Source organism: Harpia harpyja, chromosome 14 (genome assembly GCF_026419915.1).
Source record: "Harpia harpyja isolate bHarHar1 chromosome 14, bHarHar1 primary haplotype, whole genome shotgun sequence".
Taxonomy (NCBI): Eukaryota; Metazoa; Chordata; class Aves; order Accipitriformes; family Accipitridae; genus Harpia; species Harpia harpyja.
In genome coordinates, this window is record NC_068953.1 from 37,639,064 (window position 1) to 37,774,301 (window position 135,238).

The 135,238-nt window shown below is 55.4% G+C and overlaps 9 protein-coding genes across 18 annotated transcripts; 5 read left to right on the top strand and 4 right to left on the bottom strand.

The window, feature by feature from the left end:
* The first annotated feature begins 2,519 nt into the window (after positions 1 to 2,519).
* Positions 2,520 to 19,342, top strand: STRA6 (signaling receptor and transporter of retinol STRA6). 4 transcript variants are annotated; one of them, XM_052808449.1, is made up of 19 exons: positions 2,520 to 2,732; positions 5,105 to 5,200; positions 7,385 to 7,535; positions 9,984 to 10,062; positions 10,495 to 10,580; positions 10,747 to 10,886; positions 11,016 to 11,182; positions 11,333 to 11,458; positions 12,322 to 12,389; positions 12,527 to 12,603; positions 13,334 to 13,395; positions 13,671 to 13,851; positions 14,765 to 14,840; positions 14,912 to 15,045; positions 16,161 to 16,278; positions 16,481 to 16,582; positions 17,407 to 17,570; positions 18,103 to 18,240; positions 18,579 to 19,342. In XM_052808449.1, the coding sequence occupies exons 3-19, from the start codon at positions 7,411 to 7,413 to the stop codon at positions 18,755 to 18,757; spliced, it is 2,022 nt and encodes a 673-aa protein (XP_052664409.1). In that variant the 5' UTR covers positions 2,520 to 2,732; positions 5,105 to 5,200; positions 7,385 to 7,410; the 3' UTR covers positions 18,758 to 19,342. The 4 variants fall into 4 exon arrangements, with proteins under 4 accessions (XP_052664409.1, XP_052664408.1, XP_052664410.1 ...); XM_052808448.1 differs by lacking the exon at positions 5,105 to 5,200; XM_052808450.1 differs by lacking the exons at positions 2,520 to 2,732; positions 5,105 to 5,200 and adding an exon at positions 5,538 to 5,598.
* A 108-nt stretch (positions 19,343 to 19,450) lies between these two features.
* ISLR (immunoglobulin superfamily containing leucine rich repeat) lies at positions 19,451 to 26,604 on the bottom strand. Of its 2 annotated transcripts, none has more exons than XM_052808453.1 (2): positions 26,463 to 26,604; positions 19,451 to 24,994 (listed from the first exon to the last, which is right to left on the bottom strand). In XM_052808453.1, the coding sequence occupies exon 2, from the start codon at positions 24,984 to 24,986 to the stop codon at positions 23,736 to 23,738; it is 1,251 nt and encodes a 416-aa protein (XP_052664413.1). In that variant the 5' UTR covers positions 24,987 to 24,994; positions 26,463 to 26,604; the 3' UTR covers positions 19,451 to 23,735. The 2 variants fall into 2 exon arrangements, with proteins under 2 accessions (XP_052664413.1, XP_052664412.1); XM_052808452.1 differs by lacking the exon at positions 26,463 to 26,604 and adding an exon at positions 26,230 to 26,358.
* Positions 26,605 to 29,803: 3,199 nt separating this feature from the next.
* ISLR2 (immunoglobulin superfamily containing leucine rich repeat 2) lies at positions 29,804 to 33,859 on the bottom strand. Its single transcript, XM_052807781.1, has 2 exons — positions 33,590 to 33,859; positions 29,804 to 33,047 (listed from the first exon to the last, which is right to left on the bottom strand). The coding sequence occupies exon 2, from the start codon at positions 33,039 to 33,041 to the stop codon at positions 30,942 to 30,944; it is 2,100 nt and encodes a 699-aa protein (XP_052663741.1). The 5' UTR covers positions 33,042 to 33,047; positions 33,590 to 33,859; the 3' UTR covers positions 29,804 to 30,941.
* LOC128150954 (protein PML-like) lies at positions 33,720 to 48,526 on the bottom strand. Of its 3 annotated transcripts, XM_052807780.1 has the most exons (11): positions 48,304 to 48,404; positions 46,972 to 47,072; positions 45,822 to 46,389; positions 44,825 to 45,402; positions 44,331 to 44,383; positions 43,797 to 43,877; positions 43,491 to 43,707; positions 42,780 to 42,832; positions 39,927 to 40,083; positions 39,248 to 39,835; positions 33,720 to 33,807 (listed from the first exon to the last, which is right to left on the bottom strand). In XM_052807780.1, exons 2-10 carry the CDS (start codon positions 47,015 to 47,017, stop codon positions 39,261 to 39,263), a joined length of 2,328 nt encoding a protein of 775 aa, XP_052663740.1. In that variant the 5' UTR covers positions 47,018 to 47,072; positions 48,304 to 48,404; the 3' UTR covers positions 33,720 to 33,807; positions 39,248 to 39,260. The 3 variants fall into 3 exon arrangements, with proteins under 3 accessions (XP_052663740.1, XP_052663739.1, XP_052663738.1); XM_052807779.1 differs by lacking the exons at positions 33,720 to 33,807; positions 48,304 to 48,404 and adding an exon at positions 48,433 to 48,526 and having other exon boundaries at positions 39,059 to 39,835; XM_052807778.1 differs by lacking the exon at positions 33,720 to 33,807 and having other exon boundaries at positions 39,059 to 39,835.
* Positions 48,470 to 54,095, top strand: STOML1 (stomatin like 1). 2 transcript variants are annotated; one of them, XM_052807782.1, is made up of 7 exons: positions 48,470 to 49,148; positions 49,349 to 49,455; positions 49,601 to 49,750; positions 50,258 to 50,461; positions 51,313 to 51,541; positions 52,169 to 52,387; positions 53,107 to 54,095. In XM_052807782.1, the coding sequence occupies exons 1-7, from the start codon at positions 49,001 to 49,003 to the stop codon at positions 53,307 to 53,309; spliced, it is 1,260 nt and encodes a 419-aa protein (XP_052663742.1). In that variant the 5' UTR covers positions 48,470 to 49,000; the 3' UTR covers positions 53,310 to 54,095. The 2 variants fall into 2 exon arrangements, with proteins under 2 accessions (XP_052663742.1, XP_052663743.1); XM_052807783.1 differs by having other exon boundaries at positions 52,172 to 52,387.
* A 1,020-nt stretch (positions 54,096 to 55,115) lies between these two features.
* LOC128151363 (protein PML-like) lies at positions 55,116 to 65,825 on the top strand. Of its 3 annotated transcripts, XM_052808726.1 has the most exons (8): positions 55,116 to 55,196; positions 55,729 to 56,207; positions 57,177 to 57,754; positions 60,361 to 60,398; positions 61,427 to 61,664; positions 62,139 to 62,197; positions 62,963 to 63,101; positions 63,705 to 65,825. In XM_052808726.1, exons 1-8 carry the CDS (start codon positions 55,170 to 55,172, stop codon positions 64,472 to 64,474), a joined length of 2,328 nt encoding a protein of 775 aa, XP_052664686.1. In that variant the 5' UTR covers positions 55,116 to 55,169; the 3' UTR covers positions 64,475 to 65,825. The 3 variants fall into 3 exon arrangements, with proteins under 3 accessions (XP_052664686.1, XP_052664687.1, XP_052664688.1); XM_052808727.1 differs by lacking the exons at positions 60,361 to 60,398; positions 61,427 to 61,664; positions 62,139 to 62,197; positions 62,963 to 63,101; positions 63,705 to 65,825 and adding an exon at positions 58,967 to 59,915; XM_052808728.1 differs by lacking the exons at positions 60,361 to 60,398; positions 61,427 to 61,664; positions 62,139 to 62,197; positions 62,963 to 63,101; positions 63,705 to 65,825 and adding an exon at positions 58,985 to 59,915.
* Positions 65,826 to 68,266: 2,441 nt separating this feature from the next.
* ZP3 (zona pellucida glycoprotein 3) lies at positions 68,267 to 71,740 on the top strand. Its single transcript, XM_052808046.1, has 9 exons — positions 68,267 to 68,668; positions 69,562 to 69,680; positions 69,757 to 69,860; positions 70,094 to 70,271; positions 70,368 to 70,488; positions 70,869 to 70,960; positions 71,143 to 71,285; positions 71,451 to 71,540; positions 71,625 to 71,740. The coding sequence occupies exons 1-9, from the start codon at positions 68,267 to 68,269 to the stop codon at positions 71,738 to 71,740; spliced, it is 1,365 nt and encodes a 454-aa protein (XP_052664006.1).
* Positions 71,741 to 75,775: 4,035 nt separating this feature from the next.
* Positions 75,776 to 81,360, top strand: LOC128150663 (zona pellucida sperm-binding protein 3-like). Its single transcript, XM_052807024.1, has 11 exons — positions 75,776 to 76,159; positions 76,619 to 76,737; positions 76,827 to 76,930; positions 77,136 to 77,313; positions 77,398 to 77,518; positions 77,613 to 77,704; positions 77,859 to 77,995; positions 78,072 to 78,161; positions 78,235 to 78,355; positions 78,965 to 79,214; positions 80,755 to 81,360. The coding sequence occupies exons 1-11, from the start codon at positions 75,791 to 75,793 to the stop codon at positions 81,358 to 81,360; spliced, it is 2,187 nt and encodes a 728-aa protein (XP_052662984.1). The 5' UTR covers positions 75,776 to 75,790.
* A 2,321-nt stretch (positions 81,361 to 83,681) lies between these two features.
* LOXL1 (lysyl oxidase like 1) lies at positions 83,682 to 92,922 on the bottom strand. The gene is given in 8 exon segments (XM_052808765.1): positions 83,682 to 84,274; positions 84,647 to 84,762; positions 84,959 to 85,054; positions 85,158 to 85,314; positions 85,625 to 85,762; positions 86,791 to 86,899; positions 91,834 to 92,201; positions 92,203 to 92,922. Coding segments are annotated over 8 exon segments (1,677 nt in total). The 5' UTR covers positions 92,889 to 92,922; the 3' UTR covers positions 83,682 to 84,267.
* Positions 92,923 to 135,238: the final 42,316 nt, after the last annotated feature.

Consider the following 135,238-nt stretch of genomic DNA (forward strand, 5'->3'; position numbering starts at 1 on the left):
GCTGCATTGGAGCAAGGTGGTTTTTCCTCAGCTGAGAGCCCAGAGATGGCTTGAATTGAGTGTGTGATGCTCGTCTGACCTGTTTCACTTCCAAAATTGTGGCAATCTGGGTTGCTAGTTTCATCTGGAGATGTCACCTTTGTGCTTATGTGCAGCTGGGACTTGCTCCAGCCCCCCTTGCACCCCCATGCCATGGTGGGGACCCTGTGCCACTGAGCTGGGCTCTGCTTCCCTGGGGCACAGCAGCAGCAGGAGCAATCATGGTGATCAAATTGGTGTCTGTGTGAAGGATCACACCCTGGTCTTCAGCTCCTGAATGCTTCTGAAAGTTTCCTCTGCCTCAATTAAAACCCTGCCAGGCTCTAATGTGGGGAAATGGGAGCTGTTTCATCCTTAACTAGCCTGTTTAATTTCCTTCCCGCCCTTGTGCAAACAGATTATGGAGCCACTGCTAATGACAACATCATCAAAGACTAATTTTCCTGTAATCTGAGGCACAGTTCATTCATGCAGCATTTTCCCAGCTGTACCAGAGCTACACATGCAGCAGGTCTGGAGGTGCCACCTCCATCGTGTTAACGTGGCACAGACAGACCTGGGGCTGAAACCCTTCCTTGCCCCCTCCCCAACTAAATATCAATTTCCATGGCTCTATTGGGAATGAGGTTGATTCATAGGACAGTGTGAGGTCTATTTTAGCAGCCTGTGGATTTTTGTTCTGTAAAATGAAAGGTGGCCTTTGGTTGGAGCTCTGCCTGTGTGATGAGCTCAATGTTTTGGGTCTGGAAAGCTGTGTAATAGTGATGAGAGCAGGGTGTTTTGGCTAGAGGTGGGTTCCTGCTGTCCTTAGCTCTGTCCCTCCGTGCAAAAGCCCTTTCCCTTAGGGAAGGGTCCCCATGGGCACAGTGAGAGGCAGTGATTTGCTCATGGCTGCTGGGTTGTACCTGAATCTCAGTGCTCTGGCTCCTTATCCAGTGTCACAAGATCAAACAGGCTCAGGACATCAATGCATACAAGGAGAGGACACTTCTCCAGAAGCAGAGAAGGGATTTGGGAGAGACCTTATCATGTAGGGCAGAGGCCAAGGATGCATGTAGTGAGGGGCTTGTGGTGTCAGAGGGTCTCTACACCCTGCAGCTGCTGCTCAGGACTGGGAGAAGTATAAGGAGTGGGAAAACCATCCCATCTCCATGCTTATCCAGCACAAGCAGCAGCATCTGGGAATGTCATCGAGCTCCTGGTTTGCCTGCACCTTGCAGGGTTCTTCTCAGCCTGGTCCCTGCTGCCTGCACTGCTGCTGCCTGAAAAGAGGGCAGCAAATCTTGGCAAGGTATACTATCAGAGCCTAGGTGGGAACCGCATAACCAAGGCTCGTGGCTGGTTTCCCAACAGGCATTTTCGAGTCAAAAATGCCAAAGTGCTGGAATACCAACTTTCTGTAGGGCATTAGGGTGCCTTGAGATGTTTCGGTAGCAATAAAGCCCTTCCAGGGCTGGTGTGCATCTATATAATGATCACTTTGCTAAGATCAGGATGGACATCGCTGGAATATTTTTGCCTGGGTGGGGATGGGGATCCTGTGACTCTGAATTTCAGCCCCTTCTATCTCTGCTAGCCCTTTCCCCAGTCCCTCAGCTTTCCCAGGAAACACTCTTGGGATCCAACAGCAGCATTTCTTATTTAAAAACAACCCCAAGGAAGGGGGGGGGGGGGGGGGGGGAACCCTCCCTGTCATTTTGTTTGGCATTGCCACAAGGTTTTGGCTAAAAATTAAGCTAAATCTTCAACGTTGATTAATTTTCCTTTGCTCCACTTGCTGTCACATGTGGACTGTGTGTATATTTGTCCAGATTATATTTTTTTGTATACTGCTGTCTCCTGGACTATGCATCCCCCAGTTCACACCCCAAGATGTTTTGCATCCCTTTCCCACCTCCTCCAGGCTGTTTCTTACTGCTGTGGGACTGTCACTCTGCACCCATAGCGCTTGCTGTGTGAGCCCTGGGCAGGATCTGGCCACCTCCAAGGGACTGCGGGGCAGATGCTCTGGTGGTGTCCCCAAACCAGGGATGCTTGTCCCCGAGCTTGCACCAAACCAAAACTTTCCTTCCCTGTTCCCACCCCTCCCAAGTTGCACCGGGTGGGGGCAAAACCAAATAAATCTGCAAGATTTGGGCAAAGGATTGGGTTCAACTGATTTACACCAGTAAGGAGCTGGCCCTTTGATTTACCCCAGGAGGAAGCAGAGATGTTTGCATCCCTTGGAGGGGGGGGGGACACGACACACACACACACCAGCATCTCGGTCCCTGGGCTTTGAAACCCTAAATCTTGGCATGGGGGGGTGTGGAGGGAGCAACCAAAACCCAGCTGAGTTGGCGGAGAGTTGGGAAGAAGGGGGCTGGGTCAAGCTGCCTCGTCTCCCGAAAAGCTCTGCCTAATCAAAGGGAGAGCAGAGCATGGGGTTGGTTGTTTTTAATTTTCTAAACCCCAGGGTGGCCCCCAGCCAAGGCCTCCTGGCGATGGAGGGGATAAAGTTCCCTGAGCCACCGCAAGCCTCCGCTCGCTTGCCGGTGCTCTGAACTTTGCCTTTAAGTTTGCATGGCTGCATCCGCGCCAGGCTCCGGCGAGCGGATGCTTTAGACCCCGCTTAGCAAGGCCGTGCTTCTCCCGAGACCCCCACCAAGCCAAGCCTCTGGGTGCTTTGCAAGGAGGTCGCTGGTTGGAAGAAGGTAACTTTCTTTTGTCGTCTTTCCTCTTTTTTCAACCCTCTCTTTTCTGTCGTCACTTCTCGCACGCTCGGCGTCGCGGGGGGAAGCTGGGCTTAATGAACCGATGGAGTTGATCACGCCAGGTTGTAAATGTGAGCTGCCATCTGCGGCCTGTTTGCTTATGGTGGGGCAAATCCTGCTCTGGGGGTGCAGGAACCCCCCAAAACTCCCAGCTCTGCCCTTAAGCAGGGATTTTGTCTTCCTCTTGGGAAGCAGTCTTGGGGCGGGGGGGCTTTTCCTGGGAGATGCTGCTTCCCATCAGCATCGCAGGGGCAGAGGTTATGGGGTGCTCTGCCCTGAACCCCAACCCCCCCCTGCACTGCTTTCCGTGCTGCCGGGTGACTTTGTCAGCAGGTTTCGGTGCGATCCTGCAAACTCCTGACTTTTCCCCTTCCCCTGGATTGCGGGGGGGCTTTGTGTGCAGCAGGTGCTGCTGCCTTTGCTTTGAAATGAAGGGGGGGGGGGGGGGTGAGGAGCCTAAAAATAACCTTAAGCAGCCTCCTTGGCTTAAATGTTTAAGCTGCCCTTGCTTTTAAAATGCAAAAGTGGCTTCTTCAGCTTTCTGGTGAGTGTGTTTATGATCTCCATGGTGGATTTATTATCTGCAGGCTCCAGTTCTGCAGAGGAAAGGCTTTGTGAAGAGCTGGAGAGGCTCCACAGATCTCCCTGGGGTGGCAGAGGTCGGGTGCGGGAGGGATTTGGGGGAGAGGGGGGCTTGGATCGGATGAGAACTGGCCTCGCCATGTCTCAGCTGGGAGGAAAATGCTGTCAGAGCTGGATGACTGGGTGGGATGAAAAACTTCCTCCGGACCTTTCCCTGACCCAGGCAGGGGCTTTCCTGAGGTGATGAGGAGAGCCGTGGACTGGGGCGCAGTGAGTTCACCAGCCACTGGGCTTCCTGCATCAGCTCACCAGTGCAATGAGTTTGCTGTTCTCAATCCCCTGGGGCTGAGCCTGCCCTGGGGAAAGGGTGGGCAGCGAATTCCCGGAGGTCCCAGCCTCCGGCTGGATGGTCCAGGGTGCGCGTGGGCTCCTTGGCACTTGTGTTTGGGGAACTTGGGGACAGCATGGGATCTTCACACTGGAAAAAGCTCTGCTTTTCCAGAAGGATGATCAAAGTCTTCAAAAAGCTCTGGGCAAGGGCTGGCTGAGGTATCTTTGGTGCTTGGAAGGCTCCAAAGTCATCAGTGGAGGGAAGGGATGGGACTGACTGTCCTCTTGCCTTCCCTAGCTGAGCACAAGTGGCTACAAACCAACCTTTCTGATCTCATTTTGGGGCTGGGACACCAAGTTTGGTGGACTTTGGGGCTGAAGTTGGCTGGTTTGGCTTGTGCTGATGAGACCAGGATATGCCTCTCTGAGCATCAGCTGAAGCTGCTAAATCCACCTTTGGGAAGGCCATCCTCTTTGATGTCTTCCAAAGCTGTCCCTGTGCCACCTGGCTTTGCAGGCACCAACCCAGCAGTCACCAGTGCCGCTCCTGAGTGGCAATTGAATTAGAGGAGATCTCACTTAAACAACTCTTCCCCCCCTCTGCCTCCCTGGCCCAAGGGCTCCCTGAACAATTGTGAAATGAGATCTTTATCATTTTTATTAAAAGCTGTACACAAGGCATCACCATTAGGCTGGATGGGAGGAGGGAAGGGGGGGGTAATTCCCTTATGGCTCCCCTCTTCTTCCCTCCACTCCCCTCCCCAGTTTAATTCATAGCGGTGGGATGCAAAAGCTCCCCAGAGAGTGATGGATAGTGGGAAATGAAGAATACGAAGGAGCTTTATTGAACCCATCAATCTCGGGCAAGGCTGCTGCGATCAAAGGCCCAGCCTGTTTCGGCAGAGGTTACGTGGAGGAGCAAAGAGATCAAGTTTCGGGGAAACCCAGGGCACGGAGAGGCTGCAAAACCAGTGAGCCCCTGGCTCGGCCCTGGACCAGAGGAGCCAGCGCCTGCAGAGCAGGGTGGAGAGCGGTGGCCTTGCCCTGGCTGGGGATGCTGATCCTGCTGGGATTTTGGCACACCTGCATCTCCTCCTCTTCTGGGACACCAGCATTTGCAGTCTGCGCAGGAATAAGGGGGTTAACTCTTCCCTGTGCTGTGGTGAGGCTGAAGACCTTCATTGCGTGCTTCTCCCCAGCTGAAATGCCCATCCCCAGCGAGGTATCTCCTCCAGCAGAGCACCAGCCCCGTTGGCCAGGGCTGTAAGAGACCCGTTGCGGTCCAGGCTTGGATGTCCCCGTGTCACACCATCACTCGTTCAGCCTTGCGCTGCCCCGGCTTGCCTGATGGTGTCCAGCAGATGGGTCAGAGGCTCTGAAGCACCTCCTGATTTTTCCAGACTGTTCATGACTTGTGACCAAAGCTTTGCCACCCTGCCTGGTGGACAGCAAAAGGAGACCTTCTGCTGGAGCGGGACAGCATCCATCTCCTGAAGGTGAGTGGGCTGGTCTGGAAGGCTTGAAGATCACCTGGTGCTGGCACAGTGTTGACCCACCTTGGTCCCATACCCAGCCAGAGATGGGGTCTGGGTGTGCATGATACTCCGAGCAAGGATGTGTTGGAAGGGGAGCTGACACACCACCCAGGGAGCTTGTCAGCTTGGTCTTGTGCTCTTGCTGCCCAGCACAGATTCAGGCTGCGGCTTGCCTGGCAGGGGTCCCTGACAGCTCTGTGCACCGTGCCTCTCGCTGAGCCTTTCTCTCCTTTCCTTTCCGCTTTTCTGTGGCTGCCGTGTCCCCAAGTGGCTGCAAAGCAGGGCATTGGCAAGATGGCATCTGCTGGCTCGTTCAGAGCTGGATCATATGGAGTAATGCTACCTGGCTGGGCTGGTGGGTAGGTAGATCTTGCTTTCTGCTGGTTGCCCTTCTTTGGGTCATCCCGCAGGGAGGTGAGAGGGGCATGGGCAATCCCACGGTGGCTTTTGGGGCCAGTCCTTTCATCCGAATGTTGCTTGGGGGGAGAAAAAGCATCCCCAGAAGGATGCTGCCCCATGCCAGGGCTGGCAGGGTTCGCCTCATCTGCCTAAACCCCAGCCTCAACTTCCAAGCCCTGCCAAGCCTTTGGTGACCCCACGGGAGGGGAAAGGGTCTTGCGGATGTGTGTGTGTGCTGCCATGAACTTTAAAGGCTCTTCCTACCTTTTTATGGAGTGCTACATTCCTGGGAGGTGAGGTCAGAGCTGCTTCCTGGTGCAGGCGAAACCAAGAGATGGCTGGAGAGTCGATGCCTTGAAGCTGGGACGTGCGCTGGGTGGGTCGAGGATGGGGTCTGGGGGCCGTCTGAGTTGGATGCTCGCCTGGGGCTGGTGGGGTCCATCCTTCCTCTACTGGAGCCTACGCTGGTGGGGAGAGGGGTGGTGGTGGCACCCTGATGTGGGCCAAATGCTGGGGTGGGGGCACCTGCTTTCTAGCAGAGTTTTGGTTCTCTGGGAAGGGAGGTGAAGGTCCCAGGTCTCACATCCAGACCTAGAGGGAGCTCCCAGTGGAGACCCAAAATCTGGCTGGGGACGTGATATCCAGTGGAGCATCAGGCCATGGGGCAGCGTGGCCATGGTGGCGAGTCTTGTCAAGTCTGGACTTGTCTGTCCAGAGCTGCAGCTGCCTGCAGGGCTGCAGCCCCGATTTGGGGAATCTCTTTGAAGCTGGCGTGCTATATCCGACGTGGTCCCTGGTGAAGGCCAGCTGTACAAACAGCAGCCTGGAGCAAAGCTGCTGGTTCAGTCATCCATCTCCTACTCATCCCCTCGGAGCCACGGAGCAGCCCGGAGGGGTTTGGTGATGTCCCCAAGCTGCGGGATGAGGTGTCCCCAGGTCCTGGGCTGGTTTCTGGGGCTTGGAGGCTGCGCTGAGTGTCACTGCCTGGCACGTGGGGATGTCTTTGGGCGCTGCCTTTCTGATAACAATGGTGGAGGAGGCATGCTGCAGCTTGTGCAATGTAGCTCTGGGACAGCAGCAGAGGGTGTGGGGCTGCCTGGGCCAAAGTCATCAAAAAATAATAGGGAGAAGGAGAAATGAGAGCTTGTTGTGTCTGGCACGGTGACAAACCTTTCTTCCTTTTCATTGCTACAAAGGGAGAGGGGCTGCGGTTTCTTCCCGGGACTGGGGGAGGCTGGATGCTGTGTGGGGAATCTGGTGGCACAGAGGGACGTTGGGGACATGGGTCACAGGCTCCCCAGCCGTGGTGAGATCTCGTCCCCGCTTTGCCAGCCAGCCTGTGCTGCTGAGCCCAAAACTTGACCCTTGCACTGGTTTTCGAGTCGTTGGCGTAAAAACTGTTAAACAACCCAAACAAAGGCTCCGAGTCTATCAGCATCCCGTGGTGGGCAGGGAGCGGCTGGGGGACGACTAGGTGTGCCCTGAGCACTCAGGTTGTGCAGCTGGGGTGGCGGGGTGGTTTGTCCCTTCTTCCTCCCTCCAAATCCAGATAAAACCTGGATCCTTGGAGGTACAGCTGGATTTTGAAAGCTCCTGGTCACCCCCTGGCTGTGGGAGTGACCTGAGAAGATAAAAACCTCTTGGCTCAGTGCCTCCATCCCAGTATTTCCAAGAGCCCAGGAGGACCCACCTTGGGAAAGCCTGGTTGCTTTCTGCCTCTGGCTGCCTCTCACCATCTTTCTCCAGCCCACGGAGGGAAGAAGGAGCCAGTCATGGCAGCCAATGGCTCCGGCAGGTTGCACGATGCCTTGTTGGACAACAGCTTTGCCAGTACCGACGAACTCGTTTCTGACTGGTACATCTACGAAACCATGGAGCCGGCCATGCCACAGGATGAGTAAGTGTCCAGCCCCACTGGTGGGTGCCACGTGTCCCCCGTCTCTGCTGGGGTCACCTTGGGCAACTGCTAGCCTCCTGCCCGGCTGCTCTATCCCCTTTCTGTAGAGCAGTGTTCCCTGAGCAGCAGAGACAGGATTTATTCCTGGGTGAGCGGGAAGTGATTAAAAAGACTTAATTTGCCCCCCTAAAAATGCTTTATTTCTTTAGGATGCTTCTGACAAGAGCTAGGAGTAATCCTGCAGCAGGCATGTCTGCTAGTTACACTCCATTTTACTTAAACTTCCCCAAAATGCAAAATCAAATGCATGGTGTTAACCTGCTGCCCTGACCCCTCTGAAGCCCCCAGAGCCTTTGCCAGCCTAGAGAGGGCTGCTCTGCCTCCATATGTCTGGGTTTGAAGATGTCCTCATGCCACAGCCTTGCAACTCGGTCCCCTACCTTAATCCCCCCCCCCAGCTCCCCGCAAGCAGCTCTGCAGATTTTGGCTGGGGGTGAAGAGAGTTGGCAGCACACCCCGATCTACTGGCAGGGATGCTCGGCCGGGTCCCTGCATGGCATGGTGACCCTGAACAGGTCTCTTACTTGCAAAATAGGGCTGAGCATCCCTGGGCTTGCATGGATGTCTTCCCCCCCTGCCCCCAAACTGGCGTATCGGTGGGTCTTGTAAAGCCTATTCCCTCTCCATCTGTGATGATCCGCTCTTTAACTGAGCATGCTCCCAAGAGCAGTGCTGTGTTTGCCCCAGGGATGGGACCCCACGGCCCAACCTCGCAGCAAGGACCCAGCGCTTTTTGCCCTCCTAGCCGAGTGCCCTTCCCAAGGACAAGAGAAGTGCTATTGGGAGGGGAAACTGAGGTGTGGAGCAGCGGCGCAATTTATCCAAGATGTCTCACAAGGCTTGAAGCTGGGTGTTCCAAGGCCCATCTATCAGCATCAATTGTCCCTTTGTTGACTTAGTCCTCTGTGGGTGGGTTTTATGCCACTCAGTTGACTGATACCTAATCCTGAGGGCAAGCAGGAGGACATCCCAGCAGCAACCAGCCCAAAGGGTTCCTCCTTGTCCTTAACCTTCTGCATTACGAAACAGCCTTTGAAATCTCCTTGCCCGGCCCCTTTTTTGCCAGATGAAGCCCCCCCTGCATGACCCACACCTCTGCTAGAAACCTTTGGGGTATTTTCTGGGTGCCTTCCTTTGCAGTAAAGCCGTGGTCAGTGAAGGGATGGAGGCAGCACTGGGGGGGTTGCCCATTTGACAGCTCCTGGATGCTCTAGATAGAGATGCTGAAGCCCTGGTGATACCAAAAAGGGCTTTGGTATCCCTGTGCTCTCAATCTTGTGGATGGGTGCCCTGGATTTCTGGAGCCTGAATATTTTTGGACAGCAGGAATTTTCTGGTCTAGCCAAGCCCAGCTGTTGGTAGAGGAAAAAAAAAAAAGGCAGAAATCAGAGCTTTGGTAATGGCAGCTAGTCCTATAAAGCCTTTTCTGGCAGCTCGGTGACAGCCTCAGACATATGATGCCCGAGAAATCCTAATTTCACTATCGGACCCTTTCTTGCAGCCTTGCTTATGGGAGCTCTGCAGCTGGTCTCCCATCTCTGCCCACCCCACCAGCGTTGCAGTGGTTTGGGAGGGCATGAAGGCTTGTGTGGGTTCCCCCCCACCGTGAGTTACGGGGTCAGGGGGTTCAGCTCCCTGGCACAGGGATTTGCTGCCCAGCGTTGCGTGAAGGTGGCTGGGCAAGATCGTGCCTGGCCTTGGGGAGAGGAGGAGGGCTGCGGCAAAGCAGAGATTAAGGGATGTAATGGAGGCCAGAGAGCGAATAAATAAAGCAAAGCTCAGCACGCCTGCTCGGCTGGCCTTGGCCAGCTGGGGGATGCGGCTCTGGGACCCTGTCCCACCTGCACCAGCCCCAGGCAGCCATCTCCTCCACCATCCCCTTAGCTCTGGGGCTGGTCCCTCTCCCACGGGAAAGGCATCGAAACACCCTAGGAGGGGTCTTCAGCCTCCCAGCTGGCATTTAATAAGTGCAGTGCCTTAAGCAGCAAGGAGAACTTCTGCTTTGTAGGCTGCATCCCTTGAAAAGACACAGAAGAACAGATATGGGTGTTAAAGAGGTAAAGGGGGGCTTCATCCTTCCTTGCTGACCTCCTGTTCAGCCTTGGCATCTCTGTACGTGCAGGGAGGTCGCCTGGTCCCTGTGGGGATCAGCTCAGGGCCACTTCCCTGTGTTATCTCTCTCACTTGCTCATAAAGTCATCTCGTGAGGGTGACTTCACCCCTGGTTGTTGATGGTTGTGTAACCCAGCTCTTCAGAGGTTCGCCCCTTCTCAGCATTGGACCGAAATCTCCACTGCCGCCTTGTATGTCGACATTACCCCAGCATCTTTGCTTTGCCCTTTTGGGACTAAATACATGCATGATATTTCCCCCCCACCTTCTTTCTAGCATGTTTTCCAGCGGAATCCCAGACTGCAACCCCACCGTTTCTCCCAGACTGTATCACATCTGCATGGCACCAGTCTCCGTAAGTACCTGCCAAGTCCTGCATGGTGAGTTATCTGCCCCGACGTCGTATTTGCTGTCCCCAGCTCGGGTCATGCCCGTCTACTCCCAAATAGCAGGCCTGGGCTCTTCAGCTTGAGCTGGAGTGAGATTTGAGCTGGGATGCTCTAACAAGGGACTTGCACATCTCCAGACTTTGTTTCATGCCTGTAGTCAATGGAAGGCCTTGATTGATTTTTATTTTTCCCAGCGTGGTCCCTCTGAGGCGCTCAGAGCCTGTAACTCGTCAGAGCAGGTTGAAGCGCCTGTCCCTGCTTCAACCATGGCTGGATTTAGGGTGTTGGGCAGAGATGGTGTCTCCGTGGAGGCTCCCATCGCGTGGCAGCATGTCTGAGCTCCCCACCCAGACCCACACCCCATGTATTTATTGCTCCCTCGATTGGGTTTCTGGCAGCTGGCTGTGCTCGTGGGCTTGTCCTTGCTGGTGAAACGCAGGCGTATCCACTGGAGCTGCTGGAACGGCATCCCGGGACTGCTCAGGTACCCTGGCACTGCACCCCGGTCCCCAGGGTCCCTGTCACCCCGCAGCCAAGTGGGTGGAGGGATGCTGAGGTGCAGCATGGGATAAACCAGCTCTGGGGCAGAGGATGGTGGGGACAGGGTGCCCCTGATCTGGTGTCAGGCTCATTCGTTCCTTGGCTCGCAGCCCAGCCAACTTTCTGGAGGAGGAAGGCAACCGAGGGCTGGTGGCTGCGGTGTTCGGCATCCTGTTCTCCTCCCTGTGCGTGTTGGTCTTGGACAGGGACCCTCTGCCGCTCGTCGCCCACTCCTCCCAGAGCACCCGGGGTAAGGCGAGCACCCTGCTGGTCCGTGGGCACCACGCTCCTCCGGCCTGTTCACCCTGGTCCATACTGAGAGCACTGCCTTCTCTTTCCTGTTTTGCCCTCCCTCCTCTCTACCCATCATCCCAACTAGAGTACTGGAAGATCCTGGCTTTGCTCTACTACCCTGCCTTCTACTACCCCCTGATCGCCTGTGCCACGGTCCGGCACAGGGTCAGCTACCTCGTGGGCTGCCTGCTCTCCTGGTGCCATTGTGTGGTCCACATCTGGCAGAAGGTGGATTGTCCCCAGTCACCGAAGGTATGTGTCCCACCTCCCGGGGAAGGAGCAGGGAGGCTGGTGTGGCCCAGGGTTGGAGGTGTCTTTCTCATCACCTCCCTGAAGTGACATTGAGGTGTCACCTGCCCAGGCCAGGGTGGTGTGGCATGTGTCATCTCTGCTTCTCCCCAGATATACAGGTACTACTCCATGCTCTCTTACATCCCCATCATCCTCTGCCTTGTGCTCTTAAGCCTTTGGTATCCAGCCCTGCTCATCAGGAGCTTCACCGGGCAGGAGGAGACCTTGGATAAGGAGGTAATGAAGATCCACGGGCTGACTCAGGGGATGGTAGCATGGGAGAACCCCTTGATGGACCTGCATGCTTTCAGGAGCTTTCCTGCCCTGCAGCCCATCTTTCTACCTTGGGGACTGGGAGAACTGGGGTTCTCCCAGAGCACGTGTTCCTCACTTTGTTCCAGCACCGGGACCTGCCTCCCCTCCATCCCTCTGACGGCATGGGTTGTGGCTCTGTTTATCTCGCCGGATTTGAAGAGGGAGTGAAAAATCCATCTTTGGAGTAAACTCCTTAGCACAAGAGGCTTAAGGCATCAATGCATCCTGTTCAGGCCGGGACTGGGGTTGCCTTGTTTTACCGGGAGGCTGGATAATCCCCAGCCCCTTGGGAAATGCCAGGGCTTTGTTGGGAAGAGAGGAGGAAAAACCTACTTCAGAGAAAAAAAAAAAAAAAAAGCAGTCAGCCCCAGCGTGGACTGAAGTGACCCCCAGGTTCTTGCTGGGAGCTGACTGATGGGAATGAGGGGTTTTAGCTGTCCTACTGGTGTGCCTGGTTTTGGGCTGCTTTGTCGATGGCAATGAGGCAGATTTATTTCCACCTTGGCAGTGCCAGCAGATTCGCTGCCAGCATCGCTCCAACATGTTTGTTATCCAAATGAGGGCTGGGAGTCCATCACCCGCATCCCCTACGGAGGGTGCCGCGGGGCATTGCGCTAGTGATGGGTGGGTGACTAGGGGTAGCAGAGCAAGGAGATGGCTGCTGGGTGGGATGCAGATGCTCTGTTGAGAGCCCCCCCCAAAAGGCAGAGTCACCTCTCCCTGCCCCGTGTGCCTGAGCATATCCCTTAGCTCAAATCAGGCAACTTACTGCTGCTTTCCTTAAGGTTACCGGGCGAGGTTATTACAAGAAGTACCTAAAGGCTGTCCTGTCCAAAAACCCTCGGAAGGGGAGGTAAGGACAACACCTTTTCCATAGCTCTGCCTGATCAGTGAGTGTCCGTGCCAGCCCTGCCCGCCTGCCTGCAACGGGGGCAGAGAGGGTCCCCGCTCCCGAGGGACCTGCTTTTCACCCTCTCCTCCTTCCTCCAGCTCCACAAAGATAGAAGAGAACCTCCTGTCAAGGGTCCAGACATATTTACGCTCCTACATCTACGTTCCCGAGGAAGGTAAGCTGTGGGCAGGCATGGGCTGCGCTCTTGGCTGCAGCAGCGGCTCGGCAAACAGGCTGTCTTCCCCTTCCCCGGGGAGAGCAAATGCCTTTCTTGGCTCCTTCCCCAAAGCATCTGCGTCGTGGCAGCTGCCGCCCGCCGCACGTGCGACACCTCGGCCTTGCACAAACTGTTGCAGTTTGGGGTGGGGAGCTGGACGCCCACCGGTGGGGGTATGGGTGGACTGAAGCAGCGAGGTTCAGGCATGGGTTGAGCTGATATTACAGCCTGATGCTCGATAAGGCTATGATAAGGGAATAAAAGCTATAACAAGGGGACAAAATCCCTAACGACCCAGGAATGGGGAGCTACACCTTGCCCCCTCGGCCCATGGCAGAAGCAGGGGCTGTCACGGGAGGTGGCACCCCAAGGGACACAGCTCTGCACACAGCAGGCACCCAGCTGCTGGGACGCACGAGGTTTCATGGGCTTGCTGGAAGGGAGGATCAACAGGGAAGAAACTCATCCAGCCGAAGTACAGAGAAACCGCTCCCAGCTATACACCCTTGCAGGATTTCCCTGGGGAAATCCCAATTAATATTTGACCCCCCTGCCCTGTTCCAGTGCTCTCCCTTGGGCGTTTGCTTTGGCTGCTGGGTTGGGTGGACCTGCAGCCCTGCTCCACCCTTCCCCCATGATCCCGTGTCCCAGCTCCTCTCTGAAACACCTCTCCGATTCTGCCTTACAGGTTTCCAGATCCCGCTGAAGCTCGTCCTGTCCATAACCATGGCCATGCTTGCTGTCTACCAGGTGATGCTCGTGGTTAAATGCCCAGCAGAGCCCCCCTCCCTGCCTTCTTGGCTGTGTCCTCTGGAGGCAGAGGAGCCCAGAGGTCATTGCCGCGCCACAATTTTGGCTATGGGGCAGGTATTAGCGTGCCTCAAGGTATTACCATCCCTTGGCTGAGCTGCAGCAACCAGCCATGTGCTTCCAGGACTCAGCCAGCCTTAAGTCTTTAAGCTAAGGCGACGGCTCAGCAGTGGGATGCCGTGACCCGGGGTTCATGTGGCACCACTCCCTCACAGGTCGCTCTGCTGCTTCTGGTAGCCGTCGTCCCCACCATCCAGATTGTGCGGGCGGGAATGACAAAGGACATCGTGATATTGTTGGTCCAGTTTGGCTTGGTGCCCTCGGAGAGCCCGGCTGTCCCGGGTGACATGGAGAAGGAGCTCAACACCGTCAAGTACTACCTGTGGTCACTGGAAGGTGGGTTCCTAGCCAGGTCCTGCACCCGTAGGTGACTTTTGAGGATTTTGGAACTTATCAGAGAGATTTCTAACGCAGAGGATGGTCCAGGAAACTGGTTGGTGATGAGGCACCTTCCAGGGGGGCTTAAAAACCAGCTGCTGAAGCCGCAGCCATGCAGACATGAAAGGAGACTGCGTGAGCCTGGTGCCGTGCCAGGCATCTCTGAGCAGCCGCCGTGTGCCAAGACGGCGAGGCAGGGAGAGCCGGCAGCGCCGTGCTGCAGATGCTGCCCTTCGGCTGCAGGCTTTGATATGTGCTGGAATCGAGCAGATGGCCCCCGGCCCCCTGGCTAATTGAAAGCCCTGGATGGGGGGGGGGGGGGATGACAGGGGTGCCTCCCTCCCTTCATGGCACTACCTTGGGGTACCACCAACCTGGGGGGGCTTTTTATGGCTTTTTCTGAGTCACCGAGCCCCTCATCCTCTTTGTCTTCATGACATCTCCATCCCTCCCCCCAGACCTCCTTTCCCCCCTCTTGCTTTCCCCCTCCCAGCATCCCCTTTCCTAAGAGCATCTTCCTAGGCTCTCTCCATCGCACTGCCTGCTTTTCATGGCTTGCTCAATGATTTTTTTTTTTCCAGTGCTGAGCTAGCCCAAGTACTTGTTATTTCCCCTGGCTGCTTGTCTTTCCCCTTCCCTTTTGCTGTCTGATCAGCTCATGCCCACCTGGGAGATGGAGATCCCTGTATCGCAAAGGGGGTAGAGAGGGAAACTGAGGCACGGTGCCCTGCTGAGCGGTACATCCATGCAGCCCCATAGCTCAGCCCCCTGCAATGCTCCTGAGATACATTTATTTTATTTTTTAATAAAATCCCGTTGCTGGGGCTGGCCACAGCCCTGATCCAGCCGTCTCCCCCCCACTCCTCCACAGTCTGCTACATCTGCTCACTGGTGCTGTGCTGCCTGCTGACCTGCGCCATGCTCCTGAGGACGCTGGTGATGCACAGGTATGGGTGTCCTTGCTCCTCTGGCCTTCAGCTCGTCACCGAGCTGGGATGCAGCTGGTCTCTCTCCCCAGGAACAACCTGAAGGCACTCTACCAAGGGGCTGTGCTGGATGTTTTCTACAAAGCCCATATCCTACGCCCATCCCGACAAGCCATCGTCTGCTGGATGAGCTTCGCCGCCTTCCAGACAGCTTTTGCCTGCCTGGGTAAAGGGTGTTGGAGGGGGCGGGTGGGTGGTGGACCCCCACTTTGCACAGCCTACCCTGCATTTAAGCATCTCTTCCGCCTTTCTTGCCCCATTTTGCAAAGGGATGGTTGCGAGGCTTTTGTTCCTCTTTCCCCAAACGCAATCTGTCCTTCTGCTGGAAGGGCCATGTTGAACACCAAATGGTCGGGGAGAAAAAAAAAAAGCGGGGGGGACACACCGATGACTCTTTTTGGCTCAAAGCCAAATATTTTGATTTGAGAAGCTATCGCAGCACCTCGTGGAAAGGATTGTCTGTCTCCTCCTCCGGTCCCGGTCTTCACATCCTGGGTGCGCATCTTTCCCAGCACAGCCCAGGTCTCCCTGGCTGGGAGGGCTGGCCCGCGGGAGGTGACTCTGAGCAGCGTCTGGGGTGATGCATGTGCAACACCTGACTGTATCGGCACGCCAAGGCTACGCAGGAGAGTCAAGCTGAAGGTCTGGGAGGGGTGATGGAAGGACAGGGAGGACCGCTGGGTCTGTTGGTGACCACCCCTTGGGAAAGCAGAGCTATTTCGCAGGCAGGTTGTTAGTGTGGAGGTAGGAGCTGGGGAGCACCCCAGGAGCTTCTTGCACTCCTTTGCCAGCAAGGAGCAGCTTTCCTTTGGCCACTCAATACTCGGTGCATCCGCGGCAGAGCTGGCTGCATCTCTACTGTGCTGCTGTGAATCTACCTCCTGCTTAAAAACCTGGGTTTTCAAGTCATTAAAGCAAAGCAGTGGAGGTAAAGCACAAGCTCAAGTACAAGGAACTGCAGCTGCTGCTGATCTCGGTGTGATTTATGATTAGAAATCAGAGCTCAGGCTGATTTTTATGATGAGGCATCATAGTCGCAGCCCCAAGTGATGACTCTTCTCGGTGGGGATAATGTGGGGAGCAATAAGAAAGGCTGAACTTGTAATTAAATCCTGTGCAGAGCATTGTGTTTGGAGTGGGGGAGGCAGGTAAGGATCTCGCAGGCTTTTTATGGGATTAAAATGAAAGATATGCTGGGCAACAAGGGGAATCAGAGCAAGAACAAGAGCCGCTTCTCCATCCTCCCCCACCGTGGTTTCTCTCCCTGTGTCTCCCTCCCAGGTCTCCTCATCCAGCAAGTGATTTTCTTCATCTGTTCCGTGGGCTTTACCTTCCTCTTCATCATCCCGCTCCAGTCCGGCACAAACACGCCCCTCTTCAAAATCATTCAGAACATGTGGTGAGCACTTGCAGCCCTTGGGGAGGGATGGAAGACCCAAGTGGGTGCTATGTCCATGGCCATAGTGTGTTTTGGGGTATTCTGTCAAGGGGAGGCTCTATCTTGGGCTCTTTCAACTTTGCTGGAGGTTTCTGCTGCCCGGGATGGTGTCTCATGCTTGGGACCCTCCTGGTGTCCATCCTGCCTCTTCCTTCCCACCCAGGCCCTTCTGGTTGACCCTGGTTGTTGCCATCATTGTGCAAAATTTGGCGGCTCACTACCAATTCCTGGAGCAGCATCCCCTTCGCAAGGAGCTCACCAACAGGTATGGGGCCCTGGGGTGCCTTTGGGGCAGAGCCGACCCTCCTGAAGTCGAGGAGCCTGGTACTGTGTTGGATTTACACATGCCCCTGATGTTGTGGCATCCTCTGTGCCATGAGCTCAAGGGGGAAAGCCTGTGGGTTTGAGGGTTTTAAGTAGCTCTGTGTTCCCAGAGAGGTTTCTTTAGGTGCTTTAGAGGGCCATGGTCTGTTTACAGCCTTGATTTCAGTGGGGTGAAGCTGGTGAGGTCTGTGCCTTGCTCCACCACCCCTGTTTGCAAGCCCCAGAGGAAGCCCAGATCCCTCAGGATTGGCTGGACTGGTTCAGATGCTGCCAGTGGATGTGGTCCCTCGTTGCACGTGGTGTCGCTGCCTAAGCTGTACGCTGAAGACCAGGGTGACAGACAGATCTAGGTGTCCTGCTCTGTCCAGCCAAGGCACTTCCACCACCTCCATCACTTGCCCGGCATTGCAGGGAGGCTGCTGTAGGCTCTTCTGACCTTCACAGGACCTGGTGTCCTCCATCCCAAACCACCAGGCTTATGCTTTGACTGGTTTCTAAGTCTTCGAGGAGAAACGGAGACCCTATGTATGCTGGAGGCGAAGCTTTGAAGCCCTGACAGTGCACATGGCTATGTCCTCTCTGAGAGCCTTGAAGGGTGTTTGCTTCTCTCCATGGGACGGAGACACTTCAAATGGGGACTGTGTCTGCTGAGGAGGGAGGGAAGGGTGGGAGGCTTATTTTGGCAGGAGGTTTCTCTGGCAGGGAAGGGCCGTGCTTCCCATCCCACGGTGTTTGTGTTCCTTATTCCTCCTTCTCCACCCGCAGGCGAGCTCTCTACATAGTCACCTACCTGCTCTTCCCCATCAATGTCCTGGTGGGTGTCCTGGCTGGGGTGTGGAGGATGGTCATTTCTGGCCTTTATAACGCTGTCCACTTCTCCCAGCTGGACATCAGCCTGCTGAACCGCAGCGTGGAGACCTTCGACCCAGGTAGGGCATGGAGGGTGTCCCTCTGCAGGACCTCTGTGAACGCGGGGGCCCTTCTCCCACCCCCGAGCTCCTGGGGCACATGGCCTGGGGCTCCTCCATCACCTGGAGCTGCCAGGACTGAGGGTGGCTTCAAACCACCTGCATTCAGAAACGCATAGGTGGGACAACTGGAGCAAGTGACTTCTCCTGATGCTCGCTGGGTCCTGCTTTTTCCATCCACCCCCAAGGGTGGGTGATGCCCTTCTGGGGTCCCCTGGGCTTCACCAGTGACCAGACCCTGTTCCCACGGGCAGCTGACCCTCATCTCTCCTGCGCTAAAGGCAGCAGCGAGGCAACTTCAGCCCTTCCTCTGCTTTTCCTGCTGGGATTTTGGGAGCGGAGTTCATCCCCAACTCTGAAGGCAGAGCAGCTCTGGCAGGGCAGAGATGGAGCCCAGCAAATAACCCTCCCCTTTGCTCCAGGGCAGGAGGGAGGGGGGAACCATGAAGTCTGGCCCCACCATGTGCATTTACTGTGGGCTGTGTTCCCCCAGGCTACCGCACTTACTGCCACTATCTGAAAATCGAGGTCAGCCAGTCCCACCCGGTGATGAAAGCTTTTTGCTTGCTGCTCCTCCAGCTAGCCAGGCCGGAGGGGCCACCGGAGCTCCGGGCCAGCAACGTGGAAGAAGGTGAGACCTTCCCACTGCCATCCAGGGGGGTGCACAGCCATCGCTGTGGGGTGGCATTGGGGTCTCCTCTGTGGATTTGCCACTCCTCTAGAGATGCTGGTGGTGCCTTGGGGTAAAGAGACCGTGAGGGTTGTGGCTTTGGTGCCTTTTCCCTTTTTATGCCACCTCTGCTTGGTATGTGATCATCTCCATCCCAGGAGCTGCTCCCGTGCCTCTCTCTGTGCCAGGGCAGGATGGGGCTCCTCTGCTTTTGCCCCAGGGTGTAGATGGCATCTGGGCAGCCCCAGTGAGGGGGAGCTGGGGCTGAAATCCTTTCCCCCCCCCTCATCTCCTTTCAGGCATCCAGCTGATGCAGCCCAAGAAGGCACCTCCGAGCAGAGCCAGGTTCAAGCAGAGCCGAGCCCGCTGGTGGCTGGCCTACACACTCCTCAATAACCCCTCCCTGACTGCTTGCCGGAAAACCGCTCTCTCCGACCCCACGGCCAATGGCACCCAGCTCAGCCCCCCCAAGCCCTGACCTCCAGAGAAGCCCCCCACCTCCATCCACCTCCCACGCACGCTCCTGTCCCATCCCGTCCCTGTCTCCTGTTGACTCTCCTCCTGCACTGGCAGGAGTTTTGGGTACCTCTTGCCCATCTCCAGCCTCTGGTCCCTCTTCAGCGGTGACAGGGGCTGGTTTTTAGCTCTAGGTCTATGCTGAGCCACTACCAAGGTCCAGAGGTGAAGACAAATGGGTTACCTTCAAACCTGCCCTGAACGGAGAGGGGTTGATGAGCCAAGTGAAACCCTTCAGGCATCTCAGAAACATCTTAGGAATCACTCCTGCGATGAGCCCACCAGTTCTCAACAGTTGCCTTTCTGACATGTAGCAAGGCAGGCACAAGCCCACAGCACCAGGGCAATAACGAAAGAGGGAGAAGGTGTGTGTTTGTGTGTGTGGAGGGATCCTCAACCAGACTGAGCATGAGAAACTACCTGCATCTCAGCATGGTCTCCCTGTGGAGAAGGTCCCCACTACCAACCCCATCCCCAGCTTCTCCCTTTCAGGTCTGATCCTGGCTCTCCTTGGGCACTATACCTAAACCTGGGACATTTTTTTTTTTTTTTTTTTTTTTCCTCTCCCCCACAGTTTTATGAAGGCTAAAATCCCTGTCTGCTCTGGCTCTGGGCTGTGAGGTTGCAGAGACTTTTGTTTTCTGCTCCCCATAACTCTCATCCCCCTGGTGCCTCTTGCTGCCACCCCCTGTTTTGTTTAAAGCCAGCAGTTCCCCAGGTCTGGTGACCCTCCGAGTGAGCTGAGCTTGAATCCATAGAAAGCAGTTTTATACCTCACTTGGACGTGCTGAGTCGGGGAAGGTTAATAAATCACATACCTCACTCCTACATTCGGGGTGTGCTTGGTCTCTTGGCCGTTCCCGAATAAGCCAGACCTGGCAGGAGGGACATGAGGACCACCATAGCCATATCTCTGAGTGATGGTTGGGACTGACTTTGCTTTGACCATGTGGAGCAGAGGCTTTGCAGTAGGTCTGCTTGACCTGGACATGAAGGGACTAAATCTGTGATCCCCCTCCCCACCTTAGGGAAATGTTAATGCAAAGCTGATCAATTTGCTTTCCCATCAAAACATTTGGCCCCTGAACCACAGCTCCCACAAAGGTTGGGAACTGAAACAGGACATTTTGTGGCTAAAGCACCAAAGGTAAGCGTCCAATGTGTTGCCAGAACACCTCTTCCCATGACGTGTCCCTTGAAAGTCCTGCCTTTGTGGGCTGGAAGGATGCCTGGCGTCAGCCCGCTGTTGCGGGCAGCAAGGAGGGCTCTTGGTAAGTTGTACTGGTGGCTCTTTACTCTTCCATCTCAATACCAACTCAGCACCTCAGCCTTGCTAAAGCAGGTGCCTTTGAGACTTTGCAGCCCACCCTGCATGGAGCAGGGCTGCTGGGCCATCCCCTTTGCTCGATGGGGTTTGAGCCCTTCGCCCCAGGGATCTCCTTGGAGGCGAGCAGACCTGCTCTTCACAGGCTTTCAGGGACCCCATGCCCTCTTGCTGGGGTGCATGCAGCACCATCGGTGTGGTTTGGGGTGAGTGAGGCTGAGCCCTGTGCTTTGGGGTTTGCCTGGAGTGTCCTCACATCTCCCCACAACATTGAAGCTTCCTGGGTGGGAGCCATCCCTTTCCCCAGGAGCCTGCCCCCCTCCTTTTCTATCCCAGTGAAGAAAGGGGGGGGGTCCCTGCCTTCAACTTCTGCCTGTTTGTGCTGCCCCAACAGCCACCCGCTGTGCTTGGATGCTCAAAACCCTGTCACATCCACTGTCCACTAATCAAATACGATTAAAACAGCGCTGTCTTAATCGTATTTGATTACTGTCTGGCACATAGTACAATGTCATCTAACTGGGTGACAGCGGTGGCACCGGAGGCAGATCTGGGTTGTTTTCTTTTTAAGACAGCAGGAGCCCAAGGTGTAATTTCTGCTGCTTTCCCCACTCTGGGCTTTGCGGTGTGCGTGCTTGTGTTTGCATGTCTGAGCGTGGGAGAGATGCGGCGCTGGTGGGTGCTGGACATCCTGTGTGTATTGTGTAAAGGGATGCTCTAAAGCAAAGGCTGCACCTTTCCCTTGCAGCCCATCCCAACCCATCTCCAGCCTCCCAGGCGCTGGGGCTTTGAAGGCAGCCTTGGTAATCCCTAAAATCTTTGGCAGCTCTGGGCCACGGGTGGAGCTGGATTTCAGCATCTGTTTACGCAGCCCTGCCCGAGGCTTCCTGGAGATGTCTTGGCAGGCGGCAGGCTGGGGCCGAGGTGAGAGATGACAGCCCTGGGAGGAAGACCGGAGGTGGCTTCATTGCTTTGCTTGTTTTCTTTCCCTTCTTTGACATAAGCAGGGTACCCTGGGGGTGAACTGAGCTGCTCTTCTTCATGGTGGCTTCTCACCTCTTCTCTAAACCCCCACCATCAGTATGGCCATGCGATAGCTCTGTCCCTGCACACCCGCAGTCCTCTCCACCCAACCCCTGAACCCATCAATGGTGAGGTGGTTCAGGGAGCCCTTAATGAAAAATTGCCTGTGAATGGAAATTCAGGTCTGGGTTGTGCTGTGGCTTTGCAAGCGTGAGGGACAGAGAGGAGCTGAACGGGGGTTGTGGCATCCCAGCCTTGCAGCAGCTGGTGGCCGCGGTGGGTCAGGATGGTGATGCCAAGTGCGCTATCACCTGCAGCATCCAACCCAGGAACCACGTGGCAGGATGCCCTCTTTGTTATGAATGAGCAATGCTTAACATGGCTAATAACTTGCTATAAAAGCTATGAGTAAACTTGGTGAACGTGGAGGAATTCACCTTTCTGGCAACAAAACACCAAAGCTGGGGGGGGGGGGGCAGCAGCTCTGTGAGGTGGGCAGAGACTTTCAGGCATGGCTTAGGGCTGCTGGGAGCTTAAATCTTATTGTTTACCCTTATCCCAGGCTTCAAATCCTGTTCCCAGCTGAGTTTGCAGGAATAAGCTCCTGTACCCCCCCTATTCCCAGGCAGGGAAGGGAGGACCCCAGCTGGGATAAAATTCATGTTAAAAGCTGCATCCTACAAAATGAAACCAAAACTCTCATTGGGGCCGTGATGTTTTTCATCCTTTCTGCCTGTAATGGGAAAAATATGTGCCTGCCTGTTAGCAGCAAAGGCCGTTCGTGCGAGGAGCTGCTGGCTGTTTCTAGGCTGGTTCTGCCTCGGGACCCCCGCGGAGACCTCGGCGCCATACCCGGACAGTGTTGGTGTTGGCATACGGCAGCTCCTCGACTGCCCCTTTCCTTGCCCTGTGAGCTGGCTGGACATTGAATCGTGGGGTTGGAGAGCTTGTGTGGAGGCTTGAGGCTCCGGGACAGCTGCTTTTCAGCTGATTTTGGCATTGGTGCCTTCCCCTGCCTGCTGCAAGCAGCAATGGGGGGAGTTTTGGGTGACCTATAAATGCATCCTCCCTCCAGAGTCATCGTGGGGGGATGCTGCAGCACTGGAAGGGCTTTGGGGGAACCGGGGGTGAAAGGGGGTTCCCCTTGAGCAAAGAGGGTTGGTGATGAGCTGTGGTACCCCAGATGCTGTTGGGTCTGGGGGGTTTTGGGGGTGCACAGAGGCAGCATGCACTGGCTTGTTTAAAAAAAAAAAAAAAAGTATTTATTGCTGTCCGTACAGTTTTGGTTATAAGGCGAGGGTGGCTGCAGGGGTCTGTCTGGCTCCTGCAGGCGAGCGCTGGCAGAAGGCACGAGAGCTGGACCGTCCGTGCCTCGGGGTCGGGGAGATGGAGATGCTCAGCCCCCTGCCATGAGACAAGGGGTTCCCCAGCACCCTGGGGCAGCCGGGTATAGTCCATATGTCCCGTGTGGGAATGCTAAAGCACTTAAAGAGTGTGTTTATGGCTTATAGGTCAGCTCAGCTTCTCTCTCTGTCATCTGGGTTTCCCCAGTCTTTCTTCCTCCTGCTCCATCATGCAGCCCCCACTCACTTTCCCATCAGAGGAGCCCTGGGAAATTATTTTGGTCTCTTTGAGCTCAATCCCTCCCTGCTGGGGTTGGAGCCAGAGCAGGGCAGCTCGGTGGGTCCAGCCCAGCCGAGTGTTTTGGACTGCAGGCTTCAGCAGTGAAAGGGAAGGGGGGGGCTTGGAAATCAGCTGCATCACATCTGGGAGAGGTACTGAGGGTAGCAGGGCCTGATCCTGCAACATGCAGGGAGGGTGCAGGCACCATGGGTGCTCCCAGCACCTAGCCAGTAGGAGCCTTTTGTGCTCCTGCAGGGATGAAGCCTATGGAAAAGCTTCTCCTGCTCCACAAAAGCAGCCTGATCCAAGCCTGTGGCACCATCCAACGTGTCCTACCGCACCCGTCCTGCTTGCAAAGCACCATCATATCTCTGTCCCCCAGAGCCACGTGCCCTGGGAACCCATGCCCAGGCTATTCCCCCACTCTCAGACTGATCCTGGTGCTTCCCGTGAGGTTGGTGGTAGGAAGGATGGGCCTGGCCAAGGGCCCGGGCGCTTGTCATGGTGGGGATGTCATCTTTGGTGCTGCTGGACCAATGGGACCCTCTTTGTGAGAGATCCCCTCCCTGGGCACAGCTTGCTGCTGCGGGTGGAGGAGGCCTTAGGGTGGTGGGCTCTGGGGATGGGTGATGGTCACCCTGTTGAGGGTGGACTTTAATCCTACAGCCGCACTTTGGTCTCAGGAGGGAGATAAGTCAGGACGTGGCAAATTTGGACGCCTAGAAAGCGGCAGCACAGTGAGGATCTGCTCTGCATCACCCGAGCTTGTTTGAAGCTCTCGACTAACGGAGCCCAGCCCTGACCCCATCTAAGAAGGGGTTGATCTACCAGCCCTGGGCCTGAGTCTTGGCCCCCTTTGACTCCTGACCACCCGCAGTTCCCAGAAGCTCAGCAAAGGCATGGCACTACGTGAAGATAAATGCTACAGAAAGAGGGGGAACCCTCAAGGCACCATTTCCTTCTCCCCCCTTTAACAGCAGAGTGCGATGCCCAAAGCCAGCAGGAGGGTCCCCAGGCAGACCCGGGGCACCGCTCCTCCAGCTCTGCTCTTCGACTCCCTCGGCATGTGGTAAACAATCACCAGCTTTTCTCCAGCACCAGAGGGATCCATTTCATCCCCCTTGTAGCAGCTCTGACCCCCAAGGTGGCTGGCTTGGGGGTCATCTCGGAGCAGGTCTTCAGCTGGATTCTCCGACCCAGCCAAGGCCACGTTGACCGAGACATCCCGCGTGCCCACGTCATTGACAGCAAGGCAGGTGTAAATGCCTTCGTTCTCCTTGCTGAAGTTGGGGATGGCCATGGTGCCGTTCTTGAAGACCAGGAAGCGCTCTTGGCTCTGCTTGACGCTTCCATCCCGTGCCACGTTGGGCCCATTGATCTCAATGCGGCGGCTGGAGGTCTGGATCTTCCACCTGATCTCTGGTGGAGGGCTGCCTGCCACGCTGCAGTGCAGCGTCAGGGTGAGGCCATCGTACATGACGGTGTTGTCCAGGTTGGAGAGGTAGGTGAGCTGCACAGAGGGGGCAATGCAGTGGTGGTCGGGGATGTCCGTCACCGCCCTGCCCTTCAGCCTGCCGGGAGCCACACACAGGGTAGACCCCCCCTTGGTGATGGAGACGGAGGTGTTCTCGGTCCACTTCTTCAGCCAGAAGACCTTGCAGGAGCAGTTGAAGGGGTTGTTGAAGATCTGCAGCTGGGACAGGGAGGGCAGGTTGTCAAAGGTGCCCTCGGCCAAGGTGGTCAACTCATTGTCGTTGAGCCAGAGGGAGCGCAGGTCCTTCAAGGCACGGAAAGCATCCCGGGGCAGCCCGGCCAGGCGGTTGTTGTTCATCTTCAGGATCTGCAGACCGCTGAGGTTACGCAGGTCCTGCCAGGGGAAATCCGCAATCTTATTGTGGCTCAGGTCCAGGTTCTTCAGGTGCAGCAACAAGGCAAAAGCCCCTGGTTCCACCACCCCGATCTGGTTGTAGCCCAGCCACAGCGACTGCACTTCGGGAACCTCAGCGAAGGAGCCTTGCCCCAACCAGCCGATCCTGTTGGCCGACAAGGTGAGGATGGTCACGTTGGAGGACAACCCCTCGGGCACCTCCTGGAGGTCCTTGTAGGCACACTCGGCCAACAGCCGCCCGTTCTTCTTGGTGGAGCAGGAGCAGGCGCTGGGACAGGCCAGGCAGGGCCCCAGGAGCGCAGCCAGCCCCAGGCAACAGAGCAGGGGCCTCATCCTTCCTTCTGGGAACAGAGATGGGGGGGAATGAACGGGACGGGTCTAGCCGAGATGGGGATCTGCTTTTTCTCGCCAAACACTAACAGGAAGCAGCAGAAAAGCGAAGCGTCCATGTGATTAACCCCAGCACTTCAGCTGGAAATGGCTGTTTGAAATATTTCCTAATCTGAAGAAAGCATTTCCTTGCCAAGAGCAGAGCCTTTGACTACCTCGTGTGAGCGGGCAACTTCCCCTAAACCCTTTCTGTCCTCCACTAGAAAATGCCTCTTTTTGATCTTTGATGAAATACACACCCCCCCCGGGATGCTGCTTCCTCAGGTTTGGGGATGAAAAGTGGGAGCTGGGAGTTTAGGGTTCACCCTGCTGAGGCCGGAATTGGGAGAAACAGAGCAACCACAGCTCTTTCACAACCAGCCTTCCCCTAAACTATCAAGTTGTTGAGATTTTCAGCATGCTTTCAAGCCTCAAACCAACCCCCCATCTCCACATTTTTCCATGTCATGGAAAAACCCAGCTTCTCGAGTGCTTTTTCTCAGCAAGAGAGTGTGGGGTCCCTGGCTGCTGGAAGTCTTTAGAGCAAAATATTTCTGAGCTAACTCCTTACTCGCCTTCTTCTTGCCTTGTGCGTGCTCAGTTCCTGGCATCTGCAAGCTGTGTCCCACCAGGGAAGAGGTTAACTGCGGCTCTGCAAGGAGCTGGCAGCGAGACCCCTTTGTCTCTGCCTTGTAGGCAAGTTTTGCTGCTCCTTCTAGTCCCCAACCCTGTCATTTAGGGCAGGAGGGGGGAGACATTTTATTGGCTATAGAGAGGCTGAATTAAGACCTGCTCAACAACTGGGGGGGGCAAAAGGGGGTCTGTCCTGCAGGGATAGACCACCCCAGGGCTGGGGTTCAAGGGATAGGGAAGGACCCCCGAGGGCTCTGGGGGTGATGGAGGAGCTGGGGGGGGGGGGGGGTGTCCACTTGGCCGATGCATTTAAAGTCCCTGGCTGGTGTAATTTTGGGGTGCCCCATATCCGTCCCAGCCCAACCTCCCCAGCGAGGTGTCGGTCCCAGCTCGCCGGGGCAGAATCCCCAGCACCTCGACCGAAGCGCTGCGGGCTGCAGGGGGAGCAGGGCTGGGGGGGGGGCGCGGGGTGGTGATGCCGGGGAGGGGGGGGTATCCCGAGCCGCTTGAGCTCCCGGAGCAGCCCTCCCCCGCACAGCATCCCCCCCCAGCATCCCCCCGGGGACGCCGTTACCTCTCCCCGCCGCCTCTCCCGCTGCCGGGCGGCCGGGGCGGGCCGAGGCAGCCCGGGGGCGGTGGGAGCAGGGCCGGCACGTCGCATACCAGAGCCGTGAATAACCACCCAGCCCTCCCTTCTTCCCTCCCTTTCCCGGGCCGGCCAGCCCGCTCTCCCCACGGCCACGGCTCTCCCCGGTGTCCGTCCCCCCCCCCCCATTCCCCTCCCCGGCCCCCCCTTAGCCACTTCACCGGCAGCTTCGAGGTGGATGGAGCCCGGTCGCCTTCGCTCCTCTGGAATAGGGGAAAACGGGATGGCCGGTTCCCCCGGCCCTCGTCGGGCTTCTCCTCCCCTCCCCGTCCCCCGGGGCCCTTTTGTTTTCCATGGCACCGACCCATTCCCGCTGTCGGAAAACCCTTCCTCCGCCCGCCCGCCTCCCCCCCCCCGGAGCTGCTGCCGGAGCCCAACCGCGCCCGCTTCCCCCCCCCCAGAGCCATCTCCTCTGCCCTGTAATAAACTGCTGATAAAAGCTTTTAAAAGTAGATTGTGGGGCATTCGTCCTGCAGCCGTCATCCTCCAGCCTGGCGGGACCACTCGGGTAGAGGTGGGCATCCAGGACCGGGATGCTGAGCGGCTTCTTGCTCCCTGCCCTCCCCTACTCATCCACTGGCCAAACTGGAGCATCTCTGGGAGGAAACCCGCCTGCTGCGGGGCTGGGGTTGGAGCAACACGATGCGAATCGCCCTCAGCGTGGAAGCACCGGGGTGTCTGCAGAGGTGCAAGGACCTTCATCCCGGAGCAAGCCAGACCCTCTTTGGAAAAGGCCCTGAGGAAGAGGAAGGTGGAGCAGGGGGGGAGCTGGAGCCCCCCCGGGAGAGCTTCAGCTCCATCTATCCCGACCACAGCTCCCTGTCTTCATACTTGTGCTGACGCAGCCGTCGCTGAGGCCAGGCTGTGAACAGGTTTGGGGTTAAAATTAGTGCCGTGCAAAGGAGAAGGGGATTAATTTGATTCTAGAGCAGTTCATCGGGCGGGCTCGCAGCGTGGCTGCTGCAGGATGTGCTGGGTGAGCTAGGGATTTTCTCCAGGGGGGTCAGGACCTGCTTTGCAAGGTGTTTGTGGGGGCTCTCACTGCCCCTCTTGGCTGTGATGCTCTCACGGACAGGGCCAGCGTGGGGGTTGCTTCCTGACCCCCCGTGGGTTGATATCGGTGGTGGCCCTCACCCCGGAGCAGAGCAGGCTGACGTCTGGCTGGAGGCGGATGGTTCCTCAGCCCCCCATGCTGTGAAGCAGGTCTCGAACATCTTCAGAGCCCATCGGGAAGGGTTCGGGGGCTCTGACCCGGTGGAGAACGCAGAGCAGGGGTGAATGCAGAGGACCAAGCCTAATTCTGCCCACTCGTACTCACGGAGCAGATGAAAGATGCTGCTCTGATCACTTTTATGGGGACCCCAGACTCTATTTGTGATGCTGCCGAGGCACAACCCCTTCAGCGGGTGAGGGCTGTAGTGCTGCCGGTGACGGTAGCGCAGGCGCCATGGCGATACTCTTTTCCCTTGATTTTTTTGATTTGGGATAAGAGATAATTTGGGGATGGGGCAGGGAGGGAGGGAAAGCTTCTTTAGTCTGGGGCTGTCCTGGGCAAAGGGTGCCAGACGCCTTCCAACAGTTTAGGTGACAGCATAAGCGTGTGACAGCCTGGGCTGTGTGGGTGCGAGCTTGTCACCATCACGAGTGGGCACGTCCCACTCACCTCCCCCCCGGGCTGGTGGCAGGCTCTGCAGAAAGGTTAATGCCTTAGAAGGGGCTGAGCCATCCTACCGGGATGCTTTAACCCTTTCCAGGAGAAACCCTTTCCAGCCCCCCCTGGACACGGAGGGGGTGGGAGGGTGCAGAGCTCCATCCCTGAGCTCCACTTGTGCCTTTGGGCACCGGGTGCTAATTAGTGCCCTCCTGAAAAGGAGCAAATCTCAGCGTAATCCAGCATCGGTAGGTAGCTCATCACAATGAGATTCCCTGTAGATACGTTAGGCGGGGAAATCTATTACTCTCTAATTAAACGGAGGCAGAAATGATTGTTCTTTTTCTATTCTTTCTATGTTTGTAAGCATGAAACTCAATTATAAGTGTATCCACTGAAGGGGATTTGTCTACAAGGGGGAGTCTCTGCTTGGCACGGGGTTTTAAAAGCTGGAGCAAACACCTGGGCTGCTGCAGAGCAGCCTCAAATTCCCAGGATTTAGGGGATTTGGGTGGGCACCCCCCTGCCCACCGCCTCTTTGCTTGCTGACCTGCTTTGTCTGTCTCCCCCACGCTCCCTGCCGCAGGAGAAAGATGCAGAGGCCGGACTTAAAATAGAAAGCCGTCCTCTGGAGGATGGAGAAATGAGTGTTTGCTTGGCAGGGCTCTGCTGGGATGCGAAGGCTGCGTTTGGGGAGGGTGAGGGGTTTCAGTGGGGCCTCAGGGGCCACCCATGGGTGCTGGTGAGTGGGTGACCATCCCCACATGACTGCGGGACGCTGCCTCTTAGGCAGGGACAATAGGAGGGTATGTGGCTTCAGAGCTCCAGATAAGAAAAGCAATCAAAGGCAGCCTTAAATCTTCGCCATGTAATTGTGGGCTTAAATCATCAGTGGGACAGGCTGGGGAGGGGGCATAAATCCACGGGCACCTTCTTAGCACCCCAGCTATCGGGACTGGGAGCGCTTGGGGACCGGGGTGACAGTAACCCCTGCCCAGGCAGCCCCGTCCTGCCCCCAGCACGGCTCTGCAGGGTGGCACGGTGCCGGGAATATAGTCATGTATGTACATACATACAGGGTGCGTATAGGAGATAAGTGTTGGGTGTGTGTGTGCACAGAGAAAGAACGTGTATACATGGATAGTGTGGGTATTTAGCGTGTATTTGTACATATATTGAGCATACATATTGCGTGTGCATAGATACACAGAGCTTAAATTGTATATATTGTACATATTCTTACTGCATGCGTATGAGCATTGGCATGTGTGTAGAGAGTGTGCGTGTGCTGGGGGGAAAATATTGTTTGCATTTTTCTATACAGTGAGTTTATAGAGAGTGTGTCGACAGCATATGTAATATATTTGGTTTATTATATTTTCGTACATGTGCTGTATTTACGTATATTTATATTGCACGTATAGACTGAGTCCATACGAGATGTGTGTGCCTAGTGAGTGCACATAACAATTATTTGTGCACATACATAGTGCGTGTGTATATGTAAAATGAGTGTATACAGCATAGATGTGTATATATAGTGTGCATGTATCTATATATATAGTATGTGTGTGAATTCTATGTAATATGCATATATATAAATACAGAAGTAGAACACATGTACTGTATGCGTGCACAGCGTAGGAGTAGAAACATATATATATATTTATAGTGCGTGCGCGCTTTGCCTGCAGCTGCGGTGATGTGTCCCTGCGCCGTCTCCCACCTCCTCCGGGTCCCCTCGGCCGTGCCAGGCTGTACCGGGGGCTGTACCGGGGGCTGTACCGGGCAGAGCCCGGGGGCAGCGGGCGCAACCTCACCCCCCTCGCCCCCATCAAGCACAGACCCTGCTCCACTTTCAATCCCTTTTATTAACTCTTTCACAGACAGAAGCTCGCAGAAAGGCGCCCGCGGCTCTCGCCGGTCCCGGGGCTCCCGGAGACCGGAGTTGGGGTGGGGGGGACACGGTGGCGGCCACTCCTCGCCTCCCGGGGCCGGGACCCCCCCCCCCCACCCGCCCGCCCGCCAGCAGCACGGGCGCGTCTACGGCACAGACACTTGGCTACAAGGCTACTCTACCCAACACACATCGAGGGGTCCCACCGGGCCGGGGGGGGCGGGATGGGAGGTCGGGGGGGGGGGGGGTCGGGCCGCCCCCGTCCCCCCCGGGGAGCGGGCGGGGGGCGCGGAGCTGTCCAGCCCCTCCGGGTGCTGACCGGTTCCGCGGGGAGCGCACCGGGGAGCGCACCGGGGAGCGCACCGGTACCCACCGGGCAGCAGGAGGGCTCGCACCCCGGCACCCATCGGTGCGCTGCGGGCACCCACCGGGGAGCGGCTGGGACCCACCGGGAAGAGGCGCGGAGCGGGGAACGGGGAGGATAACGGCGAGGAGCGGTGGGGACAGCACCGGGCTGCAGTGGAGTTCGCACCGGGGCTCGGACCGGGGACGGCTAGGACCGGACCGGGGAGCGGAGGGGACTCACCGGGGACTGAGGGAGCGGCGGGACCGGACCGGGGAGCGGAGGGGACTCACCGGGGACTGAACCGTTTCCAGAAAAAAAAAAAAAAGGCTTTGGGATGTCGGGCTTTTTTCTTTTACCCATTTTTTTCCCTTTTTTTCGTTTTTTTCCTTTAAGGGGAAAGAAAATACGGGGCGAACGGAGGGCAGAGGCGGGCGGGGGACCGGCAATCGTTGTGATGGTGTCGCCGAGCCGGGAGCGATGGACCGCCGATACCCAAAACGGAAACGAAATCGTGGGAGAAATGTCCCGCCCGCATCGAGCATCCCCGGGGCGAAGTCCCTTCCCCGGCGACCTGCCGCCTGAGGGAGGAGGAAGAGGAGGAGGAGGAGGAAGGACAGGCGGGCGTCGCTGAGGATGCTTCCGTCTTTCCTCGGAGGAAAAGCAGCGGCGGTGCCCCGGGAGGCGGGGTGGGGGGGGGACCAGGGGAGGTGGGGACCGGGGGGGGGCGGGGGGGGGTGCGGGGAGGCTCAGCGTGGGCGCTGCCGGTAGTTGCCGTTGATCTCTTGGGAGATGGTGACGGCCTCGGCGCCCAGCGGCAGCTTGTCGCTGTACTCGGAGCGGACCTCGAACTCCTCGCCGTTGGCTTTGGATTGCGACTCTGCCATGGAGCTGGCTGCCACGCTCTCCTCTCGCTCCAGCTCCGGAACCCCTTCGGCTTCTCTCCTCCTCCTCCGCCTGCCTCCTTCATCATCCTCCTCGTCCTCCTCGTCTTCTTCCTCCACCTCCGCTTCCCCCACCTCGCTGGGATTGTAGTTCTTCTCGGACTCCAGGTAGGAGGCGCGGGGGTCAAAGTCAGCGGCCATGTGCTTCTCCATCTGGTCCGGGTTCTGGGCCTTCATGATGAGCTTGTAGGTCTTCCCTTGGTACTTGGAGAGGAGGTGGCACCACGTGGCCCCCATCAGGGGTAAGGTGGCCAGCACCAGCAAGAAGATGCTCACAACTACAATGATGATGAGCGAGGGGATCTCTTTTTTGGTGGTGAAGACCACTTGGACCTGGCAGTCCTCCCCCAGGTAGGTGAGACACACAGAGTAGTTGGTGCCGGGGTCCAAGCCCTGGAACCAGTACGAGTTCACCCCTTCCTCGATCTTGGACCACTGGACCAAGGCGTGGCCCTGGCTGCTCTCCTGGCACAGGTAGAGCATCCTGAGGTGGACTTTCTCAGGCTGCATGTAGGTGGGCGTCAGCTGCACCCGGGCATCACGCTCTGACACATCTAAGGCGATCACCCCGAGGTCGAACGTGTGCTGCTTGAAGTCGCCACTCTGGTTGAAGGCGTGGTTGGAAATGTACTTGCTGGTTTGTGTGGAGCCACACCTCTTCTCAAAGGGGGGAAGCTGGAAAGGGACTTGCCCATCTCCCGTGGACTCTGTCCCGGCTGCCAAGGATGGTTGGCTCTGCCGGGTGGGACCAAGGGGTTTGTTCCTCTCATCCGGCATGAGCACACTGTTCTTTGCTCCCTTGGCCCCAGGCTTCTTGTCACCTGGCTGTGCTTTACCCCCCAGCGGGTCCCTCCCGGGCTGCAGTGGGTATTTCTGCGTGCCTGCCACAGCCACATTGACTGAGGTCTGGTTGCTCCCCATTTCGTTGGTGGCCAGGCAGGTGTAGGTGCCTTCCTCCCGCTTGCTCAGGTGGGGAATCACCAGCGTACCGTTCTTGAAGACCAAGAAGCGCTCGGGGTCCTGTTTGGGAAGGTCCTTCCCGGCGCTCTCCTTCGGGTTCCCGTTGAGCTCCAGGATTTGGCTGGAGGTGCGGATCTTCCAGCTCACTTCGGGCAGCGGGGTGCCCGTCACGGCACAGTGCAGCGTCAGGGTGAAGCCATCAAAGAGCTCCGTGGTGTCCAGGTTGGGGTAATAGGTGAGCTGCACGGTAGGCGAGGTGCACTGCACGTCTGGGATCTTCCCCACCGGCACTCCTCGGAGCTGCTCTGGGAGGGCGCAAGTGATGGAGTCCTTCTCGGGGATGGAGATGAGCGTGCTGTCCATCCACATCTTCAACCACTGGAGCCTGCAGGAGCACTCAAAGGGGTTGTTGTAGATCTGCAGGTGGGAGAGGGAACTAAGCGAATCGAAGATACCCTCTGCAAGGGTGGTGAACTTGTTGTTGTTGATGCGTAGGGACCGGAGGTCCTTCAGGGTGTGGAAAGCCCCCTGAGGCACCAGAGCCATGTGGTTATTGTTCATCTTGAGCAGCTGGAGAGCGCTGAGGTTGTAGAGGTCCTGCCAGGGGAAGTCCACGATCTGGTTGTGGCTGATGTCAAGGTTTTTCAGCTGCACGAGGATGGCGAAGGTACCGGGCTCAATGGAGCGGATCTCGTTGTGTGCCAACCAGAGGGAGGTGACCTGGGTCACCTCCACGAACGAACGCCGCTGCAGGGAGGTGATCTTGTTGGCCGAGAGGCTGAGGGTGGTCACGTTGGAGGGCAACCCCGTGGGCACCACTTGAAGATCCTTGTAGGCGCAGTCGGCGAACTGGTGGGCGTACTTGTCCACGCAAGCGCAGGGGTCGGGGCACGCCCGGGCCAGGCCAAGCAGGGCCATCAGCCACAGGGATAGCAGCGGGGCCATCTTCCCCTGCCAAGGGACACAGGGGGCTCTCAGGGCTCCCACTCCCTCTCCCCACCCCGCTCCTGGTCCCGGTCCCGCCCGGTGAGAGGCGGCGGCGGGGCCGCGCCCCATTGTCCGGGCCCGGCTCCCCCCGGCTGCCGCCCCCTCTCCCCTCGCTCCTTCTCATCCCCCTTCCCCTTCTCTCCCCCTTTTTCCTCCCTTTCCCCTCCGGCTCTTCCCACCCTTCTCGCTCTCTTTTTCTTGTCTTCCCACCCTTCTCACTCTCTTTTTCTTGTCTTGTTCCCCCACCACCAAAAAAAAAAAAATCTCATTTTCTTTCTTCTCTGCTTTGATTTCTCCTTTTTCTATTATTTCTTTCGCTTTGCTTTTTTCTTTCTCCTTCCAGCCTTTTCTCTCTTCCTCTCCCGACTGTTCGCCCTCCCTTCTCCATCTCTCCCTAGTTCTATCCTTCCCTATTTCCCCCTCTCCCCTGACCCCCCCTTCGCCCCTGCACACCCCCCCCCCCCCCCCGGTCGCCTCGCCGCACCGGGGGTGACCCCGCACCTTACCCGCTCCTAAGTGCCGTTAAGCAACACGCAGCCCTTCTCTTCGCCGTTACCGGTCCTCCGCATCCTCCTCCCGAGCCCCGTCCCTGTGGTACGGAGGAGCTTCCACCAGCCCGGACGCGACGGTGAGGGGCGCGGTGAGGAGGTGGGGGACCCCACCCGTACCCCCGCACCTCTCCGGGCTGAGCTGCGAGCCGGAGCGGGGCCGTACGGGCACTGGGCTGCCGAGGCGAGAGCGAAGGGAGGAATTAGCATTTCTGCCAGCCTCCCCCTCCGCACGGCCGCCCCCTCCCTCCTCGCCACCCCTTTTCCCATCCCACCACCCACCCACCCACCCACCGCTGCCGCTCGCCAGCCTCCGGTGGGGACGGAGCCGGCTGCTTCCCGGGGCGGGCACGGCACCCCCCCCCCCCAAAAAAAAAAAAAAGAAAAAATTACCCGTCATAAACGCCCTCCCCGCAGAGCAACGAGTACAACTCGCACTTGGCAGCAGCCATAATCCAGCCCCCTCCCCGCTCCCCGCGTTCCCTCCGGGTGTCCATCCCGGGTCTCCCCCCCACCCCCGGAGGGACCGGGATGCCATCGGGGCAGATACGGGCCACGACTATCCCCGTCCTCCCGGGACGTGGCGGGACCGCAGCCCTTTGGGAAGCGCTTGTGGCCGGGGAACCGGGGCTGGGGACCCAGCCTCCCCCCCCCCCGGTAGCGCCCGGTGGATGCGGGCGATGTGCGCTATGTGCCCGTCCCGTCGCGGGTGGTTCCTTTCTGCAGGGCGTTAATTGAATGCAAAGTGCTTTTAAGCATTCGAACGGAGGGGGGAAGGAGATGCGGGAGAGGCGGGGGTGGCTGCCGGGGGTTCCCGGGACGGGACCGGTCTCCCTCATCTTCCTCCTGAAGGTTTCATCCCCTTGGAATGGCGCGGTAACGGGGAGCCCCCCTCTCCGCTCCGCAGTTTCGCCTCGACGTGGGGGTCTGTTCTCCCCCGGCCCTGCCCCTCGCCTCTCCCCCCCCGCCATGAGAAACCCGAGAAATCTTTGATTTTGTGAGCGGGATCGATTCCGGCTTCCCCCCGCCCCCCCCCGCATGCCTCCATCTCCTCCCCATCGGCCGCTGCGCCCGGGAGCTCTGCCGGGGGAGGGGGGCCGGGGCTCGGATGGGTCAGCCAGGTGCCCCCGGTGTCCCCGACTCGGCTCTGTCGCGACAGCCAGCTGCCTAGAGCTGCGGCCCGGCCCTGCGGCTACACCCCCCTCGCGGGGGCTGGGTACGTCCCGGGGGGGGTCCGGGGGTAGGGAGCCCCGGGGGTCTTGGCGGGGGCGGGGGGGTGTCTCGCCGAACTCCTTGCTTGCTCGGAGACAGAGTAAAAGCCCGGTCACCTCTCCCTCTGGGGGAGCCCGGCTCTGCATCCCCCGCCCTGAGGCCACGGGGATGGGCGTCTTCTCCCAAGGACGAGGAGCGGGAGCGGGGGGCGGTGGGTGGGGGGGTGGTGATGGCTGGAGGGGCAGAGGAGGGAAGCTGCTTGACGGCAAAATGCCGAGTCTGACCCTCGATGCCGGCTCCAGGAACCTCTGCCCTCCCAGGATCCACGTCCAAAGCCCCCCAGCCTGGTGCCCAGGACAACCTCGGCCAAAATGGTCGGCTTCAGACGTGCCTCAGTTTCCCTTCAGCCCTGTGATCTGAGGGCTGGCGGGTGGCTGACACCCACGGCGTGGGCGAGGTGTTTGGATGATGTGTGGCCACCAAACCCGCCTTGTTTCCATGCAAGTGAACCAACACTGTCTGGGTGTTGCACCGTGGTCACCTGCACCGCGGCTGGCACTGTGCTCCCCAGCACAGATTTGGCCCAACGCAACTGATATCCCTCAGAAAAGCCCTGGGCACAGTCCAGGGGACTGTCCCGAGCAGATGGACAAGGCCACCTCACTTTGGAGAGCTACAAGGGTCTGCAGAGGGGTCAAGCAGGAGGGAGGCATTGCTTCAAACCCAGGGCAGCACTTTCATGTCTCCCTCCCTGCTGGAACGGAGTTTGAACCGAGCAGAGTTTGAACCACCATCGTGCTCTCAGCATCTTCAGGGCTGAGCTGTGACTCACTCCCTTCCCATCCCCACGCCTGGCTCGTCACCGAAGCATGCCCTCACCCTCGCCGTGACTCTCCTACAAGCACTTAGCAATTTGCTGCTCAGGGAATTACGGCATCAGACATTTGGAGTTGTGGTTTATAGGCATTCTTTTCCCCCATTTTGCTCACTCTCTGAACACCCACAGGCTGTCAGCCTCTCCCAAGCCCCACAGCAGGGAGTCCTGTAGTCAATGGGACAGCACCCTGGGGGCTCAGCATGTCCCACACTGCTCAGCCCTTGCTGCTGCGTATCGGGTTATTGCACATCCCAGGCTCCCCGTGCTGCCGTGGGGCTGCAGGACCATGGGTCAGCCCTTGCTGGTGTTGACCCATGACTGGGACTTGGGCTGCAGAGCTCAGATGGAAGACACAGGGACTGCAAACTTGCTTTGAGGAGCATGGAAGTAGATTAAAATGCCACAAGGACGTGGCCAACGTGGAGAGGACGCTTGTTTTCTGGCTTGGCTGCTATCCACCACACTACGCTGAGCTCTTCCCAAGATGCCTTCATTCATCATGCAAGAGGAAGAAACCCAAGTGTCCTAGATACAGTGGCAGCATTTCAGGAGCATTGGAGGCAGCGTGTTGTGCTAGAAATGGGTCAGGGCATGAGACACGTGTGCCGGGATGGATAACACATCCCTCCTTGCGCTCCTGAGGGCCAGACTCTAACCTAGACACTTGGGAGGGCATCGTAGCATGAAGCGGCATGGTATAGGTTATGCCATCCGTCCACCTCCCCGTTCACTCCTCCCCAGTGGACATGACTTGTGGGGTTCATGTCACCACTTGTGCCTCAGTTTCCCATGGGCTGAGCACAGGGAGTAACAACAGTGCTCTGTGGGGGGGTCTTCAATCCCCTCAGATGAGAGCTCCAAGACAGGATGGTGGAGGATGGATGGATGGATGGAAAAAAATGGGTGGATGGAAAAAATGGGTGGATGGAAAAAATGGGTGGATAGATGCATGGATAGATGGGTGGGTAGATGGAAAAAATGGGTGGATAGATGCATGGATAGATGGGTGGGTAGATGGATGGATGGATGGATGAATAGATAGATGGGCAGATAGATGGATGGGTGGGTGGGTGGATGGATGGATGGGTAGATGGGTGGGTGGATGGATGGAAGAGGAGTCTCTGGGGCTGTCAATCTCTCCTTCTCACACCACACCTGCCTTAGCCCCAGGCAACCTAACTTTCAACATGCTCCTAAACATGTGATGAGTAGAAGCTGGGCTGGGGGCCAGCTGGTGTTGACCATTGCAGCTGTGGGCACACTTCTCCCACTGGTATAAAAGAGGGCAGTCTCCCATCTGGAGGAATCACTGGACCACCACTGTGGTCAGTGAGGGTTTTCTGATTTACACCATTAATCTGCAACTGGTGTCTCAGGGAGGAGCCCTCCTCACCATGCTGGTCAGGGGCATTGCCTATTTAAGGAGGAGAAGGCCAAGCCCCCACTGTGGATTCTCCTGGCTTCTCTAGCTTCTAGCCCCAAGCCAGCTCCTCTAAGATCAGGTGAGTACATGAGTGACCACTCCAGGAGCATCCTGGCTGGCCAGAGGCAATGTGGCTTCTCCTTCCACAGAGGTAAGGCTTCCCTCAGCTTTGCCTCACTGCTTCTCCAATTATTTAAGAGTCCTGACCACCCAGTCCTTGCTCTTGATGGTCCATGGAATGCAAACCTGTTTGGGAGTTAGCAGGCTGATGTTTTTCTTAGAAATAGAATCCAGGTAACCTTTCTCGGGCTGGGGCAAATCCTCCTCTGCCTTAGGCTTCCACCCACCCTGGCCAGCCAACCTGAGCAATCTCGCAGGGTGTAATCAAAGTCAGAGGAACCAGCCCTTTGGCTCTAATTAGTTTTGCATGATTGTTGGGGGAAGAAATCCATTTTCATAAACAGAAAGGATTTATGCTGCTCCTTTTTGCCACCCCCCCACCCCCCCCCCCGATTCCCAAAGCACTTTGCTCGGGGCTAGCAGGGAGTCGTTTTATGAATGGTTTAGATTGAGCAATGCATTATTAATAACAGCCAATCAAGCAAGCAGCATATTATATATCATTTCAGGAGATTCGCTTAATTCAGTGAAGTTATTTATTGCTCTTAAAAAAACCCAGAGAGACTCCAATTCTTCCTTATACCTCTGGCTTGGAGGGGGATTTTCATGGGGTGGTTGTCGGTGGAAGGGAGGTCCAAGCAGGGCTGTACCAGCCTGCAAGTGTGTAGAAGCTGCCTGTTGGAGGTGGAAGCTGGTAGGACCTTTTGGGGAGTCCTCACCCTGTTGGGGTACCCCAGCTGCAGCCCTTTTTTTCCAGCGTTGGGGCTTGTTGGCTGCTGTTCTGCTCACCTCGCGGTGGCAAACCCTTTTCTAGCCGGATGAATGAGATTTATGGCAGCTCAGGGCACAGAAACAGCTAATCTGGCTGCCGCAGCCCATTGACTTCGCTATTGTTTTACAAGACTTTGATGAGGCCGGTGACAGCAGACAGATGGGGTCTGCTCTCCTCCGGCTGTGCCCCTTGTAGAGGCTGCTCCCTGTACACAACCCTGTATCAGACACCAGAGAATCCCCAGGGTGAGGTGGCATTGTCTGAATTTGGTGACAAGCCCTGTGTGCCTCTGTGCGGTCGTGGGGGCTCCTTTGGGATTGCTCCCTATAAACTGCTGTACAGTGCTGGATCTGTCCTCATTCTTCCCTGCCTGGGGGAAGGCAGCCCCCTTGCCCGCCCCCCGTCTTGCTGGCCAAGACCCAGCTCCAATACTTCAAGCTGTGTCTGGGCCACTGCTTGTTCTTGGGGGGTTCCCAGAAGATTCAGGGGGGTTACGCTTCCTCCCTGTCTCCCCCTGATTTTCCAAGCCTGGCAGCTCCCACCACACCCTCTCGGAGAGGAGACCTTCACCACATCCCATTCCTGCCCATCTTCACCCACCTCCAGCCACCCAGAGGACCTCTACATCCCCCCAGCCCTCTCCCTCTGTGCTCAATGGAGCAGACCAGACGCCCCGGTGATGGTCGCAGTACCTCCCAGGTACAAGGAGGGACCACCGGTGGGCTCTAGGGATGTGGGTGAGTGTGCACAAGCAGGGGAGCCAGCCCTTGCCCTCCCGGCCGTGTGCGGTTGTACAAAGAGGACACCTGGTGGTGTGTGTCCCTCACTGCCTTGTCACACGCAGCCCCGGCTGGGGACACCTCTGGCAACCTCCGCCTGTCACCGGGGGGGGGGGGTCAGGCTGCGGGAGTTTGAGGAGGGGGGGTCAAGGTACCTGGTGCTGCTCGGGCAGGGCGAACAGGGCTCTGAGTATCTCCCCTCCCACCTGGTTGGGAAAAGTAGGGGTGGAGATGCCCCAATAAATTATGCTGTGTAATTTATTTAATAAAGATATTGATTCCATTGGGTGGTTTCTTCCCCCTAGAGCTGACCCAGGGTCCTGAACCTTTTAAACCCCATGCTATAGGAGCAGAGAGGGTCCGCGAGTCCCGTTTGATGCCACTGTGAGCATCCCTGGCACGGTTAACCTGAGACCTGGCCAACTCGACTCACCCCACGGTCGCACTCACGCCTCTTCCAGCTCCCAGAGGATGAGGCTACGCCGGGCCAGGATCTTGGCCGCCCTTCTGGTGAGCAGTTTCTCCTGTACCAGGGGCTGCAGGATCGTGTAGCTCTGCAGGTTGCAGTGGGTGAGCATCATCCCCGCATCGGCATGGGCAGGGAGCTCCAGGGCTCCCCAAAGCTCCTGCAAGGCCTTGGCCGTGGCCAGCGCGCTGCCCTCGTTGAGCTGCTGCTGGAGGTGCCTTCTCAGCAGGTTCTTCAGCTTGTAAGAAGGGGCCTTGGGCAGCTTTTCTTTGATCAAGGACAACATATCCACGTAACCGCCCACAACACGGCAGAAGTCCACTTTCCTGCCTGTGGCATCCAGAGCTTTAAAGAGAGAAGGCAGCTCCAGTGCCCAGAAGTTATAGACGATGAGGATGGGCCTGGGGAGCGGGGAGAGGTACCAGAGGAGGTGCTGCATCCCCACCTCTGTGGGGACGCCCTGGGAGATCAGCGCCAGCACCGACTCGGGTGTCTGAATCAGCGTCTTGAAGGTGTGCTCTCCGTTTACTGCTGCCACCTCCGTGATGAGCTGGGCTGCGGAGGGGAAAGGACAGGGCTGGAGTAAGTACTTGGGGTACCCCTCTCTGCACCCCAGCCCCCTATGCCCGGGAAAGGCAATGCTCACTTTTCTGGTCAACCTTCAAGCTGAGGAACACCAAGGTGCTCAGCTCCAACCCGTCGTCCCAGGGGCTGGTGGGGCCAGTGCTGTGGTGGGGTGAGGTGCCGCTCCCGGACCATGTGGGGCTGGAGGGCTTCTTGATGTCCTTGGGCTTGCTGGAAGCCTGCAAGAGATTGGAGAAGGGGGCCAAGTCCCATCTGTCTGCTTGGACCTGGCTGGGAAGGCATGAGGAGCACCTTTGGGTCCACCATTAGCCATGGGCAAGGACCTGGTTGTGTGCAATGCTGTGAAAACCCCAGGGTCTGATGTCCCGGCGCTGCTAGGGGTGGGGTGGGCGTGTGTTGTGTCTCAGGAGCGGGCTGGCCATGGGGAGCTCTGTTAAGAGCCCAAAACCAGAGTCTGGGCCAAGCGAGCAAGAGCAGAGCCCTGAATGCAGCTCATCCTAAGCAGGAGGTGGGATCCAGGCCAGAGGACACAACACGCAGGTCTGGGGTCTTGCTGTCCCTTTCTGCATGTCTTGTGGATGCAGCGCATGCAGGGACATAAATGTGGCTGAGCAACCTCACCGTGTGAGATACCACTAGACTTAAAGATCTGGCTGGTGTCTGGAGGAAAAGGGGACTGAATTGGGCCAGGAGGAGGTTCGGTGCCTCTCCAGGCTCAGCAGATCCAAAACCTAGAGCGGCGCTTCCCAATGGGGCGTAAAAGCAGCCACGCCAACCGTCCCCTGCCCAGCCTCAGCAGGGATGGACACCCACAGCCAATATCTCCCTATGGCAAGAGTAGGACAGCGATACATTCAAGAAGCTCCAACCTTGGTTTCCCTTCCTCTTTCCCCCAGGGACAATCCTGCACTGCCGGCCTGGGCACCCTGCAGTGATGGGGTGTCCATCTCCCTCTGTGCCACCTCTCTGCATCTTCATCTGCAGCCCAGGAATGGTGGAATTGTGGCTGGACTGATGTCTGCAGGCATGTGAGCAAAACCAAGCGCTCCCCAGCTCAGGGGACATGGGATTGCTTAAATGCCAGGTTAAAATTAAGTGTTTGAAGGGCGTATGGGGTTCCTCTGTCTGGGAAGGGACAGGAGAAGGATGGTACCGGTGGTGGCAGTGCCCCATGTCCCCCTTGCCGGGCTGTGCCCGGAATGACCCAGCTGATCCGAAGGGAGTTAGATGAACCAAACTCGGTGACAAAATGTAATCGCAGATGCTCTTGTTACCCAAACCAGCAACGAGCAAATCGAATCTCTATGCAAAAAAAGGTTTTATTGAAGGGTTAAGCAGAAAGGGAAAATGTGCAGGATTTGGGGGGAGGAAAATCACCCATCCAGAGACACGGGCTCGTAGCACCGCAGTGGCTGTGGGTGATGGATCCGGGCAGAGCTGGGCTCTGGCGATGCTCTTGCGGCTTCAGCTGTCGTGCAGAGTGTGACAGTCCCCAGGTCACCCCACAAAGGTTCCTTCCCGGCCCCAAGATCTCCTTTTAGATGTCTGAGCCTCTAGGCAGGTCCTCAGCCCTTGCCCTCCACCCCCTGAAAGCTGCAGCTTCCCTGGGCTGCTTCCTGCTGCCTCATCCCATTGCTCAGCCTTTTTTCTCACTTAGCTGCTATTCCCCCCACCACTTTTCCAGGCTTTAAACCAATTTTTCCCAGCTTTCAAGGTTGCACTTGTCTAGTGCCCAGCACCAGACCATTGCCGAGATGTTTATACCCCTGGGACCTCTCTTTTTTCAGCCTGTGCCTTTGCTATACCCTTAAATCCACATCGTACCAAAGGACACCTGAGTCACACAGGGATTTCTCACAGCAAGTAGCTAACACCCCCAAAAGCAGCAGCCTTGGGATTTTTTGGCACTAGCAGGGAGTGGGGACAGGGTTTTAGCCCCACAACTCTTTTTTTTCCCCCCCTCTTTTAGAGATGAAGCAGGAGAGCAAGGAAAAACAGCAAAGCAAAAAATAAAAGAAGCCAGCAGCAGGCTGGGATTTAATCTGGGACAGCTTTATTGAAGAGTAAGAAGAGCTTCTGCATTAGTTTATACAAAAAAAAAAAAAGGGGCTGTTAACCCCTCATTAAGCCAGTGTTGGAAAACACACCCCCCCCCCCATCCCAAATCAGCTGTGCTCACCTCCATTTCCAAAGGGATCCCCTGCTCATGATGGTGATGGGGCATCTCAGCAGGGATCCCATGCTCTTGGTTCATCTAACCACCTCGGCCAGGGCCATTTGGTTGCAGCGCACCAACATCGGTGCTGTGAAATGTCACCGTGGGGAGCTTGGAAATGTCACTTTGGGGATGCTCAGATGGTCCCTACCTGCTCTGGTGGCTCCCGGGAGCTTTTCAGCCTGTGTAGACACAGGACTGATGAACTTTGTGAGCAGGGATGCGACATTCAACTCACAAACTTGATTTTTATATGAAAATTGATTTTTTTTTTTTTTAAGCTGAGAACAACCTTTCCAGTGAGGTGGAAAGGAAGAGGCCATAAGGACCAACTCAAAAGGGTTGTCTTGGAGGACGGGTGGTATGGGATCCCACCTCAGAGCTGATTTGCTTGATTTAGGTGGGGTTTGCTGCCTGCAGGAGAGGACCCTGGCTGCTCTAGAATACCAGGAGATACCAGCAAAGGTCTTAGCCCGGGAGGACTAGATTTGGGATGGCCCAGATACCCTGCCACCTGGGAGCAACCGAAGGGGAAGAGAAAGCCGCAAGCAAATTTCTGGCTGATGGTGGGAAGGGAGAAGGCTCAGGTCTGAGCGAGGCTGGAGGAAAGGGAAAGGCACCCCAGAGACGATGGGGTACAGCTGCCTCTTCTGCCTGCAGCGTGGCTCAGCAAGGAGCGAAGTCTGCCGTTACACTCACCACTGTGTCTTCCGAGCTGTCCTCTGAGCTGGAGATGATGATGCTGGTGTCTTCTGCGGAAGGAACAGGAGGACGCTCAAGCTTCAAGACTGTGATTTTGGATCACACCGGTTTTCCCATGGGAGGACAGATCTTATCTCCCAATTTTTGCAGCAAAGGACAAATGCTTCTGCCAAGACCATGAACCACCCAGCCCTTGGGTGCTCTCGGATCCACCCCAAGGTGGGGGCAACCTCTCCACTGCTGGTTCACCCCATGTACCAGCCTCTCCAGAAGATACATTTCATCCTCCCACCTGTTTGCAGGGCTGAGCCCTGGCCCCCTCGCTGCGAGATGCTGCAGCAGGGCTGGGTGAGCTTGGGGAAGAAAATGTGTTTTGCTAAAAATTGTAGTAGTTTTTTTTACTCCAGGAAAATCCAGAGCTCCTGGAGCAGAAGGCAGAGGAGTCTCTGCACACTTACCCTAGGCTTGGTTTTTGGCTACCTTGGAGGCAGGACATGGAGCTGGATGGAGCATCCGTGTCCACCCCTGAGCATTGCTCTCCTATTTACCCCCTGGGAACCAGCTACCACCCTCTGCTACTCTGACCCAGGGGAGGTTGGGCAAGGGTCTGAGTGCATGGGTGTGCACAGAGCCCAGGAAAGATGGGGGACCCCCATAAGGGAAGGGAAGAGATGGGGTAACGAGGAGGGCCATGTCCCCGGTCCCCACCTGCATCATCAATGTGGCTGCTGGTAGCAGGGATGCTGCTGCAGTTCTGGCTCGGTGTGGAGGTTCTGGGTCCCATTCTGCCATCCCACTGGTTTGAACTGGGATTGATGGGGACTGGCATGTTGTCATACTCCAGCTTCAGTACCTTGGGTGAGATCTGGCTGCCCGTTTCCACGCAGCACGACCTCCGCTTGGGCCATGTGCTGATGGAGAGAGCCTGGAGAGAGGAGAGCACAGGGGATGTAAGGTGCCAGGGTGGCATCTCCTGGTCCCCAAAGGCTCCTGCCTGTCCGGGGAGGTTCTTACCGGGCTCATCTGCATCTCCTCAAGGTTGATGGTGAAGGTGGGCAAGATGGTCTGGCTCTTGGGCTGGACCGGCTCCCCTTGCTGCGGAGAGAGCACGGAGCAGTGTTAGGGTGAACCTCGAGACCACCAACCCCTCTGCAGGGCTGTGCTGGCCTTGAGCGGGGGCAGAAACATCCTCAGCAGGGGGGAAACTGAGGCACAGCCCGGCCCTTCGGCTTGGCTCAAGGCTTGTGCCTGAGCTGCGGGTGTTTGGCAGTGCTACAGCTGGGGGAGGCTACGGTTTTCCCTGCTGAAAATGAGGGATGAAGCAGCAGGAGCGGAATAGTGGGATGGGGTAGGAGCATGCCTGTGTGTAGATGGCTACAAAGCAGGTTCTTCTCTGTCCAGGCAGAAACACCCCTGGGGGTTTGTTGTTGAGGAAGAAATGGGAGTGGTGGGCTGGGGAGGGGAAGGTAGACCCTTGGGAAAGGCTTGCAAAGGTCAGAGGAAGGGGAATCCATGGTAGTGCACTGGGATGAAACATGGACATCTCACCAGGTTTTTCTCCAGGGCCACCTCGACCACGGGGGCAGCTTGGGAATTAGTACCTGCAATGGAGAGAGCAGGGATGCGATCCCGAGTCGGAGCCTCTGGAGCTCCCACCCGGCCCCGGCAGCAGCCGAGCTGGGAAAAACCTACCCGGCAGCTGCAGCAAGGAAGGGGCAGTTCTGGTCTCCTTTCCCTTTCCCAGGCCTTCGGTTTGGGATGGCCCGAGGGGTTTAGGAGCCTCTGGGGACCCAGAAATCAGCATCACCAGAGCCTATCAGATTGGTAGGAGACCAAAAAGGGGCTCTGGCCATATAACAGAAGGAGCGAATCTTGGCCCCAGTGGAAATAAGCACTCTACGAGAGTGAATCCGGGCTCCTTTTGCTGCAGGGAGGTGGCTCTGAACCCTGCAGGACCCAGTGCTGGGTGATGGCTTTCTGAGCTGGCCCAAGTCCCTGCTGCCTGCGGGGTGGCTGGATCCATCCCCACAGCAAGTCCTCACCTGGGTGCCCCATGACACGCTCCACCAGCGCCTGCAGCCTGGCTCTGCACTTGGCCAAGTCCCCAGACTGCGCTCGGTCCCCGGCCGCCGGCGGCTGCAGCCGCTGCAGCTCGTCCAGCGAGTCCTTGATGAAGGGCTGCATGTCCATCACCTCCTGCTCCGTGGCGTAGAGCCTCATCTTCTCCACCAGCCGCTCGCCCGCCTCCATCCGCCGCAGCACCCCTTCCACGTGCTGCAGCTCCCTCGCCAGCTCCCGCCGGCCCTGCTCCTGCCATGCTTCCACCAGCCCCAGCAGCTCCTCTTCCTCCTGCCGGATCAGCCGCACCAGCTGCTCCACGCGCTGCCCGATCAGCTCCCGCATCTCCCGCTGCGCCTCCTCCAGCCGGGCGGCCTCATCCTGCAGCGCCGCGTAGGTGGCCTCGAAGCCGCTTCTCTTCTGCTTCAGCTCCTGGTTCATGGTGCCCAGCTCCTCCTGCCTGCACTGGGTCTCGCTGCGGATGTCGCAGAACGGGGCGTGCTGGCTGTCCAGCAGCGCGCACGAGCAGCACAGCGCCTTCTCGCACCTCTTGCAGTAGATGCTGGAAAAAAAAAAACAAACAGGAGCATCATTCAAAGCTGGTACATGAGCGGCGGGGAGAAAAGCATTTCTACTGTGCTGGGTATGATTCCCCCTCCCTGAGGGACAGCTGAGGAGCTTAATGAGAGGGGAAACTGAGGCACGGGCGGGAAAGGGCTTTGCCTCGCATCACCGGCTGCAGATGTGGGCGCGAAGCTGGGCGTTCAACCCACCTTTGCTCCCCTCCCTTCTCCCAGGCCCTGCCAGGCCCATATCGCACCCTGCTCCTGCCCGGGGTCTCGCTGGGGTTGCAGCGGTCCCTCTCCAAAGGCAGGTGATGAAATCCCCTTGGCTCTGCTCTCTCAGCAGAGTTGGTCCCAGAGCAGCAGCCCCAAAGCCCTTGGCGCAGGATGGGATCCGGGGACAAGGAACCGCTCTCACCTGGAGATGTGGCCCTGGTCGGCGTGACCAGGACGGGCGCAGAAGAGGTTGCAGGACTTTCTGGTGTCTTCCAGGAACTGATGGGCTGACTCGGCACGAAGCTCCTCCACCTTTCTGGCTTCGTGGCTCCTCTTCTTGAAGAACCACTGGTGGTCCTCAAAGCACTTGGCGCAGAGGAACTCCTCGCACTCGGAGCACCACACCGTCGCCGATTCCCCCCGGCACCGGCTGCAACTCGGGCCATCGCTGTCTCTGATCTTCTTGTAGATGCTGAGCTTGGCCTGCAGGTTGGTGAAGAGCAGGTTGTCCATGTCGGGGATGCCGCTGGCCTGCGGGATGGCCGTCCGGCACACGGGGCACTGCCTGATGGGCTTGTTCTCGCTCAGGCAATCGAGGCACAAGGTGTGGAGGCAGGTGAGGAGCTTGAGGTTGGGCGATTCCTGCCGGCAGCCCTCGCAAAGGACGAACTGGAAGTCATCTTCCATCACGGGAGGGTGGGATGGAGGGGAGCACGAGGGTGTACCCGGCCGGGGTCCCGTCTCCTTGGGGGCGGTGGCACCGTCTCCATCTAGGTGGGATGGGGGGGAAAGACCCCGTTGGAGCGCGCAAGATGGAAGGGGACGGGAGGCTTCCTTGCCAGGCAAGGCAAAGGGTGCTCTTCCAGCGAGATTCTCTGCTGGCTGCAAAGGGTTGTGCTCCCTCCTGCCCTCCGTGTGGGACCCTTGGAGGCTCTCCTCCCCCCTTCCGCACCTCACGTCCTTCGGGGAATTTTGGATTTCAAAGCTGGGAGGGAGGGAGGAAGGGACGCGAAGGCTGCACAGCCACTTTTCTTTCGCTTTGTGGCCACCGCCTCTTCCTGCCCTGCGAGCGGGGAGGGAAGGGGGAGGGCCCTGGCGACGGTCGTCCCCCCCCCCCCCCCCCCCGATTCCAGCAAAACCTCCCGGACAGCTGGCACCAGCCCTGTCCCCAAAGGTGTCCCTGTCCCCATCCCTCGCCCCCCCTCCCTCCCTGGCCTCCCCCAGCCCGGCAGCGCAGACAGGACACCCCCCCCCCGAATAAAGCAGGGTCCTCCTTACCACCTCCACCCCCCGACCCCGTTCCGTCTCCCCCTCCAGAAAAGCGGGGGGACCCCCCCCACCCCCCCCGTTACCTGCCGGGGGGCCGGGCGGCCGGGGGGCAACGGGGCTGTCGGGCATGTGGACAACGGCGGCGAGCAGCGTTCACCGGGGACTTTCGTTTCGTTTTCCCAGCCTGCCGGGGGGGGGAAGAAGAGGAGGAGCTGGAGGGAAGAAGGCGGGGAAGGCAGAGGGGTTCCCCGGGTGGGAGAGCTTCCACGCTCCCGGCCGGGCAGAGCCCTCCGCCCTGCCTGCTCCTGCCTTCCCTTCGCCTTGGGGTGTCGGTGGAAACTTGGGGGGGTGTTGGGGGGGATGCTGGTACCGGAGTGGAGATTTTGGTACTGGGGGGGATGCAGGCACCGGGGGGATGCTGGTACCGAGGGGATGTTGGTAGCAGGGCGATGCTGGTACTGGGGTGGGGATGCAGGCACCGGGGGGATGTTGGTATGAGGCGGGGGTGCTGGCACCGGGCTGGGGTCGGTGTCACGGCTTAACCCCAGCCAGCAACTGAGCATCATGCAGCTGCTCATTCACTCATGCCCAGTGGGATGGGGAGGAGAATCGAAAATAAGTCAAACTCATGGCCTAAGACCAGTTTAATAACTAAAATAATAAATAAAATAATAATCGTAACAATAATAATCATAATTGTAAGGAAAAGGACAATAACAAAAAGAGTGAAATATAACCCAAGAAAGACAAGTGATACACAATGCAATTGCTCACCACCCGCTGACCAATGCTCAGCCTGTACCCGAGCAGCAATCTCCCCCTCCCGGCCAACTCCCCCCAGTTTACATACTGGGCATGACATCCCACAGTATGGAATACTCCTTTGGCCAGTTTGGGTCAGCTGCCCTGGCTGTTTCCCCTCCCAACTTCTTGTGCCCCTCCAGCCTTCTTGCTGGCTGGGGATAAGAAGCTGAAAAATCCTTGACTTACTCTAAACACTGCTTAGCAACAACTGAAAACATCAGGGTGTCATCGACATTCTTCTCCTACTGAATCCAAACCACACTGTTATACCAGCTACTGGGAAGAAAATTAACTCTACCCCAGCCAAAACCAGGACAGATGGCAAAGCTCTGCTTTAGCCGCCCGGCGGGATCCCTGAGCTGTGTTGGGGTGCCTGTCTGGGTGCCGGCTCAGCTGCCGGGGCTGCTGCTGCGTCTGGGGCAGCGTCTCAGGCCCCCGCTTCAGCCAAGGGGGGCTTTAAACCTGGCCTATTGTCAATCCCCCCCACCCCGTCCTCAGCAGCGCTGCTCTTTGGCCTCCGCTACCCTTTGCAGACCGGCGAGATGGAGGCGGGGGGGGGGAGTTGGCATGGTGCAAGGCCACGCCGGAGCAGGAATCGCTGGGAAAAATACCTCTCCCGCTTCCCTGTGGGGCTGGGGTACCCTCCGGAGCCACCCAAGGTGAGCGTGAGATGGAGGACCTTGTCCTTCCCATGGCCGGCAACTCAATTCCCGGGTAGGGCCTCTCCGGAAAAAACTCACCGAGCCGTGAGCCATGAATTGTTTCGTCCCTATGCCGTCAGCAGCCACATGACGGGTGAACCAGGAAGCGCCAGCGGCTCCCTCCTTCCCTGCTGCCGCAGCATCCTCGCCACGGCCTCCTCCGGTCCCCACTGCCACGGGGCTGGTGGCCGGGGACACCCCAGGGTTATCTCCCACCTCCAAGGGGATGCGAAGCTGAGGGCGGCCGCGGGGCTGTAGCTTTTGTCTCCTGGTCTAGCTCCTGCCCAGAGGGTCGCCGGGAGGATGTAAAGCCCCCGGCCCCCCCAGCCTGGGCGAGACCCCAGCAAGGAAACCCCCCTGAAGGATTTGATTTTTTCTAGCAAGCATCCTCCGTGATAACGGCAGGGCTTGCCAGCTCTTCTCCGGCGTCTGTCCGGTTGCACGTCAGGGCGGGGAGGTTTGCAGGCAGCCGGGCAGGGACACAGGATCGGGTCGGGGAGAAGCAGAAGCCATGCTAGCCACCGAGGTGGCTGCGATGGCAGCAGGGAGCTGGCCGTAGCAGGCTCTGAGCGCTGGGAGCAGGGGCCCCGTGCAAGGCACCAGCACCATGTTCAGCCGGTCGGGATACCAGGCTCTTCCCTTGGGAGACTTTGACCGCTTCCAGCAGTCCAGTATTGGGCTCTACGGTGCCCAGAAGGGCGGCTTCTCCTTTGGATCCAAGCAAGACCCTCTGGGGCCAGCCGGGAATACCGCAGGTGAGTCCTAACCTTAGAGGGCAACGGCTGTCTTCCTCCCCATTGCCGCTTTTGCTGGAGGGTGTCACGCTGGCTGGGTGCCCCCCATGCTGCCAGCTTCCCTGGGGTGCAGGGTGCCTGGGGGAAGAGGCTTGAATGGGGGTTCATGGGCAGGACAGAGGGGTTTGGAGCAGGTACATCCCCCTTTCACCCCCTTGCAGACTCCTCACAGGGTTGGCTGTCCTGGATCTGCCACGGCATTATCACCTCCCTGGTCTTCTTGCTGATGGTTGTCACCTTCCCCATCTCAGGATGGTTTGCCTTGAAGGTAAGGGAGGAAAGCAGGTGAGGAGTGGGATGGCAACTCCTCCTCCATGGGGGGGACCGTTTCTGGCTGCCCCTGGTCCCATTGCTCCTGGCACCACAGGACCCAGGGTTTTGCTTCTGCCCTGGTCTCAACTTTCCCGTTCCAGATCGTGCCCACCTATGAGCGCATGATCATCTTCCGCCTGGGCCGCATCCGGGCGCCGCAGGGACCCGGCGTGGTCCTGCTGCTGCCCTTCATTGATCACTGGCAGCGAGTGGATCTGAGGACAAGGGCCTTCAATGTGCCCCCCTGCAAGGTAAGCTGCCTTGGGCCTCAGGGCAGGATAGAGAGACTTCTCTAAAATACTCAGAGCAGGTGGATTTTTGGGATGGTCTGACCCTTGGTGCCATGCATGGACCCAACTTTCAGTTCCTCCATCATCACAGCGAGGGGATGGGGGGGTTAGATGGTGCTGTGAAGCCAGAGTCCCCATCTCACCTGCCTGTGGCTGAAAAGCTTCTCTTGACTTTGCACACCTTGCTCAATGGGTGTTCCTGGCTGGAGACATCTCAAAAACATCAATCCCTATCCTTCCCAAATGTCTTTCAACAACAGCCCCGTGCTGGAAACTGCCCTCGCCATTCAAACTAGCCCTAACTTAGTTATTCGGGTTGGTTTGGTTTCTAATAACCCTCTTAATAAAGAGATCTAGAGCTGGTTGACAGCTGGGAAAGAAGTGAACGCCTTTGCTCCCAGGCTCTACGCGCAAGGGTTGGGCCGTGGGGTGGAGAGGGGGAGAGATTCTGACTCCCCTCTGCCCCAGCTGACCTCCAAGGATGGGGCAGTCATCTCCATGGGTGCTGACGTCCAATTCCGGGTGTGGGACCCCGTGTTGTCCGTTATGATGGTGAAGGACCTCATCGCGGCCACCCGGATGACGGCGCAGAACGCCATGACCAAGACCTTGGTGAAGAAGAGCCTCCGTGAGATCCAGGTGGAGAAGCTGAGGATTGGGGAGCAGCTGCTGGTGAGGACTGCCCCAGCCCTCCACAGAGCCGCCCAAGCACCCCCAACCCCTTGGGCTCTTGGTATGGAAGTAACAGTAAGGGAAAGATGGAGCTGCTGAAAGTCCATCTGGCCACGGACCTGGCCAAGGAAAGGAGCTGGGAAAACGTGGTGATTAGTGGGGAGTAGATACCTTCAGCCTGTGGATCTCTGGAGCTTTGTGGCTTCTCTCTAAGGGCTTTGGCCACGCAGAAAAGCCCACATGTTGTTGGCAGGCTTAAATTTGACCTCCATATCTCCACCAGGAAAATGTCTGGAGGGGCCTGCAAACTGGAAAGGGCTTTTGGGGAGAGAAACAGGACAGGGCGGTGGCAGAGGGGTGATAGGTAGTGCCTGCAGCTGACCTGGGCCAGGCCAAAATCTTGCGGGTCGAATGTCTACGAGGGATGATATAAATGGAGGCTGGGGGGATATACTGGTAACTCTGGGGTGCCTGGAGTGGTTTGGAGGCCAGAGATGCTTGCCTGGTGGAGCACACACCAGGACATGTTGCCTGGGGGGAGCAAAGAAAGGGGCCAGCCTGGGAGCGAGCTGTGAAAAGGGGAACAAGACAGACCAGTCCTCCCTGTCCTGACCTCCTCCAAACTGGAAGAGTGACTGGGGGAGCAGGGTTGAACATGAGATTGGACAGCTTGGAGGACGTGGACGACTGAGCCCGGTCCAACACCCCACATCTAAAGCTGGTGGGTAGCAGAAGTATAAGCTCTGGGATGCCCATGGTTGGGGGTTCTATGGTGGGTGGTCTCCACGGCCATACCCGTGGCAGCTCTGCCTAGGCTGCCAACACCTCTCTCTTTCTTCCTGGCTCTGCAGCTGGAGATAAATGACATGACCAAGTCCTGGGGCCTGGAGGTGGACCGGGTGGAGCTGAGCATGGAGGCTGTGCTGCAGCCACCCCGGGAAAACCTGGTTGGCCCTCTGGCCACCGTGCCACCCGTGCCTGGGCTGGAGGGGCTGGATGGCACCATTCAGCAGCTGGCTGCCCATTTCTTCAACAACACCCTGGCTCTGGCAGGCAGCGGGACCGGCACTCCGGAGGCAGGTAAACAACCCAGGGCTACTGCTTCTCTGCTGGGGGATGTCTCTCCCACCTGATGACCTTTGTGTCTGTTGGCTGTTTGACAGAGGAGTCAAAGTCTGGGAGATATCAAGCTCCTATGAGCACGGCACAAATAGGCTGGTAGGGGGGAGGAGAGGAGACCGCTTCGGGCACAACTTTATACAGCACATGGCACAACACAACCTTTCTAACAAGACATTAGAGATGGGACTGGGGAGGGCAGGAGCAGATCTGCAGGAGCCCAGGCTCAAGACCAGCTCGGATCTCAGCATTTCCATCAGGCAAACCCAAGCTTGAGCTTGCCTAGAGAGTCACTTCTGAGGGCAATATGGATTTTTTTCCAGAAACCCTGCACCAATTTGTGCCCCGCTATTTGTTTCAGGGATAATTTTCCACCCCCTGGTAGCAGGGGAAGAGTAACCCGTGGCAGACAGAGGAGCAGGCAGATGGAACTGGCAAAACCAGTTGTCCTCTTCTTGCTTAGCTGGAAACTTGCTGGATAAGTGGGTTTCTTTGCTCTGGAGACCTTTTCTGGTGGGTCCGTGCAAACCAGCAAAGCTCACCACCCAAAGGTGTTCCCTCAACCTGCTTCTGTCCCATTGTCCCCAGCAGACAGCATGGAGACGGTGAACGAGGTGGAGCCTCCCACCGCTCCCCTCCTCACTGCTACTGGCAGTGCCCGAAGGAAGCCCAGCATGGACGAGCTGCTCTCGGCAGTGGAGCCTGTCCTCTCCGAGGCCCTCGTCGCCCAGGTGGGAGCATCCTACCAGGTCAACATCGCCCTGCCCAGCGGCGCCCGGAGCACCTACTTCATAGACCTGTCCTCAGGTCACCACTCTTTGGGGTTGTTGTGTCGGAGGGGAGAGGGTGTTTTGTGCCTGTGCCCCCTTTGCATGCTGCGAACCCCACTGAGCTAGGTGGTAGGGGGTCCCAAACCAAGCCCATTTGGTAGCTCCGCGAAAGGCACCCCAGGGTCCATCAGCTGAGCGCCGCAGTTTAGCAACCGCGGCCTTGAGTCCATGCTCCCTGGAAGTCCAAAGTATAATTTGTTTTGGGTTAAAACCATGAATTTTCCTTCAGGAAGAGAGTATTTATAGAAAATTGGCAGCCAGGTCTCTTCATGGCTGGCCAAGTAGGATGGTTCAGAGACCTCAGCGTTTGTTGGCTCTTGCGTGCCACCAGCCCAGGGAGGTAGTGGGTGGGGGGACATGCGTGGGCAGCGCCTTGAGCCGCTGCCATGCTGGAAGATGTCCTCTCAGCACCCTCATCCATCCCCCTGTGGTTGCTGACGGTTTTCCCGGTGCCCATGGCAAAAGTAGCACAGGGTTTGGCGGTGGACCACTGTAACAGGACGTTTTTGGAGGAACACAAGAGAAATTTATCTCCATAAGGAGTAAGGGCTCCCATCTCCAAAATCCCCCTGCCAGGCCCTTGCCCATCATCTGGCCCAACTCAATCCTTATGAAGGAGTGGGGGGGAATGCCAGCAGGCAAGGCTGTGTCCTGAAGCCCACTGTTTCTCCTTATCTCACCCATGGTGTCCTACAGGCAGCGGGCGGGCTGGCCACGGCGTGCCCGAGGGCAGCCCCGACGTCATTCTGGAGGTGGCAGAGAAAGACCTGCAGGACCTCTTCTTGGGTGACCTGCGCCCCTTGAGTGCCTACGTGAGCGGGAGGCTGCAGGTGAAAGGTGACCTGCACCTTGCCCTGAAGCTGGAGGAGCTCATCAAGGCGATGAAGCAACGTAGATAGAGCATGTGCGTGGGTGCGTGTCTGTGTGCATGTGTCTTTGTAGGTGTGCAAAGGCGGGGGGACGTACAGGGGGGCTGCACGGTGGGGGCCTTGCCCCGCTGCAGCTCCTGCTGCCCTCCCCGTGGAGGCTGCAGGAGTTGGGTGAAGACCTGAGCACGGAAACTGAGGGTGAGGTCCACTGCCTGTCCTCGTCCTTGGCTTTACCTCCCCTGCCCATCCTTCGCCTACAATGTTACGGGATGGGAACCAGTTGGCACCCCAGCATGTGCCAGTTTGCTTCCAGGTCCTTTGGCCAATATGCCACCAGGGTACAGACCGATGTCCTGGTGCCCCCACAATGGGCTGCATGGCCGGGCGTCTCCGACTGGAAGGGGCATGAGCTGAGCAGTTTGGATAGGGACACTGTGGCCAAGGACAGTAGTCATGCGGTGGGGTGGGCAGCCGAAGCGGGGCACGAGGGCTGGCTGGACTAGACTGGGATGCCACCGCTGGGCTGGAGTTGGGGTCCAGCGTGGCACTGCTAATGGGATACTGGCATTTATGGGGAAGGAGCAGAGGTGGCGATTTGGGGAATGACCTGCCTGGAGGTACCCGAGCCTTCCCGACGCAGAGGTTTGTAATAAGTGATTGCGCTAACTTGTGCTTCAAAGTGTTTTTGCATGCGTGCTGTGAGGTCTGTCTGTGGGGGTGTGTGGACTGTATAGAGGCATATATAGATATTTATTTATTTTGTAAGCTTCCTTTCTATCAACTCTCGATGGACAATAAACCTGGTCTGCAGCCTTATGCTTGGGCAGCAGTGGGCTGTGAGTTCTGCAGGCAGATGGGGCGGCACCCCTCGGTGCCTCGGTTTCCCCAAGGGACCCCAGGGCTCTGCGTAAAGAGGCCACATGCTGGCCAAGGCCTGGGAGCTGCTGCCGGTCAAGGAGACTGCGTGGTGTGACTCCAATACATTAAGTCCTGCGACGGCGAGGAAGAGTTGTTGGAATGCGGCACGGCCTCTCCGGGGATGCTCAGCTCCCCAGCAGCACCCAGCACCCCAGGGGTTAAAATGTCTTGGAGCTCCAGGCAGCTTTACCAGCCCCCAGGATGTTTTGCTGAACCAGTGTTTCCAAAATTAAAATATTTCACGGGTGCAATCCAGCCAAGCTACCTAGTAAATATCTTCTTCAAACACTGGGGCTGGGCGGCACCAGCCTGGGCCAAGCTTTGGAGATCCTAAGGCATCAAAAGCCCCAAGGGGAGGTGACAGCAGTGCCCCACCATGCCCTCTCCTTTTGGGGGTCCCAGGCTCGGTGAACCCCCAAGTGCTCCTCCTGGTCCCCCTTTTGTGGTGGTCCCCCTTTTGTGGTGGTCCCCCTTCTGTGGTGGTCACCCTTTTCGTGGTGGTCCCCCTTTTGTGGTGGTCCCCATGGTGCAGATGGCTGGAGAAGGGGTACTGATGCCCTGCAGGAAGGGGCAAAGGAAAGCCAGGATTCAGCCCCCCAGGACAAAGAGGGATGTGGAAATCCTCTTCAAGGGGTGGAGGGGGCAGAAGCCGAGCCCCCTTTGGCACTCCCCCCCCGGAGCGGGACAGGGCACTGGGGCCCTGCCTACATTTTCTGGGGGATGCTGCTCCTTGGGAAAACACCTTTCGGGAGGGTGGTCTTGGGGTCCCCTCCGGATTTCTTCCCTCCGGGAAGGGCTGAGCCGGCTGCGAAACTCTTTTTCGGGTGTGTGTGGGGGTGTAACCGGGGCTGGGAGCGGGCTCTGAGCGGCTCCCCCCTCCCGACTCGAAGGAGGAGTTATTTACAGCGCAGAAGAAACCGAAAGTGCAGGCAGCCGAGGCGGGGGGGGGCTCCCGGTCCTGCCCGCCCAGCCATGGCCAACTCCGGCTCCGGTCCGCGGGTGAGCGCCGGCCGGTCCAGGGATGGATGGATGGGGGGGGGGGGGGGTGGGATGCGGGCGGTGGGCTCCGGCGGTGCAGGAGGGGGCTCGGGGCTCTTGGGGAGGGTTGGCCGGGCCACCAGGAAGTCCCCGGCCCCGTGGCGTGGCCTCGGGGCGGGGGGGGGGGAGGATGGGGATAAGGGTTTTGGGGTGTTCCCCCCCAGAGGACTGGGCTGGGGGGGGGAATGGCTGGGAGGGTGGTCCCCACCCTGCCAGGGTGTCATCCAGTTGTCCTTGGATGCTTCCTCCATACCCCATCCTCCGCACTGCCCCTCTGCAGCCCCCCCCCCAGCCCCATAGCCAGGGGCACCACAGCCATCCAACCTTACAACCATGCACGGGCATCGCTGGTGGGAAGCGGTTGCTCGCTGGTTGCTCCAAGTAGGGTTTGCAGGTCACCTACCCCCCCGCCCCCCCCCCAGATGTGGTTTCAGAAGCTCTTAAAAACACACCCCAACGCTCAGTCCTCTTCCTCTCTCCCTCCTTCTCCAAGCTCCTGGAAGATGACTTCCAGTTCGTCCTTTGCGAGGGCTGCCGGCAGGAATCGCCCAACCTCAAGCTCCTCACCTGCCTCCACACCTTGTGCCTCGATTGCCTGAGCAAGAACAAGGTCATCGGGCAGTGCCCCGTGTGCCGGACGGCCATCCCGCAGGCCAGCGGCATCTCCGACACGGACAACCTGCTCTTCACCAGCCTGCAGGCCAGGCTCAAGGTCTACAAGAAGATCATTGATGGGGTTGACTTGTTCTGTGACAATTGCAAGAAAGCCGGTGAGTTCTGGTGCTCTGAGTGCGATGAGTTCCTCTGCACCAAGTGCTTCGAGGCCCACCAGCGCTACCTGAAAAGGGAGAGCCACAAAGCCAAGAGAGTGATGGACATCAGGGCAGGGCCTGCTAAAGAATTCCTCGAGGGCTCCAGGAGGACCGGTAACTTGTCCTGCTCTAACCCGACCCACAAAAACCAGACTGTAAGGTAGGTCTAAGGAGGTCTGTCCCCATCTGGGTGGTCTCTTGTCGCAAATCTCTTTGGGCTAGTCCATGATGGAACTGAGCAGGATGTCCCTGTCCTTCTGCTGCTCTGATTGCCACCATGTCGTGGAGAAGGCGGGTGGAAAGTAGTGACCGCTGGGCTGTAGGGCATGGAAGGAGGGTTTGGATGAAGCCGGATTCAAGCTGATGATGGGAGAGTGGGGACAGGGTAGACCGAGGGAGGGGAGTAGGTGGGGTGCTCCTTGCTAGGGTAAGGAGGGTGGAGTTGATGGAGCTCAGCAAGAAGGCGGCCTGTTGCTTCACCTGCCGTGATGGACAGCAGAGAAGGATATGTTTTGCTGATGGTGCTAGACCAGCTTGGAGACGATTTGGGGAACAGCAGGGGTACAATGCAGGACAAGGTTTAAATGCCCTCGAGGGAAAGTCCAACCGAGAGGGAAGGGGCTGTAGCATCCATGGAGGCCAGCACTGATGCTAGCCACGATGGCCCAGATGCAACCCCTGCCTCAGTGCGTCCCTAGCCCGCCGCTTGCCAAGGCTACCAGGACTTACATGAGGGATGGATGATGATCTCCACTCTCCACTTCTTATATTCTTGCCTTAGGCATCTTATGGAGATAAGATACTCTTTGGTCTTATACTCTTACACATAACCCCAATAAGCGCTCATGGAAAGGCTCTTCACTGCCCTTGAGGTGTGTCGATGAATGTCTACCGTAATGCTTGCATAGTCACCACAGTGACTGTAGCCAGCCCAGCAGAGGAGCAGAAACTCTGTGGAGATAGTGAACCAACGTATTTTTTTGCAATTGGGAGAGTATAAAACCAAATGCCCGGCCCAAACGTGGTGGTAACTTAAATTCAATGAATGAATGAATTTGCAATTTGATAAATGAATGAATGGCAAAGTGCACAGTCTAAATTACTGCTTTGCTTGTGCTCGGCCTCACAGCATCTACTGCAACAAGTGCTGCAAGCCAGTGTGCTGCATCTGCGCGCTGCTGGACAGCCAGCACGCCCCGTTCTGCGACATCCACAGCGAGACCCAGCGCAGGCAGGAGGAGCTGGGCACCATGAGCCAGGAGCTGAAGCAGAAGAGAAGCGGCTTCGAGGCCACCTACGCGGCGCTGCAGGACGAGGCCGCCCGGCTGGAGGAGGCGCAGCGGGAGATGCGGGAGCTGATCGGGCAGCGCGTGGAGCAGCTGGTGCGGCTGATCCGGCAGGAGGAAGAGGAGCTGCTGGGGCTGGTGGAAGTGCGGCAGGAGCAGGGCCGGCGGGAGCTGGCGAGGGAGCTGCAGCACGTGGAAGGGGTGCTGCGGCGGATGGAGGCGGGCGAGCGGCTGGTGGAGAAGATGAGGCTCTACGCCACGGAGCAGGAGGTGATGGACATGCAGCCCTTCATCAAGGACTCGCTGGACGAGCTGCAGCGGCTGCAGCCGCCGGCGGCCGGGGACCGAGCGCAGTCTGGGAAATTTGCCGAGTGCAGAGCCAGGCTGCAGGCACTGGTGGAGCGTGTCATGGGGCACCCAGGTGAGGAGGCACTTAGCCAGGTGGCCTGGGGAGGGGGGGACTGAAAGCAGAGTTGAAGGTTATAATCCCTGGTTAGACCATATTCTCCATGGGTTTCAAGTCTCCTTCCACATGGTGACTTGACGGACCTTTGCCTCCAGCCTTTGGTCATGCGGTGGGCACACTCTAACCTCCCCCAAGGACAGGATGCAGTTGTTGCATCCATCACTTCCAAAGCAATGCTTGTCTCTTGCCCTTGCGGAGTACGGCAGTTCCGCAAATGCAGTTGTACTGGGAGGGAACACGGGTGAATCGCTTGGGATGGAGCCATGCCACGGACTGAAGGACAAGGGAGGTCAGTGGCACCTGGAGAGGGGGTGCGTGGAGCAGGGGCTCGCAGAGGCTGGCATTGGCAAGGAGGAAACAGGTGGAAGGGTTGGATCAGCTCTGCATCCTCTCCAGAGGAATATTTGTGCTGGTGACATGTGCAGGTCCCTCAGGGGTCATAAGCATCCTCTAGGTCTTAGTGTCCTGCTGCCCACTGACTACTTCTGCTCCTCAGATCTCCAGCCAGTTTGTCTTTGTTCAACCTTTGTCCACAACTATCTGGGGCAATTCCCCTTTTGGGTTGTTGATTAACACCTTGGGATGGCGTATCCAACCGGGAAGGCGAAATGTTCCCCGGGAGCACTTGCCGACAGGGATGGCAAGAGGTCCGTGACCGCTGCTGGGTTTGCCCAGGTCTTCCCCCAGCTCTTCAGCAGCAGCGCTGTGGTGGAGATGCTGGTCGTTTGGGAATGGCGAAGGCCTTGGCATCTGTGGTTTGTGCAGGGATAGTGTGCTGGAGGATCCGGGTTTGGTCAGAAGGTGGTAGCATCCTTCCAGAAAATGGGGGGAAATAAAGCAATGGGAGGAAGAGACTTTGCAGGTTCTTCTGCTCCATCCCCCTGCTGCTGTCTTCAGACCCGGGCTATGACCGGTGTCCTCCTTGGCCCTCTGTGGGCGTCCACCACTGAGCTCCCCAGGGCAAGCTCGTGGGCTATGGACAGCCCATAGAAGAGCCCAGGGGTGATGTCCTGGATGGAGCTTGGGGTTTCCTGGGGACAAGCTGCCTCCCACCCCACTCCTTGTGTCTCCATTGCATGGTAGGCACCCTCCCTCCGCCTCTCCACCCCACCGAGGCAGGCTGGGAGGACCCTCTGAGCCCTGATTCTCCCCTCCTGCTCCCTTCAGCCCCCTTCCCTGCAACAGGTACCTCCTCTCCCCAGCACGACATCCCATCTGAAGACAAGACAACCCCGATCCTCGACCTCGAGCCTCCTGGGGAGCACTGCCAACTGCACGGAGGTCTCCCCACAGGACTGCCAGCCCACCACCAGCCCTGTGCCCCCGTGTTGGACTCCTCCGTCGGCAGAGGACACATTTGTCCAGACCAGGGAGGGGATATGTCCCTCACCCAACCCACGCCTCCAGCCCTTCCGATGCAGAGGCACGAAGAAGCAGAGGAAGACTCAGGGTCAGCCCATGGGGACACTGTGCCTCTTCCCAGGAGCGTCCAGGATTCTCTGGCCTCCCTGCAGGAAGATTTGGGTGGCTGGGCCAGGTCCAACGTGCAGCAGGCAGACGAGCTCCTGAAGATCGGCGATCGCCTCCTGCGAGCTCAGCACAGGGCAAACAGGCACCTGGTGTCCATGACCCGGGAGATCCAGGCCATGTCCCACTCCCTGGCCACCATTGCCTCTGCCGTGGGACCCTTGCTGCAGCCTGTGGGCAGCCCATGGGACCTCCCCACTGCAGACGTGGACTGGCCATCGCTGCCCTCCAACATGCTGGAGTTATTCTCTCCCAGCGCTCTGCAGAAGCATGAACCGCTGGTCCCAGCGGCTGCCACGGCCCCTTCCCCCAGCAGACCCCCCCCTGCCACCCCCCCTGCCAGCCCAGCACGCTTGGAGCCCTCCAACCCAGCCTCCGAGGGGGAATGCCCCAAATCAAGGCACCCCACCAAGGGCAAGCGTGGTGGGAAGCCCAGCACCAGACTTCAGAAGCGGAGGAAGAAGTGAGGATCTGTAAACCAGAACGTTTGCCATGGACCGTGGCTGCTTGGAAAACCCTTTAAAGGTCCCTGTGGAGACCAGGCTCTCCATCTCACCTTGTTATGCCAATAAATCCTCCCAGGATGAACCGTGCGTTGGTCTTTTGCTGGGTTTGGGAAGGCAGCATCTCCCCTGCAAATGAACCCTCACCGCTGCATGGCAATAACTTGCTCAGGAGCAGCATGATTCTACTAATTTTCTTTTTTCTTTCCTTCCCAGCACATGTGACCTCCTGGCTTATGGGTCTGGGATGGGCGGGAGGGCAGCAAGCCCATATGGCAGAGCTGGAGGGAAGGCTTTAGTGCAAGGGGGAGTGAATGAGCTGCCGGGTTGCCAGGCAGAATGGGCACTTCTCCAGCCCAGCCTGCAAGCTCGCTGCTGGATTTTGGCCTCAGGAGCATCTCCAAGAGGTGACCCCCCAAGCAGGTGGCCCCAGAGCCACCTGTACCTTCTGCAGAGTCGTCTTTTGCTGCTCTCAGACATCCCCAGCATTGCTTGCCCTCCTTTCAGCTCGCTGTGTTTTTCTTCTTTCAGAAGCCGCCCCAGCTCTAGCCATGGAAAACTCCCACCAGGTGAGAGTGGGGATTGCTCCGGGATTTTTGCCTCGTGGCGTTACCCAGCAGGAATTTGGGGCTACACCTAGTCCTTGCAAGGTTGCTTGAGCTCTGGCATTTGGCTGCTGCTTTCCAAGTTCTCTTTTGAAAGAGGCGATCAGCCAAGCTGGCTGGGCATAGGGCTGCAGAGCCAGGGCAGGCTTCGTTCCTTGAAGGCACCTTGCTGGCTAAGGTGCAAACATCTCAGGGTGAGACGTGCCACTGCATGCACTGTAAAGAGGTCTCCTAGGCACTGTGGCTTGCAAGTCTTTTCCTGCCTGCAGCCTGCCCTGCCCACATCTGGGGCTGGTGGGGGAGAGATGCTGCAACTGGTTGTGATGGATCTGGGGCCCCCAAACACATCTCCCACAAGGGCAGAGCCCCACTCAACCAGAAGTGGCTTTCAACAATGTTGAAGGCAAGCTCTCTTCTGGTTTCCAGTCCCATAGTGCACGAAGGACTTGTCTAGCATCAGACCTGTCTGCCTTTGCCTGGGACAAAACAGCCATCACAGAACTGGGGCTGGGGACCCCCAGGCTGCCCCTCTGCAGAGCACATCCTCAGCCACCCCAGCCTGGTATCAGAAGGGCTTAACTCTGCCAGCAAGCCCTGTAGAGCCTGGGAGCCTCAGGGCTGAAGTAAGAAGATAAAGATGATTCATTCCCGCAGTTAAGGAAGGGGAGGTTCCCATCTTCTCCTTTGCAGCCCTTAAGCAAAGCAGAAAGTTTTCCTGACCCTTGTCAGGCAGAGAGGAGACCTCGACCGAGGCGGCTGGAGTGGCCACAGCCCAGGATAGCCAAGGGGCTTCATGCCAGAAATGAGGGCGTGGTGCTGGGTGACCTCAGAGCAGCAGAGACATCTGGGCAAGCAGAGCACTTGCTTTGGGCAGGGACAAACCCATGTGGTCAAGCTTGTTCGGCTGTGCTCCGGTGGCAAAGGACATCTCCATCCCTGACCACGCAGGGCTGCTCTCACCAGGCTCATCGGGCTCCTCTTTGCACACTTAGATCTCTGCCTCCACCCCTGCAAAGAGGAAGAAAGTCCAAAATGCGAATGTCCTGACGTCGCCGGTGAAGGTGGTGAAGGTTGAAAACAATGACGACGGGTGGAACCAGACGGTGCCACAGCAGCCAAGCTGCTTGGCCCAGCTTGGGACCAGCTGTTCAGTGTCTCCCATGACTCTCGCCAAGGAGGACAGCCTGCTTGAAGACGTGCCAGATGGCAACAGTGAGCTGCACGATTCAGGTAAGGGGCGTCCAGAGCGGTGAAGCCACGGGTAGACTTTATGGGGTGTAGGCATCGAGGCAGGGCAGTTTGCGGCATCTCCATAGACCTCCCAGGAGGATAGTTATGTCCCAGCGCATTGTCTTGTTCAAAGACAAGATGTTTGATGGAGATTGATGGAGAACTAGACTTTGTTCTTTAAACTGCTTGCATACTCTTAGGCTACGTGATGCTGCATTTTGGTCTTCTCTCCCCCATAGGATCTTGCCCAGTGTGTGCTTGGTATCTGTGGCTTGAGGGGAAATGAGTCCTTTTGCAGGTGGACCCTGAGGGCAGGGTTGCTCCCTGCTTGCTCCCCACCCACCTTGCTGGCTGTTCAGGGCCACCTTTTGGCACGGTTGGTGATGCCGATCGGGGGACCATTGGCCCTGGCGCTCACCGCAGGGGTGGACAGCCCCACATCCGAAAGGTGACACGTCTTTCCTACCTTGGCAGATAGCGATATTCTCTGCTTGGACAGCTTTGAGGACGACAGCACCGATGAGGAGTCCATGGTGAGTGCAGCTAAAGGGCTTTCAGTGCTTGGCCCTGCATTGCTCAGTGTTTAAGCCATGAAGACTGGACCACTTGGTGCTTCCAGACCTTCAGGTCCATCCCATAATGCCCCTTAGAGCCTGGTAAGGAACTTGGGAAATCCTTCCCTGAGTGCCAAAATAAATCCACTCTAGCTCTTCTCCACTTCTGGGGGAACTGGGCTGCCCAGCAGCTTGGAGACCTTGGTAGGTACCATCTTGGTGATGCCAAGGTGGTGAGCAGTCAAAATGAAGGCCAGCAAGAAGAGGCAGTCCAAAACGTCACCTCCTCTTTGAGGCTATGGATGGATGGGGTTTTGTTGTTACTTTGCAGCACCGAGCAGTTCCCATGACAGTCTGCGTGACCAAAAGCTGGTGACCAGCTCTTCAGAAGACATTTTAGAAATAGGAAGCTTCCCTTCCCTTCCCTGCATCCCTTCCGCAGAGGGGAGATGTTGGGTAGCCCCAACTTTCCTATCACTTTTGAGCAGAAAGCCATTTGGGAAGGATCCAAGCGAGCCGTCCCATGTGGAGGTGCATGGAGTATGCATGTCACTTTGTTTTGTGGTGCTGGAGGAGGCAAGTCTTCATGACCGACCAGTGGGGCTTATTAAACCCTATGTCCTCCAGCAGGCAGTTTGAGTAGATCTCTGAGCTTTGGTAACCTTCAGGACACGTGAGTGCCCAGAGCTGCTGCCCTGGTTCTTCCTGTGACATTTATTGAAAGCAAATTGCATGCTCTTCCAGGACTCCAGTCTGTTAGGTGACCTCAGCAACATCCTCGATGAGGAAACCAGCAAAGATTACCTGGGCCTTCCCAACAGCAGCCAGAACACACTGGACACAAGACAAGGTTCCCTGGTCTTCTTTGACATGAAGATTTTGAGTAAGTTCCTAAGCGGGGAGGTCCCATGTTGCAGCCAGCTCAGATGCCCACATCTGTCAGCGTCTCTTTTTTGCGGGGAGGGGGTGGAAGTTCAGGTATGCCCACCACGACCTTGGCTATGTAAGGGAGAGGACAATATCCTGAGCTCCCGAGAGGCCTTACCTTTGAGTTTCAGGATATCTGGAGGAACGTGGAGCCGATAGGGCCACGGGGAGATTTCTCTGAGATTGCTCGGTCAGTTAACCAGTCCTTGCACTGTTGTGTCAACATGGGCTCCCCTGCTTCTCCTTCCCATGGGCCAATCTCTCTTAGGCAAGGTGGATTTTACTTTTCAAGCCCCTCTCCTTAGTCCACCCTCAAAAAGCTGTAAAAGCCCTCATGGTCCTGGTGGGGGGAGTGATCCTGGAGATGCTGGAAGCTGAGGGTGTGACTGAATGGTGGAGATAGATAGGTGAAATGGTGGATCAGTCCCCCAGCTGCCATCAGTGGTGAAGGCTGTTAGAGGCTGAGCAACTCAATCAGTGTTTTATTTTCCTACTGAATATGAGACTAATTATGCCTTTCCTCCCTCTCCATCCTCTTTCCCTTCCCCTTCTTCTCTAGAAAATGAAAGCATTCAGATGACGGTGGTAGATGGAGAGAAAATATTCCCAGTCCTGATTCAGCCAATGAAATATTTGTCCAGCTTGATGGCCAAAAATAGCATCTACGAGATTGGTCTGAGGAATCTGCTGTGCCACCTCAGCACTGTCCACAGGCCCATCCTGGGTGGCTTTGGTCTCTGGTCACTCCCCTTTCCCACCCTCTTGAATGCGCTGACGGTCATGAACAAGAAAGAGGAGTTCAGTTCTGTCGTGTATGGTTTCCTGGACATTTTGCCCCTGATTAAGGAGGAGGTCCCCAAGAGGGATAACTACAAGCTGAAGAACTTGGCCAGCACTTACCTCTGGTGGCACTTTGGTGACTGCAGCACTATGGAGAATGCCAACATGGTGAAGTACCTGTGCGAGGTCCTGGACGTCGACCTGGTGAAGAAACCCAGGCTGATCCTCAGTCAAGCCAACCTGGAGTCCTTCATCTCCCTCCAGCCCTTGCTGGCTGAGAAGCTCCTCACCAAGCCATCAGCTCAAACACTGGCCGCCCACAACATCGGCCTCTCTGAGCTCTGGTCCTGCTACCAGCACAACCCCGAGAAGGGGCTCCAGAAAGCGTGCCGTCTCATCAACACTTGCCGGCACAGCTCCGAAAAGAAAGTCCGAAACCTGAGCAAGGTCAAGGTCTACTTCCAGCGCCAGGAGAAGTCAGCTGAAAGCCAGAAGATCCCGGCAGGCAGTGATTTCCCAGGAGCTGTAAAGAACGAGGAAGAGTGTTGAAAGATGCCGGTGCCTCTCCAGTACTCATTCCCCTCTCACCCATGGGCAATGAGTCCTGGAGCCAAATCCTGGCTCACATCAGTAGTTTTGCCTTCACTATTTCCTGCCTGCTCCTGCCTGGGGTGATGAGTCTGGGTCTCTGGGGTGTGACAGTCTCTTGCTGTCCTCTCTCACCTGAACTTGGTCTAAGGTGAAGAGGTGAGGACACCAGCTTGGCTGGGAGATGTCCTGGCTCTGATCTGACAGCCTGCAGCCACACTGTGCCTTTGTTTTCCCCCTGGATGGATCAAGCCAACTCTTGGGAGAAATCTTTCGAACCATTTCTGGTCTGGATTTTTTGGGGGGGGGGGGTCAGTGGAATCCAAAGCCGGCTGAAGAAACAGCAGGTGGGGAAACTAGTTTGGAAGGACCAAGAATGGTGGTCATTGCTGGGAAGGAGGTTGGGCAGAGCTGCTCTGTTCCTGCGAGCTGCTGTGTGGGACTGTCATGAATGAGTGATTTAGATCACTTCAAGAATCACTGTCAAAGGTATTAGCAAAAGGCGATTTTAACGTGAATTTGTAAAAGTGCGATTTAACAAAGTTCGATGGCAAGGTTCACTCTATTACTTACTACGTGGAAGAAACATACAAAGGAAAATCGATTACAATCAAGTTAGAATGATTCACACAGAGACCGGAGATGCAGAAAGGGTAAGGGAGACCCTCCCGTTGAGTCACGAGGTTCAGAATGGACCCGCTTGCTTTCTAAACTTCTGATGGAGCTTAGGTGTGGCTAGGTCCAAACTTAGTCTCAGACTTGGACAGCAGTTTATGTCTAATGGAATTAATACAAAGGGTAAGGAAAACCTCTCGTTGAGTCGTGAGGTTCAGAATGGACCACCTTGCTTTCTAAACTCCTTCTCAGAAAGGAGTCTAGGTGCAGCTGGATCCAGACTTAGCTCCACACTTGGTCAACGGTTTATGCCTAATGGAAGGGATACAAAGGGTAAGGAAAATCTACTGTTGAATTCCTATGCCAATGTGTTGGGGGATGAGTGATTATGGATCCTACACGACTCTGAGGTAGCAGCAATTTAAGATTTATTAACACTATTACGGTAAATCACAAGATTAGGTTATATGATTTTTAATCATCAGCCATTTAGCAGAGTGATTTAATAAAATTTGCTATAATCAACACTACAAAGTTTCCTAAATCCAATCGCACATACAAAAACACAAACACAGAAATAGAGGTTAACTTATGATCAAGATTCTTCTCTCTTTGCCAATTGTAAATTAGTGGTACCAAATGATCTTTGAAACGTCACAAAATCTAGTTGTAATGAATTACTCACTATTCTCCTTCATCAGCATTTGTCAGCAGACAATCTTTGACCCCTTCTTCTTCATCGGCATCTATCCGTGGATGATCTTGGAAATCCTCGCAAAATCTACTCTTTGAAATCCTCGCGAAATCTACTCTTTGAAATCCTCACGAAATCTACCCTGAGAGGCGTCCCAACTCAGGGAGATACCGGGTCACAGCCTGCTGCGATCCCAGAGAGCTCAAAGGGTCTCACTTAGGATCGCTATTTATAGGATCACGAGATGATTGACTTTGGTCGGTATATTTCCATTCTAGCCACAATTCTTGTCAGGTAATTCTGGCACCTTCCAGGGCAGGCCATGATCCAGGCAACAGGAGATTTAGGTATGGTTAGGGAGTGCCTAATCATCCTAACTCACTGTACTGTAGGCAGGACGAGAAAGTACCAGATTGTCCCAACCACTGCACTTAGAGCCGAACAAGAACACAGTGTTGGCTGGTCCTGACATTGCAACGTGGCCCAGGGAGTCTGCACCACCACAGGGACACAGCTGTGGAAAGAATTTAAAATCCTCCTTCAGTCAGCAGGATGTGACCCCTCTAGCCTGGGATATGAACCTCCTAAGTGGGCACACAGGGGTATGGTTTTCCTACCTCTCCCCCTGCTTTCCAGGCTCAAAGACAGCCAGGGAGTTGCTTGATCAGGGGATGCACCTCATTGCTCTTTGGCTCCTGCGCCTGCCTACAGATGCAGAAGAAATAAATAATTTTCCTAATTTGTTGTGCATTGCAAATGATTTCCTTTTGCTCCCTGTTCCCACAATACCCACCTGCTCAAAAAGGCAGATATGCAGGGTGGTGGGTGCTGCAGTGATGGGTGCTTTGCAGTGTCATGACTCCTTGAGCCCACGACGCAGCTGAGGTGAGCTCAATGAGCGCAGGATGACCCATGTACGTGAGGTGTGCAGCTATCCCTGAGATAGGTGTTGGCTTGAAGACAAGCAAGAGAGCACCAAGAGGTCCTGTTTGCTCAGGGAGGTGCCGAGAAAGCCCGTCAGCCTGCTCCCCATGGGAACAACCCGAGTCATTTCCCTTCGGATGGTGCATAGCTGTCCTGCCAGCAGCTATCCAGTTTGGATCATGCCAAAACAGCCTGATTCAGCCACAGCTATCGCCTGAAACTCGTGGGCATCTCACCTGGTCCTCACCTGCGTGTGCGAGCGAAGCGATGAGGACACCAGTGTTCACCCAGGGGCAGGGGCAAAGCAAACATCCTTGTGCTGTCCCTAAAACCCCATACCAGGACTCCTGTCCAAAGCCGTGCTCCTCCCCGGTGTCACTTCAATACACAAACTGCTTTTCCTCCTGATTTATTGCCTCTAACCAGGCATGAGGAAGCTTGCAGGGTGATTCAGCTGGGTCAACCAGCCCTGGTCCCCTACCTCTGGGGACCGTGGAGGGGACAACCTGCTGCTGAAGCATCCCAGGAAGGGATGGACTGCCCAGACACCATGTGGACCATTTTGCCCCAGGTCTAATACTTCTAATAATTATTAGAAGTAATTATTATTTCTAATACCTAATAGATCTAATATTATTCCTGATAAGTATTATTCTATTCATTATTTTACTACCAGTCATTTCAATGCCAGTCTTGCCCAAGAAGCTGGTGGCTCCAGGGGACAAGTCTGTTCAGGTAACAGTTAAACAGCCATGTGTGCACAAGCATTTTCCTCCCTTTTGCTAAAATCCCGGGAAGCATGGGGAAACACAAGGAAACACGGGTGGCCACGTCGGTGCGAACGCCACCATGTGGAGTCTGGTCCTGCAGGAGCAGGGATGTGGTTCAGGGCAACCGATGAGGATCTCCTCCATGATCCCCCCTTTTCCTTTTATTCTTCCACTTGATTCAAATTTAAACTTCCCCTTTGACCTCCAAAAAAATCGACTTTTGCTTGGTAGTGAAGAGCCAGCCATGAGTCCCTCATGTCGTGGAAATCCCCAATCGTCCTTGACATGAGTGGCTCCATAAGGATCATCACCACCTTGAAGGAGCTGGGGACAGGGACAAGTTTGGGCAACTGAAGAGTGGGTTTGCCTTGGGAAAGTGTCACTCCCCACACCATTCCCCAGCGACCCTGCTGCAGAAGGACCCCATGATCTGGAGGTGGGACATATGGTCTGGAGGTAGGACACACCTCCATGGAACTTACAGAGCTGGTTGTTACCAAAAAACAGAGGAAAAAACTGCAGTCAGCTGCGCAGCAAACATCTTTCCTGTGGGCAAGGGACCCAATCCAGCACCTCATTAGAGCCCACCACCATGGGTTCCCCAGGGAATTGGGTGCTCTCAGCTGCTGCCAGTTGCCCTTATGGGAGGTGTGCCGAGCATCACCTGGGGTGGGAGTGGCTGTGGGAGATGTGGGCTATAAAAGGTCCCTGGGCAGCAGTTGCTTCTTGTGCTGGACCCTGGCAGGCAGGATGAGGCCTAGAAGCAGCCTGGGGTTTGCTCTTTTCTGCTGGGTTTTGGGGGAGGTGGTTGCTTCCAACCCCTGGAGCTTCATTAGAGGGCAGGCAGAGCTATGGAGGTATGGAGGGGATCTTTCCTTGGGGCAGCCCCGTGCATTCTCCCAGCCCTCTCCCTGGGCATGGGTGGATGTCTCCCAACTCCAGGCTGCTGCCCCGCTGCACCCTGTGGCCGTGCAGTGCCAAGAGGCGCAGGTGGTGGTCACGGTGCACAGGGACCTCTTTGGCACGGGGCGCCTGGTCAGGGCTGCGGACCTGACCCTGGGCTCGGATGCCTGCCTGCCTGCAGTCTGGAGTGCTGCTGAGACCGTGGTGACCTTCGTGGCTGGGCTGCACGAGTGTGGCAGCACCCTCAGGGTAAGGCTGTGGGGGGCTGGAACCCTAGGGTGGGGGTCTGCCTCTTGGTTTGCACCTCACCGCTTTGGGGTGCTGAGACTGGCAGGAGGCTGTGGTGTAGTTGGGCTTAGGGAAATGTTTCAAAACCTTTCCTAGAGGCTGAACATCTCAGTCCGCATTTTGAGGTCAGTGGAAGCTGTGCTGTCCAGTCCAGGGGCTAGCTCTGGGGCTGTGTGAGCAGGGAAGGGCATGCAAGAGGTGGTTTTGTTTTTTTTTCCTGATGAATACAGAGGTAGCTATGTCTTCCAGGACTTTTTATGTTGTTGCTGCCACCTCCAGGGTGGAGCCCAGATGACTGGGTGCTGGGAGCCACTGCAGCAAGCCAGCAGTGGATGTTTACCTTGGGAGGCAGCTGGGTGCTGCTTACTGCTGCTTGAGTGTAGCATGAAGCTACTTCACAGAAAACTTAAATTCGAAGTGGCCTCTCTCTCCTGGGAGAGGTGTGGGGCCCTGAGGGTGAGCAGGTGCCCCCACAGCCTCCAGCCAGCAGATATCTTTGTTAAATCCCCCTGAACAGAAGTCACCCTCTGATATCCTGGGGGACAGACCTTCCTGTCTGTTGTTCTGGGGCATGGCAACTAGAAGAAAAAACAATAAGAATCAGCTTAAGCACCTCTGCATCCAGCTCTGCTGCTGACCAGAGGCTGTCCTGGGACAGGGTGGAGCAGCTTTGCAAGCCAGAGCATCCCTGCAGCAGGATGAGTACCTGTCTCCAGTGCAAGTACTACTACTGGCTGATGGACCAGCAGAACCATCTCAGCACTGAGTCTTCAGGCTTAAATGTGCTGCTCTGTGTGTGTGGCCAAGCAACAGGGCTCTTAACGGTTGGATAATGTGTCTTGTCTTTTCCCCAGGTGACCCCTGATGCTCTGGTCTACAGCATGAGCTTAAATTACAAGCCAACTCCTGCTGGCAACCCTGTCATCGTCCGCACCAGCCCTGCTGTGGTTCCTATTGAGTGCTACTACCCAAGGTGAGCCAGGGCAGATGAGTACCAAGCAAGCCCTTCTGCTGCCACAGAGCATTTAACCATGGGCATCTCTCCCCAGGAGGGACAACGTGAGCAGCAATGGTGTCAAGCCCACATGGATGCCCTTTCGTTCCACCCTGTCCTCTGAGGAGAAGCTACCCTTCTCCCTGCGCCTCATGAATGGTAGGTTTTGGGTGAGGGTCTCCTCTGGTGCAGGGCACTCTGAGGTGGCTGCGCTGGCACTACATGGCAAAGCTGGTGCTGGTATCACCCTGGTGCTCCTGGAGCAGCTGGGGTTTGGTGTGTTTTTGGTGAGTGCCCGGGGCCTTGTGCCTGTTGGGGTTTCCTTGAGTGGAAGCAGTGAAGCACGAGCTGGCTTCCCATTCATGAGTGACCAGTGACCTCTCTCCTTCCAGACGACTGGAGCATTGAGAGAGTCTCCACCATATTTCAACTGGGAGACGTCCTCCGCTTCCAAGCTGGTGTCAACACGGAGAACCATGCACCTCTAAGGCTCTTTGTGGACAACTGTGTGGCCACCCCAACCCCAGACAGGAGCTCTTCTCCCCAGTATGCTTTCATTGACTTCAGTGGGTAAGAGCTGGCTGTGCCCTTCTTTAGAGACGCCTTTCTGCAGGTTATGGATATCTCTGATGGTGGGATCCTGCTGGCCCTTACTTTCGTGTCTAGGTGCCTGGTGGATGGGCAACTGGATGATGCCACCTCGACTTTTATATCCCCAAGACCCAGGCAAGATGTGCTTCAGTTTGCAGTAGATGCATTCAAGTTTGCAGGAGACTCCAGTGATCTGGTAAATCCTTCCTAAAGCAAGTGAAGTCCCTTGTCTAGATGGGGCTATAGCCTCACTCCATTAAGAAAGTTAGAGTGGTTTTGTCTAGAATTGCATTCCCAAGGCAACTGCCTCATAGTAATGTATGACTGTGGTCACCCTGTGTTACCGCTGCTGGATCATGGGCCTCTGAGCCAAAGAACTTCCTTGGAGACCAGTTCTGATACTGGTCAAGACAAGCCCTTCTGATGGGCTTCAATAGCCAAATCCTTAAGTGGCTCAAAAGAAGCAGAGGGCCTTGAGCTGTCCTGGGGAGTTGGTGGTCCCACTGGAGACCAACTTCATGGTGCATGGTAAGGTAAATGACAGCCTAACCCCTGTGCCCTGCCTTGTCTCCCCAGATCTACATCTCCTGCCACTTGAAGGTCTCCCTGGCTGATCAAGCTCCTGATGCTCTGAACAAGGCTTGCTCCTTCAACAAAGCCAGCAACCTGTGAGTAGTTGAAACAGCAGCTTGCTCAAGGTGAAGAGCTTGGGCTTCTCATCTGGTGTGTCACCTTTCAGGAAGCCGGTGTTGGCCATCTGGGTGGGAGGGTTTTGGTCTTTGCTAGGAGACCCCAAAGCATGTGAGGGATTCCTACCACAGGGTGGGCTGGTCACCAGGCTCTCTTCCAGCTGGACTCCTGTGGAAGGTAGCCGGGATGTCTGCTCCTGCTGCGAGATGAGGAGCTGTGGCTTGGCCAGGCACTCCAGGAGGCTCTATGCTCCCTCCCAGCGGCAAGGAGGACGTTCCCGGAGAGAACTGCCCTCCCAGCTCGGTATGTCTCGGTATGCCTCTTGGTCTTTGTCACCATCATGGTAACTTGCTCAGAGCTGGGTGGCTGGAGCTGCCTCACTACCTCTTGGCTCCTCAGTGCTAAACTGAGACTGGGGAGAGCCAGATGGTCAAATGAGTTTGAGTGCTCAAACGTCTTCCCTTTCAGATCCCTTGGTGAAAGAAGCAGATGTTGCGGTTGGACCTCTCTTCATCCACAGCTGGCAGGATCACCCAGTTAGGAGGATGCCATCACAAGGTAGGGCAAGCCCAGGGAAGGGGGATGGCTTGCGTGGCAGGTCCTGGCTCTGGCTGTAACCACCTCCTTACTCCACCTTCCTAGATGCAGGTCACTTGTGGATGGTATTGGAGCTGGCTGCAGTTGCTGGTTTGGTCATCCTGATCCTTGCTGTTCTAGGAGCTCTGACTGTCTGCTGGAAACCCAGCAACCCTGTTTAAGTCACTGGTTTCAACTTTTACAGTCTATCCAATAAAAAAATAAATTGGAGGACTGGAGGGACAGACAAATCAAATCTTCATGCTAACTTTAACTGTGCTGCTTTGTCTCCTGAAGCCCTGTCCTCAGCAGAGCTTTGTACAGCCCTACACCCCCATGAACTTCTTGTAGAGCACCTAGTTGGGAACTGATGCAAAAAATCACCGCCCAGATGCTCTGTTTTCTTGTCTGTAGAAAAATGGAGTTGTGTTCTAGCCTCCAACCATTTTATCTTTCTGTGGAGCTACTTGGGTCTGCTCCATATTGGTAACTCTTCACTCAATAAGCCAAGTGGAGCTAAGGGCTTAACAAAACTTGGACCACCCTCCTCCTGCCTGAAGCTGTTTCTGGGAAAGAAATCAAGCTCTGGTGGATGAGGAAGGGAGCATGACTTGAGGGTCGGTGGGTCGGGCTCTTCCTGGGACAGACAGAGGCAGGAATTCCAGTCCCTGCCCCAAGGACTGTTTACACAGTTATATGTAACAAGCCTTGGCTGAAATGTATAAACAGTCCTTGGGGCAGGGACTGGAATTCCTGCCTTCACTCCCCCCTCCCTCCCAAAAGGGGCTTTCTGACATGCCTGAGGCACGTTGGCTTTTTCCTCCCAGTGCTGTGAAATTTGGGCTCTTCTGCTAGCAGAGTAGCTGTAAAGGGAAGATGTTCATGCCCCAAACTCCAGATCTGTTGCTCTCCACTGGCTGGGAGAGGTTCCTACTTTAGGCAGCATTGGGAACTGGACCAGCTGAACATCTCAGGCTGTGGTGTTTGCTGTCAGAGCAAATTCAAGTGGCTGGATTCATGGAAAACTGAGACCTGCGAGGAGCTGGGGCTTGCTTGCAGCGTGGCTACCTCTTGAGCTGGTTTTGCAGGGGACAGGAGGACTTCTGCGACCTCTTAGCCTGCTCCAGGGGAGCTTGGGCAGCTCTCTTGGTCATGGAGGAAAGTGGTATGTTGCACAAGCTAGCATGTCTTTGGGTGTCACCCAGCATCCTGGAGACCCTCAGCCAGATGTCCTTTGATAGATGTTACCTTGCACCGGGATCCCTTTGGTACAAGGTGCCAAGCTGGACTTGAGACTTTGGGTCACCTAAACCACTGTCCCTTCTTTTGCTATCAGTTTGGCTGCTCACAGTTCTGAAAGCAAATTAGCCTTCCCTCACAATTAAAAGATCAGTTCTGGGTTGGATGGGGGAGCTGCACTGACTTTGGGCTGGGGTTGTTGGCATGGCTTCTTTCCTCATCCATATAATCTGACCCTTGCTGAGAGGGTTTGGTCCTTGTCTCACAGCAGGGTGGCGGGTAGGAGCTTTCAGGGGGAATAGCTGGGAGAAGTCTTCACCAGCCCCTGAGAGCTGCAAGCTATCAGCTTTTGGGGCAGAAGGGAGAGGAGGAGGACATGGAAACGTGGGTGAGAGTGATCTCAGAAGGTCTCCGGTCCAACACCAGATGTATCAGCCTGGCATTGGCCTGGCTGAGGCTGGCAACAGCCGTAGGTGAAGATTCTCCTACCTCTGCATGCCCAGCCCACGGCTGCACAACCCTCCTGGAGAAGAAATATTTCTTCACCCAACCTGAACCTCCCAGACCATGAGTTGTGACTGCTGACACATGTTAAACCTTCATATACCTGATTCCTTCTTGATCAGCATCTTCTCTAGATGTTCAGTGTCCAGACCATCCCTGGGCGAATGTGCTCTGAGCAGGGACTATCTCTCTGCTTTGCTGAGACCCAGAGAGGTGCCTTTTAAATGAAAACCCCTCTCTATGCTACTCAGCACAGCTGCCCTGCAGCCTTTCAACAAAAAAACCCCAGTTGGCTCCAAACAGGAAGACAAATATCAGCCAAATCTGGTCTACAAGGATGGGGAAATGCTCTCTGGCTTTCCAGAGCAGCTCTTCACCTCCAGCAGCTCCTGCCCCTTCCCGGGCAGCATCCCCGGCTCCAGCGAGGCTCAACGGCAGCACTGACCTTGCTGTCTGATGAGAGATTTTTGACTTAAAACTTTATGTTATAAGGAAAAATGAGATGTGCTTTAAAGTCTCCTTTATACAATGGAGGGAAAAGACTGGTGTTTGTGCTTGTCCAGTGCCCTGGGACTTTCTGGTCTCTGCTTCCTCCAAAAAAAATGAATTCACACTCTTTCCCAACTGTGCTGGTCCACGGCCAATGTCATGTTGTGCTTGGAATAAAGATGGGGCAGCTGGTCCTGGCAAGGGCTAACCTGGGAGCAGAAATCCCCTTGCACATAGAGAAACACCTCCTCTACCCCGAGTCAGCATGCTTCTCCACCTGGGATTCACCTCTGCTAATCTGAGCTGTGTAAACACAAGGTGACCTGTCAGAGGGATTTATTCTCCTGCTGGGATCAAGCCTTGGTACCCAGAGACCCACAACCTAACCCCAGAGTTGGCCCCTGAGCTGGAGCTCTCTGGGATCCGATGGGGTGAGAGCAGGCATCTCCTGCAGTCCTTGCAGCCAAGGACCCGGCCAAGCGGCGATGCTTTCCCCCGGGAGAGGGACAGCTGCTTATTTACTGATTCAGCATTGCCCGCTGCTGTTATCTCGCTGACGCATGGGGCTCAGTCTGCTGGAATCCCTGGCATTTCTACACAAGTGCCAGTCTCAAGGTATTTTAAACATGAAGGAGAAGTCCTGGACCCGCTGACAGCAGCGGGGATGGGGCATCGGCTCCTGGGGGAAAAGCAGAAGGTTTTACACTGGCCCGTAAAGATTCACACAGATGGTTTTGGGGGATGTTGAGTCAGGCACAAGCCAGTCCCAGCTCCAAACTGGGTGGGATTTCTGCGACGAGTGGGCTGGCTGACATCTGCCCCCAAAACTTTCTGTTTCTTTCCATTTTTCCAGAAATAGCTCAGCCGCTCCAGCTCAAACATCCAAATCAGAGGCTTTCTACTGTCGCTAAGGCTTGCCAGGGACATCCCGAAAGATGGAGGGGGATTTGGGTGTGAAACAAAGCATCTCTCGTATGGAGCCAACAGGATGCTTGCAGAGCCCTGGCAGGAAAAAAGAGTTAAAGATGCTCAAAAGAACAGACCGAAACTCCAATAATGAGGCTTGAAAACATACAGGGTTTATTTTTAAGCAGCTTTCCCTGTTCCCCAGCTGTGAGGAGCTGGGCAATGCCCAGCCCTGCTTGTGGGGGGTGGGATACAAACCGGGGTGCTGCGGCGTGGAGAAGGGAGCGATGAGTGGAGCACCTCTCTTCTAGCTGCTTCTACCTCGAGCCCATTTCCTTGAAGGCACCAAAACAAGCACAACCCAGAGAGCTGTGGAAAGGCAGCAGAGAGAAAAAAGAAAGGTTGCGGCTCTGCAGCTAATGACCTCACTGCCAAGGCTGAAACAGGGGTTGTGCGGGCCTGGCTGAGAACAGCCGTGCTCATGTCAGCAGTGAGGGCTCTCCATCAGCTGCTGCTGACGGAACATCCCGCTCCCGGCCCTGCTGAGGAGCAGGGGGACCCGTAAAGCCCCTGTTTGGGCTGGAGCTGCGAGCATATGGGCTTCTGACCCCCACCCCCAGCCCAGCACATCAGCATCCGAGCGGAAAACCAAAGTCCCAGGGGAGCCAATGGCGCCGGGCAGGGATGGTCCCCGCGGGGGAGACGGGAAGCACCCGGATTGGGATCACGGACCCTGCTCCTGTCACCTCCCCAGCAGCCTTGAAAAGCCCCTTATCACCTTATAACCTAAACAAGTCACTTTGTACCAGCCTCCCCGTCTCCAGCTTCTGCTGAGTTTTATAAACAACTTCCCCAAAGAGGCTGACGAGGATGTTTTCTCTCGCCTTGGGCAGCCCAGGAATGGGGGGTCCCAGCACCCTGGAAATGACTCGGTCGTGCCCCCCCTCTCCCTGCACCCACGAGGGCTGGCCTTTGGGTGCCATTGGTCCCCAAACGGGAGCCCAGGGGCGGACGGCTCCCGCTCCTGATGGGGATATAAAGCCTGGAAGAGCAGCCCCAGCTCTCTGTGCCGGGCTTTGCTGGAAGAAGGAGGGATGGGATCCGAAAGCGGCTTGATCTTCGCTCTTCTCTGCTGGGCGGCGGGTGAGGTGGCTGCCTACCCACCCTGGGATTTCTCCTGGGGTGACCCGGCGAGCCGGGGGATGCGGCCAGACCCCCACGCCTGGTCTTGGGTGGAGGACCCCCAATCTCGAGCCATCTCCAGCCGGCAGCCGGTGACGGTGCAGTGCCAGGAGGCTCAGCTGGTGGTGACGGTGCACAGAGACCTCTTCGGCACCGGCCGCCTGGTCAACGCGGCCGACCTGACGCTGGGGCCGGCGGCATGCAAGCATTCCTCGCTGAACCCCGCTCACAACACCGTCACCTTCACCGCCGGCCTCCACGAGTGCGGCAGCATCGTCCAGGTAAGACCTTCTCCCAGTGGTCCTTCCCCCAGTCCCGGCATCCCGCCTGGCATTCCCCCCCCTCCCAGGAGCAGCTCCGGGCTGTGGGACCGTGCACCGGGCATCCCCCGTGATGCCGGGGGATCACTGGGTGCCGGACGCAGAGCACCATTGAGGAACACCCTAGGGGAAGGATGAGTGGGTAATACCCCCAAACCAGAGAGGTTTTTCCCCAAAGCTGCTTTGCCTTTTCAGCCAGAGACACATCAACGGTGCAAAGACCCCACATCAGACCCATTTCACTCGTGTTTTGGCCCATTAGGAAGTTTAACTTGCTGAGAATGGACCGGGGCTCCCTCTCCATCCCCTTTTCCCCCATTTCTTCAGCATTTCCCAGTTGGGAAAGGATGGCTACACGGCTTGGTGGTGGTGGGAGGTGGGGTGGCCTCGCCGCTGGCCTCTCACCGCTTTTCTGCCCAGATCACACCGGATTCCCTCATCTACCGCACGCTCCTCAACTACGACCCCAGCCCCGCCAGCAACCCTGTCATCATCCGCAGCAACCCCGCTGTCATCCCCATCGAGTGCCACTACCCCAGGTGAGGCTTCCCCATCCTCGGTACCCCCCACTCCAGTCCCCAGGGGCCAGCACAGGGCTGTATCCTGATGTGCAGTGGTCCTTGCCCAGGAGGGAGAACGTGACCAGCAGCGCCATCCGACCCACCTGGGCTCCCTTCAGTTCCATGCTGTCGGCGGAGGAGAGGCTGGTGTTCTCCCTGCGCCTCATGAACGGTAGGTGGGAAGCCATCCTAAGCTGCGGACGGGGGTTTTCCATCCTTTTCCCAATGCGGGAGAGCTTGGGGAAGCCAACCTACCCCATGGCAAACACCAGCACTCCTGCTTTTGGGCTGAGCCTTGGCTCTGGGCCCACGGGAGTTGGGGACAGCCAGAGCCAACCCCCCCCCCCCGCCTTTGTCACCCCGGCGCTGCCTTGCAGAGGACTGGAGTGCCGAGAGACCCTTCACCGGTTTCCAACTGGGTGACATCCTCAACATCCAAGCAGAGGTGGGCACTGAGAGCCACGTGCCGCTGCGGTTGTTCGTGGACAGCTGCGTGGCTGCCCTGAGCCCCGGCACCGATTCCTCACCCCACTATGCCATCATCGACTTCAACGGGTAAGTCCTGGGGACCCACCGGCAGTGGCACGGGGGAGCAGAGTCCCGCTGGGATGCTGACACCCCCTCCCCGACCCACCCCAGGTGCCTGGTTGATGGGAGGTCGGACGACACCAGCTCTGCCTTCATCACTCCCCGGCCCCGAGAGGACGTGCTGCGCTTCAGGATCGACGTGTTCAGGTTCGCGGGGGACGCCAGGAACCTGGTAAGGCTGCATGTCCCCCCCCTCCGCCAGCCCCAAACCAAGCCGGTGTCCCCCACCAGTGGGTCCCCACCTCTCTCCTTTGCCCTTCCCACAGATCTACATCACTTGCCACCTGAAGGTGACCCCAGCGGACCAAGCCCCGGACCCCCTGAACAAGGCTTGCTCCTTCAACAAAGCCAGAAACACGTGAGTAGCCGCCACACCGGGATGGGGCAGGTCCCCACCAGCATCCCGCAGCCCTGGCGTGGCACGGGGATGCATCACGGACCCAGATTTGGGGGGCACAAATGCTCTGTGGGTGCTGGGGGGCTCTGATGATGATGCTCCCACCCTGCTACAGCTGGGCACCCGTGGAAGGCACCCGGGACATCTGCAGCTGCTGCGAGACGGGCAACTGCGAGTCCCCCGCTCTATCCCGGAGGCTCAACCCCCTGGAACGATGGCCCGGCCGCCGTTTCCGCCGCCACGATGCCGACAGTAAGGTCCCCACAAGGTCGGAAGGGACACGCCGGGGTTGCGGGATGAGCCCGCCTCATCGTTCCTTCCTCCCTAGGGAAAGAGGCCGAAGCCGACGTGGTCATCGGCCCCGTGCTCCTCTCGAGGGACCCGGGGCCCGTGGGAGAGCGGCGGGAGGGAGGTCAAGGTGAGTCCCCACCGGCCGTGGCCAAGGGCACGGCCCCGATGACAAGTGCTAATAGCCCCCCTTGGTTTTACAGGTGGGGTGGCGGTGTTGCCCAGCGTGGTGACAGGCCTGATCTGCGTGGTGGCCGGCGCGGGGGTGGCCGGGGCAGTGCTGGCTGTCGGCGTGGGGCGCAGGAGGTGCACCCGTGCTTCGGTGTGAGCGTGGGGCGAGAGTCAAATAAATAAAGCCTGGGAAGGACAGAGCGCGTCCGTGCTGCTCCCTCTGCGATGGCACCCTGCGGACACGCCTGGGCTGGGTGCCCTGCCAGGGAGGGAGCATCTGTCCCTGCCGTGTGGCCGTGGGGGTGCCAGAGCCCCCCAGCATTTGGGGGGGGGGGGGGTGTCCCCACATCTCCACTCGGATTTCAGCCCTCCCTGGGGCTCCGTTTTGGGAGTTGCCCCGCTCATGGGTGACACTGGGGACAATCCCCTCGCCCTAGAGGAATCCCAGCTGTGTCCCCCGGCCACCGCTCCGGGGGGGGGGGGGGGGGGGGCAGAGCAGGGTGCGGGGGGCTTCGGCTTAGCCAGGGAAGGACCACAACTCCTTCGGGAGGGCGTTTTTTGGGGGAGACCCCCCTGGAAGGGGAGAAGTGACAGTCCCGGCACCCGGCGGGAGCCCGGCGCGGCTGATGCCCCGCGGGCGGGGACCCCTCGCCTTGCCCCGCCCCCTCACGCTTCGCCCCGCCCCTCTCCCCGCCCACAAGCTCCGCCCCCCCGCGCGCTCTGTTCCCGCGGTTCCGGGCGCGGCCCCGGTTCTTCCTGCAGCGGTGGCCCCGGCTTCCCCTTCCGCTTCCGCTTCCCCTTCCCCTCGTCGGCTCCGGGTCTGCCCTTTCTGTGTGCCGGCCCCCGGGGCCGGGGCCGGAGGGCGTCCTGTGGCGAGAGCCCGGCGGGGGGGCCCGGCCCCAGGGTTTCTGCCCAGCTCCGGGGTCAGCGTTGCCCACCCCCCCCGGCCCCCCAGCACCGCGTTCGGCCCCAGCTCCCGCCCCAGGGCCTTCCTTCGGGCCCCGGCCCCGCGGTCTGTCCTTCAGCCCCGCGGTCGGGGTTTCTGCCCAGCCCCGGGGGTTTGGTCTCAGCTCCAGCCCTGCCGCGCTTCAGCTCCTGCCCCGCCGCCGGGGTCTCGGCCCCGGCCCCAGGCTCTCTCTTTCCTCTTCTGTCAGCCCCACAGGTTTGATTTCGGCTCCAGCTCTGCAGCCGGATCTACCCCGACAGTCGGTATTTTGGCTCCAGCCCTACGCGCTGTGCTTTGCCTCCGGCTCTCCAGTCGTCTTTCTGCCCCAGATCCAGCGTTTTTATTTCAGCTCCGGCTCTCAGTCATTTATTCTCCAGCCCCAGGGTCAGTATTCCCGTTCCATCCAGCTCTACAGTCAGTATTCCAGCCCTACAGTCTTTATTTCAGCTCTAACCCCAGCCCTGCAGTCTTTCAGCTCCAGCTCTACACTCCCCTCCAGCCCCACGGTCGGTATTTTAGCCCCCACCCCAGGACCTTTATTTCAGCTCCAGCCCCACAGGCAGTATTTCTGCCCAGCCCCGTGGTTTTTATTCCAGCTCCAGCTCTGCATCATGTCAGCCCCAGCCCTACAGTCTGTGTTTCGGCCCCAGCCCTGCTGTGTTTGTTTCTTCTCCAGCTGTACAATCTTTATTCCAGCCCCGGGGTCTTTATTTCAGCTCCAGCCCTGTGTCATCCCAGCCCCGGCTCTGGGGTTTTTATTCCAGCCCCAGCCCTACAGTTGTTATTCCAGCTCCAGCTCTGCAAAGTCTCCACTCCAGCTCCAGCCCCGCACTCTCGATTTCAGCCACAGCTCCAGGGTCTTTGTGTCAGCTCTGGCCCCACAGTCTGTGTTTCAGCTCCAGCCCCATACAGTGTATTTCAGAGCCAGCCCTACAGGTTTTTATTTCTGCTCCTACCCCACAGTCTCTGTTTCAGCCCCAGGGTCTCTATTCCAGCTGCAGTGACACAGTCGGTATTTCAGCTCCAGCTCTCTGGTGTCTCAGCTCCAGCCCCACGCTCTGTGTTCCTGCCTCAGCCCTAGAATCTTCACTACGGCTCATCGGTACAGTTGGTCTTTCCGCTCCAGCCCCACGCTGTGTATGTCAAAGCCAGCCCTACAGTCTTTATTTCAGCCACAGTCCTGCTACGTGTATTATTTCCCTTCCAGCCTCAGCTTCCCCCGTACAGGTTTTACGTGAGCCCCGGCCCTACAACCTTTATTCCGGCTCCAGCTCCACATCCTTCCAGCTGCAAGCTGCTCCTCTTCTCATGGCAGCGCTGGGGCTGTTGACAAGGTTGTAATTCAATCACTGTCATCACTCAAATATCAGGAGGAGCTGTCATAACTGGCCCAAGATCGCCTCGACTGGTGTGTCCTGAATCAAGCGTTGGCCCCCCCGGCCCCATTTCGCCCAGAGACTATCATCTCATTCAGTTTGGCCTAGTACATGCCAGCGTCCCGCACTTTGGGGGCAAATGTGACGGGACCCCCACCTCTGGTGAAGGTCCCACGGCCCCACCCCACTCCCCAACTCCCCCCCCCACTTTCACCCCCACCCACCCCCAGACCCCTGAGCTGGCGTTCGGGGGCTGGGAACAGGCACTCGGCCTCCGCTTCCCTGTCCCAAACAGCAGCACGGCGGCTGCTCCTGAGCCCCCAAAACACAGCCCTGAGCCCCCAGCAGCACTCGGCTCCACTCCCCAGCGCAGCCCTTCGGCTCCATGTCAGCGGCTGGGACCGGAGCCGGCTCCCCTCGAACCAATCCCGTACCGACCACCCGCGCCCCACCCTGCTTCGCTCCGTCCAATCCCAGCCCGTCCTTTCAATCCGGCCCCGCCCCGCCCTGCTCCACTCTGCCCAATCCCAGCCCGTCCTTTCAATCCGGCCCCGCCCCGCCCGGCTCCCCGGCCCCGCCACCCCCGTTCCCCGCAGGCCCCGATCCCGCCGCCGCCGCTCCGGGAGGCGCGGCCCGGCCGGAGGCGGAGGGAGCCCGGTTCCCGGGCGGCCCCTCGGAAAGCTCCCAGCGGCGCGGGGTCGCTGCGAGCTGCGGCGGTTCCCGGCTCTGGAGATCGAACGGTGACCGGGAGCGGCCTCGCTGCGGAGCCCCGACCGGGATTGAAGCGGCGGCCTCGGATTGGTGGAGCGGAGCCGGGAGGGGCGGGGCCGGATTGAAAGAACGGGCTGCGATTGGGCGGAGTGGAGCCGGCCGGTTGGTGCGGGATTGGCGGGGTCGGGCGCTGCCTCGGTGCGGGATTGGCGGGACGGGGCCGAAGGCCGTGGAGCGCGGCGCTGGGGCGGTGCTGCCGGGGCCCGGGTCCCGGCTCCCCGCGGGGGTGGGGAGGCTGGGTCGGAAATACTTTGTTGTGTTATTATAAACCTAACGTCGGTCACCATTAGACATGTAATAAAGTGTAACACGGCACAGTGAAGCTTTGCGGGGGGGCGGGGGGCTGCTTCCTCTCCGCGGGAGGGGCCCCCCTAGTTCCCAGGCTCTCCCACCCCGGCACCGGGGGGGGGGATTTGGGGAGCTGGGAGTTGGGGAGTGGGGTGGGGCCGTGGGACCCTCGCCGGAGGTGGGGGGTCCCGTCACATTTGCCCCCAAAGTGCGGGACGCTGGCATGTACCAGGCCAAACTCAGTGTCTGAGATGATAGTCTCTGGGCGAAATGGGGCCGGGGGGGCCAACACTTGATTCAGGACACACCAGTCGAGGCGATTTTGGGCCAGTTATGACAGCTCCTCCTGATATTTGAGTGATGACAGTGATTGAATTACAACCTTGTCAACAGCCCCAGCGCTGCCATGAGAAGAGGAGCAGCTTGCAGCTGGAAGGATGTGGAGCTGGAGCCGGAATAAAGGTTGTAGGGCCGGGGCTCACGTAAAACCTGTACGGGGGGAGCTGAGGCTGGAAGGGAAATACACATAGCGGGACTGTGGCTGAAATAAAGACTGTAGGGCTGGCTCTGACATACACAGCGTGGGGCTGGAGCTGACACGACATGGAGCTGGAGCGGAAAGACCGACTGTGCCGACGGAGCCGGAGTAAAGATTGTGGGGCTGGGGCAGGAACACGGAGCGTGGGGCTGGAGCTGAGACACCAGAGAGCTGGAGCTGAAATACCGACTGTGTTGCCGCAGCTGGAATAGAGACCCTGGGGCTGAAACAGAGACTGCGGGGCAGGAGCAGATATAAAAACCTGTAGGGCTGGCTCTGAAATACACAGCATGGGGCTGGAGCTGAAATGAAGGCCCTGGAGCTGCGGCTGAAATTGAGAGTGTGGGGCAGGAGTGGAGATGTTGCAGAGCTGGAGCTGGAATAACAACTGTAGGGCTGGGGCTGAAATTGCAGAGAGCTGGGGCCGAGATATACACAGTGGGGCTGCAATAAAAACCCCAGAGCTGGGGCTGGGATGGCACGGGTCTGGAGCTGAAATAAAGACCCTGGGGCTGAAATAAAGATTGTACAGCTAGAGAAGAAATAAACACAGCAGGGCTGGGTCTGAAACACAGACCGTGGGGCTGGAGCTGGAGCTGAAATAAAGACCCTGGGGCTGGAGGGGAAAGAATGCAGGGCTGGAGCTGGACTAAAAACCACGGGGCTGGGCAGAAATACCGACTGTGGGGCTGAAGGACAGACCGCGGGGCTGGGGCTCGAAGGAATGCCCTGGGGCGGGAGCTGGGGCCGAACGCGGTGCTGGGGGGCCGGGGAGGGGGGCAACGCTGACCCCGGAGCTGGGCAGAAACCCCGGGGCCGGGGCCGGGCCCCCCCCGCCGGGCTCTCGCCACGGGACCCCCTCCGGCCCCGGCCCCACTCACCGTCGCCGCCGAGGTCCTCCGGGGCGGCTGCAACGAGAGACGGCTGCTCCGGGCGGGGAAGCCGAAGCCGAAGCCGAAGCCGAAGCCGAAGCCGAAGCGGGAGGAGCCGGAGCAACGCTCGGAACCAACCCCAATGCGCGAACGCGAGGGGCGGAGCTTAAATGGGCGGGGCGAGAAGGGGCGGCTCCATGGGGCGGGGCGCGGAAACAGCGGGGCCGGAGCGTGGGGAAAGGGGCGGGGCGGGCGGGAGCGGCTGGGGACGTGGGCCACGAGTGGGGAGCGGGAGCTGGCGATGGGGGACAGGAGGTGTGGGGGACGTGGCCGGGGGAGCAGGATCTGGTGGCAGGGCTGTGGCTCCCAAAGCGCAAAGGATGCCACCGAGAGGGTGGCTGTGTCCCACACCCCCTCTCCCCACTCAGGGCAGGGAGCGAGGAATAATTGGGGCATCTCGGGGAGTACCTCCTTCCCGCCCCCGCCACGTGTTGTGGCCTTTGCTCCCCAGCATCCAGGATTAAAGGACAACAGGAAAAAGCCAACAGCTTTCCCTTAGGGTGCCCCTCCGGAGAGATCCCCATCCCACTGGTGGCCCGAGGACATCCCGGGACATCCCTCGGGCGGCTGTCGCGGTGGCACGATGCCCGTTGTCCTGGCACTGCGGCCTCAGTTAAACAGTGAACCCTCAAAAGCAACGTGTTTTAATGATTTCTGGTTTTAAAGCTTGTGAAAATAATAATAATATTAATAATAAAAATAATAATAAACCAAGACTTCCAGTCATCTCAAGGACTCCCTCCCTATTTTTAAAAGTGGAACAGATCCCAGCCAGGGCAGCAGCTCCAAATCCGGGCTGTCTTCTCCCCCCCCCGGGGAGGCGGCATTGCTGGAGACCACCCCCCCCCCCAAAAAATGCTGAAGGGGTTAACGACTACAGAGCTCTCTATTGCTAATATGCGATTTACATCATTTATACAGCATTTATGGGCCCCTGCCTTTATTCCAGCTAAAACTCAGCATCGGTTTCCCTTAGGAAATGGAAAAAAAAAATGAAGGTTAAAGAAAAGTTAAGTATAAAAAAATATTTCAAAGAGTCATTCTCGCTTCCCCTCCTTTTAACGTGAAGAAATGGGGGGGGGGGCTTGGGGGGGGTCTCAAGGAGCTGCTGATGGGCTCCGGGGTCTCCGGTGGGACAGAGGAGCCAGCTCAGGCACTTTCTCGCGAGGGGGACAGAGGCTGGGGCAGGTGATGTCCCTCTGGCCCTGCTCCCATCAAGATCTGAAAGAAGACAAAAAAAAAACCCAAAACCAAAAACAACCCAGGATTTGAGAAATGCGCTTAGGAAGACATTCAAAAAAGTTATTTCAAAGGCGGCAGGGGGGTTCTTTTGAAAGTCAGCTTCATTATTCCCTGGAATAACAAGGAAATTCAATATAAATACTCAAAAGGGAGCGAGACACCAGCCCCCAGCTCCACCGCTGGCCAAATCCAGCTTTTTTTTTGATGCTTGCAGAGAAAACCCAAATGAAAGGGAGAAAAAAAAGGAATTACACTACTCAGGTCCGACCCTTATCTCTAGTTTTTTTGATGGCCAAGGGAAGAACAGAGAAGGAGAGATGGACAGAGAAGGACAGAAGGACATCTCCTTACTGGGAAATCTTGCAGTTTGTCGTGGCGACGTAGCGTCCGGTGTAATGGATGTTGCACCTCACCACGTTGTTGGTGAAGTCTGACTCCAGGACGATGTATTTGGGGTTCACTTGAACCTAAAAATGGGGGAAAGGGAAGGAAAAGCACCCCCAAAAATTACTAAGAAGAGGGACGAGCAGCGCCTAAACCTGTGTTAAAGGGATGGCACAAAAAAAAGTGGGTGGTCCCGAACCCGATGGTTAAGAGGATCCCAAGCCGCCCCCAAATCGGTAATGTTTGCCCCTAAAAATCTCCCCCAACGACCCTGGCCACCTTTAAGACGTAATTCCCCGGCTGCACGTCCGTTATATCGATCCACTGGCAGTCGATGTCGGCGTTGTAGGTGTCGTAGCAGCCCGGGCTCAAGCCCTGCGGGGAGAAAAGGGGGTTCAGGGTATGCTGGGGGGGGGGGGGGGGGGGGGCGAGTGAACCCTGAGGAGCCCTTCAAGCATCCTCCCCCCCGCAAAGGCACCTGGGTGTGGGCCGTGCAGGCGTAACGCTTCAGGTTGCCGAAATCACAGGTGGTGTCCTCCAGGCAGAAGCTCGCCTTGTGGCCCTCGGCCACCTTCCTCCCCGTGGTGGCATCCAGCAGGTCGTAGTGGCTGAACTCATCCATGCTGTGGTAGTGCCTGGGGACAGGGGGAGGGACGACGACAGAGTCAGGGTGACCCCCCAAATGGTGCCGTCCCCTCCCCAGATGTGATTCTGGGGGCTGCCCATCAACGTGGGTCCACACCGGCTTGCCAGCTCCCTCTTTGGGGACATTAATTGCAGGAGCTTGGTGGCTTTAGGGACAAAGAGGGGAAGCAAGGTAAGACCCCCCCCCCCCCCCGCCCCAGGCTCTCAAAGCAAAGCCACAAAAAGGGGGAAACGCCATTAAAAAAGCCTTAAAACTGCCATGAAAAGGAGGGCTGATGGAGGGGAAGTGGGGACACTCACTGGTGGCAACTGTGCCATTCCCAGCTGTGCCGGGGCCGGCTGGGCAGAAAGTCGGCCGTGCCCTGGTTCTTCACCCGCTGGGGAAACCGCAGGAGCACCCGCACGTCGTAGTCGGTGGCTTCGGCGGTGTAGGCGGTGCTGGGGACATCAAGGAAGGTCAATGACAACATCCACCCCCCCCAGCCCTCGGCCCCAGCTCCGGCAGGTTCAGCCCTGGCACCCCTGGGGAGGCAAATCCCCAGCAATCGCCTCTGTAGGGAGAGTTTTCTCCGCGGAAAAGGAAATGATGAAAAAAGAAGAGGGAGAGGAGAGAAGGTTCCCTGCCCTGCAGCACCTGCCAGACCCTTCCTTTGTGCTTTGCTTTGCTCTTCGCTTTGCCCTTTCCTTTCCCCTTCCCTCTTCTCTTCTCTTCTCCTCTCCTTCATCCTTCTTCCCCTTCCCTTCCCCTTTCTGCTTCCCTTTACCCTTTCTTGCTCCTTTCCTTCATCTTTTTCCTCCTTCCCCTTCCTTCTTCCTTTTCCCATTCTTTCCTCCATCCTTCTCCTCCTTCCCTCTTCCCTCTCCTTCCCTTTCCCCTTTCCTTCTCTCCTCCACCCTTCTTCTCCTTCCCCTTCCCTTTCCCATTTCCTCTTCGCTTTGCTTTTCCCTTCCCTTCTCTCCTCCTTTCTTTTCCTTCACCCTCCTTCCCTCTCCCCCTTCCTCTTCCCTACCCTTCCCTTTCCCTTTCCTTCTCTCCTCCATCCTTTTCCTTCATCCTTCTCCTTCTTCCCCACCCCTCTTCCCTTTCCCCTTTCCTATCCTTCACTTCCCTTTCCCCTTTCCTTCTCCTCTTCTCCACCCTTCTCCTCCTTCCCCTTTCCTCTTCCCTACCCTTCCCTTTCCTCTTTCCTTCTCCTCTCCTCCATCCTTCTCTTTCATCCTTCTCCTCCATCCTTCTCTTTCATCCTTCTCCTCCTTCCCCTTTCCACTTCCCTATCCTTCGCTTCCCCTTTCCTCTTCCCTAGCCTTCCCTTCCCTTTCCCCTTTCCTTCCCCCTCCTCCATCCTCCTCCTCCACCAGCACATCCCCCATTCCTCCCCATCTCCCCCTCACCCCAGGATGCCCCTGTCTCCCCCCGTGTCCCCATCTCCCCCTGGCCCCAAGGACGCAACCGTGGCTGCTCCTACCTGGCCAGGCACTTCTCCTCGGCCGCGCAGCGCAGCGAGTACAGGTGAGCTCGCTGCACGTAGGTGGACGCTTGCACGTAGTTGGGGTCTGGCACCAAGTCGGGGAGACCTGCCAGGAGGACGGGGACAGCCCTGAGGACAGGGACAAGGCTTGGGGACAAGGCTTGGGGACGCAGCGGTGCCCTCCTGGAAGCAGCCAGCCCCGACCTCCTGGGGAAGTTTTGCTTCGGTCACCACCATGTTTTTTTCATTTGAAGCTGCAGACGGAAAATCCTCCCTTCCCCTCCCCTTCCCCCCCCACCCCGGGTTCCTGCTGGCAAATCCCAATCCTCCATTTTCCTACAGCGGGATTGCTCAACTCGTCCTCCTGGAAGCGATTACACCCAGCCCTGGCCGGCCGCCCTGCGAGGGGCTATTGGGGTCCCCCCGAGCCCCCGGACTCCCACCCCTGTGGCAGCCAGGAACGGGGGGTGACAAGAGCCCCCAAAAAGGGGGGTTCCTATTTCCTGCCCTGTTTCCTGTTTTTCACCCCAAAACAGGGGTGAGAGTGGGGGCTCTGCTGACCCCAGCCCCCCCCCCCCCCCCAAGCCTTTAGGCCTCCTCTCCTTCAATTCCTGATGTCACCCCGTGCTTGGGGCCAAGCCAGAGCAGGCTGCGGACAGACAGACAGACAGACAGACAGACAGACACAGGGATGGGCGGGGGCTGCCTCGCTTTCCAAAAGCATTACGGAGCCCAGCTGGAGCCAGCGCTTCCCCCCCCCAGCAACGCCCTTTCACACCCCCCCTTCCCAAAGGCTCCTCTGGGACCAGCGGCCCAGAAAGCATCCTTACATCTGCCCCTCAAGAAGGACCGGGATGGGAGGGGACGGTCCCCAGGCGCTCCGTTCCTCAGTTTCCCTTCTCACAGCCCTCTGCAAAGCCAAGCCCTGCTCCGCAAAAACCTCTGCTTAGCATCTCTCCTCCCTGCGAGCTCGCCGGCCTGTCCCCATCCCCATCCTCGTCCCTGTCCCCATCCCCATCCTCATTCCCATCCCCATCCCCATCTTCATCCCCATCCTTGTCCTTGTCCCCATCCTCATCCCCATCTTCAACCCTATCTTCATCCCCATCTTCGCCTACATCCTCATCCCCATCCCCATCCCCATCCTCACCCTTCATCCACACCCTCACCCCCTTACCCGTCCCCATCCCCATCTTCATGCCCATCCCCATCCTCATCCCCGTCCCCACCTTCATCCCCATCTTCATCTCCATCCTCATCCCCATCCCCTTTCAAGGGACCCAGGGGCTCCAGCCACATCAGCTCCTCCCTTTGCACCCAGACACTTGCCAGCACGTTTCCCTTTTTTCCCCTCCTATATCTTTATCCCTATTTTCCCTTTTTTCCACGGGCAAAAAGAACAATGCCTTCTTGTTTCTTGGCCTGCCTTCCCTCGAGGGATCACGTCACTCCATTGGAGCTCGTTTCCTGCCCCGCTTTGCTTGGTCATCGCTGCTGATGTAATACCCGGGGGGGGGGCGCGCACACCAGGGGAGAAAATTGGGAGAGCTTGGAAAGACTTCCCCCCCACCTTAAAAAAATTAATAATAAAAAAAGTGATGGAGAAAGACCCCTGGGCCCCGTCCCACTCGCAAGAGGAACATTTGTCATCATTTATAAACCAGCTTTTCCTCCCCGCTGTTGTTTATAATAAATTCTTGGACGCTCCGGAGAGAAACCCGACTCCTTTACCAACGGGGAGTTTTATTTTCCCCCCATGACGGAGCTCGCCCTGGATGGCCCCGTTGTTATTGTAGGGTCTCACGCCTGGTTTTCGGCTCAGGCCCGGCAGCAAAGGGTCAGACCACAAGCGCCGGCATCGCTGGGGTTAATAGGATGGCAGGATCCGGCCTCACCACCCTCCAAATGTCCCCTTATCACAGCAGGGCACTGAACTGTCCCCATCAGGGGCTGGCCAAATCCTGATCCTTTTTGATGAGCCAGCACTTTTTCACCTCCTGCAAGTCAGGGGGCCTGGCAGCCCCCCGCTATTGCCTCCAAAAAGGGACAACCACAGCAAGAAAATGTTTGTTTTTCCTCCTCCGCCCCTCAGCCTGCCCCGGGGAGCTGCCAGAGAAGATTTCCTTCTTATTCACCATGAAAATTAGAATAATAAAAAAAGGCAGGCCTGCTCCCCGCCGTGCTGTTTGTGCAGGTGTGCCGGGCTTAGCCGAAAAATCCCAGCTCCAGCAGTTTTCCGAGAGGGTGGCTGCTTTGCCTCCCTGTGCCCGGCAAGTTCCCGGCCCTGGAGATGCAGGGACCACCGACGGGGGGTGGCTGTGAGCAGTGGGGATGGGGACTTGGGGACACCCCCGAGCGACCGAGACACACCCCTTCGTCCCTCCATCCCATCCCTGCGGCATCCCTCCTCCAGCACCTCCCGGTGCACCCCTTCATCCCCCCCATCCCAGCCCCACTGAATCTTCTCCCAATCCCCGGTTGGTTGTTAAATGCCTTAAGATAGCAAGAAAATCAACCCAAACCCATCCCCAAGCCCACAAAAGGGAGACTTTCCCAGCGAGAGTGTCAACTCCTGGCTCAGGTGCCCCATCCGTGGGTGATGGCATCCTCAGGAGCCACCACGAGTCAAGCTTAGTGGGTACCGAAATCCCCATCACCCCGTGGGATTTCCAAAACCCGCTCCCATTCAAAAACCAACCCAGGGCGACCCGTTCACACGAGGGAAAGGCAAAAAAACCCTGCTGGAGATGGAGGAAAGCAGAGAGGAGGGGTCTGGGGAGGGGTGAGGGTGAGGAAGCCCCTGAAGATGCCTCCTGGGGAGTGGTCAAAAGCAGGGAGCACCGGTAAGACCCGGCGCCTCAGTTGAACCCCACGAGGAGGGGTGGGCTATCTGTCCCCACGGCTTAGATGCCACGTGGGCTTGGATTTCACCAGCCATGACCTCCTTTGCATGAGATGACTCGGCTCCTGAGCGAGACTTGGGTGACGCTCACGTCTTCTGCAGCGGTCGTGAGCAGGAGACGTGAAGACTTTTGGTGTCTCCTCCCCATCTCCTTGCCAAAGCCCGGTCTGCTGCATTTAGCCCCTTCCCTTGACCAAGCCACATGAGAAGATCCTCTCCCACCTCTGCCATGGCCTGGCCACCTATAGATTTAGGGCTGGAAACTAATTCAGCTCTCACCTTCTAAGATGTCTTCTTTGGCTGGTTTGGATGGAGGGAGGCGGACGACCCCCAATGCTCACGCAAGCCCCAGTAAACCCCCTCATAAAAGCCGGTGGGATCTAATTGCTTAATTAACCCCCCAGGTGCCCCAGCAAGGGGCTGGGAATGCCGAGCATTCCTGGCGGAGCCGGCCGGGATTAGGAGGCTCTTAAAGAGCTTAGGCGCATAATTAACATCTGATTCGGCTTTATAAAGTGTTTTGACCAATTAAGAAACCTGCCTGAAGGGTGGCCCTGCAGGTGACAGGCTTGGAGGTTTTTTTAGTGACCCCCAGGGAGGTGACAGCTTTCCCCAAACAAAGCTTGGCTGGAGAGAGCAGCAGGTGACCCAGAGGAGAGGCCAGGCAGTGGGGTGGCCCCAGAGAGCCACATCCCTGGACTGGTCAGATGATCTTTAGTCCCTTCTTTAGATTCATTAAGGAAAAATGTGAAGAAGGAGGCTGGGGGCTTCTGCACCGAGAGGTGGGTGTCCCGTTGCTGGGCTCATTGGCCAACGAGGGTTGTCCACCCACCCATGAGCACCCCGATCCCCCTGGCAGAGCCGCAGCACCTCCACCTCCTGCCCGAGCTTCCAGGGATCCTTGAAGGACACAGCCTTTGCCAACAGGGAGAAGATAAGCTTGGCAGGCATCTTCGCACTTCCCTCTGTCGCCTCGGGACATCTGCAGGGCAGCCGTCCCCAGGCACCCCTCCCCGGAGCCACGGGACCGCTGGCATCCCTCATCCCTGCATCCCTCATCCTTGCATCCCTTGCCCCCCGCATCCCTTGCCCGGCAGGAGCGGCTGCTCCCGTCGAGGCAGTGGGAGATCCGGAGGAAGATCCTCTCCGCGCAAACCCTGTCCCCAAGCTCTTTCGCACACATCTTCAGCAGGGCCAGCCGGACCTCGGCCTGACCCAGCCCGGCTGCTCTCGCTGTGTTTACTCGCTCACACGCAATGGGGCAGGGCTGGGATGAACGCTTCCCCCAGTACAAACCCTCTGGGATGGGTTTTTCCCAGAAACCAAGGACGGGGCTGGATGGGTTATGGGGTCAGACAGGTCAGAGGCTCCAGCTGAGATGGCTTTCCCGAGGGACAGGCAGGGAACAGATCCCCCAGGCTGCTGCTCCTCACGCCCTCCAGCCTTGCTTCCAATTTCACCACGGAGCAAAAACACTCTCAGCAAGCCTCAGCCAAAAGCCACAGGATTTCATCAGGATTGGGGTCAGTAGGACGTGAAACGACGGCGTCCCTGCTGCGACCTTGGTCCCCTGCTGCGGCCGGCACGGGGCGGGCAATGGGGGTGATCGGCCCCGGGTGAGGCAGCGCAGATCCACCCGTAAACCAAGAGTGCCCCGGCACAGGGCACACGGCCGGGACGACCCGGGACACGGCACCGTCCTACCCCAGGAGCACAGCGTGCCCCGCAACCCACAGCACGCAGCCACCCCGTGCCGGCAGGATGACCGAGGATGTGGCACAGGCGCACCCCACAAATACAGGATGACCTGGGACATGGCACAGACCCACCCCAAGTTCAGACCCCGCTGGGACTTGCTCCTTCACCCCCTTTCCCTTTCCCCTCTCTTTTTCACACTTTCAAACATCGTTCCCAAAACACGGAGGGTCTCCAACAGCCCCTCGGTGGCCCCTCGGTGGCCGCCCGGCCGCATTTGTCCCCATAGCACCGGGGCAGCATCCTGGGAGAGCGACTGGCACCAGACGTGGGTGCGGAGGGCTCTGCCCTCGGGGATGCCTTCTGCCCGGGCGACGAAGCACCCAGGGCACCGTCCCACCCCGGGGAGCTGCCACCCGCCCCAGGGTAGCCCCCAGACTCACCCCGTCCGCCGTGGCTGGGCCTGTAGACGCTGCCCACGCTGACCCGTGCTTGGCTATCAGGGACGGCTTGCGGCATTTCGGGGCTCCTGGCGGGCAGGTAGGGCTCGGGGCGAGGAACCCCGTAAGGTTCCGGCGCCCGAAAAGGCGGCTGCGGCTCGTAGGGCGGGTACTGGCCCCCGTACCCCGTCCCGGTGGGAGCTTGTAGGTTATCCGCCGACGCGACGCCGTGGCCGGTGGGTTGCCGGTTGGCGTACGAGTCCGGGCCGCCCTGCTCCGGCGAGCCCCCCGCGTCGTGGTACAAGCTATGGGAGTACCGGCGGTCCAGCCCGTCGACCGGTTGAGGGGCGGCGGGCACGTAGGGGCGTTCGGCCCGCCGGGTAGTAACCCTGGGCTCTGTAGGGGCTCTGCTCCTCCCCGTAGTCCTCGTAGCGTGCCCGGGCTTGGAAGGGGTACACCACGCTGGCGCCCGCCGCCGCTGAAGCCACGGCCGCCCCGCCGGCACCCCGGTAATAGGTGTACGCCTCGTCGTACGCCCGGGGCGCCTCGTAGGGCTCGTATTGGGGGGCGAAGGGGAACTGGGGGTACGCCGGCTGCCCGACGGAGGCGTAGGCGAAGGACGAGGAGGAGGAGGACGAGGAGGAGGAAGGTTGGCGCGAGCGGCCGGCGGGCCGTACCCGTTGCGAAGCGGTACTGTCGCCCACCGGTCCCTCCCGCCAATTTTCGGGCACCTGCCCGAAACCGAAGGGATGCCTCGTCTGCCCCCGCACCGTCTCGGAGCCCGGCCGCGGCGGTACCACCGGTGCCTGCCGCCGAACGTTGCCCGTTCCTCCGCTCATCGCTCCCGCCAACAACAACCGGTTCCCTCCGGGTCTCTCTTGCCCGGCCGGGACGTACTCGGCGCCGGTATTAAGCAAGCTGTAAACGCGGCCGTTGTTCTCCCATTGGATCAGCTGCCTCCAAGGCTGCCCGCCGCCTGCCTGCTCCTGCCCGCCCGCCAGCAGGCAGAGCCCGCAACCCAGCGCTGCCCACAACCCCCAAGCTCCCCCCGGTTCCATCCCGCTAGCCGTTTCGCCGCTTCCCCCCCAGCCCCGGTGGAGCGGCTCCCCTCCCGGGGCGGGCGGAGCGGCCGCGCTCCCCGGCGGCGGCGGCGGCGGCGGCGGCGGCGGCGGAGGGAAGCGGGGAGGCGGCGGGGGAGCGAGCGCCGCCGCCGCCGCCGCCGCCGCCGCCGGGTCCTAAGGACCGCCTCCGGGTCGGATCCTGCCCTCCGGGAGCCGGGAGGAAGGGCCGCAGGGTGCTGCCTTGCCGGCGAAACGCATCCCCTCGGGATATTAAAAAAAAAAAACCAAAACCAAACCCACAACAAACCCTGAAATTTCACATCGTGAGGCTTTTTATCGCGCTTGACGCCGCGTTACGTGCGCGCCTTCGATATTCGGGTTGAGTTCTCCGGGGTTTGGTGTTAGGCGCTGGACTCGAAATAGGGGTCGGGCTCGTGGGGAGCATTGGTGGGGCAACGTGATGCAATCCTGCCCCACGCCGCTGCTCGGAAGGACCCCGGTGTTCCCCAAAGGAACGCAAATTCACACCACTGACTGTCCCACGGGGAGGCCCGGGTACCAGGGTGAGGGCCTAGACAAGCACCTTCACTCCCTCACTAAAGCTTGCAGTAGGTTTCAAAGGAGAAACTGTGCCAAAACCCCAGAACTTTCCCCCAGAATTTGTCTCTCTGTGACAATTGGGGGGGGTGGTTCCCTTGGTATTGCATCCCAAACGAGGACGGATCCCGCACAAAACATTTCTAACAATCTCCAGGAAGGAATAAAACTGGTGACCGGGTGGTAACTCAGGGCTGGAAATATTAAACAAAAAGGGGGGAGCTAATCCGGGGGGACCCCAACCCCGCTGCGGGCCGTGCAAACCCTGAATCCTTTATCACACCGGGGCCATCGCCCTGGCTCGCTCCCCCGCAGCACCGAACGAAGGGCCTGTGCAAACGGAGTGCCGGGGCCTCGCCGCTTCATCCTCCCTGGGGACCCCCTGAACCACACCACACACACCCCCCAGCCTTTTTACAGCCCCACAACCCCAGCCTGGTATCCGTAGGGGGCTATTTGGGGGCAGAAATGAGGCTGGGAAAAAGCATCCCAGCATCCTTCCCTCCATCTTCCACCCTGGGGAAACTGAGGCAGCACCCTGAAAGCCGGAGCAGACACCCCAATCCCTGCCACCCCCCCGTCCCTGGAGCTGCCCTTGTGCCACCCGGCACTTTCCTGTTGCTTTAAGTCCCGGCCGTAGGGACGTGTGTTTTCCACGTGTAGATTTTTCCTTTTCCCCTTTTCCCCCCCTCCTGCCGCTTTCGTTCCCAGCCCTGAAGCCGGGGATGGAGCCAGGATGGGGCCAGGGGCCAAGGCCAGCCTGATGACTGGGGATCCCAGTACTGCGCCTTACCGGAGGGCCTGAATCCCCCCCCGCTCCGTGAACCCCCCCAATTCCCCGCATCCCCCAATATTTCTTTGCTTTTCCTTGCTCCCGCCTGCGCTCCTCCCTTCTCCCCGCAGGGACTGGAAATACCAGAGTTGATGTAATAGGCAGCGCAGCGCTGGCCAGGAAGGAAAGCCTGGCCTAACCTCCTCCTCCCACATCGCCACGGCCCCACGGCCTCCTGTCCTGAGTGGGGATGGGGACACGGGGAGAACTGGCCGTGGGTCGCTCCCCTCCGTGTTGCCCCAGCCCTGCAAACGGTTAGGATTTTGGGGAGTGATAGGACTTGGGGAGATGTTGGGGGGGGGGACACGCAGCAGGGACAAGGTTACCCCCCGTCCTGGTGTGGATCAGGAGGGGGATGGATGGATGGATGGATGGATGGATGATGGGGGTGGTCCCCATAGGTTTGATTCAAGGGGGGGGTCCTGTGTGACTCTGCACCCCATCCCACGAGATGCCCCCGGGATGCGGTGGCTGAGGGGACAGGCTACCAGCCCCGTAACCCTTAACGGGAGGGGGGGGGGGGGTGGTTAAGGACACGCAGGGTCCCACCCCGCATCCCCACGGTCCCCACGCGGGTTCAGCATCCCCAGAAAGGATGCAGGAAGGGGGTGGCCAGAGGGCATCTGTCCGAAAGCGGGACCCCGGGCCACCAAGATGTGACACGAAGGGCAGTGTCCCGTTGTTTTGGGGGGGAGCCCACCCCCACTAGATGGTGCCAGCAGCCCACGCTTGCGGTGCCACAGCAGCGGGGGTGACAGCAGCGGGGACAGCCACCCCCGCAGCGGCTTCTCCCACCCCAGCCCCACAGAAACCCCTTCCCGAGGTGGGGTGGGAGAAGGGGGCAGAGGGGCTGGACCCCCTGAACCATTTTCTCCCCCCTTCTTTTTAGAAAGATCCCAGGACGGGAGACGTGGGTGTCCCTATCCAGCACCAGAGCTGGGGGCATCGCTGGGTGGCTCCTCAAAAGAGGGCGAGGCGAAGCCACGGTGCTGGGGAAACTGAGGCAGTGCTGGCCTGGGGCAAGCTCCCAGCACACCTTCGGTTCCTCCATCCCTCCCCGCTGGGCTCAAACCCCAAATTTCAATTAAACCCCTCAACCAGTCCATTCTGTTTTCCCTTTGCAGAAATAATTACCAATGTGGTGAACCCGTTTCATTCCCAAGTGACTAAATTACTTAGCAACTTAATTACCTAAAGTAATTTTGTTAGTTTTTGTTTTTGTTACCTAAAGTTTTCTGTTAGTATTATTTTTAGGCAATTTGGGATAACCAGTCACGTGAGTAATTGGGTGTCACCTTATTGAATTAACGGGGACGCGTGGTCATTGTGGGGCACAGGGGCACAAAGGCTTCTCTGGCTCCATCCACATCAAAAAGTCACCCAAAAGCTCATTCCCAGGATTTTCCTGCCTCCTTTTTAATATAGATTTTCCAGGACTGGCTTGATTTTTCAAGACAGCCACGTGAGGGAAAGCATGCTGGAGAAAAAGGGGAATTTAACTGAACTTGAATCGCCACTTTCTTGCCCCAGAACAGGTTGTTTTAGGGAACAGCAGACTTTTCCCACAAGCAATTTTTACAGTTTATGGCAGAAATCGCCCTCTTTTCTCCAGTTCCCACCATACCAAGGACCACCAAGCCCCAGGAGCAAGGTCAGCGTCCCCCATCTCTTCAATCCCTGTGCTATGGGGACGAGTGGATGGGACCAAGGCCGCCCAGCTAAGCCGGTGACAGAGGACAAGGACAGCCATATCTCCCTGCTGGAGCCAGTCTTCTGCTATTAATATTCCTCCCAAATCAGCCAAACTCAGAGATGCTGCAGCCTCACCAGACAAGGAAACCTGCTCATGCCTCCGCTGTAGAGGAATCACCTCCTTTCCCCATGATCCAATGGTTCTGTTCTCCCCAGACAAAAAAAAAAAAAAAGGGGGGGGGGGAATTATAAAAGATTAGAAGGAAATAATCAAAATGACTGTTCTCCATGTCCACTTGATCACTGGGAAAGCTGCAGCCGAGAGATCCCACTTAGGTGCTATGAGCATGCCAGGTCTCAGCCGTCCTTCGGGATGGACCGCAGGGAAGCTGGGGTGTCTCCTGCTCCATCCCTTCACCCCCATGCCTGAGTGGGTGGTCCTGCATTTACCTCCATCCTGCCCTGGGCAGCTGGGAAGGGAAACTGAGGCACGGGGGACTTTCCCCTGGCTGGCACAGGGTACGTTCACACTGGGACCTGAGCAAATCCCACCCGGTGTTTTGGCATCCGTCAGCAGATGGAGGAGCTGGCAGTCAAGGAAACCTGGCGAGCATCCTCCTCCACATAACTCATCTGAACTCTCCAGCCAGAGCCGGTAAGCGCTTTCAGCAGGGGAATGTGTTTGAAACTTCATTTATCCACTGACCTAAATGGAAGACACTTTATTACTTTTATCTCTGCATCTCCACTGAAATACTCACCGGCTGGGTGTAAACAACCCTTAAGTTCTTCTCTGCCAGCTGCCGACAGCCACGGAGGTCAGCCACTACAATTGATGCTTTCAAAATCTCCTGTTCAACCATCCACTTCTTGATTTTAAGCGTGGGGTAATTTCCAAGCCAGGGAAAGGTGGATTTGTCATCCCAGCTGCAGCCCCAGCCATCGAACCTGCCAAACCCTGCTGCCCCACAAAAATCCCCCCAGCCTTTATATTCCTGGCTTCCCAGGGCAGGTATAGGAGAAGGGAGAGCATGAAGTGATGCTATATATCCTCCAGCAGTCAGCAGCAGAGGGATTTTTTGGATCATCTTGTCCCTAAAAGTCTTTTTCCTCTGTGAATTTGTCCGGCGATGGCATCCCGTGGGAAGGAGCTCCAAAGCCGAACGAGGGTTGTGCAAGCTCTTTCCTTCCTAGAGCTGGTCCTGAGGCAGGAAGGCAAGAAAAGGGGGGGGGGGGGGTGATCTGGGGTAATAAAACTAAAAGCCAAACTTGGGATGAGGTGGCTCCTCTCCTCCTTTCTCCCCAACCTGGGCAACACCACAAATCATGCAAAATTCAAGAGCAACTACATGGAAAAACCTATGGGATGGAGCAGGGAGGTCCCAGCCCTGCCACCACCTTGCCTGGGCTTGGCCAGCTCCTTCCCCCCCCATGCTTGACCCAGAGATGGCTGGGGAGGGTCTGCAAGGGATGGTGGTCCTCCAAAGACATGGTCCCCTAACTTGCTTTATGGCTTCCCAGTATTTTTGAACCCTCGCAGCACTGCTTGCTTTCTACGCTGACATTCCTCTATCACATTTAGAAATTAAAGGTGATTTTCTTTTCCCCCTGTGTTCTTAACGGAGCTTATAATTAACTCACTTCTGATTTGCATCCCTGTTTACGTGCCAGCCTCATCAGAGATGTCAGCAGAGTTCTTCAATAATGTCATCTCTGGGTTTTTTTATAGCCAGTGCAGCTTGGGATGTGAATCCAGGGGGTTTCTTTTCCCGAAGGATGAGAATCCCACTGTCCCCAGGAGATGCTGTCCCTCAGCATCCAGTCCGCAGGGACATCCACAGGCAGATGAAACTGGCAGGACCCATGGCTTCACCCAAATTCCTGGCTTCTGGTCCCAGCCCAACCCACGCTGAGCATCCCATCCAGAGCTGCAGGGTTTTAGCTAAAGCCAGCGAAGGAGAAATACAGCTTCTGAGATCTGTCTTGGTAGCTCAAATTAGCCTTCACTGTAGGACCAGCTATCGGGGACATTAAAGGTGACTGGGAGAAACATCCTTTTAATCTGCGTGGCTGCCTGCTCCCAGCACACGTGCAAGAGCGCCTGCGTTTTGCCGGAGGTTTTTCTTAGCTCTTGTAAATTGAATGAAGTTGTCATCACCCTAATCTCAGCAGTTCTGCATGAGGAATGTTCCCTCCCTTATCTCCCCAAAACTCCTGCCTCAGGTTTCCAGCCCGTTTGGATTGCTTTAATGCTTTGCAACCCAACCTGGCTCTTAGCTAAGCTGGGAAAATCCATCATGTTCCTCAAGGTGAGAGTAAAGTCTGTGAAGCTTTTCACCTTCGCAAGCCTTCCCAAAGGGCATCGTCCTCTGATCTCCTGAGCCTGGCCACCATCACAGTCCTCAAGGGCAAGCCAGCCCTTGCTGGGGGGACAACGCTCGCCCCAGATGGGGAAGGTGGGGTGGACATCACCGGGGTCATCACCCTCAGCAGCTCTGAAGTCCTTCCCTTCCAGCCTTCCCATGCTCCCATGGTCACAGCTGGGCGTCTGAGTCCAGGGCTGGATTTAGGGGCAGAGGCTCAGGACCCTCCAACAGCTGCTGCTGAAAAAAAAAAAAAAAAAAAAAAAAAGGCGTTACAGCTTCTTTTGGGAAGCCAAGGGAGAGGTTTTCTCCAGCATGTTGCACCTGGAGGCATCAAAGCAGCCATGGGTGCACCATTGGGTCTGGCAGGGCTGCCTGCACCCAGTCGTGCAGGGGAAGCACCCCAATTACAGCCAGCTAGCAGAGCCCTAGGGGAGGTTTTCTACTTTCACAATATCACTCGGTTGATTTCCACCAGGTAAAACCAAACATTCCCCCCCACCCACCCACCCATTCCCCTCTACCAAGGCACCATAATTATTAATCACATCCAGCATGGCAGCACCCTGGCTCTACCCATTACGCCCAACAGCCAACTAACACCCTAAAATAACACAAACCCACTATTCCCATGGGCAAATTCATATTGTTTTTTAAATCTTAATGCAGGCATCAAGGGTTTCTCTGCCCAGAAGGAGTGACACGAGGTGGCTTGGCTGTCCTGGCATTGGCAGATGGCAGCCTCAGCAGCCTAAAAACCACCCACCACTGTCTCACCCATCCCCACAGCATCGGCTGAGGGTCTCAGCATCTCCCTGGGGGTTCTCAGCCCCCCCCCAGGGGTCCCAGCACCCTCCCAGGGGTCCCACCCCAGCACACACGCCAGGTACCCTGCAGGCTTCGCTCATGGATGGCAGGAGATGGAATTAATTAGGGAGGCAGAGTGGATAATAACATGTTTTTTAAAGCGTGTTGTTTGCAGCAGACTTCTCTGGAGTGGGTTATTTATAGGAAATGTCTATAACCTAAATAAAGCAGCTGAATTTTGCCATGCTGCTCCAGGGGATGATGCTGGTCAGGTCCCAGGGGGGTGCAGACCCCCCCACTGATGCTCCCCAGGCACTCCCAGCCCCGCCGTGGGTGCAGCAGCAGCACATTCCAAAGCAAGTCACCAGCTTGAGGACCTGGAGCATCTCCCTCTTGGCAGTAATGCTGGTTAAATGAGCAGGTTTAAGGAGCAGACCCTCGTTAGGGTACTGCAGCCCCCTGTGCCTGATCCTTCCCATGGGACCACAAGGAGAAGGATGCGATGCTCACGGAGAGCTGGACCAGCTGCTTCACCGTGGCTTCATCCCACCCCTGGGCTGCTGCAAACAGGGAGCAGGAGCCAGGGCCGTATCCTGAGCAGCACAGAGATAGGGCAAAGCTGTCTCCCAGTCCCAGCTGTCCCAGCCACAGCCCAGTTGGGAACTGGGTGGGTCTCAGACACCCCAATCCAAGCGAGCCTTGCATCGGCTGGCAGGGATGCTACAGCCACCTTCCACGCCAGGAGCAATGAACCTCCTCCCACCGCCGTCCTCTTCTCCTTCTTCTCCTTCTCCTCCTTCTTCTTGCTCCTCCTCACCCTTTATTCCCTCTGGTTGCTCTCACGTTTTAATATTTCCCCCAGGCTTAACCCATCACTGCCCTCCTGCCTGCAGCTGCCCAGGTGTCATTTTTTCCCCCTTGCCTGGCAGAGGCCCCAAAATCACCAGTGGGAAGCTGAGCTGATGGCAGGGAGGATAAATAAACCCCAACACATCCCATGTCTTTCCTACAGCTGCTTTAAAAGGAGAAACACCACCCACAGCCATGACAAATGTCTTTGTCTGGCTCACAAGTGGAATAGCTAACACCCAGAGAGCAGTGGCTGCTTACGCTCTGGAGTGGTAGGTGTATAAATATATAGTGAATAAAATGAATAGTTTTGTTTGTTCTGCTCTTATCTAATTTAATAGCTTCTGGGTGAGCAATTACTCTCTGTAACAAGACCAAATAAGCAGCATTAGCGTAATTGGTTGAGTATTACTCTGCTTTATGCTATATAATGCAACATTAGGACCTCAGCACTTACTCTTAAAAGAAGGTTTTCTGCTCCAGTCAAGGCTGGAGGGACACTCGGTGTGGGTTAGCCCTGGCTTTACTAGCAAAACTCCAAACCCAGCTCCTTTTTGCTATTCCCAGCTAGGAAGAACTGCTTTTTTTTTTTTTTTTTTTCCTTAATATTTGCTGCAGAAGATCTGCAGGATGAAATCTTTCCTGGAGGAAGGGGTGAGAGGTCTCGCTATGGGTCTGGATGCATCTCACCATGATGCTCATCCTCTCCCCCAGCCAAAACAAGGCTGAAGCTGGCCTGGGCAGCCCAAAAACCTCAGCCCTGCACATGGCTGGGTTTAAAAGAGAAGGAAAAAATATTCACCTGTCAGGAAAGCAAGAGAAATCAGCCCATCATCTTCGGCCGGACCAGCTATGTACACAGGTTTAAATGGTCATTAATGCATCCCTTCCTGCTTGAAATCATATCTGGGTTAATGTCCTCGCCCACGCGCTCCGTGATGGACATCTCCATTAGGAGCAATTGAAAAAGCGACAAGAACTGTCTGGGGAAAAAAAGAGAAATTGGCTTTTGGGTTGGGGAGAGGTGGAAATTTCATATAAATCTGCTTATTTGCTTTGCTGCTGATGAGGAAATGGAAGCGGCAGCTCCGGATCCGGGTGTGTATGAAGAAGAAATTGGGAAACAGGAGCTAAAAAACCCAAACCACAACAGTTTTGGGGTTTTGCTGGGGGGGAAACAAGCACCTTCTTTTCTCCAGCAACCCCAGATCCTTCTCCCCACACCCCTTGGGAGCTGCCGCATCTTTGCCCCACAGAGGAGGTGTTTCCTCCAGCCGTTCATCCCTAGGAAGCAGAAGGAAAGCCCAATTCTTCCAGGTGCCCCCTGCTCCCCTTTGAAACAGTCCCAGCAGCTCCCAGTCTTTCCAGTTGGCCTCACTGGCCTTGGAGGAAGGAACTGGAAAGCTGGAGGGTGCTTGCCCCAACCATGCCTCAGTTTCCTTCCTTGGGGAAAAGAGGGGGGGAGGAAAAGGGGACATGTGGACCCCTTGAGTTGGCCCAGAGGAAAAAGGATGTAGCATCCATCCTGTCCCTTTGCCCACACCCCCTCTCTGGGTGCTGAGCACCCTCAACCCATCCCAGGCACCCACCTCTGTGTGCAGGCATGGGCTGAGCCTGACCATACATGTGGTGTCACCCCTAGAGAGAAAGGACCAAGAAAATCCATGTATTTGATGCCCCCCAAGCTCTCCCCATGACAGCCCTGTCCCTTGTTGAGGAGGGAGCAGCCAGCTGGCCGCTCTAGAGGGAAAGTGGTCAGGGGGAATAAAATAAAGGATGAGGAAGAGCTGGGAAGGATAGTTTAACCCCGTTGCAGTGTCCGTCTACAGGAAGGGTGGCTCATCCCCAGGTCCTATGGCAAGAGAGGGATAGCTTGTAAGCAGATGTACTGGTCTGCAAAGGGCAGCGTGGAGTGAACTGGTGCAAACTGGTCCCCAGCAGCATCCGACACAGCCTTGAAGATGCAGAGGTCAAGCATGAGCAATTGCTGGACCGAGGTGTTTTTTCACCACGGGGAAGGATATGTCTCAGGTGCAAAGAAACATGATGCTGTGGCTCCTGTCACCTGCACTGGGAGCAGGTGGGGGACCCAAAGAAAGCCATAACTGCCCCAAAAAAACCAAAACCACCCCACGAAAAGGCCTTTTGCAAGCAAAACACTTGTCCCCTTTAAACCGTTTAGCAGGGTTAGCTCCCAGCTGGTACAAGGCTGATTATCAATATGCTCTCATTTATCCTGCAAAAGCCGCCTCATGCCGCGAAGCCACACGTCCACCCGTGCCGTGGCATCTAAACCCAGCCCAGAATAGCATCAACCCCAAATCGGCTCACGCTCATTGACTAACCTTGTTAATCCTACAGAGAAAAAAAAAAAAAAACAACCTAGGAGGTTGGGGAATTTCTGCTGCAAGCCCAAAGCTGGCTTCATTTCGATAAAAGCAATTTATACTCTGCTAAATACCCAGAAGCATCTGATGAGACCGGCAGAAAGAGGTTTGAAACAGCCTGAAAGATGAGCTGGGGTTTGCCGGGTGGGATGCTGCGGGCACAGCCAGGTCAATGTGGGTCCATCATGGACCAGATGGACGCAGAAATCACTTGATTCAAGTTAAGAAAGGCAAGTTTTGCAGAGATAGTGGCAGGGATAGCTAAATAATGGATCCAACAGGGGAAAATATATAATTCAGAGCAAGAAAATGAGGTTTCAGGTACAGAGCCTGTGCTTCAGCAGCAAACTTCTGGCAAGGAGATGGGTCTCAAGCATCCCAGATCTGGGGTAATGCTTCTACGAGCTGAGGTGCTGTGTTTGTCTGGATGCTGAAGTGCCCGTGACGGTGGTGAATCAGCCCAAAATGTGGCCAGCACCTCATTACCCATGCTGCAGAGCCCACTGGGTCTTGGGGCTTTCCTGGAGCAACCTGTCTGCCCCTTCTCATGCTGGAGGAAAGCACCATCATGACTTTCTCCAACCACAAACCCCATCCATGCCATCATGCTCCTTCCCTTCCATCCTGCCCCAGCTGTGGGTACTCCCCCACGGCATGTGGGCTCCTCACCACTGCAGCCCCAGGGAAATCAAGGCAGCAGCTATTTTTCCGTCGCTGCACGAATGCAGTCAATCACTTGCAGCGCGTGAACATTTAAATGCCTCTCAGGGCTGGAGAAAAACCTGCCGCTAAGATGTTTTTGATCTTCCCCCGCTGAGTCCTCAGCTCCAGCTCAGGCTTTGCTGCCTCCTCTGCAGGCACGACAATGTCTCCCCTTGCATCTGCCAAGGCCAGGAGGCTGCACGGGGCTAGGACAGCAAGCACAGACACAGGGACAACCCAAAACAACCCGGTGCCACCCCAGAGAGTGTCAATTGGGGCCGGGGCCACTGAGACGGATCAGCATCCATCTCAGGGATCAGATGAGAGAGGACCGAGCAGCCTCCTCCCCTCCTGCCCACTGCAGAGGGAATTTGCTTCCACAGCAGAAAACAAGCCACCAAACACCAGCCGCGTGTCCACGCACCAGGTCCCACCACCATCTCCAGTGGGTTCCACCTTCCCACCCTCCTGGTGAAACCAGAGGCAGCGTTGCCCGTGGAAAAGCAACTTCTTGAGCCCAGTACAGGAGCTGAAGCATCACCCAGGGAAGGGCAATTCCCCAGGGACTCATTCCCCCACACCCCAGCTTGGGGTGACATCCCCCATGATGGACCTGCTGCCGCTGCCCGTTCCTCCTCTCCAGCATCCCGGCGGGTTTAAAAAAAAACAACCCCCAAAACCAAATCCCACTGCACGCAATGTGCTTTGAAACGGGAGGGAAAGAGGAGGAGGAGAAGGCGAAGCAGCGAGGCTCGGGAAGCATAATCTTGTTAAAAATCTCAGCAGGGACATGGTGTAATTAATCCTAACAAATTCATCATGGAACAATCCCTTGGTCGGTTTGGGATAAATCAGGAGCTGGCGCCTCTGGCATCGTCACAAGGAGGTAGGAGGTACCTCCAGATACTTTACGGCAAGTGAAGCAGGATGAATCCTTCCCTTTCTGCTGCTGCTGGGGCTGCCGTCGCCACCGAAAAGGTGGCTGCTTGTGAAGGAGAAGGGGTTTTGCCAGGTTATCTGGTGGCAAAAGGGGTCAGGGACCCCAGGGGCTCCCCGGTACCCAAACCACCCCCCAAGGTGAGTCAGGGAGCGGGATGGGGATGCTCAGGCAGGCATGGCCAGCCCTCCTCTTCTGCAATTACATTTAGGAAAACAAGGCTGAGGTCTTCTCAGATTTTAGCTACGGGGTGAAACGAATTGAGTAAATAAATACACGTCAATTTGCTCCGAATTTTTGCAGAGATCACCTTTTGTCCCTCATTTGCAGAAGCACCATTGCAAGCTAAGCCAGCACTGACGTGACTGCATTGCTCGGCCTTCCCCATCTCCTCTCACCCTCACCGCAAGCAATGAATTCCCTCTGCAAGACAAGTTTTGCCCTAACGAATGCCCCGTCTATCTAAAATAGGAAGCATTAAAAACCTCTCCTGTTTCAGCTGGAGAACAACGTTTGGCTTAAAAATATACAGGGATAAACATGCTTTGACGTCTCATGAAGATGGAGAGGGACATCTATGCTTTGTCATCATGCTCTGCCTTGTAAGATGTCCCAGGCCAACAAAATAATAAAGAAACACCTGCAACTCTGCCAGCTCTTCCTTGCCAGAGCCTGGGAACCACTACATTTAGCATCCCAGTCAGCCCTGGACTGGGATGTTGGGCTTTGGGTACCACTGACATCCCAACACCCTCGCCCTGCCCTTCCCAGTGCGGGAGGGCTTTCCTCCCCAGAGGCTTTCCCAGCTTTTCCTCTCCTCCTCCCTGCCTTGTCTTATCTCCTAAACAAAGTATGTCAGGCAGCATTAGCTCAGCCTTCCCCTGATCCCTGCCCAGGGAGCATCCCTTGCAAAACAAATCGCTCCGTGTCAGCAGAAGCGTCTGGAGTGATAAAAGCCATTCGGCAGCGGCAGCTCCATGTGACCAGCCACTGGACGCTCCCAAACTTATTAGGACCTTGAATATATCGGTAGATTTTCTGCTCCACCTGCCAGCCTGGCTGAGGACGAATGAATTCCTCATGTTAGCTGGAGTTTCTTGCTTCTCCTTCTTTAACGCTTGTGGAAATTTATGGCCCTTCAGTGGCTGTCTCCTTTCTGGGGAGATGATAAAGTCCAACCTTTCCTTGCTCCACAGCAAGGAGCATGGTGGCTGCTTGCCTCAGTTTCCCCATCTGTAAAAAAAAAAAAAAAAAGGGGTGATAATTCTTAGCAATTTGGGATCTATTCATCTGTTCCCCACATCCTTGGTGCTGGCATGACCTGCCTGACCACAAGAAGACAGAAAAAGCAGGAGGGCTCTGGGACATGCTGCCTGGCATCACATAGGATGGGGTACCCAGGTGGGGACAAGCCAGGGGGTTGAGACATAGGCAGCACATGGTGCTCCTCTCCGAGATGAGCATGTCCCCCTCTGAAGCAGCAGTCACAGTTCAGTGCATCACCATGCTCCATTTCAGGAGCAATTTTCCTCCTAGTGCTTGTTTATTTTGTCATGAACTTGCCCGGTGCTGGGGAAGATCAGACAGTCCAGCTCTTTGCAGTGTGAAGGAGGAGGGATTTTCCCTTTTTTTTCCCCTTTTTTCCCTTTCCCCCCACCCCCCTTTTTTCCCCTTTCCCCACTCCTGCCACTCACTGTCAGGATTTTGTTCCTGCTCCTGTTCTCCCGCAGGACCTGCTTCCCACAGACACTGGGGAATTTTGGCAGGGCTTCCCCGTCAGGAAAACCTGGGGGGCAGATGGGAGAGGGGCACAGAGACAGTTAACATCAGGGGAAGCCTGCAGGCAAAATCTCCAAACCCAGATAACCAGACCCCCAAATACAATGAGTTAAACTCCCTGATAAGCTACAGAATAAATAAAGCAGCAACCCAAATTCCTTGATCACCCTTCTCAGAAGACCCCAAATCCATCCCCTGGGTTATGGGTGAGGATCATACAGACCTAGGACAGACAGCAACAGTCGGAGGGACCATGCACACGGGTAGGTTTGGGGGCCCCATGTTTTGGTTTTGATGTTTTCCTTCCAAAAAAAGGAATTTATGGTTCAGGGACCTCCTGAGCCACGGATGTCTCTGAAGAGGTGATCCCCCATCAGCCAGAAGATAGAGAACAAACACTTGCCTCATGGGCTTCATCGAGACGGGTGAGTGTGGAGAAAGGGTCTGTGCAAATATTAATTGAGATAGACAAAGCTACTGGGGAGCAGGGCTGAGGGATGAGCTGCAAGGAGAGAGACCTCTCTCCTTCCCGTGGACCAGGAGTTGCAGATGGATAGGGCTGGGTGGAGGGATGCACGATGCTCGGGGTACCTGGGCAGATGCAGGACAGGTAAGGGTGACCAAGGATGGGATCTTAACACACATTCACCTCCCACAGCCTCCAGATGTTGTCAAAGGACTTGAACACTCGCTGGAAGGAGAAGCAAAAGCAGGGGACCAGTGAGTGAATAACTTGCGGGCCTTTTCCTTCTGAAAGATGAGAAAAGCAAACCCTGGGGCAGAGACAATGCTGTATTTTAAGGGCAAACAGGAGCAGTTGTGAGTCATTGGGATGAGAGGTAAAAGCCAACCTGGCCAGAGAAAATCAGGCTGTTAAACTTGGAGGAGAGGGAACATTTTCTGCCCAAGCAGCATCACTGGGACTTGAGAAGGGCTGGCCCGTGGAAGGACAGCTCAGGAGAGCTCAACGGCTGCAGCTTCACCTCCTTCTTCATGCACCTCACAGAGTAAAGGAGATAAATTCAGAAGAGCTAGTGTGAAGGGCTAAGGTCTTCCAGAGTCTCACCACAGAGCCATCTCAGGAGAGCCAAAACACGTAACTCCTGCTCGGTGGCCCTGACCCATGTGCTCAGCATATTCAGCAGGTTTAGGTGATGTCAATCACTGTACAAATATTTGCTCTCCTTCGCTGGCATCCTTTCTAAATGCTGCTGCTGGATCTATGGGGGTGTTTTCTGCTGGATCTGTGGAGGTGCTGAGGAGGCTTTGAACTCACCCAGGTGTTTTGCAAAGGTGGGATCCCTAAATGCAACTGAGGTCTTCAGCATGATGAAGCTCTTCCCCACACCTATGTTCATCACACAACTGTGCTCCTGGGGGACACGGAAAGCAGGAACCCAGGGCAGGGAAAGCTCCCATGGCCCAGCTTGTCCATAGCCACAAAGCCCCGATAATAGAGGATTCGACCCCTTTACTACAATTCCATCCCCTGCAGAGATTGGCACTGCCTGGGCAAGTTGGATGAGGGCCACCCCAAACTGATGCTCATGAAGAGGTGGCTGGGAGGAGGGACCGTGCCTGGTGCAGGGCAGAAGGGACCTGAAGGCTGTTTCCCCCAGGGTAGGAGGACATCAGGCCAGGAGCAATTACGGACTTTCACCATCTGGACTGCTTGATCCAAGGAAGAACCACCCAGAAACTTACTGTTTTCTGGAGGAAGAACTGGAAGAGCCAATAGACCTCATGTTCCCTCTTGACCAGGAGATGGAAGAGCAGGAGCATCTCACAAAAGCCTTGGTGGTACTCTGCCAAGAGAGAGGTCATCCAGACACGCTTGTTATACCGGAGAGCAGAGATGAGATTGGCACTGCCAGATGCCATTGGGAAAGGTCCTCCCTGGAAAAGCACCTCGGGGCCATGCGGGACCTGCTGTCCCCTGCCCGCTCTCGAGCCTCTGCATTGCTCTCTCACATAACTCATGTGAAGGATCAGCAGAAGGAGCTCAGCAGAAGGATCTTCTCCAGCTGCTTCTTGTCCACCATACTTTGGCTTCATCTCATGCACAGTCTCTGCAGGTCCAAGCCTGGAGGGAGAGACATCCACCCACGCTGGACTTTTGGAGCAGGGTGTTCATACCAGGCTGCTTCACATCATCACATCCTGCACACATAAATGCCTTTGGGAAAAAACTTCATGGTGCAAAACAAGTTTGAGACAGGGCAAAGCTGATTTCTTTTCCTGGAGGACTCAAGGGGGCTCCAAGACAACTCTCCTACCATGATTTTAACCACCAATTTCCTCCTGGTCCAAGAGTCCCACTGTTGACGCGGAAGTCACGGACACTGCGCACAATCAATATGATCAAGCAGATGCCACTTTATTGCCAAGATAGCTCGGTTTATATGTTCATTCTAGTTACTGTTCACGCATAAGCAAATTAGAGATTGGTTAGCATGAGCTGTCCACGCGCCTAGTTACACCTAGTGATTGGTTATAACAACACTGTACATGCGCATAAACATAAGGCATAATTGGTTGTATTAACTAAAACATGCGAAACTTGTCTCAGTCTAATTGGTCAAGATAAGCTGCCGAATTGAGGTTCTTTGTGCCAAGTTCCCTTTATCGTGGAATGTGCACCTGTGTTCTTCTAATTGGCATCTTTCTTTTTTTGTCTTCTTGTTTATTCTGTTCAAGGCCTTCTAAAGGCATCTGGAATGCTCTTACTACCGTTAGCTAAATATGTGTCCACAAGCAAAGCGTCCTTGAAGCCTGCTGCCTACAAAACATCCTTGGCTCACAAATTGATCAATTCTATCGAGTCTGGATTGTTCACTGTGTGCCCATTACTTTCCAAGTATCCCACATCCCACTATCTTTGCTGCCCCAATTTTTGCCTGCATGCTTGCCTATGTCTACAAGAACTTTTAGCTCTGGGCTAAAACTATGTGTGTAACCCCCACCAGCTCTCTAAGCAGTTCACTGCATGCAAAAAGTTGGAGAGTGATTTCTTCTTCACTCAGTCATGGAAAACAAAGGGAGCAAGGAGATGTATCTGGCTGAAGGCATGACATTTTTCTAAGGTCTTCTCCAGCTGGATGCAGCATCTTTCATTTCTAAAGCAGTGATTTTATCACAGCAAGGCACTTGGAAAAAAAAAACCCCAACCTTACCTTCTTGCTTCAGCTGGGTTGATTTATGCAGGTTACATTGATTTGTAACATAAATTTTGCAAGATCATTTAATATTCCTTTTGTTGTACAACTTGGAGAAGCCTAAATGGGAATCTGAATATAATAATGCTCCTCACTGAAGTAAGCTCCTTTCATCCACAAAAAAAAAAAACGGGCCCAGAGGTTCTCTCCCGGCTCTCAGCTTCTCTCTAATGACATCTCTATCTCCTGTCTTTCTATATATAATTCCCTCTCTCTGGGTCACTCGACCCATTGCTGCAAAGCTGATGGCTCCAGGCGATGCTGTAGCAGGTGCCAGACCCAGCAGTCAAACGCTGCAGCTCATGGTGAGAAAAGAGGTAGAAAAATGCCATAAATTGGAGCGGCTGTGGGGATGTTAAGGTGTTCAGAAATATAACGACATGTGCTGGGGCTGGGCCAGCAAGAGGGTAACATGGGTGGCTGCTGGTAAGTTGCCATTCCTCACTCTGCCACTTCTGTGGGGCAAAGATACTCATCCCGGTATCTCAACCGGGTAAAAATCCAGCGTTGATAGCCCCAGTTGTGCTGCAGCTGATGGACAGGATGGAGAATTTCATTGCAGCCTCTGTCCCCAGTTCCAGCACATAATTTCAAAAGCAGCTTAAGGTGATGCAGGACCTTCATATGGTCATTGGTGGTGTTGACCCCATCCCTCGTGCAAGGACTAGTTGCCAGCTGGATTAGGGAGCTGATCAGGCTTGCAGCTAGCTCTGTGCACATCTACAGGGTTAGTTATCCTGCAGACGGCTGGACATTGAAACTCAAGTCACTGTAACCCCACCAAGAACACGACGCTTCCCTCCCCGCTGCCATCAGCACTTACCGATGAAGCTGTAAACACAGGAGAAACCCCTGTGCTGTGTCTCCAGCAACAGCTTGTCATACATATTGCACGGCCCCTCCTAATTCTGCCTGCGAGGAAGGGCACGGCTGAAAAACTACCCCAGGGTTTGGACCAAAATGGGTTTTCTGATTGATTTTTTCCCTGTTTCAGACCCAGAGTGGTGTGCAGGATGGGGGCACGGGCTGGCAGACAGATGTATTTCCAAGTGCTGTCAATCATGAGCATCTCATCTCAGGAACTGCCCCATGAGATATTTCCACACTTCTGGCTGCACGGAGGATGCCAGGCCCTGCGGATGACAACACGGCACCTCCAGCACCCCATCTGTGTCCCCAGGGGTGGCTTTGGGGCCATCATCTGCTCTTGTGGCCCGACAGACCCTCATGAAGGTGGCAATGTCCCAACCCACGCTACTTGGACAAGCAGTTTCAGGGTTTCCTGCTAAAGCAACCCCAGTTTACAGGTTCAGGTTTACAGGTTAAACCCAAACAGCTCAGCAGAAGAGTTTTGAGCCCAGATTTGCCCATTCCCAGATGCACTGGGGCTCCCCGGTGTCAGGAGAAAGGAGGGGGCTCACGGGATGCTGCAGGGGCACGGACGGCAGCTGCACCCCCTTGCACGGGGGGGATGTTCAGCACTTTTGCAAGATCAACCCCATGTCATGGGCCCTCTTGGACAGCACAATTCCATTTCCAAGGAGGCAGGAGCATCCTCTCCCCATCCCCTGAGTTCCAGAGCTGTAGCTCTGTACACCAGCTGGACAGGGTCTAAGAAGTCACCCTGCCAAAAAGCACCATCCCCAGCCTCCATGCCACCAGCAAGACAGCCCTGACCTCCCCAGATGCTTTCCAGACACTGCCTTTAAGCCCAGACAGGAAAATTTCTCACTACCAGTCCAGCAAGGGGGAAGCAGACAGTTTTTGCAGCTCTCTGCAAGTGTGACAAGGTGTCTGGGTTCGTCTCAGAGCTCTCCTGGCTGCTTTCAGGGGAATGAAAAGCTGTTTTTAGAGGCTTAAAAAAAGGAAGGAATAAAAAAAAAAAAAAAAGTGTTTCGCTGTAAGAATCAATTCTCCCTCACTGGGCAAAGCTGACTAATTTGTAAACTGTGAGAGAAGAATAAAAAGAAGCCAGTGAGTGAGAAATGCCAGATGAGGATAAGCACAGAGGATCACTAGGGAAAGGGTTCCTCGAAGACTTATGTATTCTCCTAGAAAAATGGGGAGGAAAAAGGAAACTTTCTGGGGGTGGTTTCCCCTTCAGATGCTACCCAGGTGGACCTCCCAGCAAGGCTGGGGACCCCCTGGAGCCACCCTCTCCACTACTGAGCCTGCTCACCCTGTTGATGGGCATCTTCTTGGCTCTCTACTAGGAAGAAAGCCAACCATATCCTGGGCTGCATCAAAAGAAGAGTGACCAGCAAGTCGAGGGAGGTGATTCTCCCCCTCTGCTCTCATGAGACCCCACCTGCAGTACTGTGTTAAGCTCTGGGGTCTCCAACATAAGAAGGACATGGACCTGTTGGAGTAGGTCCAGGTGAGGGCCATGAAGATGATCAGGGGGCTGGAGCACATCTCCTATGAAGACAGGCTGAGGGAGTTGGGGTTGTTCAGCCTGGGGAAGAGAAGGCTCTGGGGAGACCTTACAGCAGCCTGCCAGTACCTAAAGGGGGCTGACAAGAAAGCCGGAGAGGGACTTTTTACAAGGGCATGTAGTGATAGGACAAGGGATAATGGCTTTAAAGTGAAAGAGGGTAGATGTAGATTGGATGTAAGGAAGAAGTTCTTCACTGTGAGGGTGGTGAGGCACTGGAACAGGTTGCCCAGGGAGGTTGTGGATGCCCCATCCCTGGAAGTGGTCAAGGCCAGGTTGGATGGGGCTTTGAGGAACCTGGTCTAGTGGAAGGCGTCCCTGCCCATGGCAGGGGGGGTGGAATTAGATGATCTTTAGAGTCCCCTCCAACCCAAACCATTCTGTGATTCTGTGAAGAGCAGAGGGGCCAGCCAGGCAAGGGTAGCAAAAGCTCCCTTGGGTTAACACCATCCTAAAGCTCATAAGCCACATCAGCAACCTGCTTGGCTCTGGCACAGCTCCTATTGACCCCATAGCCCGACTGCCTCGATGGGAAAACGCAGCGCTGAGCCTACATGGCTCCATTTAATTCCAGTCCAAGCCCGCTTTTAGCGGAGGATAAAAGGTAAGTGCAGTGTGGGTTAGCATTGCTAATTAGAAACAACCAGAGAGGAGGAATTAAGGAGATGAAAACCAGGAGAGGAAATGGTATCAGAATCTGAAATTTCTGCATCCAGCAGAAGAAACACTTAATAATGCAGCTCCTGGGGTCCAAAGGCAGGTCCTGGAGGAAGGGTTGTGCAGGCAGCAGGGTGCAGGAACACCACCGATACTGCTGCCCAGCTCTTTGAAGGGAGGGGGAGCAGGGAAATTCACTTTTGTTTCTTTAAACCCAGCACCAAACTGAAGGGAAACAAGAGTGAATTTTTTCTTGTTGTGCTTCTGCTGCCCTCCTTACAAAAGGGTGGGCTTCAGCAGAAGTTTGCCCATCCTGGGAGCAAACAGACTTTGTCCCCATCGCTGGTACCTGCATGACAGTTCTGCCACCCTGGGGCTATAGGAGTGGAGAAACACGATGCAGAAAACCCGGGCTGGATCTGGGTGAGCCAGGTCAAGGTGTATTCCCAAGCCAGGAGACCTAAACTGGAACATGCCCAAGGTCCTGAGGGATGCCACCTCAGCCAGTGCTTATCAAGGCATAAGTCAGAGATGCCTGACCTTTCAGATCCTGTCTCCAAAACACCTTTATGGCTCGTTTCAATCACCCTGTGTATATACAGTTGGGCTTTTATCTCCCAAGGAAATCCCCTGGGCTGGAAATAGCATCTGGGGGAGTGTTAGGAAGAGGTATGGTGTAGGCTTGTGCAGTTTTTACTCCTCTCCAAGTGGAGTAAAAGAGAGGGACCAGGAGGACTGCCCAGACCAGGGGAACCCCATGTACCAGCAGGAGAAGAAGGAGGGTCTGAGCTGAGAGATGTTGGTTTGGGAGGAAGCACTCGCCATCTCCCAGCTCTGCAGGGATACTGATGCATCACCCACTCATAAGAGGAGAAGAGGGGAAGGGATCACATGCCTGCAGGGCAGAGATGTGCTGACGGATGCTGTGAGGTCACAGGGACAGGAGTTCACTGAGATATGAGGTCATGTGGCGTTCTCAGCCAGCATCTCCTCTCCAACCTGAATCCAAGCCCCTAGGCAAGGAGCTAAAGGTGCCCAAGTCCTTTAGCATCTCTTGGGTTTGCTGATGACCTATTTACAATGGCTTTGGTACATCTCAGTCTACATCCCATGTATAATGTGATTACAAGGCTGTGTAATTGCTGCATAATTGTCCTTCTTCCTGAGGCTGGTGCACCCTGGGGTTCCAGCCTCTCAATCTTAATTAAAAAGAATAAATCTTAATCAATCTCAGTCATAATTTCAGAGCGGGGGGGGGGGGGGTCAGGGGGAGGGTCCCTCAGCACACAACCAACCTTTGGAGTGTAAGGAGAACATGAACCCATGTGGGGAAATCAGCCTGACAAAGGGTCTTGGAGGTGCCATGTCCCATCATTAGGGGTCTAATTGAGGACTCTTTTAAACAGTACTTTAACTCCACAGTGGCTGATCATTTGGCAGAGCAAAGCCTCAGGAAGATCCACCTGCCAGTTACAGAGCATTTCCAAGCAGCCAGGCATCCTTTTCCCTGCATTTTACAGAGAAGGAAAACAGGGCAGGACCAGAGCTGCTTGCCATCCTCCGACTGCTGGGAGGCAGGAGCAGATCAGCCTTTTCTTGTCCTTGAGTCAAAGGGAGTGATGCCACATCTCATTTTTCTCAGCAAAAGTTTGCAACAGGAGTTTGAGACCCCTAATTCTCCTTTCGCCCATCCACTCACAGCCCTTTTGGTTGCAGAAATGCACAGACCCTTGGGGCCAGGGCAGTGGGATGCAAACCAGCTCCTGCCTGGAAAAAAAGAAGCCATGTTAGTGGTGGGGCAGAGCTAATAAAGCCTTGCCAGGATCTGGTTGCCAAGCTGCTGGAACCCAGGGAGCCTAAGGATGAGGACAAAGGGCTTTCCAAGAGAAGAGTTTTCCAAGGCAGGGATCTGGAAAGGACTGCTGAAGGGAAAGCTAGGAGTGAAAGCAGGACTTAAGGACACTGTGAAGGAGAAGAAACCACCCGAAGGACTTTGCAGATGCCTGCTGAACATGAGCTGCCCCATGTGGAGAGCCTGCTCCTGGGAATAAAGTCTGTGCCTTGGCCTCATACCTGCTGAAGTGGTGGGTCAGACATCCGGATGATGGCTGGGGTGGTTGAACGAAAAAACAGGGTGAAAACAAACAGGAACTAGGGTAAGGGGGCCAAAAGAGAAAAGAAACACAACCAAAAAGGCAGATAGATGTAGTTAGGAAGAGCCTGTCTCAATCCCCCAGTGCAGAGCCTGGGTACATGGTGGGAGCCTGCAAAGCCTGGCTGGTTTGGCTGCAGGCAATCGTAAATCAATCAGTCAGCCCTCATTATTGCAAATGAACCACCAGTCATCCGAGATACACAGCTGCTAACACCCAGGATGGCATGAGAGAGGTGCTCAGGCGAGTAACACTCAAGAGAAGGTTTGCCCATCGTCCCCATCTCCCTCCTGCATCCTCCCATCTAGGACCAGGAGAGTTGCCCCACTAGCCCTGATACTTTTAGAGAAAAGCCACCCAGAGAGCAAGGTTTGCACTTGAAGAGCCGCAACAGTGTTAAATGATGCAGCACATGAAAGAAGAGAGGTCTAGATACAAAGAAACTCTCTTTCAGAGCTGTCTTGTTGAGGAGTAACTGGGCCAGCTCATCTCCTCTATTAACTACTTTGTCTTCACTTCTCTCTGAGACTGGCAAGGATCTGCCCCACTCGGTGTCCAGGGAAACCTAAGCAAGTTGCAAAAGGGCTAAGAAAGAGTGAAATGAAGAGGAAAAGAGAAAAGAGTGATCCCAAGAAGCTGTGGAGAGAGCTGATAGAGGAGGAGAACTCAGCTAATTACATCCTTAGAAACCTCATCACTTCCAAATGAATTTTTAATGAAAAAAATAATGCTCTTTTCCAGTTATTTAACACAGAAAGGCAAAGCTCTGGAGATTGCCACACCATCCCCCAATATCTACTGTGTCTGGGCATCTCAAGACTACACAGAGAAGTGAACTAGAGCCTTTTCCAGACAGGGCCTCACCTTGGGAGGTGGGACAAGAAATTAATTCAGGCTCCCACAGACTGAGGAAAAAGTTCTTTAAAGTGGAGGCAGGGAGATGGGAACTCGTAGGGGTCAAGTGGCGATGACACCCCTGGGAGGAGACTTGCTACAGAGGCTCCAGTTGGAGGCTGAGGTAGAGTTTTCTATTTAACACAAGGATGCGTCTCAGTTCCCCCGGGCTCTGAAAGCAATGAGGAAGCCTTGCTTAGCACAGGACTGTGGGAAGGCAGGTGGTGCCACAAACCGAGAGCAGCCAGTACCCCCAAAGACCTCCTCCACCATCCAGGGGAACCCCCAGGATGGACTTCATCTCCACATCCTTGTCATCTCCTGGTATGACATGGAGATGGGCGTTTAGCATCATGGTACGTGACTTCTACCTCTCCTGCCCTCGTGGTCTAACCTCCCTCTCTGAACCATTGCTTTACTCAGAGGACAGGATACCACAGTTGGGGTCTCAGCATTGCAATTCAGCTCCTTTCCAAGCCCTCTGAGCAAGGTCTGCCTGGAGCCAGAGGAGGAGGTAATCCCTCATGAGCCATGTGCCGTGAAAAACTTCTCCCACCCCTGGAGACAAAGCAAAACCTGAGTGTTGATATAGGGAGCAAAACCCACCATGATTTGTTCAAAAACATGGAGAGAAACTCTAAAAGTCCAGCTTCAAGGTGAGAGGGAATCGATCCACACCATTTCAAAACAGTCAGACCCATCACCACCAGGTCCTGCCTGGGGTTCTGCACCTTTGTGCTAACACAACAGAGCTGAATGACGGGTTGTGCAAACAAGTCCTGTCTTTGTTTTAAAACTTCTTTCATCTGATGTCTTCTGGTTCTCACCTTGTGAAGAAGAGAAATTGTTCCCTGCTCGCCCTTCCCTGCCGCTCAGGTTTTTATAGACCTCTGTCACCAACCCCATCTGTCATCCCTTCCCTATGCTGATGAGAGCCGGGTTATTTAAGCCTTCCTCATACACGAGCTGTTCCACTGCTCTGATCTCCCTCGACACCCCTCTAAATTGTCACCCAGGGAGCTCAGATTCTCAGCACAGCAGCTAGGAGCCATGAGACGCACATGAGAAAGGTGCAGGCACCGTGCTACATCTGACTAGAAACCTCTAAAAGTGAAAATGTGATCATTTTCACCTTTAAGTGTCTCACATCCACCCAAGACTACTTTCAGGCAGCATTCAGATCCAAGATCTGGAAGCCTGATGTCCTAAAATTGTGTGTCTGCAATCACTGGGCAGCCTTGACTACTCTGCCTGGAGAGTTCAGCTCAGCTGCTGTGCTCTCCTGTCTTCTGGTTCCCAGAGACCATGAAATACTGAGGGGAAAAAACCATAAATAAGGATTTATAAGGAATTTCCAATGAGCTCTTGTCTCCTGCTTGAGTGGGTCAAAGTTGGACCCCTAGAAATGAGCGTGGAAAGGAGGTGAGTTCTTCTTTGACACATCTAAGATCTCGCTAAGCAAGATGGTCTTCAAAGAAATTGAAGGCAGGGATACTTTGTGAGGCAGAAAAGGGTGTTGGGATGCAGGAGCTCCTTTGGGCAGCAAACCCACCATCATCCAAATAGCTGTTTAGCTTCTCTGACGGCATCTTCCAGCAACCCATTCATCTTTTACAGATGGAGGGCTGCAAACTCTCCCTCCTTGTCCCCAGTTTTGTTCTTAAAAACTGTTCCATCAAAGAGATCTATGAAAGGCTCAGTTCCCAGCTGACAAGCTATCTATTTAAAGTTTATATGCCTGGGAACATTCACAGACTTATTAATGGGAAACTGCTGAAGGGAGCAAGCCCATATGCAGCCGCTACACAAACATACCTCCATTATCATTTAATGCTCCCCAGCTTAGCGAAACAGCATGTTCTCGCTCCTCATTCCATCCTCTCCCTGCTTCAGTGCTCGGGACTCACTTATTCCCCACCAGCAGGAGCAGGTAGGTCTGAGGATCTGGCAGAGAGGGACGAGACGGCTCATGGAGGTCCATGTCACCAAGAGGGTGAAGCTGGATGCACAATCCACCCCGGTGCTCCAGGTCGCTGGTTCCAGCAACAAGAAGGAACATCATCTAGGAGATGCCTGTAGCGGATGGGTGTTGTCGAGGAGCTGTGTGGACCACGGTGCCTCAGTCTGCATGGAAGGAAAGCGGCTCCCACCGCAATGAGGTGGACGTGGTGTCCTGGTTTCAGCTGGGATAGAGTTAACTGTCTTCCTAGTAGCTGGTACAGTGCTATGTTTTGAGTTCAGAGCGAAGAATGTTGATAACACTGATGTTTTCAGTTGTTGCTCAGTAGTGTTTAGACTAATGTCAAGGATTTTTCAGCTTCTCATGCCCAGCCAGTGAGAAAGCTGGAGGGGCACAAGAAGTTGGCACAGGACACAGCCAGGGCACCTGACCCAAACTGGCCAACGGTGTATTCCATACCATGTGACGTCCCATCCAGTACAGAAACGGGGAAGTGGGGGGCAGGGATTCGCCGCTCGGGGGACTGGCTGGGTGTCGGTCGGCGGGTGGTGAGCAATTGCACTGCGTATCATTTGTACATTCCAATCCTTTCATTATTGCTGTTGTCATTTTATTAGTGTTATCATTATCATTATTAGTTTCTTCTTTTCTGTTCTATTAAACCGTTCTTATCTCAACCCACGGGTTTTGCTTCTTCTCCCAATTTTCTCCCCCATCCCACTGGGTGGGGGGGAGTGAGTGAGCGGCTGCGTGGTGTTTAGTTGCTGGCTGGGGTTAAACCACGACACGTGGGAACGGCAGTCATGTGTCCTGGGGATCAAAGGAGAAGGCAAGTATAAGACGGAGCAAGGGGAAACCATCTCCAACTCATGCTGACAACTTGGAGTATTTTAACACTCTCTGCAAAGATCCCAGAAGACATACGGATGGTCCAGGTGGAGAAGGAGTGTTGGGGTAAAGAGGGCTGGGGGCACGTAGAGCCAGAGGCTCCCCGCTACCCCAGGAGGCTGCTGCAGAGCATCCTGCACCCGAAGGTCAATGTCCGTGGGGAACATCCAGGCCTGTTGCTGCCATTGCATGGCCGGAGACAGAAGAAAGCGGCAGAAATGTTGACTCGTGGCCCATGCCTCCTCTTGGGGCTGCCTGCTGAGCCAGTCACAAGGAAATGGCCTTGCTCTGGCAGCTCCACAAGCCTGGAGAGGGTCCTTCCACCCTTCCTGAGCACTTGCTGCCTGGGGAATACCACCTTCTCCAACACTGGCTTCATTCAAGCTGGGAAAACAAAGAAATGAAAGAAAAGTATCCTTCCCAACCTGTATCAGCTAAGACATGTAAGCGATTGCATTCACGTATGCATGCCCTGGGTGGTGTTTTACTCCTGGCATGCTGAGAAGCAGAGCATGACCTTGGCTTCTTGAAATCAAAGATTTATCAGTGAATGCCTGCAAAGCTCATCAAACCAGGCGAGGAGTGGAACAGAGATGAATGGACAATAAGGGCATTGCTCTTTCCTCTTCCCAACGCACGTGTAAATAAATGCAGCGTTTCCTGCCAGGCGATGACATATCAAATGTGGCCGATCCAAGGTAATTGCTTGTGCTTTTTCTGGCTTAAGATTTCCAACCTTGGGGTTTTCCTCTGGCCGTGCAGCTCATGTTTAGTTTGACAAGAGGACAAACCAATAAAAGTCTTGAAATGAGAGACTGAAAAAAGGGTATTAAGCATGAGAAGACATTCTTTGGGATGAGGGATGGAAAAACCTGGGGCTGTGAAGCCCAAAGGGCTGAGACTGATGGGGATAGGCAAAGCAACACATACTGGAGAGGGTCAGCAGGGAGCTGCTGGTCCCTCCGTCTCTGACCATGGTCCAAATGTCCCCATGCCCACCTCCGAGCAGCTGGCAGATGTTTTGGAGTGATGAGGCAGCAGGGACCGGGGTTTCTGCTCTTATCCTTATTCAGCTTTGCAGCGCTGCTGGCGCTGAGCACCTCCATCTCAGGGGATGGAGCCACACACCTCTCCTAGCAGCAAGAGAGATGCTTTTATAGGCAGGCAAGAGCTCTGCTGAAGGCAGACCATGCCCAAGGTGGTGCTTAAACCCATTTCTAAGCCTGTAGAGAGACTATATAAGTGGACAGCAATGCCAAGCTGTGTTCTTCCCCCACAGCCAGGTGGGAAAGGCCATCAGCGCTAGAAAAAGGCATTCCCCAAACACCCACAAATCCATCTAATGTGGCAGCCTCACATATTGATTACCTGATGTGGCCAAATTAAGCAGCTGCTGGGAATTCCCACCAAGATTTATGGACACTGCTTTGCGGCATATGGATTTTTGCGAGGACACAAAGGATGTCATTTTTGGTATCATTCAATTTGTTCATGATATTACTTCCTTTTTTAGGTTCAATAAATTTTTAAAAAAGCACTTTTATTGAGCCATTTCCTAATGAACAACCCCACCAATTGGCTTCTTGAAAGAAGTCGAGGTAATATTGACACTTTATGTCAATGCAGTAAAACTCAAAATAATGTTGTTAACTCCGCAAGGTTCACAGGTCCTCACCTGCGTTGAAATGCCTTGGGATACAAGGAATAGATCCTCCATAAATACATTACTGTGAATCACTTAGCACTGCACACCAACACCTTCTATGGAGCCCAGGCTTGGATTTCTGTGGGAAATATCCCTATACATAAGCTCAGCTCAGTGTTTACTGCGAGGTTCCCCGTCTATTGGGAAAGGTTCTCTTTGGCTCAGGGTCTATGGACAGGTTGGCTGTCGTGTTGGGGCATCCCAACCTGGAGGTCACTACATGGAGATGGGACCAGTGGTGGATCTCACCTGGAGGTAACCTGAAGAAGCAAGCAGACCTGGAGAAGGAGAGCCAGATTTCACAAGGACCAAAGGAAGAGATGCAAAATGGGGTCAGATGTAGCAAGCATGGATCGAAAACCAGCAGGAGAGTGTGGAAAAGGGGAGTCAGAGATCCAGACAGCCTTCCAAGTTCATTGCTTCACCTTGCAGTATCGCCAAGAGACAGACCATCTGGCTCAGCCCCCGGCAGCAGGGCTGGGAGAAGATGCTCCAGTCCAGAAAAGCAGTCAAGGACTGGGAAGAGACAAGAACTGCCCTCAGCTTGGCTTATGAGCTCAAAAATAGCCACCCACCACAATTAAATCATTGGCAGGTTATTCACCGACATTGTCAGCCCAGCACAAACTCCTCATTTGGAGGCTTCAGTCATTGGAAATAAGGTTTATTTGGGGTGAGCTGGAAAATTACAGGGGGCAAGGAGACAAATCACACTGAGATCACCTATCCTGTTGTTTGCTCAGAGTGAATTACACTGGTTTAAATTCAGACATGAGGTTATACTCAGGACATATTTCCTAGATAAATAAGCCACTAGCCTTTTCTACTTGTAACCAGGCAACATGCAGACATGTGGGTGTAGGACACCAATGAATGTTTATATTGGGTATTATAACCTTTATTTACTGTTGGACTGGTGCTATTCTCTCATTCTGAAGAAGAAAGGAAGGTTTATTGCCAAGCTGAGTGGATACGGACTCCTGCCTTATAGCCAAGTCCCACAAGAAAAAAAAAAAAAAGAAAAAAAAGAGGTATTGGATCTCACCATCCTCCCCAAGCATCAGATCAAGGGTCCCTGCCGCAGCTCCTGGCATGGGGAGCAGCTCTTTAAACATTTAACATGCTAAAATCAGCAGCAAGCAAGATGGAAAAATAAAAAAAAAACATCCAGAGCAGCCTGATTTTCAGCCTATAGAGACACAGAGCCATTAAACTTTCATGTCCACTCTTTGCCTCCTCACTGCCTGGCTCTGATCTGATTTAGCAAACGCACGGTCCCAAGGACCGGGACCTGCTGTAGGCAAAGTAGGGAAGTGTCCTGGTTGCACCGGTGCCTGGATACAGGATGCCGAGACACAAGACCCTAAGAAAAAGGTGGTTTCTTGGGGTTACTCTTTTCAGGATTACTTTCTTTCTGTGCCAGGAGATGTCCCTTCCACCAGCCCTGCAAGATTGCCAGGGATAAAGGGGGCATCACTGGGGCTATTAGAAAGGTAACCGGTATGGGCATATGCATAAAAAGTATATATAAATTATATAAATATATATAAATAAAAACATACAAAAGATATCTAAATAATATATATAAATATATTAAAAATATATATATATTGATATTTTAGTGACATTTTCTCAAAAGGATCTCATGGGAATGATTAAAAATAAACTTCTTGGTAACCTAGCCACTTCAATAACACAGAACACATCAAGGAAAAAAAAATAAATTGCCACAATGGTTCAAATTAAGGTCCTGTACTTTTTTGCTCCCTCACTCCTTGTGTTCTGCAGAAGCTATCCCAAATTTCCCATTTCACCCAGGTTTCCAACACAGGGCAGCAGATTTGGGCCTTCGGTGGAGTAAAACCACGTGATGAGCAGATACATTTTCTGGAGATTTACAACAACCAGCAGCGTAACCAAGTCAGCCACAAGAAAAAATAACCCCAAAAGCCGTATTTTTGGGCTGTCCTCCCTGCTCTGCACCCCATCAATGCACGGGAGACTTGGGCACAGCTGCTGTGCTGTACAACTACTCGTACGGCAAAACCAAGGTCATTTAAGCCCTTAACAAGGTGGGCATCTCCTGTCCTCAGCACCCGTGGGTGTCCTGCCCCACAACAGACACCCTGCGAGGTGCAGGATGATGCCCAAGGGGAAACACATCTTGGATGCAGATCTTCAATGTGCTGAGGTCCACCTGCACAATTCCCCCTCATGAACACCGTCCCCCCGCATTTTACTCCATCTTAGTTAAAAAGCCTCTTGGGAATTTCTTTCTCCACTCCAGGAAAAAACATTTCCCAAACAAGCGGCTCCAAGCAAAACACGGCCAAACCATCTGGCAGAATGCATTTCCAGATGCAGTGGTGGCTTTAGGGTAAGCAAGGTGCCTCCAGGTCCCACCACCTAGAAGGATGCTCCCCCCATCACTGCAGGCGTGACCCCCAAACTCTATGGCAGGTACCAGCACCCCCGCTTTGGCACAGCATTGCTGCAAAGCCCAGATCTTGGCCAAGCTGGGACCCATGAGGAGATACTCCCATATACTGGTTTATTTGCCATAGTCAGAAAGCATCACCTCCACTGGTCCTCCTCCTGACCCAGCTGAGCCACCAAGCAGGCATTAACCACCAGTCTCAAGCTGCTGACAGCCCACTACGGCATCCATGGAATAAATCCATAGGTATGGTTATATATTGAAGCATTACAGCGAAGTCTTCAGGCTGCCCAGCTGGTGGGGACGGTGGGGACCAGCTCACTCCTGGTTTTGACTCTTTCCGTGCCAGCACCGCTGCTCCATGCCCTGGTGACACCACACCGGCATGACCGCGGCGTCGAGCTCCATGCTTGGACACTGCTGTCAGGCAGAGGCTGCTCCCATCTCACAGCTGATTTGTCTGTGCGGTGTAGCAAGCCTGTAGATAAAGGCATCCCTCCCAAAGCAGAAAATGGGCAGGAGATGGACACGCTGACGGCACCAGCGATAAAACCAAGGGAGGTTTCGGCATCTCGCAGTCAGATGGATACAGCTGTGGGATGCCCTTTTAGGATGATGCCCTTAAAACAGAAGATCCTTATGAACACCAACCAAGCATTCTTGCGTGCTGATGGGGAAAACCTGCCAGCCCAGCTACCCAGAGGGGACATTTGGAGGAGGGATGGGGACAGACCCATGCTCAGAGGATGTCCTGGAGCTCTCCAGTCTCTGCAGGCAGGCTGGGGGCAGTTAGGGTGGAGATCACATACCTGATGCATCCGCAGCAGCTTTAAAGGGTTTAATTTTGTACCACCTTGACTCAAAATTTTGGTGCAACTCTTAACCTGCTGTTTATCCACTTTAAATACGTTTGGCCTGCTTCTGCAGAGACCTTTCTGGGACACTTTCCAACCTTCTGTCTCTGTTTATCTTGCACCCTTGATAGAGAAAGAGAAAAGAAACCACAACCCATCCTCCAGGCAGGCAATCTGGTCTCTTTGCTGTACTTTGCATCTTCCTTCCCCTTCTTGCTGACCTGTTCTTGTCTCTATTCCTTTTTTTTTTTCCTCCTTCCCTTCTCCCTTCAGCTGCTCTAATAAAAACTGGCTTTTAGGAGACTGAGGGAAGAGATGGATTTGTTTTGCTACAGCCCTGAAAGCCGATCTACCTGTCTTTAGTCCACTTAAACAGACCACTTCACCTCTGCAGGAGCCCAAGCCCAATTAATGTCAGGCTAAAAACTGCCTTGTGTGCATGTTTGGAAAAAAAATCAGTAGCATTTTTTTTATAGGAAGTATTTGCTCTCAGCCAGGGATGCAAATCAGGGTGGTGATGCAGGGAGAGAAACTGCTTTTTGCTTGGACTAATTTTTTTTTTCCCCTGTTGTTTCTGACAGTCTAGAGATCAAACTTCTTCCAGTTCTTCCAAATTCCATGAATTTTTTGGATGCCAAAATGGGTTTGCTGCAAGAAGTTGATGCTTCCCTTCAAAGTGTTCAAGAAAGACAAAAAAAAAAAACCAAAAAAACAACCCTTTTTCCTTTTTTTTTTTTTTGAAAAGGAAATACCAAAATAACAGACTTCAATGAGCACAAACTGCTCTGCTCCTGGGTGTTTCCATCCCAGGGATGCAGCTCACCAGCCAGCTGCAAAGCACAAGGGTACCCAAGAACCCCCAAAACCCTGGGTAGGCAGAAAGGCAGCAGCCCCCAACCCACAGTGGAGGATCACGGGCTGTTTGCCTTCCTTCAAAGGCTGTTTTCCATCCCATAGCTCTGCAGAGATGCAAAAAAAAGAGCTGATTCTTGCCAAAGTCTGGCTGGGAAGGGCTGGGGCCATGTGCCAGGCAGCGAGGGTCTCACTGGAGACCTGTTCACCAAGGGGAGATCCCATTTGGGGGCTGGGGTGTTATAAATAATCCCCAAAACAAGAGGACCGAACTTATTTAGTGCTTGCATATAAGACTTCAAAAGCAATCCCCCTGCAAATTTACAGGGTGAGTCCCCCCCATAGGAAGGGCTCTGGGGGCTGCAGCAATGTCCTGAGGGGTCGAGGGGGGTGCAGTTCTCACCACCGGCACCTGCCTGCACCTCTGGGGACAGACATGGTTTCCATGCTTGGGGTGTCCCTCAGGGACATCAACAGCACAGGGTGAGCCAGAGATTTGGAGCAACTCCATCCCCAGGAGATTATTCAGAGGTAACTCACAGCATCACCCCAGGATGAAGCAGCAGCTCAGGGTGAAAACTCCACTGGCCAAGAAAGCTCCCAGCAACCTGCCACCACAGGGAGTAACAACCTCACCTCCAGCTTATCACCTCCCCTCTATTAGCATCACCCTCTATCGCCTAAGCACTGCCCCCTCTCAACCCCTTATTATCTAATTTATCAAAGTAATTAAGCTCAGCTTGAAGCAATAGTTTCTGTGGTGCTGGGAGGGACCCTGGGTGACAAAACAAGCTCAGAGACAGGAAGCTTACAAAATACAATGCTTGGAGCTAAATAGCCTTCTGTAGGGCTCAGAGTGAACAACCTGTTGTCGTTACCGAAAAAATCTCTAGAAAAGTGGTACTGTACCCCAAAATCAAGCATGTCTCTCAGTTTAGCACCACTGGAAGGAATTTTATGTCATGTAGGAAATTCCAAAAGGGAATTTCAATTCAATACGTAACAATATTCCACTTGGATAATGTTTGAACAGTGCAATGTGACACATAATACAAAGCCTATACATAAGTGAGACAGTAGAAAAGTCCGGATGAAATTAAAGCAATGACATCTCAATGAAACATTTTTACTATCAAAATGAAATGATATTGAAAAGATCTGTTACGACGCTTTTACCGTAATGGAGCGTTTTTTTGGTATTAAGACCCTTCTAGGAATTTTTCCAGTTCAATAAAACTGCATGTTCTGCAAGAAAACTGCAGTAGCGACATCACAAATTTCCCCTTTGGGAGATTCCCCGAATATCCCAGAGGGTTCGGGAATTATTTTCTTTCCTGCAGGGACTACTGGCACATCCCTGGCACAGACAGGGGATTCACTGACTCATCCCAGGGCCACCAACCCAGCTTCGGGGCTCCTGGGCCAGGCCGGGCACGCCAGGTTTTACAACTCCAGAGAAAGAAAAGCAAGAGGAGGAATAGATATCCCAAGAGTCCTCCCAGAAACAGGGAGGAAAGGGGGATTTTTTGAGAAGAGATGAGCAATTTTCTGGGTGAAAACACAGGCAGGGGAGACCCCAGGCTGTGCTGAGCCCATGCCCACAGCTCCGTTTTGTCCGTCTGTCTGTCTTCACAGCCTCATCAGGTCCGTTGTGGCAGTGGGAAGCACTCCCCAGAGGCAAACAGAGAGAAAAGCAATACATCCATCCAAATGTATCTGGCCAGTGGAGATGTGGCACCAGCTCACCAAGATGCCCCCCAGCTGGTGACGCTCCTCTGCCTGCCAAGCGGTGCCCACCGCTCAAGCATGCCACATTTTATCCAAACTCCAAGGGCACAGAGAGAAGGCGGGGGATGGGAAAAGTGAGAAATCCCGGATGCATTTATTAAAGATCATTTTGGTCACAGCAGAAAATTGCTGGCAGCTCCAACCCCATCATATGAGCAGCTGCCATGTGGCCTCCAACCCTTCCCTGCTGGAAGCCAGCCTGGAAATGAGCTGGCCCCAGTACCAGAGTCCTACCCAAAGGATGGGAGGAGATTTGTTCCTTGAAATCAAACCCAGTGAATATCCTGCCTGATGTTGTACAGGGAAATCGATGACACGGGGTGTCCCTGGAGGGAAGCAGAGCCCTGCAGGGCCAGCCCGCGCTGGCACAGGCACCCCCAAGGGCATCAGGGTCTTCTGGCAGGGTAAGGACATGCTGGAGGCTTGGGGTACACCTGCCTGTGTCGAGCCCCCAGTCCCCACGGTGGCATGGTGGCTCCCCATGGGTGTTGGGTACCACCTCACAGCTGGCTCGGCACTGCCCGCTGTGGGCAGCATCCCCGTCCTGCTCCATCCCCAGCACCTGCCAACACCACCAGCAGCAGTGGCAATGCAGCAAGATGCCACCACCCAGCTGGTGCTGTGTCCCCTGCCCCTTGGCCACCAAATTCCCCGTGTTCTCCCTGGCTCTGTCAGCCAAATGTGGGCCTCAGGAGGGGGCACCTCATAGACTCACCCTGCGCTCCAGCATCCCACTCCTGCCCAGGAGTCCCAACAAAGCTGGGGCTGAGCTGACATCCCAGCCAGGGGACACATTGACCAGTGTGCAGCGGGGTGGATGCCCTAAGCCCATGGCACCAGCGCTGCCAAGGCAAGTCTCATGCAGATGGGCAGTGAACCATCTCCCAGTGGGAGATCTTCATCTTTCATCAGACCAGCTCCCGGGGATGACTTTCAAAGGAAAAGCGAGTCTACACCGGAGAATTTGAGATCCCTCTTTCATGGTAGGAGACACGACAGTCTGTCTGTCTCCCTCCCTCCCCCGTCTCCCTCCTTCACCTCCACCTCACTAAAATCAAATTTAAAAGTCACGGCGTGCCAACCTGCTATCCCAAGGGGGGTGAGGAGCAATTTCCTCTCCTTTGCACACTTCAAAGGTGCTCGTGATCTGAGAGCGTCTCCCTCTGGTTCTCTTCCCCTGCAGCTTGTTTCCTCGTCTGGCAGCCTCTGTACTTCCAGCTCCTCTTGCTCTCTCCCTCGCCCACGTAGCTGGAAGAGAGCTGCGTGCGGATGGCAGCTCAGCTCGGCTTTCAGAGGCGCCAGGTTAGCAACCCTCAAGGACTTCAATTTTTCTCCAATTTTTCTCTTTTTTTGAGCTTCTTCCCCTCCTGTTAACTCATTTCAGATCCAACATGCTGGATGTGCACCTAACTAATGCTTGGAGAAGATGAATCCCTGTCAGGCACCACGTAAATGGTGGATCCTTTACGATTTGTCATAGGAGCATGTGGGTTCAAGCTGCAGCCTCCACCCGTTCATGCAAGGGGACCATGTCCCATTCCCCAAGGTCTGGATAAGCCCCAGCATCAAGCGGGTATGCCACTGCATGCCCACCCCAAGAAGATGCACTGATGCTGGAGATGAAGCAGAATGTGTCACAAGGGCCCTTCCTACAACATCACAGTAGAACCAGTTCAGATCCACCTTGCAAAGAGGATCCAATAAAGAGACAAACTTGGGTGTCCTAAACACAGAAGGAAATTTGGAGCAAGGTGCCCCTCAGGGGGGAAGTTTGGGCTGAGGACAAGTGATTGCTTCTCAAACTGCTCTTACGCCCTGGAGCCCATCCACCAGGAAACTTTACTTGTATGTTTGTGGTCCTTTTTGAGTCCAAATCAGATGGAAACAGTGAAAAAACACCGGTCCACAATCTGACAAAACTGCTCCTCCTGCTTCTGCTGGCAGGGGGATAATGAGTGCAGGCGCAGCCCGAGGAGGGGACCACCCTGAAGAAGCCCAGCATGGGCAGCCCACGGCTTTCTAAACAGAGTGCCCTCCTTGCAGGCACAGCTTTCTGGCAGAGGGATGAAATAGTTGACAAAAGGTGCATTCCAGCATCAAGAGGGCTGTTAATCAGCTTGCAGAGAAACTAAATCCTTTCCTTGTGGCAGGAGGGAGGCACGTGTCCTCCCACGTTGGAGAAGGCTGATGGGAGAGGAAACCACCCAAAACTGGTGGGACCAGAACATGCTTGGTTCCCCAGCTCATCACGGGATTACCTTCCATGTCAGGACTAAACAACCTGTTGTACTGTTGTCTTTCATCTCTCTAGACTGTATCAACCAACAGACTAGGTTAAACCTAGTGTATTAACTAGGGTTTATAAACCTAGTTGAAAAGGGTAGGAATCAAAAAGCCAAGTAAATCATAGATGCAGATTGATTTATATGGTTTAAAGAAAGCCTTTCAAATGGAGACATTATCCACTGGAAACTCTTAATGAAAAGTTAGCAATGTTCTCAGAAGCAGAAATATTCTCAGCGTGAAGGCAGGACATCCATTAAAGCCAGTAAAATTAGATGAATGGGGCTCAAAGCTAGTGATTTTTAATACACCAGTTGGACATTGTGAATTTAAGCTAATGCCATTTGGAATTAGTTCTGCTCCCAAGGTATTTCAAAGAGTAATTTAACAGATATTTGAGGGATTAGGAGGTGTTGAAGTTACAGCAGATGATATTTTAATTTGGACTGTGGAACCTCAAGGAACATCATGAAAGGCAGAAGTGACTTCTGCAGGCAAGCGAGAGGAAAAAAGTCCTATCCACATATTTAAGAAGTTCAAATGCCACAGGTATAATTGGCCTCAGGTGAATCACATTAGCCGTGCTGTTCTCCAGAATAAACGCCAAACAGCTGATGAAACAACCTTCAAAGCTATTTTGACACCGAGGTCAAGGTGCTTTAAGTCAGCAGTCAGCAAGTTGGGCACTGAAGGCTTCTGGAAAAGTGCCCAAGTAGGGTTTGGAGATTCTGCTGCTGGAAACACTCTGCCAAGGATGCTTCAGCCTCTCTTCCTGAGATCTCCTCAACCCTGATGGACACACTGAGCCGTAGTGTGATTTCTAAATCCAAATATGTGTCTTAGAGGCATTAAGATTAAAAAATGAGTGAGAAATGAAAATGGTCAATGGGAAGATGCTGGAGAAAATGCTTGCAATGAGATGCGTGCCCATGCCGGTGTCCCCATAGAGTGGCCTTCTAGCAGCCTCCAAAACACAAATGAGCTGAGCGTCACCAGAAGGCGCTCAGCTGCTTTGAAAGGACTCTGTGCCATTATAAGTGAATTTCCCACTAAAGGAAGACCTTTAAAAAGTCTAAACTTTAAAATTGCCAGGAACCATTCACCCTCCATGGAGTCACCAAGCCATGACCATCCCCAACCCATCCAGCCAGAGGGATGGAGAGGGCATCTCAGCAGGGAGGAGGGTGCAAGCCCCAGAGGAAGACTGAAGAGTCCCTGCTGAGCAGTTATACTAACAGCTGCTGTTTTTCTTTTGCTGCTTACCAAAAAAAGAAGAAAAAAAGGGGAGAAAAAGAAGTATTTACCCTGTTTATAATATTGCTCTGGATCAACATATTAATTATTGATACAACTAGAGATGAAAGCAGTCTCCAAACACTTCCCGTGGCATCAAAGTCATGTGAGAGGTTTCCATCCATCAAACTCCCTGGAGGGGAACAGCCAAAGAGCAAGTCTCCAGGTGGAGGAAAAAGCAAAGGGAGAGGGAAGACCACCCCGCCAGGAGAAAGGTCCCAGCGCCCAAATCAACTCCAGGAGCAGCAGAGCAAGGAGTGGTCCTCCAAGACTCACCACTGGACATGACTTTGAGCAAGGGGTGAAATGATCCCCCCGTGGGCACATGCAAATTAATTTGGGGGGGGTGAAGTTGATAATATAAATACAAGCTCCTGCCGGCTGCAATAAATCTGCTCTGCAGCGGGTGCTCCAGAATTAGGCAGAGCGCTGCTCCGAGAAAGGCTGGCTATGAATTAATAATTCATGCTAAAAAGCTGAGCCAAACTCCTTGATGTGAGTTCATGCCCTCCCTCCTTGAGCCAGGCAGGAGGGACAACCTGGTGCCACTCTGGCCACCATGCCTCCACCTTGAAGAAGTGCCTGGGCTGGAAAAAGAAGGAAACCCTCCCATGCAGAGTGGGAAAAAAAAACTCATTTTTAAGCTAGGCAGGCACCGTGGTGGGGAACCGGTCTTGTCCCCTTCCCAGAGTGACTCAGACAAGGAGGGGAAGCAAGAAATAACGATCCTGATTGAAACTCCAGGGAAGGACCGGGGAGACATTGCTCCACAGCGTAATTACCCGCACTGGATTGTGGCCAGGACGCAGCCCGATATCAGGTTTGGGTCCAGCTGTGCAGCTGCATTATGGCTGAAGCACAGCCATGGCATTTAGCCGATTCCTTCCTTTGGGCATAATGAAAGGCGAATTTGAGCAGCGGGGAGAGAAGGCGCTGGAGCAATTCTCATGCTTAAGGGCAGCCATGCCGCGGTGGTCCCAAGGGAAGGGAAGGGAAGGAAGGGAAGGGAAAGGCCCACATCACAGGAGATCCCTGCTCACCATCCTGTGACATGGGGCTGCCTTTCCCTCCTGCCCACGCATCCCCAGGTGCAGCAGACCCCAAGCATCAGTGGTGATTGATGAGGCTCATCCCAGACCAGCTTTGCGGTGGTGGTGGGATGGGGGACCACATCACCCCAGCATGGCTTTGCAAGGGGCACAGGGACAACTCATCTCTCTGTTAAGCTTAAGAGCACCCCATTGGCAAGGCAGACATGTTTTATTCTCTGCAGCACGGTTGGAGAATTGAGCACCCATGGGTGCCTCGGCTCACGCTGCAAGGAACAGAAGGCAGGCAGAAGATGTGCTATTTTGTCTTGTCCATTTGGAGGCAGCAGTCTATGTCCTGCTTTGACACACAGCCACCCTATCCCCCTGTGCAAGCTGCCTCAGTTTCCTTCATCACTGGTGATGGAGCACACTGCAGTCAGGTGTTGCCCTCCTTCCACCCGCTCCCAGGGGAGCTGGATCCCGTTATTCCACCTCTCACGAGATCTTTACCCCATCCTTGGTGCCTCCAGATTCAGATACTGCAACCCCACAAGTCCAAACCTTCCTTTGTCACCTGGAAACAAAGCAACTAGCATTTAGTAAATGCACAAAAAAAATTGTAAAAATAGGTAGACAACTACAAGACATCCAATCCATTTTGGCAGTTACTTCCCAGGGTTTGAGAGAGGCATTTTTCAGTGCTTGAGGTGGCCAGGCTTTCTCGTTTGCCTCCAGCTGCAGAACTTTGGACACAAAAACTGTCCAAACTTTTCTGATGGACGTCAGTGATGTACTTCTAAGTGTTGAAGAAATGAAGGGCTTCTCGTGGTCATCCAAGAGACTCCCTGAATCTGGGGTATGTGTGCTTACTCCAGGGAGGGGTTGGCTCTGCAGCTGCTCAGGGCTGGCCAGGAGGTCTCACCACTTTCTCAGAGAGGAGGTGGCATCTGCCTGCGGGTGTCAGACCCGCGGGTCCATTAGCTGTGAAAGGATCTGTCATCACCCAACCACCAAGTGCCAGGGGAGGGAACCAGAAGTAGAGGGAGGATTTTAAAAGGCGCCTAAGGGAAGAAAGTCAGAGGTGTCTTCCCCATCGTGGGAAGCTTTTCAGCTGAGATTTTCATTAGAAAGGGCACCTGCACACCGAGGATCTCCAAGCAGAGGTCCCATGAGGGGAGGATCTCCATGAGATTGAGAGGAGGCTTCCTCCTGCAAATGGCTGTCCCATGCACAAGCAAAGAGCCTAGCAGGGAGGAGCTATACGGTGGTGGGGGAAGCTCCTGGGGAAGGACATGCCACGAGGGGAGATGTCGTCCTGTGAGGGTCCTCTCTTGCTGCAAGCAAGGTTGCAAGCACACCCTTGCACCTAGCAGGAGCAACCAGCTTGGCTGGCTCCTCCCAGCTTGTAGCCTTGATCATGAGAACGTGGGCACCCTCCTTTTGCTTCCAACCAACTCTATGAAAAAACCAAAATTACTCCCCCCGCAAAGACATCCCTAAAAGACCTGAACTCGCACAGATGTCCGGGTTGCCCCTGAGATCTCACCCAGTGGCCATGGTCAAAGAGAAACAGGCAGGTTTGGATGGACAGGCGCTTGGATACAGACTATTTTTATCTGCTGTTATTGAAGCTGGCTGCAGGACATCTCCGGTGACAGAAGAAGGGTTTAATCAGCCTCGTTCCACCAAAAAGCCTGGGTCCCATGCTAATCACAGGGGACTCTTTACCTTCGGGGTTTGTACAATTGTTGAATCTTTAATAGCTTGTCCTCACACAACCCAACTTTTTTTTTTCTGAGTCTGGAAGCTTCCTCTCCTGCTCATCAGCAAATCAAATTTCTTAATAGCAAAGTGAAATAACCTGAGAAGTAATGGAAAAAAGGGAAGGATTAAGTTTTCCCAGGGACCTTGATCTCTTTTATCATCTCATTGTCTTCAGAGGGATGGTTTTCTTTCAATCTAATTATCTAGTGGATATGTGTTACTGGCTCTCTTATGCATCCTGGCTTCCATCAAAACAAAAAAAGGAGGTAAATCCCCTGTTATTGTTTTTTGATGAGAAATTCATGCTAATAACTTACATTTGGGAAATAATTTCAGTGAGTTTACCTTGTTTTCCTGAGAGGTGTCCCACGGGAGCTCTGCAATGGAAGAAATGGCCATGAGGAAGAGACAGCTGTTGCTAAGAAGAAGAAAGGGATATGCATGCCCAATATGCTTCCTGAAGGACTTCACCCAGGTGTCCAAAAACTGTAATCCATGTGAGGCTTTCCATGGCTGGTGGCCACCTTTGGGGAGGACTTCCAGCATGCAGGGTCCAGCCAAGTTCCTTCTGCACTTGGCGATGAAACGGAGAGGAGACAACTGTAAAAAAAAAAAAAGGGGGGAGGATTGCTGAAGGCATGAGGGATGTATTAGGGAAGCATTGCCTGGGACCATGGAGGGAGCAACAGTGCAAGATGAAGACCCTGCAGCAAGACATGATGGGAGCAAGGCAGGAGGTATCTGCCTTTGAGAAAGGAGATGGAGACAGCAACACAGAAGATGAGGGAGCGATGGGACAGGCCAGGAAGGTGGTCCTACTGGAGAAAGTGGACTCAGGTGGAAAGCAATGGGAAGGGGCAGCCCTGGGGATCAGGACAGCAGGCAGCACATGGTGTCCTGCCCTGCCTGGGGATTTAGAGGCAGCAGTGTCTGGTAACGCATGTAATTACATGGCTGAGTTTCCCTCTCCAGAAACAGGTCAACATCTCTCTCCTCAAGCCTGACAACATCAGGGTCACACATGTAAACTAGGGATGTATTCGGTTGTCTGTAGGAAACGCTGAGCTTCTTAGGCAGTAGCATGATTCAGGCAATGGGGAATTTCAGAAAAAAACCACTGACGCTGTGAAAATACAGGAGGAAGGGGAAATCTCCAGACATAAACACCCTCCAGAGCCTGTCCCCCTTGAAACTGAGCTCTTTTACTGTCCCAGTGCAGCATGTGTAAGAGCATCCATATAATGAGAACACCAAGGTACCTCCTGGAGAGTTAATTTGCACTCACCTCACACCAATCAGTTGAAGGGGAAGGTAGCCCTTTTTTTGTTTTTCTGTCTCCCAACAGGCTCGAATATTTGCCATCAGTGCCAGTCATCTTCCACATGACCGGCACATTACCAGCAACATACCCAAGAGGCGCTCCGCCACTGAACTTATTACAGGAGAAAGGGATATCTTCTCTTCTTGATGGCTACTTGTTGCTAATTGAATACAATAACTACACATTAGTGTATTAAAGCAAATGTATTAGTGCCTTTTGACAATACCTGTGACTTTTAGAGATGTGCCTCTTGCTGGGGTCACTCAAGCCCTCTCTTGCCGGCATGAGGAGCAACAACACGGGCTTCTTGGAGAACCGTGTTTAAGCAGCGTCACCTGCAAAGGTGGAAAGGGCATTGAGTGACTGTGTCCAGAGAAAGTATCTGGGGCTTGGAAAGGGTTGATTCACCCTCCCTAGGAGGAAGGAGCACTAAGCTGGGCTAGCAGAGGAGACAACGTCCTGCTCTGGGCTGACCATGCTGGCATCAAGAAGGTTAAATATCAGCAGGATGGTGGGGACAAGACCTCAGCACAAAATCGAGATATGCTGAGAACAAAATTAATCAAGGGCACCACAGGATGCAGCGTGAAAAAATTATTTAACTGGCTGCCCACCAATCCCTGCAGCCTGGCAATGCACAAACAGCACTGAGCTGCTCATTTATAAATGAGCCTTTGACCCAGTCGGTGCTGCTGAGAGCTGGTGGGAAGCAGTACCTGCCAGGAATGCCGAGATGGCTCTGAGTCACGCTGGCAGGAGCGAGAGGTGGAGGAGGGACATGGCTTGAAAGCAACCCAACTTGATCTTTGCAACCCCAGTGAGAGCTTGGAGAGAAGGGCTTAGTCCTTCCCCAAGACCATGAAGACCCAGTGACATCTCCCTAGGGCTTCACATACCCCCTTATCAGTGGTGTTCCTCCATCACCATCCATCGCAGGGATGTGCCCCAGCTCCGCATCACATCCCCAAATGCATAACATACATAATCAATCAAATTCCTCACTAAGGATGCATTTTCTTAAAATATTCTGTTCAAGAGGAATGGTGGCCATGGTTAGGAAAAGTTGCAGCATGCAACAGGTAGAGCGAGAAAGAGAAACAGTCCAAAAGGCAAAATTTATTCCAAGAAGATGGAGACAAAGGGAGAGATTTTATAGTTAGATTGATGGTGATACATAAGGGCAAGAGAGATAATGCAGAAAGGTACAGGCATAGATTTATATTGAAAGATATTCCAGATAAACAGGTGACAGATAGATGAATAGATATAAATGGATTAAATAAATAGACTGTAGGAAGGGAAAGGGGGAAAAAAAAAAAGACTGAAGAGAGAGAGAGAGCTTTATTTCCCAAATAAATCCTGATCTCCCATTTCGGTCTTCAGTTTGCAGACATAAAACGCTCCCCCTTTGACAGATGGGTGAGATAAATGATAAAAAAACTTCCTCACCTGTTTTCCAGCCTCCAGTAATCACACCGCTAAGGCAGTGTTCCCTCCTGACCCACAGGGAGCTCAGAGCACGACTGTAACTCCAAAGCCCCCCAAACCCACAGGCAAATGCTGCTGCCTCACCCACGGTACGCACCCCTGTAAGGAGAGGTGCTGGTGCTCCAGGGTGTGCAGGGAAAGGGCTCTCTCCATCTTCCATTTGACTTGGGAGAGGAACCACATGCACATGTGCCTACACAACATCATCTACGCTGAACACCCCTAACTCCATGGATGGTGGGCTTCCCACCTACTGCTGCTTTATTTCTAGGCCACAGGAGAAAGAAAAAAAAAGGTCATTTCCTTGTAAAAGGTGGAAAATTTACATGAAGATGAAAATCCTATTTGCTTTCATGATTTACCCTATTTTCTTACCAGTGTGTTC

What these genes read in the sequence shown, in the direction of transcription:
- STRA6 (XM_052808449.1), top strand. Translation starts at nt 7,411, where the DNA reads ATGGCAGCCAATGGCTCCGGCAGGTTGCACGATGCCTTGTTGGACAAC. An exon ending in TCTGCATGGCACCAGTCTCC is followed by an intron (nt 10,063 to 10,494) that starts GTAAGTACCTGC and finishes GGTTTCTGGCAG; the next exon opens with CTGGCTGTGCTCGTGGGCTT. An exon ending in CTACCTGTGGTCACTGGAAG is followed by an intron (nt 13,852 to 14,764) that starts GTGGGTTCCTAG and finishes ACTCCTCCACAG; the next exon opens with TCTGCTACATCTGCTCACTG.
- ISLR (XM_052808453.1), bottom strand. Translation starts at nt 24,986, where the DNA reads ATGAGGCCCCTGCTCTGTTGCCTGGGGCTGGCTGCGCTCCTGGGGCCC.
- ISLR2 (XM_052807781.1), bottom strand. Translation starts at nt 33,041, where the DNA reads ATGGCCCCGCTGCTATCCCTGTGGCTGATGGCCCTGCTTGGCCTGGCC.
- LOC128150954 (XM_052807780.1), bottom strand. Translation starts at nt 47,017, where the DNA reads ATGCCCGACAGCCCCGTTGCCCCCCGGCCGCCCGGCCCCCCGGCAG. An exon ending in CAGCCACATTGATGATGCAG is followed by an intron (nt 42,833 to 43,490) that starts GTGGGGACCGGG and finishes TTCCTTCCGCAG; the next exon opens with AAGACACCAGCATCATCATC. An exon ending in ACAGCTCGGAAGACACAGTG is followed by an intron (nt 40,084 to 42,779) that starts GTGAGTGTAACG and finishes AATCTCTTGCAG; the next exon opens with GCTTCCAGCAAGCCCAAGGA.
- STOML1 (XM_052807782.1), top strand. Translation starts at nt 49,001, where the DNA reads ATGTTCAGCCGGTCGGGATACCAGGCTCTTCCCTTGGGAGACTTTGAC. An exon ending in TCAATGTGCCCCCCTGCAAG is followed by an intron (nt 49,751 to 50,257) that starts GTAAGCTGCCTT and finishes CCTCTGCCCCAG; the next exon opens with CTGACCTCCAAGGATGGGGC. An exon ending in CTTCATAGACCTGTCCTCAG is followed by an intron (nt 52,388 to 53,106) that starts GTCACCACTCTT and finishes GGTGTCCTACAG; the next exon opens with GCAGCGGGCGGGCTGGCCAC.
- LOC128151363 (XM_052808726.1), top strand. Translation starts at nt 55,170, where the DNA reads ATGGCCAACTCCGGCTCCGGTCCGCGG. An exon ending in ACTCCGGCTCCGGTCCGCGG is followed by an intron (nt 55,197 to 55,728) that starts GTGAGCGCCGGC and finishes TCCTTCTCCAAG; the next exon opens with CTCCTGGAAGATGACTTCCA. An exon ending in GCGTGTCATGGGGCACCCAG is followed by an intron (nt 57,755 to 60,360) that starts GTGAGGAGGCAC and finishes TTCTTCTTTCAG; the next exon opens with AAGCCGCCCCAGCTCTAGCC.
- ZP3 (XM_052808046.1), top strand. Translation starts at nt 68,267, where the DNA reads ATGAGGCCTAGAAGCAGCCTGGGGTTTGCTCTTTTCTGCTGGGTTTTG. An exon ending in AGTGTGGCAGCACCCTCAGG is followed by an intron (nt 68,669 to 69,561) that starts GTAAGGCTGTGG and finishes TCTTTTCCCCAG; the next exon opens with GTGACCCCTGATGCTCTGGT. An exon ending in TTCAACAAAGCCAGCAACCT is followed by an intron (nt 70,961 to 71,142) that starts GTGAGTAGTTGA and finishes GCTCTCTTCCAG; the next exon opens with CTGGACTCCTGTGGAAGGTA.
- LOC128150663 (XM_052807024.1), top strand. Translation starts at nt 75,791, where the DNA reads ATGGGATCCGAAAGCGGCTTGATCTTCGCTCTTCTCTGCTGGGCGGCG. An exon ending in CCGCCGCCACGATGCCGACA is followed by an intron (nt 77,996 to 78,071) that starts GTAAGGTCCCCA and finishes CTTCCTCCCTAG; the next exon opens with GGAAAGAGGCCGAAGCCGAC. An exon ending in GCGGCGGGAGGGAGGTCAAG is followed by an intron (nt 78,162 to 78,234) that starts GTGAGTCCCCAC and finishes TTGGTTTTACAG; the next exon opens with GTGGGGTGGCGGTGTTGCCC.